The sequence below is a fragment of the Ranitomeya imitator genome, chromosome 3 (genome assembly GCF_032444005.1).
Source record: "Ranitomeya imitator isolate aRanImi1 chromosome 3, aRanImi1.pri, whole genome shotgun sequence".
NCBI classification, from domain to species: domain Eukaryota; kingdom Metazoa; phylum Chordata; class Amphibia; order Anura; family Dendrobatidae; genus Ranitomeya; species Ranitomeya imitator.
This window is the reverse complement of record NC_091284.1, coordinates 40196484-40321134: the sequence shown is the minus strand read 5'-3', so window position 1 is coordinate 40321134 and position 124651 is coordinate 40196484. Positions and strand designations below refer to the sequence as shown.

Genomic DNA, 124651 nt, shown 5'->3' with positions numbered 1-124651 from the left:
GCAGTCAATCAATGGCCGCTGAAGGGCTGCAGCAGTCATGTGACACTGACATGCGACCGCAGCGAAACACAGCACTGAAATCCGAGGGATGGCACCTGTCTGGGAGGTGCAATGTTTTGGGATTTTTTTAGGCTGGACCGTTGAGCCATTCATAGGGACTGTCCAGTGGTAGACAACCCCCTGAAATCAGCCCACCCTAATAGATGTCTTGACCATATGCATCGCCTTCCGTTATGAAGGCACACTTACAACTGCATAAATTAAAAACAACTTGGTTCAAAACGCGTCAGCGTCTTAATTTACGATTTGAAAATTAAAAAATAAATTGCAGATTATTATCGGAGATGATGCTGGACTCCTTCAATTAGGGAGTCATAATTTTGTAAACCATTTTCCGAGCCGTAGTTTGCTCTCATGTTATTTGTATATCTCTGTTGTGTGTTACTATCATTATATTCTTATATTCGTATGTAAATCCAAACTGAAAGGGGCTGTTCTTCCAGATTCAGCACCGCTCCCTGTTCATAGCTACTGATTAATTTATATTTCAGTTCCCATTAGCTGCAATACCTCATACAACCTGTAGAAAATGTGGCGCTATTATTAGGGGGAAAAAAAACAGCCATGTTATTCTAATCCCTTTAGGCTCGTGCTTTGACGTGACATTAAAATCACAGTACAAAAGGCAACTAATGATCGCATACGTGATAACGTAGAAACCCAGCAGGTCTGGATGTCTCCTAAGGGCTCATACTCATTTGTGCGAGAAACGGACGCGTGCAATCCGATAAAAAAAAAAAAAAATCGGATTGCACTCGGACCAATGTTATTCACTAGATGACATCTCATTTGCGAGTTTTTTCTCAGCCGAAATCGGACTGAGAAAAAAATCGCAGCATGCTGCGTATTGCTAGGATTCTCGGATGAGACTCGCCAATGTAAGTCAATGGATGCGAGAAAAAAAAAAATCGCACAGCACTCGCACCATGCGAGTGCTGTCCGATTTTTACGCAATGGTCTCCTTTGAAAAGCCAGTAATTCATGTGCGCTGTACAGTAAAATCACACTGACAGGTTAGAATAGATATCATGATTAAGGGTGCTTTGCCACCTGAAACGCGTAGATAGATAGTGTTCTTATCCTTATTGTGCTGATGTTTTTATCCTCTGCTTCTACATGAAGTGAATAAAGTACCAAGTTTTTACTTTTCACTGTCTCGTTGAGCTGGATATTCTTTTTTTGCTTTTTGGATTCCCCACGCCTTGACACAGCGTTTCCGTGCTCCGAGTTAAACTGTTACTATGGTGAGCTGGATTTTCTTTTTCGCTACTAAGAATAGATATATACACAAAGAAAAGGTATATCTATATGTCAGTGAGACACACATATACACAGTGCCTTGCAAAAGTTTTTGGCTCCCTGGAGCTTTTCAACTTTTTCCCACTATATATATATGTGTGTGTGTGTGTATATATATATATATATATATATATATATATATATATATATGTATATATATATATACTAGATGGTGGCCCAATTCTAACGCATCTAGAATATGCATGTCCACGTAGTATATTGCCCAGCGACGTAGTATATTGCCCAGTCACGTAGTATATTGCCCAGTCACGTAGTATATTGCCCATCCACGTAGTATATTGCCCATCCACGTAGTATATTGCCCATCCACGTAGTACAGTATATTGCCCAGCCACGTAGTATATTTCCCATCCACGTAGTATATTGCCCAGTCACGTAGTACAGTATATTGCCCAGTCACGTAGTATATTGCCCATCCACGTAGTATATTGCCCAGCCACGTAGTACAGTATATTGCCCAACCACGTAGTATATTGCCCATCCACGTAGTATATTGCCCAGCCACGTAGTACAGTATATTGCCCAGTCACGTAGTACAGTATATTGCCCAGTCACGTAGTATATTGCCCATCCACGTAGTATATTGCCCAGTCACGTAGTATATTGCCCAGCCACGTAGTATATTGCCCAGCCACGTAGTACAGTATATTGCCCAGTCACGTAGTATATTGCCCATCCACGTAGTATATTGCCCAGCCACGTACTACAGTATATTGCCCAGTCACGTAGTATATTGCCCAGTCACGTAGTACAGTATATTGCCCAGTCACGTAGTATATTGCCCATCCCCGTAGTATATTGCCCAGCCACGTAGTACAGTATATTGCCCAGCCACGTAGTATATTGCCCAGCCACGTAGTACAGTATATTGCCCAGTCACGTAGTATATTGCCCATCCACGTAGTATACTGCCCAGCCACGTACTACAGTATATTGCCCAGTCACGTAGTATATTGCCCATCCCCGTAGTATATTGCCCAGCCACGTAGTACAGTATATTGCCCAGTCACGTAGTACAGTATATTGCCCAGTCACGTAGTATATTGCCCATCCACGTAGTATATTGCCCATCCACGTAGTATATTGCCCAGCCACGTACTACAGTATATTGCCCATCCACGTAGTATATTGCCCAGTCACGTAGTACAGTATATTGCCCAGTCACGTAGTATATTACCCATCCACGTAGTATATTGACCAGCCACGTACTACAGTATATTGCCCAGTCACGTATTATATTGCCCATCCCCGTAGTATATTGCCCAGCCACGTAGTACAGTATATTGCCCAGCCACGTAGTATATTGCCCAGCCACGTACTACAGTATATTGCCCAGTCACGTAGTATATTGCCCATCCCCGTAGTATATTGCCCAGCCACGTAGTACAGTATATTGCCCAGCCACGTAGTATATTGCCCAGCCACATAGTACAGTATATTGCCCAGTCACGTAGTACAGTATATTGCCCAGTCACGTAGTATATTGCCCATCCACGTAGTATATTGCCAGCCACGTACTACAGTATATTGCCCAGCCACGTAGTACAGTATATTGCCCAGTCACGTAGTATATTACCCATCCACGTACTACAGTATATTGCCCAGTCACGTAGTATATTGCCCAGCCACGTAGTATATTGCCCAGCCACGTAGTACAGTATATTGCCCATCCACGTAGTATATTGCCCAGCCACGTAGTACAGTATATTGCCCATCCACGTAGTATATTTCCCAGCCACGTAGTATATTGCCCATCCACGTAGTATATTTCCCAGCCACGTAGTATATTGCCCAGTCCCATGTAGTATATTGCCCAGTCACGTAGTATATTGCACAGCGACGGAGTATACAGCACAGAGCCATGTAGTATACAGACTTAAAATAAAAAATATATTCACCCTCCGTTGAAGTCCTGGCCCTGTGTGCGGTGCACGCAGCAGCTTCCGGTCCCAGGGTTGGTATGGGCGCAGGACCTGTGATGACGTCGCGGTTACATGACCATGACGTCATGGCAGGTCCTTGTCGCATACCATTCTTGCCACCGGAACCTGCCGCTTGCATGGAGCGGTCACCGGAGCATCGCGAGGAGCGGAAAAGGCGCCGGAATGCGAGTATATGATTTTTTTTTTTAACATTAGATCTTTTTACTATTGAGGCTGCATAAGCAGCCTCAATAGTAAAAAAGTTGGTCACACAGGGTTAATAGCGTTAATTGAGTGCGTTACACTGCAGCATAACGCGGTCCGTTAGCGCTGCCATTAACCTGTGTGAGGGCTGACTGAATGACTGGAGGGGAGTATGGAGCGGGCACTGACTGTGGGGAGGAAGGAGCGGCCATGTTGCCACCGGACTGCGCCCGTCGATGATTGGTTGTGGCAATGGTTGTGGGCGTTTTGCCATGACCAATCAGCGACTTGGATTCCATGACAGACAGAGGCTGCGACCAATGAATATCCGTGACAGACAGAAGGACGGAAGTGACCCTTAGACAATTATATAGTAGATATATATACACACACACACACACCTATACCATGTGTATATTTCAATCCTATCTATTCTATTCTAACCTATTCTATACTGCGCGTGGCATACTGATGTTCCAAGGAAAGAAATCGCATTACACTCACATGACCATCGCTTAGCACTCGTCTGTTTTTTCTGTCCGGAAATCGGACCGTTTTTTTTTTTCACAAATGAGTATGAGCCCTAAGTGTCAGGTCATAGAAAGTTGCGGGTCACATCGTAACCTTATTCACTATTATTCATTTTAATTATTAGTAGCACAATATTGTTGATAGCTTCAAGTCACCATGTGGCCCTCAGGCTTAAAGGGAATTTGTCCTCAGAAAATTACCTATTGTTTAAAAAATGGGTTTTATGTTAAATGTATTTAAAAAAATTGTATATATATATTTTTTCAATTATTAATAACGATGAATAAAAAAATATAATTTGCACTGGTCACTTTGCATTATTATATTAGACTCACATCTACTGTTCTATACAGATGACTTTTTACAATTACATTATCATCACACACAGGATTACAATGAAAGGTAACACTTCTTTATAAATATGTATACAGTTTATAACCAAGGATCCATTTTTCACAATAGGTGATGTCACAGCTCACCTCCTCCTGTACAATGACTGATAACACCTCTATATACAGTAGATAACACAAGATCCACCATTCACAATAGGTGATGTCACAGCTCACCTCCTCCTCCTGTACAATGACTGATAACACCTCTATATACAGTAGATAACACAGGATCCACCATTCACAATAGGCGATGTCACAGCTCACCTCCTCCTGTACAATGACTGATAACACCTCTATATACAGTAGATAACACAGGATCCACCATTCACAATAGGTAATATCACAGCTCACCTCCTCCTCCTGTACAATGACTGATAACACCTCTATATACAGTAGATAACACAGGATCCACCATTCACAATAGGTGATGTCACAGCTCACCTCCTCCTCCTGTACAATGACTGATAACACCTCTATATACAGTAGATAACACAGGATCCACCATTCACAATAGGTGATGTCACAGCTCACCTCCTCCTCCTCCTGTACAATGACTAATAACACCTCTATATACAGTAGATAACACAGGATCCACCATTCACAATAGGTAATATCACAGCTCACCTCCTCCTCCTCCTGTACAATGACTGATAACACCTCTATATACAGTAGATAACACAGGATCCACCATTCACAATAGGTGATGTCACAGCTCACATCCTCCACCTGTACAATGATTGATAACACCTCTATATACAAAAGGTAACACAGGATCCACCATTCACAATAGGTGATGTCACAGCTCAGGTCAGAGTATGCTTAGATAATTGTTCCATACAAACAGCAAGGGTCTGAGTCAGTCCATTGCTAGGAGTGTAATTTTAGGATTTTGTATTATTAGATTATTTTTATATAGATTATGATATGAAAAATGATCAAAAAATAAAAAGAAAGTACATTTCTCATGAAAACCAGATGTAAACAATAGGGGACATTTGCTGATGACACATTGCCTCTAAGGCCAGTCTCACACGTCCAGATAATTCCGGTACCAGAAAAATCGGTACCGGAATTATCCGTGTCCGTGTGCTCACGTTGCACATCAGTGTGGCACACGTGCGGCAGCTGTGTGCCGCCCGTGTCCCAACTGAGTACCACACGGACCGTGCAGGTGACAGCGCTACAAGTAAGCGCTGTCCCCTGCTTTGGGTGCTGAAGCTCCATTCATTTCTTCTCTCCAGCAGCGTCGCTGGAGAGAAGATATGAAAAATCATTTTTTTTTGGTGTTTAAAATAAAGATCCCTGTCCCCAACCCCCTCCCGCCCCCTGTGCGCCCGCCCGCTGTTAATACTCACCTAGCTCCCTCGCTGCTTCCTCTCCGCGCTACAGCTTCTCCTGTATGAGCGGTCACGTGGTACCGCCCATTACAGTGATGAATATGCGGCTCCACCCCTATGGGAGGTGGAGCCGCATATTCATCACTGTAATGTGGGGCACCACGTGACCGCTCATACAGGACAAGCAGCGACGCTGAAAGGATGTAAGCGCCGAGGCAGCTGGGTAAGTATTTTAATGCCAGCGGGGGGCGCACAGGGGGTGGGAGGGGCAGATTACCGGCAACTTTATTTTAAAAGCAAAAATAAATAATAAAAAAGATTATTCATTCCTTCTTTCCAGCGAACGCTGCTGGGAAGAAGGGATGAATGGGGCTTCAGCACCACACACGGGGGGGACATCCGTGTGCGGTACGTGTTTTACATGGACCCATTGACTTTAATGGGTCCGTGTGATCCGTGCGCTCCCACGAACACTGACATGTCTCCGTGTTTTCCAAACGGACACACGGTACGTGAAAACACGCTGACATGTGCAGAGACACATTGATTTTAATGTGTCTACGTGAGTCAGTGTCTCCGGTACGTGAGGAAACGGTCACCTCACGTACCGGAGCCACTGACGCGTGAAACCGGCCTAATATGTTGTGTGTGACTTGTCGGCAGTGTGGATTTTTTGTGACTCGTCTTCTTAATTTATTTACACTTTGTGATTAATTATCTTCAATACAATCTAATAAAACAGAATAAAAAAAAATAAAACATTTTTAAGCATATGTCTAGTGTGGTCACTTTGTGTAACAAAGGCAGGATTTGCCGCAGATATATATATATTTATGGTTTTTATGGAAATTGTCATTTTATTTCCTTCAGATATATATACTAATTCCAATTAAAGGGAACCTGTCACCAGAACAACCCCATTAACCTGCCGATATGAGGTAATTAACCTGCCCGGCGCCCCGACTTGCAGCTGAATGCAGCTGGGAGAAAATGAACTTTATTCTCCCGGTAGTGTTCCGGTTCCAATCACAGGGGTAGCGCTGGCGTGGGTCCTGAGTATACAGTGCAGCCACTGTAAGGCTATGTGCACACATTGCGGATCTGCAGCGTTTTTTCTGAGCGGAATTGCACCAAATCCGCAGAGGATTGGTCAAACAATGTTAATCAATGGGAATCCAGAATTGGTGTGCACATGCTGCCGAAAATTCTGCACTGATTCGCGTTTTATTTTCGGCAGCATGTCAATTCTTTTTGGGGATCTGCAGCGTTTCTGCACCCATTGCGGGTGTAAAAAGGTTTGCGGATTTCCTGCCAAAAACTCTAAGGCTACTTTCACACTAGCGTTTTTTAAAATCCGTCACAATGCATCGTTTTGCAGAAAAAACAAAAGTGCTTGCAGGATGCGTTTTTTCCCCATAGACTTCTATTGATGACGCATTTGCGACGGATTGGCACACTTCGCATCCGTCTTGCGACGGATGCGTCGTGCTTTGGCGGACCGTCGGGAGAAAAAAAACCTACATGTAACGTTTTTTTCTCCCGACGGACCGCTTTTTCCTACCGCGCATGCACGGCCGGAACTCCGCTCCCACCTCCCCGCACCTTACAATGGGGCAGCGGATGCGCCGGAAAAACGCATCCGCTGCCTCCATTGTGCAATGCAGCAAACGCTAGCGTCGGAATCTCTCCCCGACGCATTGCGACGGGGAGATTCCGACGCTAGTGTGAAAGGAGCCTTAGGAGATGGTATCAGAAGGAAGAAGAGTGTGTGAGCGGAGAATATGTGCCTGTCTGCTGTCTGGGGGGGGGGGGAAGGTGTACTCAGGCGTCATCTGATGGGACTACTACTCCCATCCGGCTATGTCTGCTGTCACATATAACAGTGACAGCATGAGCCGATGATGGGAGAGTAGTCCCGTCATCCAGCGACTGTGTTCAATTGTAAAAAAATAAATAAAAACATTTACATTGTTACATACAATATAGATGCTCACCAAACACCTAATCCCCAACGCCTTCGTCCCCTGCAAGCAATCAAAAATAATAAACCAACATATACTCGCCTTTCCACTGTAGTCCATTTAATAACAAGTATCCCAAGACAATCTCACGTGTAGAACAGTCACATCGGGAGATGTAACCACTCTACCCAGCCTTCGGCGATACAATGATAGGAGGTAATCCCTTCTGCAGTGTAAGGCCACGAGAGTTCACCGGAGTTCATCAGCTGATCAGCTCCGGTGCTCTCACATGCGGCAGCGCTGAACTCTGTAATACACTGCAGGAGCGATTACCTTCTGTCAGTGTATCACCAAAGGCCGAGTAGAGCGGTCACATCTGTGACTATTCTACATGTAAGATCATCGTGGGACACTCAGTAATGAACTACATCGAACAGGGAGTGTTATATGTTGGTTTATTATTTTATTTTTGTTGCAGGAGACAAGGGCGTCGAGGATTAGGTGTTCAGTAATTATGGTAAATTAAGATTTAATAAAGGAGTCTGTGATTATTTCAAATAAAGGACTTTATTCTGGCTGTGTCTTTATTTACCATATTACTATAGGATTAGCAATGGATAGATGTCTTATAGACACCTCTCCATTACCAACCTGTGGGCTTGATGTCACCTGACAATACTAAGGTGACATCAACCCCACAAATATGAACCCCACTTGCCACCGCTACAGGCCAAGTGAGAAGAGCGAGGCTAAGTGCCAGAACTGGCACATCTATAAGATGTGCCATTTCTGGGATGGCTGAGAGCTGATGTTTTTAGCCTGGGGGGGTGCCAATATCCATGGCCCCTTCCCACGCTATTAATATCAGCTGTCTGCCTAGCCTTTTCTGGTTCGATTTTATAGGGGTACTCCATGTCAATTGTTTTTGGGGGTTCCCCTGTAAACTAGCCAGGAAAAGCTAAGCAAACAGCTTTGAGCTGATCTTAATAGCCTGGGAACCTTTATGGCTATTGGCTCCTTCCCAGAATATTAACATCTGCCCTCAGCCGTTGGCTTTTCCTCTGCTGGTTATTAAAATTATGCGGGAACCCACACAATTTTTAAAAAAATTTAAAAAAATAAATAAACAGATATTGCATTTCACGCAGATTTCTGACAGTTGCTTTTTTGTTACAGCATATGTAGGTTAATTATGTGAATGCTCCTACATAGGTTGGTGTGTGTGTCTTTATTTAATATAAAACCGCGTGGATTTTCAACTGCGTTTTCTGCCAATAGAGGCAGAAACTGAGCAGAATTTTACACAAACAAATCCGCAATGTGCGCACATAGCCTAACCATGACCCCGGCCCTGACTGACACCGGACCACAATGCAGAAATAAATTTATTAGTGCGTAAAATTTAGGGATGATAAGAAGACATGTCGACGACCAATCAAAGTCCAGCTTTCATTTTTCAAAAGCAAAATACAAAATGAAAACTGCGCTGTGATTGGTTGCTATGGGAAACACAGACAGTTATTCTCATAAAGTTTCATAAATGGCCCCCAGTGAATTATCCCTACTGCAGGGTCTTAGTAGGTGGTACATGACACGGAGGGTTTCTCTAGGGGTCCTAGGAAGCCCTGCGTCGTGCCACGTGCGTCGCCTCAGAACTTGTACTAGACATAAAACTACACAGTCCAACTAACAAGTGTTTGGATTAATGGAGGAAAGAAGTCAGTGGTGAAAAATACAATTCAGAGTTTCGTTTTTGGTCGCCATCTGTCAGGCCTAGGAGGATCCTGGCAGATTGTAATGCACAATATCAGTCAGTGGAGATTTTATTTAATGATTTATACATAAAAAAAAAGTTGGTAAATTTTGGCTCATGGTGTATTTGGGCTAAAAATGGGGAATTTTTACTTCACGTTCTGCTTTTGAAAATATGAGAGAAGAATGGATGGGATTAGGCGCCATTGTGTCAACAGATGTAGCATAACTAACGCCATTAATTGCAGAAATCTGTGCCTGATTATTTCAATATCTGGTGAATGGACAGAAAGACAAAAATTCATTACAAGGAGTTTTTTTTTTTACGTAGGTGGAAAACAATCAGTGGTGGGCGGCCAGGTAGAGGGTGGCTGAGCAGGGAGAGGCCAGGCACAGGGCGGCCGGGCAGTGGGGGGGCCAAGCAAGGAGCATCCAGGCACAGGGCGGCCGGGCAGTGGGGTCCAGTCAGGGGGCCAAGCAAGGAGCGGCCAGGCACAGGGCGGCCGGGCAGTGGGGTCCAAGCAAGGAGCGGCCAGGCAGAGGGCGGCCGGGAGTGGGGTCCAGTCAGGGGGCCAAGCAAGGAGCATCCAGGCACAGGGCGGCCGGGCAGTGGGGTCCAAGCAAGGAGCGGCCAGGCAGAGGGCGGCCAGGCAGAGGGCGGCCAGGCAGAGGGCGGCCGGGAGTGGGGTCCAGTCAGGGGGCAGCGGGGGCCAAGCAAGGAGCGGCCAGGCAGAGGGCGGCCGGGCAGTGGGGTCCAGTCAGGGGGCCAAGCAAGGAGCGGCCAGGCAGAGGGCGGCCGGGAAGTGGGGTCCAGTCAGGGGGCCAAGCAAGGAGCGGCCAGAGGGCGGCCGGGCAGTGGGGGCCAATCAAGGAGCGGCCGGGCAGTGGGGTCCAGTTGGGGCCAAGCAAGGAGCGGCCGGGCAGTGGGGTCCAGTCAGGGGGCCAAGCAAGGAGCGGCCAGGCAGAGGGTGGCCGGGCAGTGGGGTCCAGTCAGGGGACGGCGGGGGCCAAGCAAGGAGCGGCCAGGCAGAGGGTGGCCAGGTCCAGTCAGGGGGCGGCGGGGGCCAAGCAAGGAGCGGCCAGGCAGATGGCGGTCGGGTAGTGGGGTCCAGTCAGGGGGCAGTGGGGGCCAAGCAAGGAGCGGCCAGGCAGAGGGTGGCCAGGCAGTGGGGTCCAGGTGGGGGCGGCCGGGAGTGGGGTCCAGTCAGGGGGCAGCGGGGGCCAAGCAAGGAGCGGCCAGGCAGAGGGCGGCCGGGCAGTGGGGTCCAGTCAGGGGGCCAATCAAGGAGCGGCCGGGCAGTGGGGTCCAGTCGGGGCCAAGAAAGGAACGGCCGGGCAGTGGGGTCCAGTCAGGGGGCGGCCTGATAGGGAGCAGCCACTAATGAATAATTGTAACTTGAGTAAGTTCTCCAAAACTACGTACCATTGTCACATAAGTCAGGGGTGTCAAACTGCATTCCTCGAGGGTTGCAAACAGGTCATCTTTTCAGGATTTCCTTGTACTGCACAGGTGATAATTGAATCACGTACACAAATAATGAGTTTGTGATTAAATTATCACCTGTGCAGTACAAGGAAATCCTGAAAACATGACCTGTTTGCAGCCCTTGAGGAATGCAGTTTGACACCCCTGCCATAAGTGACAGACCGCTGAAATCATCATGTCAGTCACTGACCTCACTGGGGGAAGCATAGCAGAGATGATAGGTTCCGTTTAAAGGGATTTCCACATGCCCTTTTAGAGTACATAGACATATAGGACATTAAATAGCTGGCATGTAATAATACAATGCCTGGGTGGTTGCGACTTCCCCAGTATGATGGAAGCCAAACCCGCAGTAATTTGCTGAGCACTGCAGCGGCGTCAATCTAACTGGGGTCATCTCTCATTAGACAACCCCCTTTAATCATGGGTGTTATTTGCAGTATATAGGTAATATTATCTGTCAAATCGTTGGCCATACAACCAGCTTAAAAAATCGTAAGACAGTAGAACAAAATTACTAAATCCTACATCCTCCTTTTCTTTTCCCTATCGTAACCCAAAAGATATCATTTTGTGTTATTTTTTTCCTCCTCCTCTTCTGTAAGTTAATCTGAAAAAAAAAATGTACTAGGGTAAATTTCCTGGAATTAAACTAGTTCTGGCTGAGAGGCTGCTTGGGGCAGAAGAAATCTTCACTGCTTGGTCTGCAATAGAGTTCAGGCAAACTGAGCCCCTTTCTTACCAAATTCCTCCAAGAAATGAGAGGCCATCATGTAGGAAACATCTTTATTTATGAGTAGTGCACATCTGTGATTTTATTAATACATAATTAAGGCACAAATTCCACAAAATTAAGCTGTAAAAAAACAAACAAAAAAAACAATCCTGTAGGCATAGTGGTAGGATTGGCATAATACTGTAAACTTAAAGTACCCCAAAGTCTTATAGGGAACACTGTAAATCAATGTACAGCATACACATACAGAAACTTATTGAAGACGAAATCATTCAGCAGTTTCCCTGCAGCAGCAATGTAAAATCTTCACAGGGGTCGCAACACCACCATGGCATCTTCCTGGGGCCGCAGCGGCACTGTGGCATGTTCAAGAGGCCGCAGCAGCACCGTGGAATATTCAAGGGGCCGCAGCAGGATCGTGGCATCTTCCCGGGGCCGCAGCAGGACCGTGGCATGTTCAAGGGGCCGCAGCAGCACCGTGGCATCTTCCCGGGGCCGCAGCAGCACCGTGGCATCTTTCCGGGGCCGCAGCAGCACCGTGGCATCTTCAAGGGGCCGCAGCAGCACTGTGGCATCTTTCCAGGGCCGCAGCAGCACCGTGGCATCTTCAAGGGGCCGCAGCAGCACCATGGCATCTTTAAGGGGGCGCAGAAGTAACGGGTATCTTTCTGGGGCCACAGAAGCACTGTGGCATCTTTCCGGGGCCGCAGCAGCACTGTGGCATCTTTCCGGGGCCGCAGCACCACTGTGGTATCTTCAAGGGGCCGCAGCAGCACCATGGCATCTTTAAGGGGGCGCAGAAGTAACGGGGTATCTTTCTGGGGCCACAGAAGCACTGTGGCATCTTTCTGGGGCCGCAGAAGCACTGTGGCATCTTTCCAGGGCCGCAGAGGCACTGTGGCATCTTCCCATGGCCACAGCAGCAAGGTGGCATTGCAGCAGACCAATCTGATCTTTCAACCTCCTGCCACTAATTTAACGGAATAATGCAATTTTTCCAGACCTCCCACACTCCAACCATTCCGGCCTGTTTTTGCATACAACAAGAGCATAGATTTAGTGATCCCATTGCCAACGAGGACACTGACATCATCGCATTGCAGTAGGGCCTCTAGCTCAGTAAACTAGTTACCACAGCTACTTTTTTTGGAAATACCCTCATTAGATTAGACATTTACCCTAATATAAATGAACAAAATGCCCCCTTACCATTTAAGTAACACTTGACTTGCTGAAAGAAACCATGACCTATATGCAAGAACCTCAGTGGGCCCATATGTCAAATCATATGTACTAAAGACACATGGGTTAAGTTCCCATATTCCAAAGTTGAATCTCAACATGACAAGATCTTCTTGTTCTTAGAGGGAATACCCTACTACCAGAATTGTGTGGCAATGGTTTCTTCCTACAAAACGCTTGTGCACTTAGCCATAAGGTACAAGTGGCCATAGGAATAATAGTTATCTGCGGTGTAGGTCCATTTGTTGCACTCACTTGTTTTTCTAACATATACTCGGAGGTATATGATAAAGGTACAACTTACACTATCCTATTCATCCATTGTCAGCCACCAGAAGTCATCTGAAGCAAGTTCTGGGTGACGACCGTATCGATTAGTTCATTTCTGCATTAATTACTCATCTACTTTGACCCTCTCTGTCCTGCTGGAGGCCCAAGTCTGGACCCAAAATCTACCAGATGGCACCCAAACTCAGACTATTCTGCCTTTCCCACAACTTCACCTTCTACCCAAGAGTCATATCTTCTAGCAAGAGTCATTACTATTAAATGGAAAGTGGAGGAATCTCCATAAATCTGCAAACACAATCATACAAGTAGACAAGGAACTGTAAGTCACTCAAGAAAAGACGGCCCTCACAATCTGGACATCAGGGGGAACAAGGATATGGCGATTTGTCTTCATGCAGTACCCTGAATTATTTCGAAAAATGTTAAGTGCCCATCATCTCTGCCTGGGTACCCGGACAGTCATATCCATCCATGTCTCTATCGGTGCCAGGAGTCATACCTATGATTCAGGTGAAGTCCTGACACATAGCACTTGTCCTGAGAATTTACATGGTATAAGTCCCAGATGTGTGTGTGTGCCCTGAGTGTGACGTGGCATCTACACAGGCTTCATGTGATCTGATCTCGTGTCGTGACTCATGCCAATGGTTGGTCGGAGCTTCTTCAGGTTTTCTCATTGGGCGCCGGGCTTGGCTCAGCACATGTCTGATTATCTTCTGGGAAGAACGTAAATTCTATAATATCGTTGTGATCTTCTTCATTAGGGTTGGCACAAAACGCTGCCTCATCGGGTTGTTCTGGAAGATTCTCCAAGAACTGAAAAACACAACGTGATACACATTAATACTGACATTGTAGACTATATAGTACTTGTTCTCACCCACAAAGCTCTCCACAGTGCGGCACCCCCTTACATCTCCTCCCTCATTTCTGTCTATCGGCCTAACCGACCGCTGCGCTCTGCAAATGACTTTCGTACCTCCCACTCCCGACTCCAAGACTTCTCCCGTGCTGCGCCAATCTTCTGGAATGCTCTACCCCAAGATATTAGGACCATCCACAACTTGCACAGTTTTAGGCGCTCGCTCAAAACACATCTGTTCAGAGCGGCCTATTACGTTCCCTAATTAAAGTCATTTTATGTGTAAGTGTGCGTGTGTAGCCCAATCACTATCTCCATCTACCCCCCACCCCCTGAAGATGGCTGGACCCTCATTGTAAATACATCATTGTAAATACACACCTGTGCTTTGTATCTCCCCCACCTCATTGTAGATTGTAAGCTCTCACGAGCAGGGGCGTCTTATTTTTCTTTAATTATTATATTATCGTTAACGCTGTTCTTTATGACTGTTGTGTTTGAAACTGTTAAACTGTAAAGCGCTGCGGAATATGTTGGCGCCATATAAATAAAGATTATTATTATATAGGTGGGTGGTCTCAGGACTAGTAATTACAGGAGAGCCATAGCGGAGGGGTAGGTTGGGTGATATAGAGGCATCAATAAAATCTAGCTGTTCCTCCGGGGTGTAGACTTTGGATAGCAGCCAACAGTCTGTAGAGGGGGATGTCAAGGGAGGGACTATTGCCTATAATGATCCTACTACTAAAAGGGACTAATCTATGGAGAAAGTGACAGCAGTCAACTGGCAGATGGGGGTCAGTCGGGTGTCTGATTTTGATGCAAATTAACTTTCCCCATCAATATAAAACTGCTTTAAGATATGGGTTGGACCCACTGCTTATGAGAAAAATGCAAATTGTGCCGCAACTATGGCGTCTGCAGGTAGCTGCACCTAGTGGTGGCTGTGTGCATCCTGCATGTTAGCATTTATCAGAAAAGCACAGCACAGATATATCAGATAATAATCAATGCCAAGCAGAAAACGCCCGCACTTACCTCCTGTATGTGATTTGGCATCCTGAAAGGAGGATACAGAAAATGCTTCAGAAGCGCGTTGTATCTATAGATGACATATCCGACGACCGAGCAGATCGCGCAGACCAAGAGAACACAGGTGACAATCACAACCAGTTCTTTTCCAGTGTATTCTGAATATTGGGAAGAAGTAAGGAAAAAAAAAAAAAGATAAACTATCCATATATAAATAAAATCCTTTCTATAGATCATCCGGTCAATGGATTCTGGGATGCTAACTTTATGCCATCATTTAAAAGGAACGCTCCAAGAAAGCTGATCTACTGGGGTCTGGGAGCTGGAGGGAACCTATTGCCCCCCGACCACTTCTCTCGGCAGCCGCCATAGATGTCCAGCAGGGGTTAGGAGGATTTGTATGTGCTGAGCCTGCTCCATACTCAGCTCGTTTCTCGTTTGTCAGAAATCAGCAGCAAATCCGCGTCCTACAATCAGGAGCAAATGTGGCGGCTCAGGTGATATACCGCCATATCGGAGGAATTACCTCTTCTCATCGTCTCGGCACATTTGGGATCACTCTCTTCACCCTCTATATAATCAGTGGAAGCTTTCACTTGCACACAGTACGCCGTCAGCTCTTCTAGGTTCTCCAAGATGGAGTGTGTGGACACTCTTAAAGGAACCTCCATCTGCGGGACACATGATAGGATACATCAGGAGTGAACAGACACAGAATAAGGGAGTGACCCTTCGATATCCAGATTTGCCAATATTAAAAATCTTTATATGCAGAACCGCTCATACTCCGGTATTAAACACTTATTTAAGAGTCCAAAATGATGTACCTTCTCCGGCGTGCCTTCCTTCCAGTAATACAGCAGGTATTTCATTCTAAAGTTGTGCGGAACCGGTGAAAATGGGGGTGAAAAATCTATTGTCAAAGTGTTTGCATGGGCCGCCAGAACCAGGGACCTTACGGGACCAAGTTTTGCTGCAATGCAGAAGAAGACACGTTACAGTAAAAACGCAATACAATCCTGGACAATGAATAGTATGCAAAGAAAACAAAAAAAGGGCAACATCCTTAAAGTAACCATATAAAGAACCTTGTAAAATACCCTACTGATAGAGATCTGGGACCAGAATGGGAACCCTAACTAAGCCAGAGGAAGAAAATCTCTGCAGGCAGAACCTAAAGCCTAACTGCGCATGCGCCGTCACATGTCTACCCGGCTCCTGCTTGCCAGAATCATTTCACCCATGAAGTTTTTTTTCTCTGCAACCAGAATTAAACTCTGAACAAAACAACATTGGTGAAATGGTTCCAGAAAGCAGGATCCGCAGAGAGTTTTTCCAGCGTTCAGAACACCATCTTCCATCTAATATGTAGTAAGTCAGATTATTGATTGCACTTACTGTGGATACTGGCTTGAAAATCATCAGGTGCTTGGGCCCACGCAGACCACCACTCGCCCAGCTCAGCCCGGACTTTATATTTACCCCTCCAAAAATGTTGTATTTTGTCAGTGAAGTCGCAGTGCGTCTCCGTGATGTTCACACACATCAGATAAACGTTATTTAACCTAAAAAATATAGGAAAAGGGAGTTTGTTGTATAAAATACGAAGACAGCAGAATTGTAGAGTTGAAATGTGGCACCCCAGGAGTCCGGATGCCACAATGGCGTTGCCTTCCTCACGGGGAGGGTGGAAGGTAACGCCTGGAGGTAAGGAGGGATCCCCTTAGCAGGTAACACAAACATGCAAAACCTTCCTGACTCCAGACCAGGAGGGGGAGCTCTAAACCCGGTTTCAGGGGAACTTCCCTATAAGTTCTGGTCTGGAGGCAAGGTTAGGGAGTGGAGTGTGAGCAGGTAAAGGTTGAGGAAGCGTGTGAGGAGAGAGACTGGGAGTGGAGCTGCGATTGAGCTCTTCCCAGTATTAAGCGCAAGAGAAACCGGACACTGGAGTCCATGGTTGCACGGGTACTAAAAGGCCCAGCAACTAGAACCGGAGGGCAGGAGATTGCAAGCCTCCTGTCCCATCTTACACCTGGAGGCACCACAGCAAGTCAGGAGCCTGGAGCTGCCAGTGAGAAGGCAGTGGCCATGACAGGCTCAGGCTGTCAGCGATACAGGTTGGGAGTACAGACTCAGAGGAACTTGTGCAGAGCTTCAGGCAGCAAGGGACAGAGAATTCAGCGCAGAAGGAAGGACTCCGAACCCACCTGGCTAGGTGGATCCCAGGTTACCTCCAGGCTGCCCGGACCCCATCAACACCTGTAACCTGTGCCCCGGACTGCACCTGCAATTCACCAGTAAAAAGTAAAGGAAACTGCAATCCCTGTGTCCTCCAATTATTCCCTGCGCCCTCAGTCCTGCACCCCACCGTCTATCATCCTTTACTAACTGCATCGGTAGCCCTGGGGCCCCGCTCCACCTGTGGGGAGAGATAACAACTCTGCTGCGACACCATCAGCCCCAGTGGTCCCCTTTATGCAGCGTCGGCCATCCCTGGCCGGGTACCACAGGTGGCATCACGAATATTCCCCCATAGACTTTATTTTCAGCTTCCACTCATCATTTTTGTTGGATGCTAAGGGCCACGGACCGGGTCCCAGCTTCCGTAACCACCCCTTTAAGTACCGCCGGACCCAGCCCGAGTACCCCACGGTCCTAGCGGGCGCTCCAGAAATGCAAAAGGGATGGGTGAAAGCGTAGTGTGGACGGAATTCTTAAAGGCCATGGACAAAATTATTTTTCTACATACATTAGGTAATTAGATTGCACTAAGTTTCATTAATTTTCTGTACTCCCGATATGCAATTTGCAGCATGACCCAAGTTACAGATTTTTCTCTTGTGGGAGTGTCCCTCCCAGTAATACAGGCTGACTGTTAAGTCTGTGTGTATCCGGTGTGTTGCTGTATTCATTAGCTCATAATTCCGCACAGCTTCTATCCTGCATTGATTTACTTTTCATTTGCCTTCCTCCATATCTACAGCCTTTTTTCTCTGCGGCTTGAGATCTGACAACCCCCTATTATGAGCGCTGTCCTCGACAATCCCATAGACAATGACTGGAGCAAAGAATGCGAACCCTCGCACCATTCATATCGTTTTTTGGGAGTCTCTGGATCACATCAGTCAGACCTGCAACAATCAGCAAGTTATTTTCTATTCTAGGAATAAAGGACAGTATATATTTATTATTTAAAGGGGTCTAAAAGGAGCAAAACCTTCATGACCATTTGTTATACCGCATCCAGTTGGATATAGCGTTATTATGACACGACCAAGTAATTTCTCATTTATTCGCTATGTAGTACATTCCTAGAGTTTACAGCAGGGTCTATATTTTTAGTGTAGAAAGTGGATGCCGAGTACACATGGGCAATTTAGGTTTAGCTTAAAGAGAATGTATCAGCGGGTTTTATAATGTAATCTGAGAGTATCATGATGTAAGGGCTGAGACACTGATTCCAGGGATGTGTCACTTGCAGGACTGCTTGCTGTCATTTTGATACAATCAGTGTTTTCCCTGCTGCAGATCTAGCAGAGCTCAGAATGCTGAGCTGTGTATAACCCCGCTTACATCACTGATTGGCAGCTTTCTCTGTAGCGGTGGTAAGATCCAGCACCGGATCCATAAAAAGTTAATTCTTTATTGGATCAGCATTAAAAAAAAAAGAATAATAGAAGCCAAAAAGTTCCTAGTCAGTGGTCTGGTGGGGTGACACAGAGCAGGAGGACTAGGAGGCATGAGGCAAATAGTCTTGTAGTGATAATATCCTGATGATAAAACACTGGATTTTATTGAAACAGCAACACACAGCCCAGTAAGTGGCACATCGCTGGAATAAGGTTCTCAGTCCCTATATCATGCTGCTCTCAGATTACACAGTAATAACTTGCTGGTATATTCACTAAAAGAGTATGTTTTAGGTTCTTGAATTAATAAGGGGAATCCTCTATAGCTTCACGTAAAGGAATCTGTGCATGCAAATTGCATTTGGCAATTTTAGAACTCCCTTAAAGTGGAATTCTCAAATTCTATCTTGAGCAGCTGATAGCTGCGCACTCTCAACAGTAACTTTGATCAAGCACACGCCTCAGGAAAGTGAGAGCTGTGATTAGGAGAACTGCTCTGGAAACTGACGCTCTTGGGTGCCATTAAATTGTGATCACAGCAGCTTGATCAGAAACAGAGAGATAGAGATGTGAGCAACTAACTGCTGTATAGAAAATCAGTGGGCTGGAGAAAGATAGCTAGGATGTTAGGAGTTAACTCTTATCCTCGAATGTAACAACTTTCTAGGTTCTGGTTACAGAGCTCCATGGAGAGCAGATGTAAACTATGTAAGATAAAAGCTCTCACAGCAGGAGAATGACTGCAGATAGAAAAAGCAAGTCAATTGCAAACTTGCATTTTCATGCTGTCTAATTAACTAAAGTAATTTCGTAACATGAGAACACCCCTTTAAAAAAAAAAAAAAAAAAAAGGAGAGCTGTGCACCTCTCCATTCCCAGAAGTGAGCGATCACCATTCTCAAGATAGGCGTGGATCCCATGTGCAGAGGCATACATCCATCAGATATTTATGCAATATTTTGGATGGTAATAATCCTTAAAGTGTAAACTAACAATTATTAGTGTCAACTAATAATGCTAAACCCCCAGAGGTATGATATAAGTTCATATCCACACAAATTGGTATTAGATAGTAGGCACCAATACTACGATACTCCAACTCCCGTAACATATCATAGGGATCCGATCACTTAATACTAAGTTAGAAAAATAAGTATAAGAGGGTATTGGGGAGTGGGGGGATATGCCATCTACGTCATCAGAAAAGATGAAACCTCCACCCTTGAGAAATGATCAGAATGAGCCCAGGCATCAGCCTGTAGGACACATACTGGCATAGAAGGGGCTACAGGGTGTATGTACAGAGGTAGAAATAAATCACCTATTACTTACAGTTCACATTCCACACGGTACATTACTGGGGGCTGCGTATTTGACACCTGCACAGGATCCCACCTCACCGAATGCTTCAGGTTGTAGGAATCAATGTGGACATTAGTTGGTGCAGGAAGATCTAGAGACAGGAAAAACAATGACACAAACATGAGTATAGCTACAGAACACAGGCGGCATGATGGCGCCATTATACATGTTACTTTGGAAATGCAAATAGTGAGATACACTATATAAGCAAAGCATCGGACGCACGGTATAATCACTTAATTGAGGTTTTATATTCAATACCATTAACCCCTGGTCTATAACATCCGGCCACCCTTCCCCAGGTGTATAACCTCCGGCCCCTCTCCCCATGTGTATAACCTCCGGCCCCTCTCCCCAGGTGTATAACCTCCGGCCACCCCTCCCCAGGTGTATAACATCTGGCCCCCAGCATAAAATATCCAAACCCTCATAAACCTTACCTTATACCTTATCATATACTGGTGCATAACCTCCGGCCCCTGTCCCCCGATGTATAACCTCCGACCCCTGTCCCCCGGTGTGTAACCTCCGGCCCCTCTCCCCCGGTGTATAACCTCCGGCCCCTCTCCCCCGATGTATAGCCTCCGACCCCTGTCCCCCGATGTATAACCTCCGACCCCTGTCCCCCGGTGTATAACCTCCGGCCCCTGTCCCCCGGTGTAGAACCTCCGGCCCCTGTCCCCCGGTGTATAACCTCCGGCCCCTGTCCCCCGGTGTAGAACCTCCGGCCCCTGTCCCCCGGTGTAGAACCTCCGGCCCCTGTCCCCCAATGTAGAACCTCCGGCCCCTGTCCCCCGGTGTAGAACCTCCGGCCCCTGTCCCCCGGTGTAGAACCTCCGGCCCCTGTCCCCCGGTGTAGAACCTCCGGCCCCTCTCCCCAGGTGTAGAACCTCCGGCCCCTCTCCCCAGGTGTAGAACCTCCGGCCCCTCTCCCCAGGTGTAGAACCTCCGGCCCCTCTCCCCAGGTGTATGACCTCCGGCCCCTCTCCCCAGGTGTATAACATCTGGCCCCCAGCATAAAATATCCAAACCCTCATAAACCTTACCTTATACCTTATCATATACTGGTGCATAACCTCCTGCCCCTCTACCCCGATGTATAACCTCCGGCCCCTCTCCCCCGATGTATAACCTCCGGCCCCTCTCCCCAGGTGTATAACCTCCGGCCACCCCTCCCCAGGTGTATAACCTCCGGCCACCCCTCCCCAGGTGTATAACCTCCGGCCACCCCTGACCAGGTGTATAACCTCCGGTCCCTCTCCCCATGTGTATAACCTCCGGCCCCTCTCCCCAGGTGTATAACATCTGGCCCCCAGCATAAAATATCCAAACCCTCATAAACCTTACCTTATACCTTATCATATACTGGTGAATAACCTCCGGCCCCTCTCCCCCGGTGTATAACCTCCGGCCCCTCTCCCCCGATGTATAACCTCCGACCCCTGTCCCCCGATGTATAACCTCCGGCCCCTGTCCCCCGGTGTATAACCTCCGGCCCCTCTCCCCAGGTGTATAACCTCCGGCCCCTGTCCCCCGGTGTATAACCTCCGGCCCCTCTCCCCAGGTGTATAACCTCCGGCCCCTCTCCCCAGGTGTATAACCTCCGGCCCCTCTCCCCAGGTGTATAACCTCCGGCCCCTCTCCCCAGGTGTATAACCTCCGGCCCCTCTCCCCAGGTGTATAACCTCCGGACCCCCCGGTATGCCGTCTGCTGTTACTAGCATGTGACAGAACGGCTGGTGGTGCAGAGCTGACTGATACCAGTGCGGTCCTGTAGGAGCCACCGTTGTAACAAGTTCGTTCATGTCATTTTTTTCTCCCCTAAATTTCTTCTCCTCTGAATCTTCCCCCATTATCTGTGACTGATATTATTGAGAAGTGTGGAAGGAACCGCAGCAAATCAGCCATGAAGTGTAGACATTACCTTCTTACTACATTGTGCTTGGTGGAGTTTGGTGGCGGGATAATACTATGGGCTTGATTTTCAGGCATCAGCCTCGGTCCCTTAGCACCAATGAAGGCAAATATTAAAGGAGCTGTCCACTTTCAGAAAAAATGGGCCCCAAACTGTGTAAAATACCTAAAATAACGAAAGGAAGTCCACCTGTGTGTGATCTAAGTGTCACATGGCTGTCAGTATCTACACTTGACCTTTTCTGAAAGGAAACAGAGGCTGCAACACCACTAACAAGAGGCACCACTAACCAAACACCATGAAGACCAGGGAGATCTCCAAACAACACCATGAAGACCAGGGAGATCTCCAAACAACTCAGGAACAAAGTTGTTGAGAAGAACAAGTCAGGGATGGGTTATAAAGAAATATCCCAATCTCTGATGAAATGGAAAGAGCATGGTACCAGAACAAGCCTGCCAAGAGAGGGCCACCCACCAAAACTCTCAGCCCGGGCAATGAGGACAGTAATTAGAAAGGCAGCACAGATAACAAAGGTAACCCATGGAGGTGGCCTTATTGAAGAGTGGGCAGAAAAAAGACACGTGTGAGACTCCCCAAATATATGAAGGCAGGTGCTGTCATTAGATGAGACAAAAATTGAACTTTTTGGCCAACAATGTAAACGCTATGTCTGGCACCAAACCAACATGGCTCATCACCCCAAGTAGATCATCCCCACAGTGAAACATGGTGGTGGCAACATCATGCTTTGGAGATGTTTTTCGTCAACAGGGAAAATCGATGGTGCGAAACACAGGAATATTCTTGAGCAAAACCTTTTTCAGTGTGTCAGTGATTTGAGACTGGGACAGAGGGTCACCTTGCAACAAGACAGTGACCCAAGGCATACTGCTAAAGCAACACTCGAGTGCTTTAAGGGGAAACATGTACATTTTTTGTAGGGGCCTAGTCAAAGCCCAGACCTTAATCCAATGGAGAGTCTGTGGTCAGACTTGAAGATCGCTGTCACCAGAGGAAACCATCTAACGTGAAGGAGCAGGAGCAGTTTTGCCTTGAGGAATGGGCAAAAATCCCAAGATGTGGAAAGCTCAGAGACTTATCCAAAGTGACTTGCAGCCGTAATGGCTGCTAAAGGAGGCTCTACAAAGTACTGACTTTAAGGGGGTGAATATTTATGCACACTGAAGTTTTCAATTATTTTTGTCCTATTTGTTGTTTGCATCACAATTAAAAGAAAACCAAATGTGCATAGTTGTAGGCATGTTCTTCACATGAACTGATGCAAACCCTCGAAAAACACTGAAATTCCAAGTTGTGTGGTGGCTAAACACGAAAAATGCCAAGGGAGTGCAAGTCACAGTAAATCCACCGTTGTATAGATTTGAAAGTATACATGGAGATATAGAAGATTTGTGTCATATTCTAGAGACAAGAGGAGGATTTCAGACTACCTTAAACTCCAAGAGACAACATAGCTGGAGTTGGAGTCAATTTTATTACATCTGTGCCTTCAAAAAAAAAAAAAAATATGGCCGATGCAGCCAACCCGAGGAAGATGAACAGCAGCTGAGAACTAAACACTGACTTCTGCTTTGGTCTGTCCTACATAATATGCTGCAAGTAAAGTCCTCGTGTGCGGAAGATGGCAGCGACAAAGACGAGGTTATGAAAGGACAGGACGCACATGGAAGAATCTATAGACACATCGACATAGTGGAAAATAATCGAGTCAGACACCAGGCTGTAGTATCAGATAATGAGACATATGGGTAATGACAGACAGAGGGTGAGCCAAAAACCGGGAACCAACCACACAGGATCCATGGTCTAAGATAAAGCAGAGAGGTCTTCAGCCCATCCCACCTCAAGAAACGTTCCCACCTGGAAGCAATGGAGGAACTAAACCTCCCAGCAACGGGGCAAGATTTCAATGTACAGCTCTGGTACAATATACTGTACAGACCGTATATACAGAGCTGCACTCCTGTCTAAAACCATATTTTTATCCGGTTTATACTGACTACAAGGGCACTAGAGAAGAAGCAATCTTGTGGGATTTATTATCTTCACCATTGAAAATATTGAAGTTATTTTTATCTATCAGATCAGGACCCTCATGATGATCAGAAAAATTCCCAAGATGTATTCGACAGCCCCCACCTATACCATCAAATTATCAGCTCCATTCCCTCGTTAGGTGGTCCTACACAGCCCAACAAATGTATCGTATGAACAAAAGGGAGGGAGTTGGGACAGGTTCACATGACAGTAGATCAACTACCAACTGCAATGCTTGGACTAAAGGCCGGCCTGCTGACCCGAATTTATAGCCTGCCGATGTGTTAATTTGGGCATTGCGGCCTGTATACGGACACTGAAAGACGGTGGGGCCTTTATAACAGTTCTAGCAATAGTGCCTGCAACAGAGCGCTAGAACAGTGCCATAGTGCCTCCAGGGAATTGTCAGTCACAATGCCTCTATACTGTTATCATCCAAAGCGTGCTACACCACACCACCGCCAGCCATAGCGTGCTACACCACACCACCGCCAGCCATAGCATGCTACACCACACCACCGCCAGCCATAGCGTGCTACACCACACCACCGCCAGCCATAGCGTGCTACACCACACCACCGCCAGCCATAGCGTGCTACACCACACCACTGCCAGCCATAGCGTGCTACACCACACCACCGCCAGCCATAGCGTGCTACACCACACCACCGCCAGCCATAGCATGCTACACCACACCACAGCCAGCCATAGCATGCTACACCACACCACCGCCAGCCATAGCGTGCTACACCACACCACCGCCAGCCATAGCGTGCTACACCACACCACCGCCAGCCATAGCGTGCTACACCACACCACCGCCAGCCATAGCGTGCTACACCACACCACAGCCAGCCATAGCATGCTACACCACACCACCGCCAGCCATAGCGTGCTACACCACACCACCGCCAGCCATAGCGTGCTACACCACACCACCGCCAGCCATAGCGTGCTACACCACAACACCGCCAGCCATAGCATGCTACACCACAACGTCGCCAGCCATAGCGTGCTACACCACGTCGCCAGCCATAGCGTGCTACACCACAACGTCGCCAGCCATAGCGTGCTACACCACAACGTCGCCAGCCATAGTGTGCTACACCACAACGTCGCCAGCCATAGCGTGCTACACCACAACGTCGCCAGCCATAGCATGCTACACCACACCATAACATCGCCAGCATATCCGGATGGCATACACCCACGAGTACTAAGAGAACTAAGTAATGTAATAGATAAACCATTATTTCTTATTTTTAGGGACTCTATAGCGACAGGGTCTGTTCCGCAGGATTGGCGCATAGCAAATGTGGTGCCAATATTCAAAAAGGGCTCTAAAAGTGAACCTGGAAATTATAGGCCAGTAAGTCTAACCTCTATTGTTGGTAAAATATTTGAAGGGTTTCTGAGGGATGTTATTCTGGATTATCTCAATGAGAATAACTGTTTAACTCCATATCAGCATGGGTTTATGAGAAATCGCTCCTGTCAAACCAATCTAATCAGTTTTTATGAAGAGGTAAGCTATAGGCTGGACCACGGAGAGTCATTGGACGTGGTATATCTCGATTTTTCCAAAGCGTTTGATACCGTGCCGCACAAGAGGTTGGTACACAAAATGAGAATGCTTGGTCTGGGGGAAAATGTGTGTAAATGGGTTAGTAACTGGCTTAGTGATAGAAAGCAGAGGGTGGTTATAAATGGTATAGTCTCTAACTGGGTCGCTGTGACCAGTGGGGTACCGCAGGGGTCAGTATTGGGACCTGTTCTCTTCAACATATTCATTAATGATCTGGTGGAAGGTTTACACAGTAAAATATCGATATTTGCAGATGATACAAAACTATGTAAAGCAGTTAATACAAGAGAAGATAGTATTCTGCTACAGATGGATCTGGATAAATTGGAAACTGAAAAGGCTGAAAGGTGGCAGATGAGGTTTAACAATGATAAATGTAAGGTTATACACATGGGAAGAAGGAATCAATATCACCATTACTGTTGTGAATTCTGTGGCTGAATTCACTCCTGTGGTCACAAGTGGTACTGCAGCTTCTGAGCTTCCTCCCTCAGGTGTTCTGGTGAGCTCGTTGGCTGCCTTGTTATTTAACTCCACCTGAGTCTGTCTTCCTTGCTCCTTGTCAATGTTCCAGTGTTGGATCTGAGCTTTGGATCTTTCCTGTGGCCTGCTGCTCTGCTTAGATAAGTGCTTCTTTGCTTTTGTTGTTACTTTTTCTGTCCAGCTTGTCAGTTCGTTTTGCTGGAAGCTCTGAGACGCAAAGGTTGTACAGCCGTGCCGTTAGTTCGGCACGGTGGGTCTTTTTGCCCCCTTTGCGTGGTTTTTTGCTTTAGGGTTTTTTGTAGACTGCAAAGTTCTCTTTGCTATCCTCGCTCTATCTAGAATATCGGGCCTCACTTTGCTGAATCTATTTCATCCCTACGTTTTGTCTTTTCATCTTGCTAACAGTCATTATATGTGGGGGGCTGCCTTTTCCTTTGGGGTATTTCTCTGAGGCAAGTCAGGCTTGTATTTCTATCTTCAGGCTAGCCAGTTCCTCAGGCTGTGCCGAGTTGCATAGGTATTGTCAGGCGCAATCCACAGCTGCCTTTAGTTGTGTTTAGGATAGGTTCAGGTATTGCGGTCTACAGAGATTCCACGTCTCAGAGCTCGTTCTATTATTTTTGGGTTATTGTCAGATCACTGTATGTGCTCTGATTGCTGGCACACTGTGTCACTGGATTGCCTACATAACAGTACAAGGAGCCAACCTAATGATTCTCAATAGAGGGAAAAAAGAAGTTCTGACATCATTTTTTTTTCTCAGCTCTGTGTTCAGTCTTTTTTTTCCCCTAGACATTTGGGTGTTTCAGGACACAGGTGTGGACATGGATATTCAGGGTCTGTGCTCTTCAATGGATAATCTCGTTACAAATGTACAAAGGATTCAAGATACTATTGATCAGAAATCTATGTTAGAACCAAGAATTCCTATTCCTGATTTGTTTTTTGGTGATAGAACTAAGTTTCTTAATTTCAAAAATAATTGTAAGCTATTTCTGGCCTTGAAACCTCATTCTTCTGGTAATCCTATTCAACAGGTTTTGATTATTATTTCTTTTTTGCACGGCGACCCTCAGGATTGGGCATTTTCTCTTGCGCCAGGAGACCCTGCATTGAGTAATGTCAATGCGTTTTTCCTGGCGCTCGGATTACTTTACGATGAGCCTAATTCAGTGGATCAGGCTGAGAAAAATTTGCTGGCTTTGTGCCAGGGTCAGGATGATATAGAAGTATATTGTCAGAAATTTAGGAAGTGGTCAGTGCTCACTCTGTGGAATGAATCTGCGCTGGCAGCTTTGTTCAGAAAGGGTCTCTCTGAGGCTCTTAAGGATGTCATGGTGGGTTTTCCTATGCCTGCTGGTTTGAATGAGTCTATGTCTTTGGCCATTCAGATCGGTCGACGCTTGCGCGAGCGTAAATCTGTGCACCATTTGGCGGTATTGTCTAAGATTAAACCTGAGCCTATGCAGTGCGATAGGACTATGACCAGAGTTGAACGGCAAGAACACAGACGTCTGAATGGTCTGTGTTTCTACTGTGGTGATTCCACTCATGCTATTTCTGATTGTCCTAAGCGCACTAAGCGGTTCGATAGGTCTGCCGTCATTGGTACTGTACAATCCAAATTCCTTCTGTCCATTACCTTGATATGCTCTTTGTCATCGTATTCTGTCATGGCGTTTGTGGATTCAGGCGCTGCCCTGAATCTGATGGATTTGGATTATGCTAAACGTTGTGGGTTTTTCTTGGAGCCTTTGCGGTGTCCTATTCCGTTGAGAGGAATTGATGCTACACCTTTGGCCAAGAATAAACCTCAGTACTGGACCCAGCTGACCATGTGCATGGCTCCTGCACATCAGGAAGTTATTCGCTTTCTGGTGCTACATAATCTGCATGATGTGGTCGTGTTGGGGTTGCCATGGCTGCAAACCCATAATCCAGTATTGGATTGGAACTCTATGTCGGTATCCAGCTGGGGTTGTCAGGGGGTACATGGTGATGTTCCATTTTTGTCTATTTCGGCATCCACTCCTTCTGAGGTCCCAGAGTTCTTGTCTGATTATCAGGATGTATTTGAAGAGCCCAAGTACGATGCCCTACCTCCGCAGAGGGATTGTGATTGTGCTATCAATTTGATTCCTGGTAGTAAATTCCCTAAAGGTCGATTATTTAATTTATCCGTGCCTGAACACACCGCTATGCGCAGTTATGTGAAGGAATCCCTGGAGAAGGGACATATTCGCCCATCGTCATCACCACTGGGAGCAGGGTTCTTTTTTGTAGCCAAGAAGGATGGTTCGCTGAGACCGTGTATTGATTACCGCCTTCTTAATAAGATCACTGTTAAGTTTCAGTATCCCTTGCCATTGTTATGTGACTTGTTTGCTCGGATTAAGGGGGCTAGTTGGTTCACTAAGATAGATCTTCGTGGTGCGTATAATCTGGTGAGAATCAGGCAAGGAGATGAATGGAAAACTGCATTTAATACGCCCGAGGGTCATTTTGAGTATCTAGTGATGCCGTTCGGACTTGCCAATGCTCCATCTGTGTTTCAGTCTTTTATGCATGACATCTTCCGTGAGTATCTGGATAAATTCCTGATTGTTTACTTGGATGACATTTTGATCTTCTCAGATGATTGGGACTCTCATGTGAAGCAGGTCAGAATGGTTTTCCAGGTCCTGCGTGCTAATTCCTTGTTTGTGAAGGGATCAAAGTGTCTCTTCGGTGTGCAGAAAGTTTCATTTTTGGGGTTCATCTTTTCCCCTTCTACTATCGAGATGGATCCGGTTAAGGTCCAAGCCATCCAGGATTGGACTCAGCCGACATCTCTGAAAAGTCTGCAAAAATTCCTGGGCTTTGCTAATTTTTATCGTCGCTTCATCTGTAATTTTTCTAGCATTGCCAAACCATTGACCGATTTGACCAAGAAGGGTGCTGATTTGGTTAATTGGTCTTCTGCTGCTGTGGAAGCTTTTCAGGAGTTGAAGCATCGTTTTTGTTCTGCCCCTGTGTTGTGTCAACCAGATGTTTCTCTTCCGTTCCAGGTCGAGGTTGATGCTTCTGAGATTGGAGCAGGGGCGGTTTTGTCACAGAGAGGTTCTGGTTGCTCAGTGTTCAAACCATGTGCTTTCTTTTCCAGGAAGCTTTCGGCTGCTGAGCGTAATTATGATGTGGGCAACCGAGAGTTGCTGGCCATGAAGTGGGCATTCGAGGAATGGCGTCATTGGCTTGAAGGAGCTAAGCATCGCGTGGTGGTATTGACTGATCATAAGAACCTTACTTATCTCGAGTCTGCCAAGCGCTTGAATCCTAGACAGGCCCGTTGGTCGTTATTTTTTGCCCGCTTCGATTTTGTGATTTCGTACCTTCCGGGCTCAAAAAATGTGAAGGCGGATGCTCTGTCTAGGAGTTTTGTGCCCGACTCTCCGGGTTCATCTGAGCCGGCGAGTATCCTCAAGGAAGGAGTCATTGTGTCTGCCATCTCCCCTGATTTGCGGCGAGTGTTACAAAAATTTCAGGCGAATAAACCTGATCGTTGTCCGGCGGAGAAACTGTTCGTCCCTGATAGGTGGACTAGTAAAGTTATCTCTGAACTTCATTGTTCGGTGTTGGCTGGTCATCCTGGAATCTTTGGTACCAGAGAGTTAGTGGCTAGATCCTTCTGGTGGCCATCTCTGTCACGGGATGTACGTACTTTTGTGCAGTCCTGTGGGATTTGTGCTAGGGCTAAGCCCTGCTGTTCACGTGCCAGTGGGTTGCTTTTGCCCTTGCCGGTCCCAAAGAGGCCTTGGACACATATTTCGATGGATTTCATTTCTGACCTTCCCGTTTCTCAAAAGATGTCAGTCATTTGGGTGGTCTGTGATCGCTTTTCTAAAATGGTCCATCTGGTGCCCTTGGTTAAATTGCCTTCCTCCTCTGATTTGGTGCCTTTGTTCTTCCAGCATGTGGTTCGTTTGCATGGCATTCCTGAGAATATTGTTTCTGACAGAGGTTCCCAGTTTGTTTCAAGGTTTTGGCGAGCCTTTTGTGGTAGGATGGGCATTGACCTATCTTTTTCCTCGGCTTTCCATCCTCAGACTAATGGCCAGACCAAACGAACCAATCAGACCTTGGAAACATATCTGAGATGTTTTGTTTCTGCAGACCAGGATGATTGGGTGTCCTTTTTGCCGTTGGCTGAGTTCGCCCTTAATAATCGGGCCAGCTCGGCTACCTTGGTCTCTCCATTTTTCTGCAATTCTGGGTTCCATCCTCGTTTCTCTTCAGGACAGGTTGAGTCTTCGGACTGTCCTGGTGTGGATTCTGTGGTGGACAGGTTGCAGCAGATCTGGACTCAGGTAGTGGACAATTTGACCTTGTCCCAGGAGAAGGCTCAACTTTTCGCTAATCGCAGACGCCGTGTGGGTCCCCGACTTCGTGTTGGGGATCTGGTTTGGTTATCTTCTCGTCAAATTCCTATGAAGGTTTCCTCTCCTAAATTTAAACCTTGTTTTATTGGTCCGTATAGGATTTCTGAGATTCTCAATCCTGTGTCTTTTCGTCTGACCCTCCCAGACTCCTTTTCCATACATAATGTATTCCATAGGTCGTTGTTGCGGAGATACGTGGCACCTATGGTTCCATCTGTTGAGCCTCCTGCCCCGGTTTTGGTGGAGGGGGAATTGGAGTATATTGTGGAGAAAATTTTGGATTCTCGTGCTTCTAGACGGAAACTCCAGTATCTGGTTAAATGGAAGGGTTATGCTCAGGAAGATAATTCCTGGGTTTTTGCCTCTGATGTCCATGCTCCAGATCTTGTTCGTGCCTTTCATGTGGCTCATCCTGGTCGGCCTGGGGGCTCTGGTGAGGGTTCGGTGACCCCTCCTCAAGGGGGGGTACTGTTGTGAATTCTGTGGCTGAATTCACTCCTGTGGTCACAAGTGGTACTGCAGCTTCTGAGCTTCCTCCCTCAGGTGTTCTGGTGAGCTCGTTGGCTGCTTTGTTATTTAACTCCGCCTGATTCTGTCTTCCTTGCTCCTTGTCAATGTTCCAGTGTTGGATCTGAGCTTTGGATCTTTCCTGTGGCCTGCTGCTCTGCTTAGATAAGTGCTTCTTTGCTTTTGTTGCTACTTTTTCTGTCCAGCTTGTCAATTCGTTTTGCTGGAAGCTCTGAGACGCAAAGGGTGTACCGCCGTGCCGTTAGTTCGGCACGGTGGGTCTTTTTGCCCCCTTTGCGTGGTTTTTTGCTTTAGGGTTTTTTGTAGACTGCAAAGTTCTCTTTGCTATCCTCGCTCTATCTAGAATATCGGGCCTCACTTTGCTGAATCTATTTCATCCCTACGTTTTGTCTTTTCATCTTGCTAACAGTCATTATATGTGGGGGGCTGCCTTTTCCTTTGGGGTATTTCTCTGAGGCAAGTCAGGCTTGTATTTCTATCTTCAGGCTAGCCAGTTCCTCAGGCTGTGCCGAGTTGCATAGGTATTGTCAGGCGCAATCCACAGCTGCCTTTAGTTGTGTTTAGGATAGGTTCAGGTATTGCGGTCTACAGAGATTCCACGTCTCAGAGCTCGTTCTATTATTTTTGGGTTATTGTCAGATCACTGTATGTGCTCTGATTGCTGGCACACTGTGTCACTGGATTGCCTACATAACACATTACACACTGAATGGGAAACCACTGGGTAAATCTGACAGGGAGAAGGACTTGGGGATCCTAGTTAATGATAAACTTACCTGGAGCAGCCAGTGCCAGGCAGCAGCTGCCAAGGCAAACAGGATCATGGGGTGCATTAAAAGAGGTCTGGATACACATGATGAGAGCATTATACTGCCTCTGTACAAATCCCTAGTTAGACCGCACATGGAGTACTGTGTCCAGTTTTGGGCACCGGTGCTCAGGAAGGATATAATGGAACTAGAGAGAGTACAAAGGAGGGCAACAAAATTAATAAAGGGGATGGGAGAACTACAATACCCAGATAGATTAGCGAAATTAGGATTATTTAGTCTAGAAAAAAGACGACTGAGGGGCGATCTAATAACCATGTATAAGTATATAAGGGGACAATACAAATATCTCGCTGAGGATCTGTTTATACCAAGGAAGGTGACGGGCACAAGGGGGCATTCTTTGCGTCTGGAGGAGAGAAGGTTTTTCCACCAACATAGAAGAGGATTCTGTAGAAGGACGTAGATCTGGGGATTTATTAGGATGGAATATAGGCTGAACTGGATGGACAAATGTCTTTTTTCGGCCTTACTAACTATGTTACTATGTTACTATGTTATAGCGTGCTACACCACAACATCGCTAGCCATAGCATGCTACACCACACCATAACATCGCCAGCCATAGCGTGCTACACCACAACATCGCTAGCCATAGCATGCTACACCACACCATAACATCGCCAGCCATAGCGTGCTACACCACAACGTTGCCAGCCATAGCGTGCTACACCATAACATCGCCAGCCATAGCGTGCTACACCACAACACCGCCAGCCATAGCGTGCTACACCACAACACCGCCAGCCATAGCGTGCTACACCACAACACCGCCAGCCATAGCGTGCTACACCACAACATCGCCAGCCATAGCGTGCTACACCACAACACCGCCAGCCATAGCGTGCTACACCACAAGAGCACAGCCACAGCGTCTTAGGCCTCTTTCACACTTCCGTCGTTTAGGGTCCGTCGCAATGCTTCGTTCTGTGAAAAAAACGCATCCTGCACAGTTGCCCGCAGGATGCGTTTCTTGCACATAGACTTGTATTACCGACGCATTGCGACCTATGGACACACGTTCCATACGTCGTGCACTGGATGCGTCAGTAATTGGCAGACCGACATCACAAAAAAACGTTCAATGTAACTTTTTTTGTGCAATGCGTCCGCCATTTTCGACCGCGCATGCGTGGACGAAACTCCGCCCCCTCCTCCCTGGACTGCAGAATGGGCAGCGGATGCGTTGAAAAACTGCATCCACTGCCCACGTTGTGCACTATTTTGCACAACGTCCGTCGGTACGTCGGGCCGACGGAAGTGTGAAAGAGGCCTTACACAACAATGCCACCCAGTGTGCTACACCGCCACAGTTATTATTTATTTATATAGCACCATTGATTCCATGGTGCTTTATAAGAGAAGGGGTTACATACAAATTACAGAAAACAAACTAACGATGACAGACTGATACAGAGGGGCGAGGACCCTGCCCTTGCGGGCTTACATTCTACAGGATTATGGGGAGGGAGACAGTAGGTTGAGGGTTGTAGGAGCTCCGATGTTGGTGAGGCGGTAGCTCCGGTGTTGGTGAGGCGGTAGCTCCAGTAGTGATGAGGAGGCAGCGGGGTCAGTGCAGGCTGTAGGCTTTCCTGAAGACATGGGTTTTCAGGTTCTGTCTGAAGGATCCGAATGTGGTTGATAGTCGGACGTGTTGGGGCAAAGAATTCCAGAGGATGGGGGATATTCGGGAGAAGTCTTGGAGGCGGTTGGGTGAGGAGCAAATAAGTGTGGAGGAGAGAAGGAGGTCTTGGGGGGACCGGAAATTACATGAGGGAAGATATCAGGAGATTAGTTCAGAGATGTATGGAGGAGACAGGTTATGGATGGCTTTGTAGGTCAGTGTTAGTAATTTGAACTGGATACGCTGAGGGAATGGGAGCCAGTGAAGAGATTTGCAGAGGGGGGAAGCGGAGGAGTAGCGAGGAGAGAGATGGATTAGTCGGGAAGCAGAGTTGAGGATGGACTGGAGAGGTGCAAGGCGGGAGATGATGAGGGCATGAACAAGCATTTTAGTAGATTGACGGTTGAGGAAAGGACGGATCCTGGAGATATTTTTGAGCTGGAGGCGACAGGAGGTGGAAAGAGCGTGGATGTGTGGTTTGAAGAACAGGGTAGAGTCGAAGGTTACTCCGAGGCAGCGGACTTCCGGTACGGGGGAGAGCATGATGTCGTTAATTGTGATAGATAGGTCAGGTATGGAAGATCTATGGGATGGAGGAAAGAACAGTGCCAGACACAGTGCATTAAACCGTAACAGTGCCAGCCAGTGTGCTGCACAGCAACAATGCGCTATACCGCAACAGTAACAGCCACAGAGCGCTAAGCCGCAACAATGCTAATCACAGAGTGCTACATAACAGTGCGCTACACAGCAACACTGCCAGCCACAGTGTGCTAGAAAAAAAGTGCCAAGAAAACTGGCAGCCAGTGACCTTTTACCAGTGCCAGCCATGGTGTCCTATATTATAACAATTAATACAGAGCAGACAATAAGGTTATGTTCCCACAAAGAGATTTTGGTGAGTATTTTCCGGCGGCATACTTTAGAAAAAAAAATGCAAGAAACTTATTTTATATAAATGGGTGCAGAAAATCTGCAAACTGAGAAACTCACCAAAAGCTCATAGTGGGAACATAGTCTAAAAACTAAACATGAACCATTTGTTTTTCTGCGTTTTGATACTTCTCGGCCTCCTGTGACTCTGTCCTGGGTGTCAGCCCTCCATTTCTAGATTCAGCATGGAGTTAGTGTTCCTCAGCATCCTCCTCCACATAAGGCAGCCCTCCTCCAAAAGAAGAAGTCGACAGAGGTGAAAAGACTCCTCCATGTGATTCTCCAGAAATACTCTTCAACTCTTTCCTGCTCTCGAAGGTGCACACTGTGAATTCTTGTTGCACAGTTCTCGCCTTTATTGTAACACCATACTTACAAAAAACACGCAAATTAAACCAGGATTTCGGTAAAACCATCATCACATATGTGGCAGCCACCTGACTGGTTTCGCCACAACAGGCTTCTTCAGGGGTCACACTGGTCGGGTGTACGCTGCACTTGTGGTGATGGTTTTAAACTGAAAACCTGGTTTTGTGCGTTTAGAAAATACACTAACAAGAATCGACAGTGTAGATTCATTGCTGGCAGTTCAGCCTATCCTCGGAGTACAGAAAAGAAAAACATGGAGGAGGACACTGTCTAGATACTAGAGAAATTACGGTACTGCTGGAGAAACCATTTGACCCCAGCCGCCTTCCGTAGATCTATTTTTTTTTTTTACATAAACGCATGATGCAAATCATTTTTCGCAACTAGGTTTTGTTAAAAATATATGGTTATTACAGGCTCTTGATTTCCCTGCACATTCAATTTTCAAAGTCAATGTCTTGTCAGAAGCCGCTCACTGATGGATTTTCAGTTAACTCATTCTGCATCAATAGATAGCGCAGCATAAGAGTTTATAGAAGGCAAACGGTTGAAGATTTTTAACCCCTATCCCACATGTCGCGTAATAATACGCCCATGTCGGACTCCGGATTCCGGGCACACGACACCTGACATGGGCCTGCAACAGCCACAGGTGGAATCACAATCCACCCGCGGCTGACAACTAATTAAATGCCGCTGTCAATCTCTTTGCATTGCAAAAGCGTGAAATCTGCAGCATTAAAGGTGAGAACTTGCAGATCGGAAGGTTTCGTACCACTGGTACTTGAGTTGATCAACAGATCGGGAAACTTTTTCCTAAAGCGACTTTGCCTAGGAAAACCTCGGTGGGCCCCCCGGTGTCATAAAGACGTTACATACCCTAAGGGCTAATTCAGACGTCAGTAATTTTTGGATCAGATTTTTATCAGTGCACCAATTTTTACCATCAGAGTTAAAGTCGTTTTTTTTGTGTTTTTTTTAAATGCGAGAAAGTTTCTCAAGCTTCTCCTATGAAACATAAAAATTGGACCGCACAAGGGTGCAACTAGATCGCCATCATAGGACTGCACAATTTTTTTTTTTTTTTTCAAAGACCCAGAGACTGGAGAGTTTGATCCCAGACTAAGATCAAAACCAGAGAAGTCTCCGTTCTCTTTTATGGATCGCTTGGTCGGGGAAAAAATCTCAAACATGTGACCAGCAGAGGCGCATGGAATGCCGGCTACTGGGAGGAAGTTCGGAGAGGTCTGTTCTGGTACCGAAATATTACCCAAGTGTCCCCCCTTCTAAAATAATAACACCTATACTCCAGTGCGGGCGTCGCTCCAGCGGTGTCAGTGCTGGCTCTCCCTGGGCTCTCATGACGTTGTTATGTCACGCGATCCCTAAGGCCAATCACTCTCCCTTTCTCCGGTCAAATCCATCTGAAGAAAGTAAAAGAGCAGCCGCGGCTCTGACTTCATCCGGAAGTCAGTTACATCTGATGGAGGGAAGAGTAAAGCGGAAAGTAATTGGACTGTCCGCCCAATTGCATACAACTCAATTGCTTTGGATCGTAGCTGTAGCTAAATCGTTCAAATCACTCAGTAGCGCTATAAAAAGCGTCAGTGTAGCCCAGGCTTTACAGATCAGTAGATTTAGGATCCACATAAGGCTAAGGTCACACGTTGTGTTTTTTTTTTTCCGCAATCAAAACGTGCTTTCTTGGCAGTAAAGAATGTTTTTCTGAGTATTTTACTGCATTTTTATTGTGTTTTGGACATGCTGGTAAAGTTTACTGCCCCCCCAAAAAAATAATGATGCAACTTCCTTAAAGTTTTTGCACTAAAAACGCAGCAAAAAGTTACCTGCGGTTTTTTTTGCTGCGTTTTTGCACTTGCCCGTTACCTTCTACAGGTGAAAAAAGGCTGAAAGAAGTGACATGCTGCAGTTTGCAAAAATGCATCAACTTTCCAAATACTGTAAGTCAAGAAAAAAAAAAAACAAGCTGTGTGCCCGAGATTTCTAAAATCTCCTAACTTTTGCTGGTTCTGTAAAGCACAGCTTAAACTTTGCAGTAAAAAAGTAGCAACAAATAAACGTGTGAACATAGCCTTAGGCTATGTGCACACGTAAGAAAAGAGGTGCAGCATTTTCTGCACAAAATCCGCATCTCTAGGCAGCTTCCGCAGCCGCGGATTTTCCACGGTTTTTATGCGGATTTTGTGCGGTTTTTATGCAGAATTGATGCGAATTTTGTGCGGATTTTCTGCGGTTTTTGCCACTGCGGAATTTTAACATGGAGGGGTGCAGAAACGCTGCAGATCCGCACAAAAGAAGTGACATGCACCTCTTTGAAATCCGCAGCAATTCCGCACAGCTATTTTTTTACCCCATTGATTTACATTGTACTGTACATCACAGTGCGGATCTGCAGCGTTTCTGCGCGGAAAAATCCACTGCTGATCCGCAGCAAATCTGCATCATGTGCACATAGCCTGAGAGTATGGGTGTAATATCCTTTTAGCGTTTTTTTAAGGCAGATTCCACCAGTAACAACATGGTGTACAAACTTCTCACTGCTTGATTGCCTGAGCCATAAGGGTATGTGCACACGTTGCGGATTCTCTGTGGATCCGCAGCGTTTTTTGAGGTGCAGAAACGCTGCAGATCCGCAATTGATTTACAGTACAATGTAAATCAATGAGAAAAAAAAAATGCTGTGCACACTTTGCGGAAAATCCGCTGCGGAAACGCTGCGGTTTAAAAGAAGTAGCATGTCACTTTTTTGTGAATCTGCAGCGTTTTTGTACGCATTTCATTATAGAAAACCGCAGGGGTAAAAAACCGCAGCAAATCCGCATGAAAACCGCAGCAAAAACGCACAAAAAAAAACGCTGCGGAACCGCACAAAAAATGCGACAAATCCGCAGGTGCGTTTTCTGCAAGGAGAGGCAGAATCCGCACCAGAAATTCCTAAGCCTAATCCGCAACGTGTGCACATAGTCTTAGGCTATGACGGACATGTGGACAGCCCCAGAGACTATCACAAGTCCATTTTACTGATCCATTCGGGAGCATAAAGTGTTTTTGGGGGTTTTTTTTTGCACTGAAGTCTATTAAAATCCCACCAAGGACGACATCTGCAAGGAGTTTATATGTGGGTTTCCTCCCACACACCAGAGACATGCTGATAGGGAATCTAGACTGTGAGCCCCAATGGGGACAGCGATGATAACGTCTGTGAAGCTGTGGAATAAATGGCGCTATATAAGTGAGTAAAATAAATAGAAAACGGATCATACTGGAAGGCAGTCCGCTATGTCATCCATGTAACGGATCCGTTCAGAAACTTCTCTAGTAACGACGGAATCTTGGTTTTTTACAAGTCTTTTTTTCCATACTTTTTTGTTACATATGGATGAAAACTGGACGTGTGAACGGAGCCTAACCAATAGGGTCACATTGAGCTAGGGCAGTCCGTTTAGCGCATAGCCGCGGTGTAACGTAGTCCGTTAAACGCGGTCACATAACGCAATGTGACCCTTACTGAAGTAAGGACCGACGAGTTCTCCTGAATGACAATCTCAGCTCTGCTGCATCCACTATAGGACAGCTGTTTACAATATACCAACCCCCATCGTACCAGGAGCCATGGGCATAACTCACCACACATGGTGGGGACGGGCCCCAGGGTGGACAGTGCCAGGAGAAGGGGCCACATTCTATCCCTCCTCTGGATCAGCAGCAGACCCCTGGGCCTTCTCAGCTCTCTAGTTCCTGCTCCTCAGTCTGCAGACTCCTCCTTTACAGGAACACAGCCAGGGCCTTCCCATCCCCTCACTGACATCCCTGCCCTGCTCCTTCCCTGTCTGCCATGTCAGCAGTGTTATCACCCTCTTCCTCCTCTCCAGTCTATGGCAGCACTTTTTGTAAAACCGCTTTGTGGTGTTTGTCTGGTAAAGGCTTCACACTGGGGTTTCCTGTTATAAGATGCTGCTGCCTGAACGTCTTATGTAATGTCTGTATGTATAGATATCTATATGAGGGGCAGCAACACAGGGGCCCGAGGGGTAAAGGGGCCCATTTCTACCTCCAAAACAGGTGGAATTGTGCATTATGAGCTCTTGGGCTGCAAAGGACCCATATATTGTTCTTACACAAGGGTCTCTTCTGTCTGTGTCTGCCGGAGACCGTGCCGTAACTGGATTCCGATGGTCTCCAGTGCAATAGTTGGACCTTGGCCTCATTTCCATGCTGGTCAGATGTTTGGACCCGTGTAGTATGTTTAACCCTTTAAGGCCGGCGTCACACTTAGCGTAGGGAAATACTGTCCGTTTTTTACAGGCGTAATATGCAGAAGAGTTCCTGAACAGTGATCCGTATTCAACGCGAGGATGCGTTTTTTTTTTTTCTACAAAAATTATCCGTACGAATCTCGCCGGCTTGCAAAACGGACATAAAATGGATCCATGGGCTCAAATATTCGTGAAAACATATATGCAGTCTATATATTGTTGTTAGTGAGACACACACATAGTTTGTAAGCTTGCGAGCAGGGCCCTCACTCCTCCTGGTATCTGTTTTGAACTGTATTTCTGTTATGATGTAATGTTTATTGTCTGTACAAGTCCCCTCTATAATTTGTAAAGCGCTGCGGAATATGTTGGCGCTATATAAATAAAATTATTATTATTATTATTATTATTATTATATATAGATATATATATATTTATTTATATTTAATACAGAGCTAGATAGCAGAAAAGTCGGTAATTCAATTGCCGGCTTTTGCTATCTCCTTATCAAACCCGTCAAATGAGACATGGTTTACATACAGTAAACCATCTCATATCCCTTACATATTCCTCACTAATAATGTTACAAGTATATGTGTGCAAAACTTGGGAGCTCTAGGTGTTAAAATAAAGGGTTAAATCACGGAAAAAACTGGTGTGGGCTCCCATGCAATTTTCTCCGCCAGAGTGGGAAAAGCCAGTGACTGAGGGCAGATATTAATAGCCTGGAGAGGGACCACGGTTATTGGCCCCCCCTTCCCGGCTAAAAACATCTGCCCCCGGCCACCCCAGAAAAGGCACATCTGTAAGATGCGCCTTTTCCGGCACTTAGCCTCTCCCCACTCCCGATATGGGGTAATAAAGGGTTAATGTCACCTTGCTAATGTAAGGTGACATTAAGTCTGGTTAATAATGGGGAGATATCAATATGACACCTATCCATTATTAATCCAATATTAATAAATGGTTAAAAAAGACATTATGAAAAAAGTATTTTAATGAAATAAATACACATGGGGTGGTAATAGCTTTATTATACACTCAATCCAAATGACGACCCTTGTCTTCTGTAAAAAAAAAAAAAAAGGTAAAAAAACAACAAACAACAATATCCCATACCTGTCCACAGTCACGTCCCACGATGTAAATCCATCAGAAGGGGTTAAATAATTTTACAACCAGGAGCTCTGCTAATGCAGCTGTGCTCCTGACTGTAAAAACTGGGGAATGATGGAATGCAGGGGAACGTAGCATTGTAGACTTGCAGTGCTGCGCCCCCTGCTGGCATAACCTCATGTGAACTCGAGCGTGGGAATTTTTTATAATATTTTCCCATGCACGAGTTCATATGAGGTTATGCCAGCTGGTATATTGTCCCCCACCCTGTTACCACGACCCCCATGCTGTTCCCCCGACCCCATTGCTGATATAATGCCCCCCATGCTGTTCCCACGACCCCCATGCTGGTATAAGGTCCCCATGCTGTTCCCATGATCTACATGCTGTTCCCATTAACCCATTCTGGTATAATGCATCCACCCTGGTATACTGTCCCCCATGCTGGTATAATGTCCCCATGCTGTTCCCATGAACCCCATGCTGGTATAATGCTTCCACTCTGGTATAATGTCCCCCATGCTGGTCCCCTTCCGTTCTCCGCCAGCACATTTTATAAAGAAATAAGCAATTCTCACCTTCCCCGCCCCGTTTTGTCCTTTTCTGTAGCTAGTGGAGGAGCCGTCCGCTAACTTCAGTGTGCAAGCCCAGGAATGATGTCACTGACGCGCTGGTTGCCGGCGTGTATTGCAATGCAGGGAGCGGCGGGTCTCTGCGCTGCAGTACATTTCACCTGAATGTGATCTGTGACAAACCGCATACACATTAGATATTTATCCGATTCAACCAAAATCACTAGCTTCTCCTGACTTTTATCTAATATATCTATCACTGGAATATGACTTTAAAGGATAAGCAGCGCCACAAGTGGTGAAAGAGGGGATTTTTTTTTTTTAAATTATTCCTCCCAATGGGAAAAATAAAAACTGTTTCACACAACACTGAATTATAAAGTACGGTACATTAGATTTTGTCGTGCAGAAAATGAGGTTCTTCCTCTTTATAAAAAAAGCGTTTCCTGTTATTTTTGCAGATGTGATGTTTATGTGAATTACACAAGAACATTAAAGGGTTTGTGGTCAACAGAGGAAAAAATTTTTTTTTTGCTTTCTCAAAATATCAACCATTTCTCATAGAAGTTGTCACAGGGGCATGGACACAAATCATAGGGTCCTATATCCCAAACCCAATGATGAACTCCACCGCCACAAGATGGAGAAGAAACCATAAAGCGTCGACCACAACAGGATTTAGGCTATGTTCACACATTGCGTTTTTGATGCGTTTTTTTTCCAGCGGCAAAAAGGTTTGCTTAGTTTTTGCTGTGTTTTTTTTGTTTTTTTTTCAGCATATTTTTCTTGCGTTTTTGCACCACCAATTGCTTTCAATGGGTGAAAAACACTGAAAGTAGTGACAGTGCATTCTGCCAAAACTCAGGTTTTGCACCAAGAATCAAGGACAAAAAAAACAAGCTGTGTGCATGAGATTTCTGAAATCTCAGATTGTAAAACGCAGGTGAAAATTTGCATGAAAAAATGCATAAAAAAAAAAAACGTGTGGACACAGGCTTAATGTGGTCTATATTGATGGATGCTTCAGGGAACGCGAACACTCAGGCTAAGGTCACACAGAATTTTTTAAGGATTTTGTTTGAGCTGATCCGCTTCAAAATCATCCTCAAGATACACTTTAAATATACTCGGAAAACTATTTGTTATTTTAATGGGTAATCCAATTTGCTTTTCAGTATATTTTTTTTTTCCTGAAGAAGTTTTGAAAAAGACAAAAAACAGAAAGAAAAAAAAATAAATATAAATATATATATATATATATATATATAAATATAAATATATATATATATATATATATATATATATATATATATATATATATATATACACACAGTACAGACCAAAAGTTTGGACATACCTCATTTAAAGATTTTTCTGTATTTTCATTACTATGAAAATTGTACATTCACACTGAAGGCATAAAAGCCATGAATTAACACATGCGGAATTATATACTTAACAAAAAAGTGTGAAACAACTGAAATTGTGTCTTATATTCTAGGTTCTTCATAGTAGCCACCTTTTGCTTTGATGACTGCTTTGCACACTCTTGGCATTCTCTTGATGAGCTTCAAGAGGTAGTCACTGGGAATGGTTTTCACTTCACAGGTGTGCCCTGTCAGGTTTAATAAGTGGGATTTCTTGCCTTATAAATGGGGTTGGGACCATCAGTTGTGTTGTGCAGAAGTCTGGTGGATACACAGCTTATAGTCCTACTGAATAGACTTTAGAATTTGTATTATGGCAAGAAAAAAGCAGCTAAGTAAAGAAAAACAAGTGGCCATCATTACTTTAAGAAATGAAGGTCAGTCAGTCCGAAAAATTGGGAAAACTTTGAAAGTGTCCCCAAGTGCAGTGGCAAAAACCATTAAGCGCTACAAAGAAACTGGCTCACATGAGGCCGCCCCAGGAAAGAAAGACCAAGAGTCACCTCTGCTTCTGAGGATAAGTTTATCCGAGTCACCAGCCTCAGAAATCACAGGTTAACAGCAGCTCAGATTAGAGACCAGGTCAAAGCCACACAGAGTTCTAGCAGCAGACACATCTCTACAACAACTGTTAAAAGGAGACTTTGTGCAGCAGGCCTTCATGGTAAAATAGCTGCTAGGAAACCACTGCTAAGGACAGGCAACATGCAGAAGAGACTTGTTTGTGCTAAAGAACACAAGGAATGGACATTAGACCAGTGGAAATCTGTGCTTTGGTCTGATGAGTCCAAATTTGAGATCTTTAGTTACAACCACCGTGTCGTTGTGCGACGCCGAAAAGGTGAACGGATGGACTCTACATGCCTGGTTCCCACCGTGAAGCATGGAGGAGGAGGTGTGATGGTGGGGGGTGCTTTGCTGGTGACACTGTTGGGGATTTATTCAAAATTGAAGGCATACTGAACCAACATGGCTACCACAGCATCTTGCAGCGGCATGCTATTCCATCCGGTTTGCGTTTAGTTGGACCATCATTTATTTTTCAACAGGACAATGACCCCAAACACACCTCCAGGCTGTGTAAGGGAAGGGCTATTTGACCAAGGAGGAGAGTGATGGGGTGCTACGCCAGATGACCTGGCCTCCACAGTCTCCAGACCTGAACCCAATCGAGATGGTTTGGGGTGAGCTGGACCACAGAGTGAAGGCAAAAGGGCCAACAAGTGCTAAGTATCTCTGGGAACTCCTTCAAGATTGTTGGAAGACCATTCCCGGTGACTACCTCTTGAAGCTCATCAAGAGAATGCCAAGAGTGTGCATAGCAGTCATCAAAGCAAAAGGTGGCTACTTTGAAGAACCTAGACTATAAGACATAGTTTCAGTTGTTTCACAATTTTTTGATAAGCATATAATTCCACATGTGTTAATTCATAGTTGTGATGCGTTCAGTGTGAATGTACAATTTCCATAGTCCTGAAAATACAGAAAAATCTTTAAATGAGAAGGTGTGTCCAAACTTTTGGTCTGTACCATATATATATAGGATATATGGAAAATGCTGGGAATAGCGGAGTACGGATATATGGAGAATGCTGGAAATAGGGGAGCACGGATATTATTATTATTTATTATTATAGCGCCATTTATTCCATGGCGCTTTACATGTGAGGGGTATACATAATAAAAACAAGTACAATAATCTTGAACAATACAAGTCACAACTGGTACAGGAGGAGAGAGGACCCTGCCCGCAAAGGCTCACAATCTACAAGGGTTGGGTGAGGATACAGTAGGTGAGGGTAGAGCTGGTCGTGCAGCGGTTTGGTCGATCAGTGATTACTGCAGGTTATAGGCTTGCCGGAAGAGGTGGGTCTTCAGGCTATTTTTGAAGGTTTCGATGGTAGGTGAGAGTCTGATATGTTGTGGTAGAGAGTTCCAGAGTAGGGGTGATACGCGAGAGAAATCTTGTATACGATTGTGGGAAGAGGAGATAAGAGGGGAGTAGAGAAGGAGATCTTGTGAGGATCGCAGGTTGCATACAGGAAAGTACCGGGAGACGAGGTCACCGATGTATGGAGGAGACAGGTTGTGGATGGCTTTGTATGTCATGGTTAGGGTTTTGTACTGGAGTCTCTGACAATGGGGAGCCAGTGAAGGGATTGACAGAGGGGAGAGGCTGGGGAATAGCGGGGGGACAGGTGGATTAGTCGGGCAGCAGAGTTTAGAATAGATTGGAGGGGTGCAAGATTGTTAGAGGGGAGGCCACAGAGCAGGAGGTTACAGTAGTCGAGGCGGGAGATGATGAGGGCATAGACTAGGGTTTTTGCAGATTCTTGGTTTAGGAATGTACGGATTCGTGAAATATTTTTCAGTTGAAGGCGGCAGGAAATGGAAAGGGCTTGGATATGCGGTTTGAAGGAGAGATCAGTGTCAAGGATTACCCCGAGGCAGCGAGCTTGTGGGACTGGGGAGAGTGGGCAGCCGTTTACTGTAATCGATAGGTTCGTTGGGGGGGTCGCGTGAGATGGGGGAAAGATGATGAATTCTGTTTTGTCCATTTTAAGTTTTAGAAATCTAGCGGAGAAGAAGGATGAAATAGCGGATAGACATTGAGGGATTCTGGTTAGTAGGGAGGTTATATCTGGTCCAGAGATGTAGATCTGTGTGTCATCAGCATAGAGATGATACTGAAAACCGTGAGATTCTATGAGCTGTCCCAGGCCAAAGGTGTAAATGGAGAAGAGCAGGGGCCCTAGGACTGAACCTTGTGGGACTCCGACAGATAGGGGGCGAGGTGAGGAGGTGGTGTGTGAGTGGGAGACACTGAATGTCCGGTCTGTTAGGTATGACGAGATCCAGGATAGGGCCAAGTCTGTGATGCCAAGGGATGAGAGGATCTGTAATAATAGGGAATGGTCCACTGTGTCAAAGGCAGAGGACAGGTCCAGGAGGAGGAGGACAGAGTAGTGTCGCTTGCTCTTGGCAGATAATAGGTCATTGGTGACCTTAGTTAGAGCAGTTTCAGTGGAGTGGTGTGACCAGAAGCCTGATTGTAAGCGGTCGAAGAGGGAGCAGGAAGATAGATGGGAGGACAGTTCAAGATGGACGTGTTGTTTCAGTAGTTTTGAGGCATAGGGGAGAAGTGATATAGGGTGATAGCTAGATACAGAGAATGGGTCAAGAGAGGGCTTTTTGAGGATAGGTGTGATTGAGGCATGTTTAAAGCTTGAGGGGAAAACACCAGTTGTTTGTGATAGGTTGAAGAGATGGGTTAGGGTTGGGATGAAGACTGTGGCGAGGTTTGGGATGAAGTGGGAAGGGTTTAGGTCAAGTGCACAGGTGGTGAGATCCGATCTTGAGAGTAGAGTGGAGAGTTGATCATCTGTAATGGTGGAGAAGTTGGTTTTGGAGGTGGAGGGCTGGGTAGTTGGGAGAAAGGGCTCTAGGGGTTGTCGACTAAAACTGTCTCTGATGTTTTCAATCTTCTGCTTGAAAAATGAGGCAAAGTCTTCAGCTGAGATGAGTGGGGAGGGAGGAGGTGCTGGGGGACGGAGGAGAGAGTTGAAGGTGTTGAATAACCGTTTAGGGTTGTGAGACAGGGAGGATATGAGAGATGAGAAGTAGGTTTGTTTAGCTGTGGCGAGTGTTGTTGTGAATTCTGTTGTCGGGTTCCCTCCTGTGGTCATGAATGGTACTTCGGCTGGTTCTGTCCATGGACTTCCTCTGGTGGGTGTTTCTGAGTTTCCTTCCACAGGTGACGAGATTAATTCGTTAGCTGCTGCTCTATTTAACTCCACTTAGATCTTTGCTCCATGCCACCTGTCAATGTTCCAGTATTGGTTTAGTTCACTCCTGGATTGTTCTTGTGACCTGTCTTCCCAGCAGAAGCTAAGTTCCAGCTTGTATTTCTTTGGTTTGCTATTTTTCTGTCCAGCTTGCTATTTTGATTGTTGTCTTGCTTGCTGGAAGCTCTGGGACGCAGAGGGAGTGCCTCCGCACCGTGAGTCGGTGCTGAGGGTCTTTTTGCGCCCTCTGCGTGGTCTTTTTGTAGGTTTTTGTGCTGACCGCAAAGCTATCTTTCCTATCCTCAGTCTGTTCAGTAAGTCGGGCCTCACTTTGCTAAATCTATTTCATCTCTGTGTTTGTATTTTCATCTTTACTCACAGTCATTATATGTGGGGGGCCACCTTTTCCTTTGGGGAATTTCTCTGAGGCAAGGTAGGCTTTATTTTTCTATCTTCAGGGCTAGCTAGTTCCTTAGGCTGTGCCGAGTTGCATAGGGAGCGTTAGGAGCAATCCACGGCTATTTCTAGTGTGTGATAGGATTAGGGATTGCGGTCAGCAGAGTTCCCACGTCCCAGAGCTCGTCCTTATTATCAGTAACTATCAGGTCATTCCGTGTCCTCTTAACCACCAGGTCCATTATTGTCCTGACCACCAGGTCATAACAGAGTGTGGTCTTGAAAGTAGTGAGGGACTTTTTGAATGCGATGAAGTGCTCGTTGGAGTGGGATCTTTTCCATCTCCGCTCAGCAGCACTGGAAGCTCGCCTCAGTTCTTTGGTCAGGCTGGTGTGCCAGGGTTGTCTGTTGATTTTGCAAGCTTTGGTATGGGTGAGAGGGGCAAGAGATTCCAAAGCTACAGCTATTGTGGTGTTATATAGAGCGGCAGCGTCATCCGCATTGTGTATGGAACTTATGTCTGTGAGAGGGAGGAGGGATTCAGAGAGTGAGTGTATGGATATATGGAGAAATAGGGGAGTACGGATATATGGAGAAATGCTGGGAATAGGGGAGTACGGATATATGGGGAATACTGGGATTAGGGGAGTACGGATATATGGAGAAATGCTGGGAATAGCGGAGTACGGATATATGGAGAAATGCTGGAAATAGGGGAGTACGGATATATGGAGAATGCTGGGAATAGCGGAGTACGGGTATATGGAGAATGCTGGGAATTGCGGAGTACGGATATATGGAGAAATGCTGGGAATAACGAAGTACGGATATATGGAGAATGCTGGGAATAGGGGAGTACGGATATATGGAGAATGCTGGGAATAGCGGAGTACGGATATATGGAGAATACTGGGAATAGGGAAGTACGGATATATGGAGAATGCTGTGAATCGCAGAGTACGGATATATGGAGAATGCTGGGAATAGAGGAGTACGGATATATGGAGAAATGCTGGGAATAGCTGGAGTACGAATATATGGAGAATGCTGGAAATAGTGGAGTACGGATATATGGAGAAATGCTGGGAATAGCGGAGTACGGATATATGGAGAATGCTGGGAATAGGGGAGTACGGATATATGGAGATATGCTGGGAATAGCGGAGTACGGATATATGGAGAATACTGGGAATAGAGGAGTACGGATATATGGAGAATGCTGGGAATAGGGGTGTACGGATATATGGAGAATGCTGGGAATAGGGGTGTACGGATATATGGAGAATGCTGGAAATAGGGGTGTACGGATATATGGAGAATGCTGGGAATAGCGGAGTACGGATATATGGAGAATGCTGGGAATAGCGGAGTACGGATATATGGAGAATGCTGGGAATAGGGGAGTACGGATATATGGAGAATGCTGGGAATAGGGGTGTACGGATATATGGAGAATGCTGGAAATAGGGGAGTACGGATATATGGAGAAATGCTGGGAATAGCGGAGTACGGATATATGGAGAATGCTGGGAATAGGGGAGTACGGATATATGGAGAATGCTGGGAATAGGGGTGTACGGATATATGGAGAATGCTGGAAATAGGGGTGTACGGATATATAGAGAATGCTGGGAATAGCGGAGTACGGATATATGGAGAATGCTGGGAATAGCGGAGTACGGATATATGGAGAATGCTGGCAATAAGGGAGTACGGATATATGGAAAATGCTGGCAATAAGGGAGTACGGATATATGGAGAATACTGGGAATAGGGGAGTACGGATATATGGAGAATGGAAATAGGGGAGTACGGTTATATGGAGAATGCTGGAAATAGGGGTGTACGGATATATGGAGAATGCTGGGAATAGCGGAGTACGGATATATGGAGAATGCTGGGAATAGCGGAGTACGGATATATGGAGAATGCTGGGAATAGCGGAGTACGGATATATGGAGAATGCTGGCAATAAGGGAGTACGGATATATGGAGAATACTGGGAATAGGGGAGTACGGATATATGGAGAATGGAAATAGGGGAGTACGGATATATGGAGAAATGCTGGGAATAGCGGAGTACGGATATATGGAGAATGCTGGGAATAGAGGAGTATGGATATACGGAGAAATGCTGGGAATAGCGGAGTACGGATAGCTGGAGAATACTGGAAATAGGGGAGTACGGATATATGGAGAATAAGCCGGATTACTTACCGGTAGTGCTCTTTTAATGAGTCCACGACAGCACCCCACATAAGAGAGAGGGATCCGCCCATAGGAACAGGAAACCTACAGAAAAAAAGGAGGCGGTCCCCTCTCCTCCTCAGTTTAGTTTTCAGAGTATAAAGGGAACCGCAAAGTTTTAGTATTAGCTCATATTTAACAATTACAATGCCTTAAACTCTATACAACCATTATTTGTGAGCTTAAAAGAAGAAACTGTGCATAATCAGGGAGGGTAGTAAATGGGTGCTGTCGTGGACTCATTAAAAGAGCATTACTGGTAAGTAATCCGGCTTTTTACTCTTTGCCACGACAGCTGTTATTAACAAGTGATTCAGAACCACAATGGACCTAGTGGTTAAGAGCACACAAAGTGACCTGATAGTTACAAACATAGGACGAGCTCTGAGACGTGGGAACTCTGCTGACCGCAATCCCTAATCCTATCATACCACACTAAAGGTAGCCGTGGAGCGCTCCTGACCAGACCTATGCGCCTCGGCACAGCCTGAGAAACTAGCTAGCCCTGAAGATAGAAAAATAAGCCTACCTTGCCTCAGAGAAATTCCCCAAAGGAAAAGGCAGCCCCCCACATATAATGACTGTGAGTAAAGATGAAAATACAAACACAGAGATGAAATAGATTTTAGCAAAGTGAGGCCCGACTTACTGAATAGACCGAGGATAGGAAAGATAGCTTTGCGGTCAGCACAAAAACCTACAAACAACCACGCAGAGGGGGCAAAAAGACCCTCCGTACCGACTAACGGTACGGAGGTGCTCCCTCTGCGTCTCAGAGCTTCCAGCAAGCAAGAAAAACCAATATAGCAAGCTGGACAGAAAATATAGCAAGCAAAAGTAACACAAGCAAAACTTAGCTTATGCAGGGCAGACAGGCCACAAGAACGATCCAGGAGAAAGCAAGACCAATACTGGAACATTGACTGGAGGCCAGGAACAAAGAACTAGGTGGAGTTAAATAGAGCAGCACCTAACGACTTAACCTCGTCACCTGAGGAAGGAAACTCAGAAGCCGCAGCCCCACTCACATCCACCAGAGGAAGCTCATAGACAGAACCAGGCAAAGTACCACTCATGACCACAGGAGGGAGCTTGATCACAGAATTCACAACAGTACCCCCCCCTTGAGGAGGGGTCACCGAACCCTCACCAGAGCCCCCAGGCCGACCAGGATGAGCCAAATGAAAGGCACGAACCAGATCGGCAGCATGAACATCAGAGGCAAAGACCCAGGAATTATCTTCCTGACCATAACCCTTCCACTTAACCAGGTACTGGAGTTTCCGTCTCGAAATACGAGAATCCAAAATCTTCTCCACTATATACTCCAGCTCCCCCTCAACCAAAACCGGGGCAGGAGGATCAACGGATGGAACCACTCGTGCCACGTATCTCCGCAACATTGACCTATGGAATACGTTATGGATGGAAAAAGAAGCTGGAAGGGTCAAACGAAAAGACACAGGATTAAGAACCTCAGAAATCCTATACGGACCAATGAAATGAGGCTTAAACTTAGGAGAAGAAACTTTCATAGGAATATAACGAGACGACAACCAAACCAAATCCCCAACACGAACCCACACAGCGCCTGCGGTTAGCGAAACGTTGAGCCTTCTCCTGAGACAATGTAAAATTGTCCATCACATGAGTCCAAATCTGCTGCAATCTATCCACCACAGTATCCACACCAGGACAGTCAGAAGACTCAACCTGCCCTGAAGAGAAACGAGGATGGAAACCAGAATTGCAGAAAAACGGCGAAACCAAAGTAGCCGAGCTGGCCCGATTATTAAGGGCGAACTCAGCCAAAGGCAAAAAGGACACCCAATCATCCTGATCGGCAGAAACAAAACATCTCAGATATGTTTCCAAGGTCTGATTGGTTCGTTCAGTCTGGCCATTTGTCTGAGAATGGAAAGCCGAGGAAAAAGACAAATCAATGCCCATCCTAGCACAAAAGGCTCGCCAAAGCCTCGAAACAAACTGGGAACCTCTGTCAGAAACGATGTTCTCCGGAATGCCATGTAAACGAACCACATGCTGGAAGAACAATGGCACCAAATCAGAGGAGGAAGGCAATTTAGACAAGGGTACCAAATGGACCATCTTCGAGAAGCGATCACAAACAACCCAAATGACCGACATTTTTTGAGAGACGGGGAGATCCGAAATAAAATCCATAGAGATATGTGTCCAGGGCCTCTTCGGGACTGGCAAGGGCAAAAGCAACCCACTGGCACAAGAACAGCAGGGCTTAGCCCGAGCACAAATCCCACAGGACTGCACAAACGAACGCACATCCCGCGACAGAGACGGCCACCAAAAGGATCTAGCCACCAAATCTCTGGTACCAAAGATTCCAGGATGACCAGACAACACCGAACAATGAACCTCAGAGATAACTCTACTCGTCCATTTATCAGGGACAAACAGTTTCTCCGCTGGGCAACGGTCAGGTCTATTAGCCTGAAATTTTTGCAGCACCCGCCGCAAATCAGGGGAGATGGCAGACAAAATTACCCCCTCTTTGAGAATACCCGCCGGCTCAGACAAACCCGGAGAGTCGGGCACAAAACTCCTAGACAGGGCATCCGCCTTCACATTTTTAGAGCCCGGAAGGTACGAAACCACAAAGTCAAAACGGGAGAAAAACAGCGACCAACGAGCCTGTCTAGGATTCAACCGTTTGGCAGACTCGAGATAAGTCAAGTTCTTGTGATCAGTCAAGACCACCACGCGATGCTTAGCTCCTTCAAGCCAATGACGTCACTCCTCGAATGCCCACTTCATGGCCAGCAACTCTCGATTGCCAACATCATAATTACGCTCGGCAGGCGAAAACTTCCTGGAAAAGAAGGCGCATGGTTTCATCACCGAGCCATCAGAACTTCTTTGCGACAAAACAGCCCCTGCTCCAATCTCAGAAGCATCAACCTCGACCTGGAACGGGAGCGAAACATCTGGTTGGCACAACACAGGGGCAGAAGAAAAACGACGCTTCAACTCTTGAAAAGCTTCCACAGCAGCAGAAGACCAATTGACCACATCAGCACCCTTCTTGGTTAAATCAGTCAACGGTTTAGCAATACTAGAAAAATTATTGATGAAGCGACGATAAAAATTAGCAAAGCCCAGGAACTTTTGCAGACTCTTCAGAGATGTCGGCTGAGTCCAATCATAAATGGCCTGAACTTTAACAGGGTCCATCTCGATAGTAGAAGGGGAAAATATGAAACCCAAAAATGAAACCTTCTGAACACCAAAGAGACACTTTGACCCCTTCACAAACAAAGAATTTGCACGCAGGACCTGGAACACCATTCTGACCTGCTTCACATGAGACTCCCAATCATCCGAGAAGACCAAAATATCATCCAAGTATACAATCAGAAATTTATCCAGGCACTCTCGGAAGATGTCATGCATAAAGGACTGAAACACTGATGGAGCATTAGAAAGCCCGAATGGCATAACCAGGTACTCAAAATGGCCCTCGGGCGTATTAAATGCTGTTTTCCATTCATCGCCCTGTTTAATACGCACAAGATTATACGCACCACGAAGATCTATCTTGGTGAACCAACTAGCCCCCTTAATCCGAGCAAACAAATCAGACAGCAGCGGCAAGGGGTACTGAAATTTGACCGTGATTGTATTTAGAAGGCGGTAATCAATACAAGGTCTCAGCGAACCATCCTTCTTGGCCACAAAAAAAAACCCTGCTCCTAACGGTGACGATGACGGGCGAATATGACCCTTCTCCAAGGATTCCTTTACGTAACTCCGCATAGCGGCGTGCTCAGGTACAGACAAATTAAACAGTCGACCTTTAGGAAACTTACTACCAGGTATCAAATCGATAGCACAATCACAATCCCTATGCGGAGGTGGGGCACTGGACTTGGGCTCATCAAATACATCCCGGTAATCCGACAAGAACTCTGGGACCTCAGAAGGGGTGGATGATGAAATAGACAGAAATGGAACATCACCATGTACCCCCTGACAACCCCAGCTGGACACAGACATTGATTTCCAATCCAATACTGGGTTATGGACTTGTAGCCATGGCAACCCCAACACGACCACATCATGCAGATTATGCAACACCAAAAAGCGAATATCCTCCTGATGCGCAGGAGCCATGCACATGGTCAGCTGGCTCCAGTACTGAGGCTTATTCTTGGCCAAAGGCGTAGCATCAATTTCTCTCAATGGAATAGGATACTGCAAGGGCTCCAAGAAAAACCCACAGCGCCTGGCAAACTCCAAGTCCATCAAATTCAGGGCAGCGCCTGAATCCACAAACGCCATGACAGAATAGGATGACAAAGAGCAGATCAAAGTAACGGACAAAAGAAATTTCGACTGTACCGTACCAATGGTGGCAGACCTAGCGAACCGCTTAGTGCGCTTAGGACAATCGGAGATAGCATGAGTGGAATCACCACAATAAAAACACAGCCCATTCTGACGTCTGTGTTCTTGCCGTTCAGCTCTGGTCAAAGTCCTATCGCACTGCATAGGCTCAGGTCCATGCTCAGATAATACCGCCAAATGGTGCACAGTTTTACGCTCACGCAAGCGTCGACCGATCTGAATGACCAAAGAAATAGACTCATTCAGACCAGCAGGCATAGGAAATCCCACCATGACATCCTTAAGGGCTTCAGAGAGACCTTTTCTGAAAATTGCTGCCAGCGCACATTCATTCCATTGAGTGAGCACAGACCACTTCCTAAACTTCTGACAATATATCTCTACCTCATCCTGACCCTGACACAGAGCCAGCAAATTTTTCTCTGCCTGATCCACTGAATTCGGTTCATCATACAGCAATCCGAGCGCCAGAAAAAACGCATCAATATTACATAATGCAGGATCTCCTGGCGCAAGGGAAAATACCCAGTCTTGAGGGTCGCCACGTAATAAAGAAATAATGATCTTGACTTGTTGAACTGGGTCACCAGAGGAGCGGGGTTTCAAAGCCAGAAACAGTTTACAATTATTCTTAAAGCTCAGAAACTTAGCTCTATCTCCAGAAAACAAATCAGGAATAGGAATTCTTGGTTCTAACATAGAATTCTGAACCACAAAGTCTTGAATATTTTGTACTCTTGCAGTGAGATGATCCATACAAGAAGACAGACCTTTAATGTCCATCACTACACCTGTGTCCTGAACCACCCAAATGTCAAAGGGAAAAGAAAGACAAAACACAGCACAGAGAAAAAAAAAAAGGTCTCAGAACTTCTCTTTTCCCTCTATTGAGAAGCATTAGTACTTTGGGCCTCCAGTACTGTTATGAACAGGTGATTCAGAACCACAATGGACCTAGTGGTTAAGAGCACACAAAGTGACCTGATAGTTACAAACATAGGACGAGCTCTGAGACGTGGGAACTCTGCTGACCGCAATCCCTAATCCTATCATACCACACTAAAGGTAGCCGTGGAGCGCTCCTGACCAGACCTATGCGCCTCGGCACAGCCTGAGAAACTAGCTAGCCCTGAAGATAGAAAAATAAGCCTACCTTGCCTCAGAGAAATTCCCCAAAGGAAAAGGCAGCCCCCCACATATAATGACTGTGAGTAAAGATGAAAATACAAACACAGAGATGAAATAGATTTTAGCAAAATGTGGGGCCCGACTTACTGAATAGACCGAGGATAGGAAAGATAGCTTAGCGGTCAGCACAAAAACCTACAAACAACCACGCAGAGGGGGCAAAAAGACCCTCCGCACCAACTAACGGTACGGAGGTGCTCCCTCTGCGTCTCAGAGCTTCCAGCAAGCAAGAAAAACCAATATAGCAAGCTGGACAGAAAATATAGCAAGCAAAAGTAACACAAGCAAAACTTAGCTTATGCAGGGCAGACAGGCCACAAGAACGATCCAGGAGAAAGCAAGACCAATACTGGAACATTGACTGGCGGCCAGGAACAAAGAACTAGGTGGAGTTAAATAGAGCAGCACCTAACGACTTAACCTCGTCACCTGAGGAAGGAAACTCAGAAGCCGCAGCCCCACTCACATCCACCAGAGGAAGCTCATAGACAGAACCAGGCGAAGTACCACTCATGACCACAGGAGGGAGCTTGATCACAGAATTCACAACAGACAGCACCCCACATGAGAGATTTTCAGAGAGCCATTATCTGGGTGGGATTACTGTACTAAGGACAGCTCTACCAAAAGCCAGGTCAGAAGATGTAGATAGATCAAGTCTATAATGGTTGTAAAAGGTAGAAGGAGTTGACCAAGCTGCGGCCTTACATATCATATGGATTGGTACATCTGCTTGTTCCGCCCAAGAGGAAGCCATAGCTCTCGCTGAATGTGCTTTTATGCCCACTGGAGGTACTTTATCTTTTGATGTATAGGCCAAGCAGATAGCTTCTCTGATCCACCGGGATAAGGTAGCTTTTGTGACCCAATGTCCTTTCCTGTGGCTCTGAAAGGAGACAAACAGAGCGCTACTCTGCCTCCATGTCTGAGACCTTTCTATATAGGCCAGGATGGGTCTTCTGACATCTAAGGTATGAAACTTATGTCGCTGTGGAGTTACAGGTGTATCCAAAAAGGAAGGGAGAAAAATTTCCTGTGACCTGTGGTAGGTGGATGCTACCTTAGGGAGGTATGAGGGGTCTGGTTTTAGGACTACCCTATCTTGGAATATCAGGAAAAAAAGTGGATCTACTGAGAGGACCTGGATGTCACTAACAATTCTAGCCGAGGTTAAAGCTACCAACAGGGCTACTTTATATGTTAGGACGCTTAGGGGAATAGAATCTAATGGTTCAAATGGGGGCACAGTTAAGGCCTCGAGTACTAGATTTAAATCCGACGGAGGTAACCGGGGAATATGGACCGGGTTGCTATGTTCACAAGCTTTTATAAATCTGGAGACCCACCTATCAGCTGCTATATTGCATCCATATAGGGCTCCTAATGCCGAGACTTGTACTCTTAAGGTGTTCACTGATAACCCTAATTCTCGACCTTTTTGTAAAAATTCAAGAATAGGTACCACTGGGACTTGCCTAGTGAAGGGTTTTGTATAAAAAGCTAAGAATTTTATTCCATACCCTACTATATATTAGGGTGGTAGATCTCTTCCTACTTAGCAAAAGAGTGTTCACTAGATCTTTTGAAAACCCTCTTGAACTTAATAGCTGCCTCTCAAATTCCACACTGTCAAGTGAAGACCTTTCACTTGCGGGTGGAAAAAAGGGCCCTGGGACAGCAGTTTCCGGTCTGATGGAAGAATCCACGGGTCGCATAGAGACATGGCCCGGAGACAAGAGAACGACGGTCTCTTCGACCAAAAGGGTACGATAAGAATTACCCTTACTTGTTCCCTCCTGATCTTTCTGATCACTAGTGGAATCAGAAACATCAGAGGAAAGGCATATGCTAGTTCGAACCTCCAGGGATGCTGAAGAGAGTCCAACATGTCCGGATGATCCATCAAGTTCAGAGAAGCAAACCTTTTGACTTGTCTGTTCTCTCTGGTGGAAAATAGATCTATTTGTGGGGTACCCCATGACTTCGTTATCATTTTGAACGTGAGTCTGTTGAGAGTCCATTCTCCCTGACGCAGCATGTTTCGGCTGAGGTAGTCTGCTTGTATGTTTTCTATGCCTCTCATGTGAAGGGCTGTTAGGGATGCGAGATGAGTTTCTGCTAACTGGAAGATATCTGCCGCAATGGTCATTAGACTTCCTGACCGTGTACCACCTTGACGGTTCACATATGCCACTGTGGTGGAATTGTCCGAGAAAACCCTTACATGTGCTCCTCGGATCTGTGGAACAAAATGATTTAAGGCATATGCTACAGCTCTTAATTCTTTCCAATTTGAAGAATATGTTGACTCTGTCTGATCCCAGATATCTTGGGGCTGTCGTCGGTGGTGATTATCCTGGAAGGGTCTATTATCCAAGGTACTCCTTTTGAAAGGTGCTCTATATCTAACCACCATGTTAGGGATTCTATAACGTCTCCAGAAAGTTAGTTTACTTTCCAAATGTTCCTGTGATCTCTCCTGAACATAAAAGACTTCATACTGTAATGATCGGGTATGAAATTGAGCCCACGGCACAGCTGGAATACATGAAGACAATGATCCCAGTAAGGACATAGCTTTTCTTAATGTCATGTGTGGGCTTTCTATTGCCCATGACACCTTTGATTGTATAGTCAATTTTTTTGACTGTGGGAGGAAGCATTTCTGACTTACGGAGTCTAGCTGGATTCCTAGAAATGTCTGAACGGTCTCTGGATTCAACCTGGATTTTTTTAAATTGACGATCCAACCTAACTCCTGTTAGATCGTATTAGATAAACGATGTTTGCATTGAGATATAGAATCTACTACTACTAGAAAATCATCCAGGTAGGGTATTATTAGAGTATCCTGTTGGCGTAGGTAAGCCATCACTTCTAGTATTACTTTTGTAAAGATGCGGGGGGCCATAGATAGCCCAAAGGGCATTGCCACGTATTGGAAGTGACGAGCCTGTCCTGCCAGGTTGACCTCTACCCTTAGGTACCGCTGGTGTTCGGCATGTATGGGAAGATGATAGTAGGCATCTTTTAGGTCTATCCCCGCCATCACACACCAAGGGAACAAAAGTTTGATGGTAGAGCCAATGGATTCCATCTTAAAAGGTATGGTTATGCAAAAAGGAATTTAATTTTTTGAGATTTATGATAGTTCTGAATGAACCATCCGGTTATGAATTAAAAATAAAGAGGAATAGAACCCCTTCCCTTCTTGATCCCGAGGAACTTGTATCAAGACTTTTTTTTAGATAATAAAGATAGGATCTCTGATTCAAGAGCCTTTTGTTGCTCCCATCCTTTTGGTGATGTTACTATAAAAGAATCCCAAGGGACTCTATCCAATTCCAATTTCACCCCGAATTGTATAATGTCAAGTATCCATTAGCTGGATGTTACTCGTTTCCAATTATGAAAGAAATATTTTAATCTGCCGCCCACTTCATGATTAGCGGTACTTGTTTCGTCTGGCATTATAGGATCCACTAAACAATGCACCTTTTTGTTTTGGATCCTTTGTCTCCCAGCGCTCGCTTTGAGTTTCAAACTGTCTGTTTCTGGTAAAGGGGCGTCTTCTAAAGGCTCTCCTGTAAGATGGAAGAGATTGATTAGGGAACCCTTTCTTTCTCTCCCCTGCTTTCTCTAGGAGCTTATCCAATGTTTTCCCAAAAAGAAATTCACCCTGGCAAGGGATCGCACAAAGTTTTGCTTTTGCCTGTGCGTCCCCCTTCTAGTTTTTTAACCAGAGTGCTCGCCGGGCTGTATGGCTGGATGACCTGGCTGCTAAGCGTATCGAATCTGTAGATGCATCTGCAAGGAATGCTATCGCTTCTTTCATTAGAGGGATTTTCGGTAGAATTGATTCTCTCGAAGTTCTTCCTCTAATTTGTTCCTCCAGCTGTTCCATCCAAACTAGCAGCGACCTGGCAGTGCATGTACTAGAAATAGCTGGCCTGAATGCCCCTGTGTTGGCTTCCCATGATCTTTTTAGTAAGGCTTCTACTTTACGGTCTAAAGGGTCTGTCAGGACCCCCGAATCCTCTACTGGAAAGACTGATTGTTTAGAGGTGGAAGCGACTGCGGCATCAACCTTAGGCACTTTCGACCAGGAATGAAGTTCCTCATCACTGAAGGGATAGCGTCTCTTAGAGGATGATGGCAGAAACCCCCGTGTATTCTGCTTATCCTATTCTTTTTTAAATAAGTCTTTAATAGTGGATATTACGGGGAAGGACCTTCGTTTTTTCTGTCCTAACCCCGCAAACATCATGTCTTGTGCCGATTTTTTTTACCTTTTTCGTCTGGGCACCCCATTGTGCTTCTGACGTTTTTTACTAGGTTATCTATACTACTGCTTGGTAGACAAAGACCCCCTTCATTTCGGCCGAACTTGACTGGAATTTAGAATTTTCAGAGGATCTATGTACATCCTCTGAATCTGAGTCCACTGGAGATAGGGACCTGCTTGGTAGGTGGGTACTGGAGCTACTTGTGTGCGCCAAACCCTGCATCTCTTCCCGAATTATGGCTCTTACATCTACGGATGTCATTACATTTTCCTGATGTAAGGTTAGAGTGATACACTCTGGGCATAACCTCTTAGCGTAAGAATCCGGAAGAGGTTGTGTACATAGGGCGCATTCTTTGTGCTTGGATTTGTGTGTCCGTTTCTTAGTCTAAAAGGAGAGGGACACTGGAGGAACATATATCAGCATATAGGAAGAGGATCTTTAAAGTAACCCAGTGAAGCTGAAAGGTACCGGTTCTGGAGGCGGAGTTTTAGGTAAATGGTCCTTGACATTCTGTCTGGCGGTGGATCGCTTCTCTGGAGGGCGACCACCACTCTTAGTGCTTCTGGCACTTCCCTCTTTGCTAGGAGGACGCTGCTCTGCTGCAGGCAGGTGCACATCGTCGGCTGGTGAAGCCACACACACACACACCGGTCCGATGGCGGCGCCGCTTTTTAAATTTGGCGCCAAATCTCCTGCCTCCCCATACCAACCCGGAAGTGCTCTGGCTACTTTTGGGTTAGATGCGCCGCTCTCCTTACCATGCGGCAGCCGGAGGATTGAAAGCCGACTGCCGCAGCGCGCGCCCTCATGGAGCCGGGCGAACCACCCCTGGACTCGGACCATGGATCGCCGACCAGACGAAGGGGGAGGCTGCAAGCAGGGGCTCCCCCGCCGCTGCTTTTGGCGCCACAGCCCCTGCTGTTCCCCCAGAACTACACAGGCGGGTGCATGGCCCAGGAATCCTCTTCATCTGCAGTTAAGCTTGGATTCCTATAGGAACAGGAAACCTAAACTGAGGAGGAGAGGGGACCGCCTCCTTTTATTCTGTAGGTTTCCTGTTCCTATGGGCGGATCCCTCTCTCTCATGTGGGGTGCTGTTGTGGCGAAGAGTAAAACTGGAAATAGTGGAGTATGGATATATGGAGAATACTGGAAATAGCACAGTATGGATATATGGAGAATACTGGGAGTAGTGGAGTACGGATATATGGAGAATACTGGAAATAGCGGAGTATGGATATAGGTAGAATGCTGGGAATAGTGTAGTACAGATATATGGAGAATGCTGGAAATAGCGGAGTACGGATATGTGGCTACCCAGGATTCCGGATGCCACAGTGGCAATGCCTCCCTCACAGGGGGTGATGAAGCAAGAAGGGATGCCCTTAACAGGTAACACTGGCATACAACACCTTTCCTGACTCCAGACCAGAAGGGGGAGCTCTAAACCTGGTTTCAAGGGAATTTCCCTGATAAGTTCTGGTCTGGAGGCCAGGTTAGTCAGTCAGAGATAGCGAAGGAAGAGGAAGCAAGTGAGGAGAAGCTGGGGGATAGGAGCTGCGACAGAGCTCACCCAAGGAATGAGCGCAACAGACCGGACACCGGAGTCCATTGTTGTGTGGGAACTGCATGCCCAGGAACTGAATCCGGAGAACAGGAGATTGCAGGTCTCCTGGCCACATCTGACACCCGAAGGCACAGCAGCAAACTAAAGAGCCTGGAGTCACCACGAGGAAGTGACATCAGGAAAAGGCTCAAGCTGCCTGCCATGCGGATAGTGTTCCACTTATAGGACGGATTGAGAGAGACTTGAAGAGAGCTTAAGGCAACAAGAACCTAAAGAACAGCGCAATAGGGAGGCTTCCAACCCCACCTGGCTAGGGGGATTCTGAACTGCTTCCAGGCTGCCCGGATCTCCAATATTACCTGTACTTGTGCTCCAGACTGCACCTACCATTAAAAATAAAGAAACTACAGTCCCCGTGTCCTCCATTCATTCCTGCACCCCGACGTCCACAACCCCTCATAGACTGTTCTGGGAGCTCTGGGGCCCCGCTCGACCTGTGGGGAGAAGAACCATCCCAGCTGCATCACCATCGGCCCCAGTGGTCCCTTTAAGCAGCGTTGGCCATTTATAGCTGAATACCACAGGTGGCGTCACAAACAATCCCCTACAAACATTCATCCCTTTTAATTGCGCGCCCAGGGCCACGGACTGGGTCACTGCTGCCGTGACCACCCTTTTAAGAACCGTCCGACCCGGTTCCGAGTACCCCACGGCCCTAGCGATTGTTGCAGATACATGGAGAATGCTGGGAACAGCAGAGTACGGATATAGGGAGAATGCAGATAATAGCGGAGCGCCGTACTCAGGGTCGGACTGGGCCACCGGTGGGCCCAGAGCGACACCTGCTGGCATGCAGGGCCAGCAGCGGCCTAGGACCCCTGCTGCTGGTGTCGGTGCCAGCGGAGCAGTAGCCGGTGACAGGAAGCCTAAGCCTGTTCCTGCTGCTAAAGTGAAATGAATATTGACGCTTACCCACGCCCCCATGGGTGTGGAGAGGAGTGACTTCATTTCACTTTAATAGCAGGTAGTGTTTGCCGCATGCGGCAGCTAATACTGCCCGCTATCAGGGCCCCCGCTCCCTCAGGGGCCCCCAGCCCATGCGGCCGTTATGGGGCCATAAGCCAGGGGGTCTCGGCATCAGCATCACCCCCAGATGACGCTCTCTCTCCAATCATTCCCTTCTGCTTCTGACACTGCGGGTGTGCGATGACGTCACTTCTTTGCGTACCTGCTGTGCGCGAGGCCGACTGCAGCACAGCTCCTGATATCGGCATGGGAGCGAGGAGGAGAGATGAGTATTGTTGTTTTTTTTATTTTATATATTATTGAGTCTTGGTTGTATGGAGGGGTGAGCTGCATGATACCCAATGGGGGGTGAGCTGTATGATACCCTATGGGGGCAGCATGAGATACCCTATGAGGGAGCTTTACTATAACTTATGAGAGGGCTACATTATCTTATGAGGGGGCTACATTACATTCTATGGGGGGCTGCTATATACCATATGAGGGGGTTGCACTATACTCTAAGTGGGCTGCATTATACTCTGAAGCTGGTTGCATTTTATTCTATGGGAGTCTACATTATATTCTATGGGGGGCTAAATTATATTCTATATGAGGGCTGCATTATATTCTGTGAGGGGGCTACTTTATATACTGAGGGGGATACAATATATTCTATGAGGGGGCTACCCCAACCCCTGCTACATAATTAAGACATACTACTTTATATTATACCCTGATATTAGTGTGTTTTACCGCACAATTGGTGGTCTTGTAATTATTTCTATGTAGCCTCATAGTGGGCCCCAAGAATGATTTTCTCTGGTGGGCCCAAGGTGCTCCAGTCCAACACTGGCTGTACTCGGGTTGTCTCTTGCAGTCCCATACACAATGATTGGAGAAGTTGAGCGTGCACACCTACGCTTCTTACAAAAATATAGCTCTAGTAAATATGGAGGATAAGGGAGTTTCATGGTTAAAAAAGTTATAATTTTATTAACTACATATAATATAATACAAGAACGGAAACAAAGGACCACCGGGTGCCTATCAACAACCAGAGAACCTGTACTGTAAACAGACAAGACGCAGCTCAATTGAGTAAACAGTTACAACCAGGTATCAAAGTGTGGCATGTGAAAAAAATAGAGCAGCGCTTCCCAGTGTGAGGAGTTGAAGGCACCGGGCTGGATCCAATAGGGTTATTTCCCTGGCTTTGGGTTTCTTATGCACAATTTAGTGCAATTTGTCTGCAGTGAAAATGCAACCTGGCATGGTTCCCAAAAACAGAGCTCTGCAGAGACTCGTTCTCTGGATTGTTGAGGGTCTTAGATGTCTGATCTCCAGCAATCAACAAGTTAGTGGTAGGAAATAATTTGTGATATTGGGAAAAGCCCTTTAAATTCTCAATTAGCAGCTAAAACTACATAGTGATTAGATTGTTCTAATAGTATTCAGCGCTCTGTCCGATGCAAAACTTGAAAACAAGAACCATCATAGATAAGTAGACAAAGGCTCCTTTAATAAAGCAGAATGAAGTTGATGACGCCAAGTGTCTCGTCTCTGTGGAGTGGTGTCTGCTGGCAAAACCCATCAGAGAGCACATCGGACCCTCCTCCATCAGCAGCTGTTCTCATCTAGGATGACTTATAGGCTGGGTCACACTTGTGACCGCAATACGAGAAACTCACGCGAGTCTCTCGCCTCAATACCCGGCACTGCCGCCAGCACTCGGGACCGGAGCGTTCATCTGCAGAGAAATACATGCAGCCGCAGGCTTTGGCCAGGTATTGAGGCGAGAGACTCGAGGGGGTTTCTCGCATTGCAGTTGCAAGCGTGACACCGGCCTTATTCACATTTACACTTGTGTGTCGGTTTGGTCACAGTGAGAAAAAAAAACAGGACTGAAACTTGTGGGGTCTGATTTAGTCATGTGCTTTACCCCAGGAAAGTTGGAAATGCCCGAGCCTAATTTTTGCTGAATCTGGAAACCAAGGTTACTACCATGTACCATAGACAGAACTGTATTGCTATAGTCACAACTTCGATTGTTGGGATTTAAGAAGCTGTCCCACGACGATCAGTCGATCACTGCATCATCCTATAGGTCTAATATAGATTCATACCTCTGAGACCCCAACTTCTCAAAATTGGGGGCTGTGCAGTGAAAACCAAGTCTAGAACAGGTCTTCACTGTGCTGTCAGGAGTGGGTTAGACCTACCAATGCCCTGCCAATGACACTTTGTCAGATATCTTGGAAGGACAAAAGGCATGCCAAACTGAGCAGAGGTGTCATTGGGAGGTACATGAGAACACCAGGTAGGTAGACTATAAATTTGAAATGTTCAGCCACTTTTTAGCCCTAGGTTGAGAATCTCATTAATGAAGCAGTATAACCAAAACAGTCTTGGCTACAATACCTCTTAAAAGAGTTGTATAGCTCAGTTTTACTCCATCTGTGTTAATACTGACTGCCATTAGATGAAAGCTGGTGTTGTTTGTAAGACATATAGCTTATTTCTACCCCCCACCCACTGTGCCATGAGATAAAAGCTGGAGGTGGTAGTAATGACACACAGCCCCACTCAGATGTAAACCCCAATCTCACACAAACTACCAGATGAAAGTTGAAGGTGTTTGTAATGACACATACCTTCACTCTACTCCCTTTTCACTCACTCTGACTTCCATGGGATGAAAGCTGGGAGTGTTTGTAATGAAGCATCCCTTAGCTGGACTCCTTCTGTCCTCACACTGACTGCCACAAGATGAAAGTTGGAGGTGTTTATAATGACACCAAGCTCAGCTCTGCTATACCTCCCCCACCTCCTCACCTCACACTAACTACCATGAGATGAAAGCTGAAGGTGTTTGTAATGACACATACCTTCACTCTATTCCTTTTTCCCTCATTCTGACTGCCATGGGATGAAAATTGGGAATGTTTGTAATGAAGCATCACTTAGCTCAACTCCTTCTGTCCTCACACTGACTGCCACAAGATGAAAGTTGGAGGTGTTTATGACACCAAGCTGAGCTCTACTATACTTCCCCCACCTCCTCACCTCACACTGACTGCCACAAGATGAAAGTTGGAGGTGTTTATAATGACACCAAGCTCAGCTCTGATATACCTCCCCCACCTCCTCACCTCACACTGACTACGAGATGAAAGCTGTAGGGGATTGTAATGACTCAGCTCTGCTGTACTCTACACAGTAGCTGCCACCAGTCAGGTCACAGAGTAGGGCAAAGCTGTCATTATAGGTCTCACACAGAGAAGGCCTGGTCTGACATTCTCTGGGGGGACATTCTCTGGGGGGAGGAGTTAGTTTCTCCTCCCCTGGACAACGCCTGCTTCTTATGATTGGTCAACATCATGCAGGGGAAAAAATACACACCAGCAGAGAATCTCTTCTAACACCTCCTTGGTCTTGGCATTAATTAGAATCTAAACTTTAAAAGCCAAATATCTCTGCAACATAGTGGAAAATTAAAAAATAAAAACTTTTTTCTCAGAATTGCAAAAACTATTACAGGAGCTGTCCAGTTAATATGTTAAAACTGGAGAAACGTGCTCTTTAAAAGGAGGCTTAGCTGCAATACCAGACACGACCCATGGCCAAGTGTAGCGCCATCATGGTAACAAAGCAGCCATGTTTTTAGAATATTCGGACACGGTTCGTCCTCCACAATTTATCAACAGGCTAAAAAGAAAGAAAGGACTAGACAGAAGATAACATTGGTTATTTTTTATTTTTAAAAAATATAGAAAATCAAAAGAAAGCAATAAAAGTTTTTTATACATTTATTGGCAAGAATCTTGCAACATTGTGTTCAAATATAAAACCTATATCCTTAAAATGTAGATATCTTAAAAAAAGAAAAAAGTAAAACAATTTAAATGCAAATTATGTCACAGAGAATGGGACTGGAGTTAAAGTAGCACTCCAGAAATTTTTGCAAAAATGGCAACTTACCAGCATTATTCTGTGCAATTTGTTTAATTTTGACTGTGTTATATCCATACATGTTCCCCCTATGTCATGCAATCTTTAGACTGACTACCAGTCCAGTATATGACGTACTGTGTAGACAGAAAGACAGTCTGTGACTGCCTGATAACTAGATGACATCACACATCCCAATCCCACTGTCCACATCCAGCATCATGTCTTTTTCCTCTATATTTCTCACATGCATAGAGTGCTGCTGAAGATAGTCTCGGCTATTTATTAGTGCCTACAGTCCACTGTATTCTTACAATATACAGCAGCGTATCCTATAAATTGTATTATCATACTGCTCTTCCCTTTCTCCTGCTTGGCACTGAGAAACCTATCACAAGCAGGAGGCAGGGGAAGGCAATGTGAAGCAGCTTTGTACTTGAAACAATGAGCTCTCTACGTGATAAAGGAATAATCTGGACTTACTGTCTTATAAGAAAGTGCAATAGAGTAAGATTGATGAAAAGTTTCAAATGAAAAAGGACAATAGTCCAAGGTCGTGGAACTCTGACATTTTCTGCCTTTAGATAAGACTCAGTGCAAAGTAAATGCTGCTGTGAAGGGACCCCATCTTTTTCTAGAAAGTGATTGTCATAATGGGGTAAACCACATCAGAGGAAGGTTAAGAAAGAAATATGGCATATTTGGTGTATGAACTAAACCGGTAACCACAAGGCATACATTAGAGTCTCTACATTATCCTTTATTATTAGTCTATGCTGCAATAAATTGGCATATATATTACCTATATGTGAATGTTGGGAATAGACCTTTAAAGGGGGTTTTAAGCCACTATTATTTCAGAGGATGTAGCTAGGTATCAACTACTGCTGCAAGGGGAAATAGCAACACATCCATATTCAAGAGCAATGAAAAAGTAAAACGGTCAGAGCGATTTAGTATAAAGTGCATAATGCCCCCTTTGTTCTAGGAACATGGAGGAGGGGGTCTTTATTCTTCCAGCTATCAGTGCTCCTGTTTGCATGGCTTTTTGGCATATTAAAAAGACACATTGATCCACATTGCATCAGTAAAGTACAATATATAAATAAAACACTCTTATAAAAGGGTCGTCCAGAGAACTTTACCCAGGTGAGCCAGGAAGAAGAGTCCAGTGGCATGTGAAGCGTTTCGGGCTTTGACGTAAGCGTTTTTGGAAACCTGCCTCCCAAATGCACAATGACATGTTGGTTGTTTAGTGGCCCGAAACGTAAGGACATGATCCCTTTAAAGTGGATCTATTGCTTCTTACAGAAATAACAACTGTAAGTAGGCGTGGGTAGGGGCACCTTAATGGTAAATAAACACTTGTGCAAAAATGTGTCCGTTTCTCAATTTTGGAGTCTCTATTCCATAGAGTACACGATTTCAAGACTTGTCTCATAAGAACAAACATGCTGAATCAATTCACAAATGCATCTCAATGTGCTGTGTATCAGCAGAAGAAAAAATGTACGTGCCTTTCCGCCAGGAGCTTACACGTTACTTCATACATACTGTTATATAGCAACTATGTAATATTGTGTCCCTGTATTTTTACACAACCTAAATAAGAGGAGGATACAGCTGCTCCTAAAGAGTTAATCTGCGCGAGGAGGACATAACTGCTTCTAAATGGTAAATCTACTAGAAGAAACAGCTTATTTTTTGTCAATCTTTTGAACAACACAAAGTGAAAAAAAAAAAAAAAAAGTTTTTACCTTTCGTGGTATTCAATAAAAATGATCTGATTAAAAAAAAGACAAAATAGCTGCCTGTAAAGGGTAAGGTTTTTTCTACTATGAGGAAAACATAGCTGCTTCTAAAAGGTTTATCAGAGTACTTCACTACATACACACTGAGGCTAGAGCGGACAAGAGGAGGATATAAGCTGTGCTAGATATAGAGGCAAAACTGTTTCTTCTAGCCTTCTCCTGCTGAACTAGACTACATGAGAATCCGTCTTTCAATGCATCCGATATTACTGCATCTAGTAAGAATGACGGTATCACAGCTCTCCCAATGTTTACATAAAGTCTCCCGCTCCCAGTTTAGATGCAGGAAGTCTCACCGAGCAGTGAAGATATTGAGACAGCGGAGAGACAGACTTCAGTCTCCCTCTTTAAAAAAAAAAAAAAAAAAAACAACAAACATAAAAACAAAACTATTTCTATGCTGGGGATTTCAATGCTTGGAGTTCTAATCAGTTTGAGTGTATTATAAACTAAATAACACTGATACTAAACAACATAATGATGAAAGTGGAGAGAACCCATATCCATGGGCCTGGTTTCTTTTGCTAATCCCTCTGCCATGAGTAAAAGTCAAGTTGAGATTCAGCGCAGATCTGTACTATCTGTGTACATGAGGACTTTCAGGATGTTGATCTTTTGTGTAGGAAGACATCCAGAAGTCACTATGTTGCCGCACCAACAAAAATGAGCCACCATTCGAAGGCTAGGTTGTACTCAGTTATGGGCTCATAGAGAGAAGGTTTCCAGCTTCTCTGTGGTTGGGTTGGAGGACCTGTCCAGCACTCCTCCATCCAAAAGAACTAGTTTGTTAGCAACAATTGGGGGCGTAACACTGGTAGATGGAGTATGAAGGGGCTCTCCCCTCCGAGATACCACAGCCAGAATAAGCCGACTCCATCATGTAGAGGAGCTAAGAGAACAAGTTGTCCATCACCGGCCCATGTGAAGATCACTGGGTGAACGTCTGCCCCGTAGTTTGACCCTCGTGTGAATAGTTCCCAGAATCCCGGCTATTGGCCTGAGAGGTTTTATTATAATCCACTTCCCCCAAATCTTCAGTATGGCAGCTCTCAATAGTGCACTTGTCTGTGATCTCTTCATCATACGAAAAAAATGGTTTCCTGATACAATCCAACGACTGATTCCCCAAACCCTGGGGGAAAACAATAAAAGTTTAAAGTCTGCAAACAGAGAAAATTCTTAACGATACATTTTTAAATTAGATTTTTAATTTCCCCATCAAAACTGAAAAAGAATATGAGGGCTGGATTATTATTTTTTACGGGATGAATTACAGTTTTGGAATTACACCTTTCCTTTTACCATATAAATGCACTGAGAGGTGGGAAAAAAAAAATGCTGTAAAATGCAAAAACAAAAAACAATCACAATTGTGCCATTGTTTTTTGGATGTTCATTGCGCAGTAAAATCACCTGGCGGCCGGATTCTCCAGGTCAGCATGATTTTTTTTATTTAATATTAAAACATTTTTTTAAGGTTTTTTATTTTTTTTTAGTACTCCAATGGAGAACCTTGAACTTTGGATTCTTTCATCACTTACTTCAATACTGTTGTATTGTAAAAAATAGCGAAACTGACATTCAGGCACGATTCTGGGCTTTACCGGAGGACCAAAATGGCAACGACTGGGGCCTTCAGTAACATGGCTGACATGGAAACCCGTTGGCACCCTTCGACAGCGTGTGTTGATGTGACTGGAGCCAGTCCAACCAGTCCATATAAATGCCAAAGTCAGGGCTGGACAGCTCCATTTAAATGGTTCCCCAGACAGACATAAAATTACATCAGGCTAAGCGAAGAGGTGAACAACAATGTCCTCCCTAGAATACCACTAGGGGGAGCTTAACTGTTTACACACCCAATGCAATAATGACACATGTACAGTGAGCTCCCTCTAGTGGTGGCTGCAGGTATAAAAGCGATAACACAATGTACAGTGAGCTCCCGCTAGTGGTGGCTGCAGGTATAAAAGCGATAACACAATGTACAGTGAGCTCCCGCTAGTGGTGGCTGCAGGTATAAAAGCGATAACACAATGTACAGTGAGCTCCCGCTAGTGGTGGCTGCAGGTATAAAAGCGATAACACAATGTACAGTGAGCTCCCGCTAGTGGTGGCTGCAGGTATAAAAGCGATAACACAATGTACAGTGAGCTCCCGCTAGTGGTGGCTGCAGGTATAAAAGCGATAACACAATGTACAGTTAGCTCCCGCTAGTGGTGGCTGCAGGTATAAAAGCGATAACACAATGTACAGTGAGCTCCCGCTAGTGGTGGCTGCAGGTATAAAAGCGATAACACAATGTACAGTGAGCTCCCGCTAGTGGTGGCTGCAGGTATAAAAGCGATAACACAATGTACAGTGAGCTCCCGCTAGTGGTGGCTGCAGGTATAAAAGCGATAACACAATGTACAGTGAGCTCCCGCTAGTGGTGGCTGCAGGTATAAAAGCGATAACACAATGTACAGTGAGCTCCCGCTAGTGGTGGCTGCAGGTATAAAAGCGATAACACAATGTACAGTGAGCTCCCGCTAGTGGTGGCTGCAGGTATAAAAGCGATAACACAATGTACAGTTAGCTCCCGCTAGTGGTGGCTGCAGGTATAAAAGCGATAACACAATGTACAGTGAGCTCCCGCTAGTGGTGGCTGCAGGTATAAAAGCGATAACACAATGTACAGTGAGCTCCCGCTAGTGGTGGCTGCAGGTATAAAAGCGATAACACAATGTACAGTGAGCTCCCGCTAGTAGTGGCTGCAGGTATAAAAGCGATAACACAATGTACAGTGAGCTCCCGCTAGTGGTGGCTGCAGGTATAAAAGCGATAACACAATGTACAGTGAGCTCCCGCTAGTGGTGGCTGCAGGTATAAAAGCGATAACACAATGTACAGTGAGCTCCCGCTAGTGGTGGCTGCAGGTATAAAAGCGATAACACAATGTACAGTGAGCTCCCGCTAGTAGTGGCTGCAGGTATAAAAGCGATAACACAATGTACAGTGAGCTCCCGCTAGTGGTGGCTGCAGGTATAAAAGCGATAACACAATGTACAGTGAGCTCCCGCTAGTAGTGGCTGCAGGTATAAAAGCGATAACACAATGTACAGTGAGCTCCCGCTAGTGGTGGCTGCAAGTATCAAAGCGATAACAGCATAGTGAGCGCTCCCTCTAGTGGTGGCGCATGTAATAGTATACAGTGATTTCCCTCTATTGGTGGCTGCAGGTATCACAATATACAGTGAACTCACTGTAGTGATGGCTGCAGGTGTGAAAGTGATAACACAATGTACAGTGATCACCCTCTAGTGGTGGCTGCAGCTATGTAAGCAATAACATAGCATAGAGTGAGCTCCCTCTAGTGGTGGCTGCAGGTATCACAGTATACTACGGTATCAAAGTGATAACACATTATCTAGCGAACTTCCTCTAGTGGTGGCTGCAGGTATTACAGTATAAAGTGATCTCTGGCTAGTGATGGCTTTGGGTATCAAAGAGATAACAGTATAGAGTGAGCTCCCTCTAGAGGTGGCTGCAGGTATTAAAGCGATAACAGTATAGAGTGAGCTCCCTCTAGTGATGGCTTTGGGTATCAAAGAGATAACAGTATAGTGTGAGCTCCCTCTAGTGGTGGCTGCAGGTATCAAAGCGATAACCATATGGAGTGAGCTCCCTCTAGTGGTGGCTGCAGGTATCAAAGCGATAACGGTATCGAGTGAGCTCCCTCTAGTGGTGGCTGCAGGTATTAAAGCGATAACAGTATAGAGTGAGCTCCCTCTAGTGGTGGCTGCAGGTATTAAAGCGATAACAGTATAGAGTGAGCTCCCTCTAGTGGTGGCTGCAGGTATTAAAGCCATAACAGTATAGAGTGAGCTCCCTCTAGAGGTGGCTGCAGGTATCAAAGCGATAACCATATAGAGTGAGCTCCCTCTAGTGGTGGCTGCAGGTATCCACAGTATTGTTTTTACTGTGCATCCTTAAGTGAAATTGAGCTTTGTATTGGAAAAACAGCGTTCCAGCTCCCATAGATATACATTAGATAATTAATCAGAACAGACTTTTGCATGTTAAAATGACAAGATGGGTCGTCCTATACTGTTTTTAAGATATTGGCTGTTTGTCAGTAAATGCAAGTGTGGAAACCTGTCCTGGTGACGCTGCACAGCAAGCTACGGTGTATCAGAGCTCTGTAATGTTCGGAGCCGGCGGCACCGGTACATCAGTACATACCGACGCAGTCCCGGGCGGTGCACCGCCTCATTATCCAGTCTCTTACCTTCTCTACGCTGGACGGCAGCTTGTTAGATGGGAAGAATATTTGCTTCATGTAACGTTTGAAGGGGCAGAAGCACAGGTAAAGGACGGTGGAAATCAACACTATTCCAAAAAATGTGAACCCAATTATCCACGCAGCCAAATGAGACCTCGGATCTAAGACAAGAGAGACGATAATCCTGATTACAGCTGAAGGAGGACATCCAGGAACCTATAGTGACCTGACCCTGGTGCAGATGGATCCAGGAAGCCCTGGGAAGAAATATAGTAATAAACTAGCTGAAGAGCCCGGCGTTGCCTGGGCATAGTAAATATCTGTGGTTAGTTATAGCACGTCACTTCTCTTATTTTCCCATCACGCCTCTCATTTTCCCAATCACATCTTTAATTTTCCCCCTCACATCTCTCATTTTCTCCCTCACACCTCTCATTTTCTCCCTCACTCCTCTCATTCCCGCCTAACACTTGTTATTTCGACCTCACATCTGTCATTTTCCGATCACTACACTATTTTCCCTCACTCCTCTCATTTTGCACTCACACCTCTCATTTTCACCTCAGTATTTACATGTTTGTCATCTCCCTTATATATAGTATACACCTGTATGTCATCTCCTGTATATAGTATATACCTGTATGTCATCTCCCCTGTATATAGTATATACCTGCTGTGTGTCATCTCCCCTGTATATAGTATATACCTGTATGTCATCTCCTCCTATATATAGTATATACCTGTATGTCATCTCCTCCTATATATAGTATATACCTGTATGTCATCTCCTTCTATATATAGTATATACCTGTATGTCATCTCCTCCTGTATATAGTATATACCTGTGTGTCATCTCCCCTGTATATAGTATATACCTGTATGTCATCTTCTATATATAGCATATACCTGTATGTCATCTCCTCCTGTATATAGTATATACCTGTAGGTAATCTGCTCCTGTATATAGTATATACCTGTGTGTCATCTCCTGTATATAGTATATACCTGTATGTCATCTCCTCCTGTATATAGTATGTACCTGTATGTCATCTCCTCCTCTATGTAGTATATACCTGTGTGTCATCTCTCCTGTATATAGTATATATCTGTGTGTCATCTCCCCTGTATATAGTATATACCTGTGTGATCTCCTGTATTAGACCTCGTTAACACGTTATTTGCTCAGTATTTTTACCTCAGTATTTGTAAGATAAATTGGCAGCCTGATAAATCCCCAGCCAACAGGAAGCCCTCCCCCCTGGCAGTATATATTAGCTCACACATACACATAATAGACAGGTCATGTGACTGACAGCTGCCGTATTTCCTATATGGTACATTTGTTGCTCTTGTAGTTTGTCTGCTTATTAATCAGATTTTTATTTTTGAAGGCTAATACCAGACTTGTGTGTGTTTTAGGGCTAGTTTCATTTGTCAAGTTGTGTGTGTTGAGTTGTGTGTGGCGACATGCATGTAGCGACTTTTGTGAGATGAGTTTTGTGTAGCAACATGCGTGTAGCAACTTTTTGTGTGTCGAGTTGCATGTGACAGGTTAGTGTAGCAAGTTGTGTGCAGCAAGTTTTGCGCATGGCGAGTTTTGCGCGTGGTGAGTTTTATGTCTGGTGGCTTTTGAGTATGTGCAAGTTTTGTGTGAGGCAACTTTTGCATGTGTTGCAAATTTTGTGCATGTGGCAATTTTTCCGCGTGTGCAAGTTTTGCGTGTGGCGAGTTTTCCATGAGGTGAGTTTTGCACTTGTGGCGAGTTTTGCGTGAGCCTAGTTTTTGCATGTGGCGAGTTTTGCGCGTGGCGAGTTTTGAGCGGCGACTTTTGTGTTTCGACTTTTATGTGGCGAGGATGGTGTATGTGTGGTGAAATGTGTGCTGAGGGTAATATGTGTTCAAGCACGTGGTAGTGTGTGGCGCATTTTGTGTGTGTGTTCATATCCCCATGTGTGGTGAGTATCTCATGTCGGAGCCCCACCTTAGCAACTGATCGGTATATACTCTTTGGCGCCATCGCTCTCATTCTTTAAGTCCCCCTGTTCACATCTGGGAGCTGTCAATTTGCCTCCAACACTTTTCCTTTCACTTTTTTCCCCATTATGTAGATAGGGGCAAAATTGTTTGGTGAATTGGAACGCGCGGGGTTAAAATTTCGCCTCACAACATAGCCTATGACGCTCTCGGGGTCCAGACGTGTGACTGTGCAAAATTTTGTGGCTGTAGCTGCGACGGTGCAGATGCCAATCCCGGACATACACATACACACACACACACACACACACATTCAGCTTTATATATTAGATATGCACCATTAGGGTTCAGGAATATTTGTGGGAAAAAAGGGAATTGAAACCCGCTCACCTAAAGTGGCCCTCAGCGTGCTGAAGAAAGGAAATGGTGTCCTGCTATGAAAAAGGAGGTCTGAGAGCATCGGAAACGCGGGGCTTTGTAGGTCGTCATGCAGACCTTCCATTTGTAAAGAGGTTTTGATAAACCTTTGGATTTTTCAAAGCTGGAATACATTTTTTCACATCAGGAATATTTGAAGAGTCCCTGAATCTTGGTGATTTCAGCTCTGCAGGCCGCAAATTTTGATGTCAAATGAAAGAACTGAGGTGCAATAGAAGTGGAGACTTTCAGGTTTGATGAAAGGGGTTGAATAAAAATATCCTGTGAAACGTTTAGGAATTGCAACCATTTTTCTACAAACCCTCCTCATTTCTGGGGCTCATAAGTAATTGGACAAAACAATTTTACCATAAATAAAATGTTCATTTTTAGCACTTTGTGGAGAATCCTTTGCAGCAATGACGCCTGTAGTCTGGAAGCCATGGACGTCAGCAGACGCTGGGTCTCCTGCTCTGTGAGGCTTTGTTGCCTTTACTGCAGTGACTTCAGTTGTTGCTCGTTTGTGGCTCTTTGTGCCTTAAGTCTGTGAAATGTTCCTCAATGGGGCTGAGATCTGGGGATGACTCGGCCATTGCAGAATATTCCACTTCTTTGCTTTCGCAGGATGTTTTGGGTCATTGTTTTTGGTTCTGTGAAGCTTCATCCAAATCAACCTTGCCACATTTGGTTGAATCGGAGCAGAAAGTGTCGCCCTGTACACAGGATTCATCCTACCTTCCGTCACATCATCAATGGAAGCCACGCATGCCCGCGCCATCACACCGCCACCGTCACGGCTTCTGATTGGTCGCGTGCCGCTCATGTGACCGCCACGCGACCAATCACAAGCCGCGACGTCATTCTCAGGCCCTAAACTCCTCATTCTAGGAATTTAGGACCTGAGAATGACGTTACGGCTTCTGATTGGTCACGTGCCGCTCATGTGACCGCCACGCGACCAATCACAAGCCGCGACGTCATTCTCAGGCCCTAAACTCCTCATTCTAGGAATTTAGGACCTGAGAATGACGTTACGGCTTGTGATTGGTCGCGTGGCGTTCACATGAGCGGCACGCGACCAATCAGAAGCCGTGATGTCATGGAAGGCCCTAAACGCGCTCATTTTAAGCAAAGAAGGCTGCCGATTACCAGCGGTGATGTCCAGGGGCCTCCGGAGAGGTAAGTATATCAATATTTTTTATTTTAATTCTTTATTTTACACATTAATATGGATCCCAGGGCCTGAAGGAGAGTTTCCTCTCCTTCAGACCCTGGGAACCATCAGGATACCTTCCGATACTTGGTGTCCCATCGACTTGTATTGGTATCGGGTATCGGTGATATCCGATACTTTTCGGGTATCGGCCGATACTATCCGATACCGATACTTTCAAGTATCGGACTGGTATCGCTCAACACTATTCACCACTTGTCTACTGTGTACGTCCAAGCCTTTTAGAGTTCCCAAGCTCACCAGTGTGCGCTTTTCTTTTTTTACGCAGAATGTATTAAACTGTTGATTTGGCCTCTCCTAACATTTCTGATATCACTCTGATGGAATTCTCTTTTTTTTTTCAGCCTAATGGTGGTCTGTTTCTCTTCCATTGAGGGCTTCTTTCACCACATGTTGTGGGTTCACAGCAACAGCTTCCAAATGCAAAAGCCACACCTCGAATAAGCTCCAGACCTTTTACCTGATGATGGATTAACGAGAGAATAGCCCATGCAGCCCATTACAGAGCTTTTCAGATAACTATCCAATAACTTTTGGTCCCTTGAAAGAGACACCTACATGTTCAAGAGCTGTAATTCCTAAACCCTGCAATTAGGATGCGACTACCCTCGAATTAAAGCTGAGAGTCTGCACTTTAAGTCCATATTGATTATATAACTATCTTGAATATGATTTGGCAAACAGATAAAATACCAACTTATGTCACTGCAGAACGGAACTGACCGTGCCATTATATCGGGTAGAAACGGTTTTGTATTCTCGGTGTACCAAGAAAAGAAGAGACTAAGTCAGAGATAACTGCGGTAACTTCTCAGGAATCTCATGCCGTTGACCTTGCTAAACAGCTGCACGGTACTACACATCCACCTCCTAATGATTTGAATAGGAGTCTGTTGTATAGTACCAAGCCTCGGCCACTAACAGAAGACGGAGCAGCTCCGCAAGCAAGTACTTCCGGCCGGGGTCCGCCAACACCGATAACAGCCGTTCGCTGGAGGTGCCGGGTGTCGCTCCCGACCGATCAGACATTGATGACCTATCCTAAAGGAATCGACATTCTCTTTAAGAGCAAAATTATTGGCACATGTGGCAACTTTTCGGTTCATAGTGTGACCTTTTCTATCCAACTATCTTATATCCAGCTATATCACACCTCTCTGGGCCACGTCTATCTATTGATCTGTCTCATAGCTATCGCTATCATAACTGTCATCTACCCAATATTTATCTCTCTCGTGTCTCTATTTGTAAGCATGTCTATCCATCCATCTATGGTCCGTCCTTTATCCCTCCATCCCTACTTTAACCCTTTCCTCCGTATTTATCCCGCCTCCTTCCTCCCGTCCCTCCTTTATCCCTCCCTGCTTCCCCTATCCTGCCGTCCGTCCCTCCTTAATCCCTCCCTGCTTCCCTTATCCCTCTGTCCGTCCCTCCTTAATCCCTCCCTGCTTTCCTTATCCCTCCATCGTCCCTCCTTAATCCCTCCCTGCTTCCCTTATCCCTCCATCGTCCCTCCATAATCCCTCCCTGCTTCCCTTATCCCTCCATCGTCCCTCCATAATCCCTCCCTGCTTCCCTTATCCCTCCATCGTCCCTCCATAATCCCTCCCTGCTTCCCTTATCTCTCCATCGTCCCTCCATAATCCCTCCCTGCTTCCCTTATCCCTCCATCGTCCCTCCTTAATCCCTCCCTGCTTCCCTTATCTCTCCCTGCTTCCCTTATTCCTCCGTCCGTCCCTCCTTTATCCCTCCGCTTCCCTTATCCCTCCGTCTGTCCCTCCTTTATCCCTCCGCTTCCCTTATCCCTCCGCTTCCCTTATCCCTCTGTCTGTCCCTCCTTTATCCCTCCCTGCTTACCTTATCCCTCCTTAATCCCTCCCTGCTTCCCTTATCCCTCAGTTCGTCCGTCTTTTATGCCTCCCTGCTTCACTTATCCCTCAGTCCGTTCCTCCTTAATCGCTCCCTGCTTCCCTTATCCCTCCGCCCATCCTTAAATGTATCCTTCCCTTCTTCCCTTATCCCTCCGTCTATCCCTCCCTGCTTCCTTATCCCTCCTTCCCTTATCGCTCCATCCCTCCTTTATCCCTCCCTGTTTCCCTTATCCCTCTCTCCTTTATCCCTCCCTGCTTCCCTTATCCCTCCGTCCTTCCCTCATTTATCCTTCCGTCCATCCGTCCATCCCTCCCTCCCTCCGTCCGTCATTTATTTATCACCACTATCAGTATCATATCTCTCGTGCTTCTACTTATCACATGTCTGTCCATTATCTATGCACCCACAGATCCGTCATACACACCTGTTGTGATACAATACTCCTGGCTGTACAGACTGCTCCTATTACTTTTCTTGCACTTCTTCTTTGCTTTCGCACAGTACGTGGTTGATGGTTCTAGCGAATCGAGTGTATAAAATGGCTGCTCGTACTCTTCCACCGTTACCTGTAACACAGGATAACACAGAGCAGACCGGTGAGATACAAATATTCCACTTGATCTTAGGCAGCTATGAACACTGGAGTATCTCGCCCCTGACCCTACAGATGCTGAGGTCCGTGCTATAGAAGAAACATCTACAATTACCGCTCTCCTTGCACTATCTAGAAATAAGGGTGGGGGAAGGGAGCGGACAACGGTTCTCTGCATTTCAGGTTCAGACAGCGGTTGTCACTTTATTCGGGGCTCTATAAGACACACAGAGAACTTACCTCCCGGGTATCTGTGGAATTGATCCAATAGCTCAGGCTGGTCTGCCAGGTGCAGTAGTTATAGATCTCTGCGTGTCTGAAGCCTTCAGGTGCAGTCACATTAATGAACAGTTTATGGTCTATAATGTCCATCTTCAAATGTTTTGGAGGCCCAAAAACAGCTGTAAAAATATATATATATGTTACATATCAATCTCCTATACTGGTGTCTTTAAAGGAGGGAAACCAGGACCAAGGCCCAGGAGAAGCTGCAGTCTGTGCTCTGTGGAGCCGCATGCGCGTCACCGGCAGTGTGTGACCTCCGCCCTACAGCATGGGCAGATATCATTGCTCCGCTATATCCTTACGTCATTTACACCAAGCAGCCTGCAGGAGATTAACCCCTTCCCGACATGGACAATTTCTGTTTTCCTTACTTTCATTTTTTCTTGCACCTTCTTCCAAGAGCAGTAACTTTTTTTTTTTAGTTTTCTTGATGGCTTGGTTTTTTTTGTGTGTGTGTGTTAACGAGTTGTACTTTTTAATGACACCTTTCATTATACCACATATTGTACTGGAAAAAAAAAAAAAAAAAAAGTGAAATCTGCAATTTTGACCTCATTTTATCATGAATTGTTTTGATGGCGTACAATATGTGGTTAAAGTCATCGACATTATGATTCTCCCCGTCAGTACAATTATGGCGACACCAAACCTGTCCAGTTTTTATAATATTTTAATGATTAAAAAAAAGCAGAAATTTGTAAAAATATATATATATATATATATATATATTTTTTTTTTTGTTTTATTACATCGCCATTATCCAAGGCCCATAACATTTTTATTTCGATGAAACCGTGTGAGGTCTTATTTTTGAGGGGAGAGAATAAGCTTTTAGGAGCATCATTTTGGGATATTGATGACATTTACATTTTTTTTTTTTTAAGAGATTTTGCAGTGACAGAAAAAAACGTTTTTGTTTTTTACTTTTTCCCCCATATTTTGTAAAACTCTTTTTTTTTGCTTGCACTGTATCCAATAATGCCACAGTATTGCTAGATATAGCAAGAATCATGGTCCTTTACTGAAGCCCAGCCACAGGAGCTCTGTGAAAACTTTTTTTTTTTTTTTTTACTAAACCTGCGCATACATGTATGTACTGTCAGTGGTGTACTCCGCTACCGCCGTCTTCAGCGACGTTCTTACAGGGTACTAATATATGAGGGGACAGTACAGAAATCTCGCTATCTTTTTACATCTAGGCCTATGACGGTGACAAGGGGTATCCTCTACATCTAAAAAAAGAAAGTTCAATCATCATAGGAAGCAATTTTTTACTGCACAAGCAGCAAAGCTATGGATTCTCTACTGTACGAGCAGTGAGGCTATGGATTCTCTACAGCAGGGGTCCCCAACTCCAGTCCTCAAGGCCCAGCAACATGTCATGTTTTCAGGATTTCCTTAGTCTTGCCCAGGTAATAATTGCATCACCTGTGCAATGCAAAGGAAATCCTGAAAACATGACCTGTTGGTGGGCCTTGAGGACTGGAGTTGGGGACCTCTGCTCTACAGTACAAGCAGTGAGACTAAGGATTATCTACAGTACAAGCAGTGAGGCTATGGATTCTCTACTGTACGAGCAGTGAGATTATGGATTCTCTACAGTACAAGCAGTGAGGCTATGGATTCTCTACTGTACGAGCAGTGAGATTATGGATTCTCTACAGTACAAGCAGTGAGGCTATGGATTCTCTACAGTGTGAGCAGTGAGATTATGGATTCTCTACAGTACGAGCAGTGAGGCTATGGATTATCTACAGTACAAGCAGTGAGACTAAGGATTATCTACAGTACAAGCAGTGAGGCTATGGATTCTCTACAGTACAAGCAGTGAGACACTGGATTCTCTACTGTACGAGCAGTGAGATTATGGATTCTCTACAGTGAGCAGTAACATAGTAACATAGTAACATAGTTAGTAAGGCCGAAAAAAGACATTTGTCCATCCAGTTCAGCCTATATTCCATCATAATAAATCCCCAGATCTACGTCCTTCTACAGAACCTAATAATTGTATGATACAATATTGTTCTGCTCCAGGAAGACATCCAGGCCTCTCTTGAACCCCTCGACTGAGTTCGCCATCACCACCTCCTCAGGCAAGCAATTCCAGATTCTCACTGCCCTAACAGTAAAGAATCCTCTTCTATGTTGGTGGAAAAACCTTCTCTCCTCCAGACGCAAAGAATGCCCCCTTGTGCCCGTCACCTTCCTTGGTATAAACAGATCCTCAGCGAGATATTTGTATTGTCCCCTTATATACTTATACATGGTTATTAGATCGCCCCTCAGTCGTCTTTTTTCTAGACTAAATAATCCTAATTTCGCTAATCTATCTGGGTATTGTAGTTCTCCCATCCCCTTTATTAATTTTGTTGCCCTCCTTTGTACTCTCTCTAGTTCCATTATATCCTTCCTGAGCACCGGTGCCCAAAACTGGACACAGTACTCCATGTGCGGTCTAACTAGGGATTTGTACAGAGGCAGTATAATGCTCTCATCATGTGTATCCAGACCTCTTTTAATGCACCCCATGATCCTGTTTGCCTTGGCAGCTGCTGCCTGGCACTGGCTGCTCCAGGTAAGTTTATCATTAACTAGGATCCCCAAGTCCTTCTCCCTGTCAGATTTACCCAGTGGTTTCCCGTTCAGTGTGTAATGGTGATATTGATTCCCTCTTCCCATGTGTATAACCTTACATTTATCATTGTTAAACCTCATCTGCCACCTTTCAGCCCAAGTTTCCAACTTATCCAGATCCATCTGTAGCAGAATACTATCTTCTCTTGTATTAACTGCTTTACATAGTTTTGTATCATCTGCAAATATCGATATTTTACTGTGTAAACCTTCTACCAGATCATTAATGAATATGTTGAAGAGAAACAGGTTCCAATACTGACCCCTGCGGTACCCCACTGGTCACAGCGACCCAGTTAGAGACTATACCATTTATAACCACCCTCTGCTTTCTATCACTAAGCCAGTTACTAACCCATTTACACACATTTTCCCCCAGACCAAGCATTCTCATTTTGTGTACCAACCTCTTGTGCGGCACGGTATCAAACGCTTTGGAAAAATCGAGATATACCACGTCCAATGACTCACCGTGGTCCAGTCTATAGCTTACCTCTTCATAAAAACTGATTAGATTGGTTTGACAGGAGCGATTTCTCATAAACCCATGCTGATATGGAGTTAAACAGTTATTCTCATTGAGATAATCCAGAATAACATCCCTCAGAAACCCTTCAAATATTTTACCAACAATAGAGGTTAGACTTACTGGCCTATAATTCCCAGGTTCACTTTTAGAGCCCTTTTTGAATATTGGCACCACATTTGCTATGCGCCAATCCTGCGGAACAGACCCTGTCGCTATAGAGTCCCTAAAAATAAGAAATAATGGTTTATCTATTACATTACTTAGTTCTCTTAGTACTCGTGGGTGTATGCCATCCGGACCCGGAGATTTATCTATTTTAATCTTATTTAGCCGGTTTCGCACCTCTTCTTGGGTTAGATTGGTGACCCTTAATGTAGGGTTTTCATTGTTTCTTGGGATTTCACCTAGCATTTCATTTTCCACCGTGAATACCGTGGAGAAGAAGGTGTTTAATATGTTAGCTTTTTCCTCGTCATCTACAACCATTCTTTCCTCACTATTTTTTAAGGGGCCTACATTTTCAGTTTTTATTCTTTTACTATTGATATAGTTGAAGAACAGTTTGGGATTAGTTTTACTCTCCTTAGCAATGTGCTTCTGTTTCCTTTTTGGCAGCTTTAATTAGTTTTTTAGATAAAGTATTTTTCTCCCTATAGTTTTTTAGAGCTTCAATGGTGCCATCCTGCTTTAGTAGTGCAAATGCTTTCTTTTTACTGTTAATTGCCTGTCTTACTTCTTTGTTTAGCCACATTGGGTTTTTCCTATTTCTAGTCCTTTTATTCCCACAAGGTATAAACCGCTTACACTGCCTATTTAGGATGTTCTTAAACATTTCCCATTTATTATCTGTATTCTTATTTCTGAGGATATTGTCCCAGTCTACCAGATTAAGGGCATCTCTAAGCTGGTCAAACTTTGCCTTCCTAAAGTTCAATGTTTTTGTGAGTGAGGCTATGGATTCTCTACAGTGTGAGCAGTGAGATTATGGATTCTCTACAGTACGAGCAGTGAGGCTATGGATTCTCTACAGTACAAGCAGTGAGACTACGGATTATCTACAGTACAAGCAGTGAGGCTATGGATTCTCTACAGTACAAGCAGTGATACTAAGGATTATCTACAGTACGAGCAGTGAGACTATGGATTCTCTACTGTACGAGCAGTGAGGCTATGGATTCTCTACAGTACAAGCAGTGAGACACTGGATTCTCTACTGTTCGAGCAGTGAGATTATGGATTCTCTACAGTACAAGCAGTGAGGCTATGGATTATCTACAGTACGAGCAGTGAGGCTATGGATTCTCTAGAGTGTGAGCAGTGAGATTATGGATTCTCTACAGTACAAGCAGTGAGGCTATGGATTCTCTACAGTACAAGCAGTGATACTAAGGATTATCTACAGTATGAGCAGTGAGACACTGGATTCTCTACTGTACGAGCAGTGAGATTATGGATTCTCTACAGTACAAGCAGTGAGACTAAGGATTCTCTACAGTACAAGAAGTGAGGCTATGGATTCTCTACAGTGTGAGCAGAGAGATTATGGATTCTCTACTGTACGAGCAGTGAGGCTATGGATTCTCTACAGTACAAGCAGTGAGGCTATGGATTCTCTACCGTACAAGCAGTGAGGCTATGGATTCTCTACCGTACAAGCAGTCAGGCTATGGATTCTCTATAGTACAAGCAGTGAGGCTACGGATCCTCTGCTGTATGAGCTTTGAGAATATGGATTCTCTGCTGTACGAGCAGTGAGAATATGGATCCTCTGCTGTACGAGCAGTGAGAATATGGATTCTCTAATGTACGAGCAGTGAGATTTTGGAACCTTCTGCCACATGATGTTACCTGTTACCGTAATTCTCTAAAAAAAAAGTTCAAGGAGGGTCTGCACGCATTTCTTAATAAATATTGCAGATTGTAAGTATTAATGTTTTAGAAATTAAACATTCAGGGATTCTTCTAATTTGACATCAATTTTTCCCCTAATATGGGACAATTGGCATCTGTCTCATGGGGTTTTTGCCTTTTTCTGGCTCAACAAAATTAATTATAGGTTGATCTCGATGGACTCGTGTGTCTTTTCTTCTTCTTTCTTGGCACTCTTCTTCTTTATGTCCAGATCTATATACAACATTCGGTAACTGCTTAGTAAAAGGAAGTAGCAGGGTTGGCTTAGTTAAAATGTGATCCTTCGCTTTTTCTCGCACATTCACTATGATATGGACCCCCAGAGTGTTGTGGGATCTTGCTCTTCTTGCCGGAAGTTCGGATTAGTTTTTCTTTTTGCTAGCAAATCGGGGAACTTTGGGACATTTCTACGTTTCTTTAACATAACAAATGAGTAGTGCGCACATGACTATATAGTACATCATCAGGCTGATTACTCTACTTACTATCTTCAGAGGGGAAAAACATTATAACGCTGGAGCTTTTTTCTTTTCTTCGGCCGTCATACACAGAGACACGGAGGATAAACTTTCCGATGAACGTCAATCCTGAGCAGTTACACCGAGGAGTCGTTATATTTTCACACCCTCTTATTTTATTGCATCCTTTGTAATTAAGGCTGAAAACAAATGGGATAGGTGTTAGTTGTTCCCTGTGACGGTCTCCTTGGGACTCCTGTGAAGCCCAGCCGCAAGAGATCATCATATTCATTATACACTGCAATACAGAGGCACAGCATTATAGAGAACAGGCAGGTTCATGTCCCCTAAGAAGACTTAAAAGAAGATAAAAAAATACAACAATTTTAAAAATATATAGTACACTAATAGAAAAGATTTTCGATTAGCTCTACAAGCACCTTCTTGATTTTTGCATCTCTTATGGAGTGATATGCTTCTCCCTCTAGGACCCACCTTCTGCTGCTAATCACACACCTGTGCTGAAGGTTTAAACAGATTCCATGTCTTCAGCAAGGTGTGGGTGTTAGTACATCCAACTAGACAGACAGGTAAGAGCTGTCTGTTAGTTCCTTCTCAGGGGACTCTTGGGAGGATTGCTGATGTGACATCTCGGTGGTCTTCTCAAGCAAAGTGTTCCCCTCGTTCGTCTATCCTCTCTGTCTTTAGTTGTATTGGGGACTGACTAGTTTTTACCACATCCCCTCCCTAACCAGGGCCAGGCAGGGATTAGGTGCCTGCTCGGCGATAGGTGCAGAACCTATATAGGGACATTTAGGGCAGACAGGGTGATTTTAGATCTGCCCAAGGGTCTCCACTCCCCACTTCACTAGTGTTTGGGCTCCTCCCACCCTCTCCATGTTGTTGTGTTCTTACTTACCCTTCACCCAGCATGACACAAGTCATATCAATCAAAATATTTTATTTAATAAATTACTTAAATTTCACAGTAAAAGAAAAAAAAATTGACATAAAAAATGAAATAAAACACTATCAAAATTTCTTATGTACCGCAAAATGTTAGCTCACTACTTAAAAACAACAAAAACACCCTCAAACAGCTCCATCAACAGAAAAATAAAAAAGTGACTCAGTGGGCAAGTGTCTCCTGATCTGACCCTAACCTGAACACCTATGGGGAGTTCTGCAGAGACAAGTTGTCATTACTCTCCATCCAGCATCCAGAAGAGGTCGTTCTTGGAGAATGGAGAACGACAGATGTGGCAATATGTCGCCAACTTGTTCATTCCAGGCCTAGAAGACTTGGTGCTGTCCTTACATACCATGGAGGTCTTACAAAATAATAGATGTAGTAATTTTTGATGTGGGGTGTACTCACTTTCTAATCAACTAAATTTGGGTAAAACAGAAGATTTTGTAATCTATTATTAACTTTACTTTCATGCTATGGGTTAAAAAAATTCCATCCTTGAAGACAAGGTACAATATTTTGTTTTTTACTATAGATGCTCTATTATTGCAAAGCACCTTAAGTTTAAACAGCAGAAAATAGGAAAATATATTTTCTACGAATTATAACTTCAGCGGTCAGATTCAATATCGCTAATTTTAATGCACTTGAGCAGAATAGTGATGTAAGAGCACATGTATTACACACATATATTGTAGTTTTACAACACACACACAACCATGTGAACTCTGCAACACAGCCATATACAAAACACTGCTGCATGCACACAGTACAAGCACAGCTCTGCTACATCGCGCCAATACACACACCTCTCCTCTATGTGCATGCACAGCTTCAGCTACCTACACAGCTACATGCGCATGTACAGCTTCAACTACATGCACAGTTTCAGCTACATAAACTCAGCTACATGCGCACACAGCTTCAGCTACCTACACAGCTACATGCGCATGTACAGCTTCAGCTACATGCAGTTTCAGCTACATAAACAACTCAGCTACATTCGCACACAGCTTCAGCTACCTACACAGCTACATGCGCATGTACAGCTTCAGCTACATGCAGTTTCAGCTACATAAACAACTCAGCTACATGCGCACACAGCTTCAGCTACCTACACAGCTCAGCTACATGCGTACACACACATCTTCGGCTATATACACAGCTCAGCTATATGTGTGCACAGCTTTGGCTACCTACACAGCACAGATACTACCTACACAGCTTCAGTCACCTACACATTTCAGCAAGATAATCACACACAGCTTCACCTACATACATAACTCAGCTACATTTGCGCACATAGTTAACTCACATCATCAAAACACACATCTCGACTGCACACATTTTGATGTTCCTTCCAGGCATATGACTGATAACACGACCTGAAATGTCCTACAGCTCGTCAGGACCTGCAGCATTTGCACAGTTTTTGGGATGTGCAGGTCCTCATAGTTTTCTCTCCTGACAACACTGATGCCTGTTTCTGGCATGTGCGTAATTAAACATGGCGTATTAACCCTGCTTGTGCAGTGCACCAATAAATCTAAAGCAGGTAAGCACAGCTTGTTTCACCATCAGATATCGGTCTCAATGGCGCATGTTATGGATCATATAAAAGCTCGTGATGACTGACCCAGTCCAACACATGGGGGTCAATCATGCCATATCGTGCGGTACAGCAGACGGCGGTTCTACAGCGACTTTCCTCTTACCAGACCGGAGCACTTACCAGCTTTCCACAGAAAATGTGGCGTTTGGAGATTGGTCAAAGTCCCAGTCCCACTTCAGGAGGTATGTCAAGTCTAGTGCGTCCATGCTCAGATTAGTTGGTAGTCCTGTAAGACAAGAGAAAGACGTAACCAATAAATCGTGAGTCCTTATTAAAGGAACCTGAGAAGAGGATTTCACTATTGTAACTAGTGGCTGTGCAGGTCAATCATAGAGATGACTTCTGTCCGGTAGTGATCTGATGAGCCAGTGCTGGGAATTCAGACTTTGAAAACATATGCAAATTAGACTGGAAGTGCACTGGGGGCGTGTGAATGGATGGATTCGCCCCAATGCACTTCCAGTCCAATTTGCATGTGGCTTGAGCTATGAAGGACAATGACTTTGCAGGCACTTTGTTAACCCCTAGTTCAGAACATCCGCACTCCTGTAGTATTGAGAAACCGCCAATCCTACTTAATAGTGTGCACTTGCCTCCCCTCTAGTGATGGCTGCAGAGTGTAGAATCCTAAAACTGTATTATTTATGCCCTCATTCCAGGAAGTCAGGGGCGGGTCCTTGCCCATCTCCAGGAAGTCGGGGCGGGCCCTTGCTCAGCTCCAGGATGTCAGGGGCGGGTCCTTGCCCCGCTCCAGGAAGTCAGGGGCGGGTCCTTGCCCCGCTCCAGGAAGTCGGGGCGGGCCCTTGCTCAGCTCCAGGAAGTCAGGGGCGGGTCCTTACCTCGCTCCAGTTAGTCAAGGGTGGGTCCTTGTCTCGCTCCAGGAAGTCAAGGGCGGGTCCTTGTCTCACTCCAGGAAGTCAGGGGCGGGTCCTTGTCTCACTCCAGGAAGTCAGGGGCGGGTCCTTGTCTCACTACAGGAAGTCAGGGGCGGGTCCTTGTCTTACTACAGGAAGTCAGGTGCGGGTCCTTGTCTTGCTACAGGAAGTCAGGGGCGGGTCCTTTTCCTACTACAGGAAGTCAGGGGCGGGTCCTTTTTTGGAGGAGGGCAACAATACAATGCTTTGTGGACGGGTACACTAATAGCTATGCGTGGGCATTCACGAATGATGGAGAATTTATCACAGGCCCACTGCCCCCTACTCCAGTCAGGATAATAATATAATAATATCGGTAAGTCAATTTAGGAATGAGAATAATACAATATAGAAAACATCTATTTATTAGAATTACAGTACAAAAACTAAAAATCCTAAAATAAATACTGTAATAAAAATTACAAGCCCAAGTTATAGCTGGTGCTGGATTTAGTATATCGGTTTCTTACCTGGAGCGGGCGCTGTGAAACATTTATCTGGGCTGAATGGACTCAGTTCCATTGTCTCGATGTCATAAACAGTCATTCTTAGGCAATAAATTTGCTCGGGAAGGAGCTCACTGGGAGGAACGATATAATTCTGCAATCGTGCAGTTGCAAATTTCTAAATACAAAAAAAAGTAAATAGAGTAAATAAAACCTAATATATCACAGTCCACATTGTATGACGGCAGCATTGCGATAGACCTCCGCCACTATATGTCTGCAGGCTGCAATGGTGCCGTACGAGTGCATGCACTGAACGGCCCCCTCAGGCTATGTGCACACATTGCGGATTTTTGATGCGTTTCCGCAGGGTTTTTGGATGCATGGAATTGCATCAAATCCGCAGTGTAGTGCACAAGCAACGTTAGTCAATGGGAAATTGAGAATTGGTGTTCACATGCTGAGGAAAAATACACGCAGACTTAGAGATGAGCCATTTCTGGGGCGGCTGGGAGCTGGTGTTTGTAGACGGGGGGTGTAATATCCATGGCCGCAACTAGCCAGTAAAAGCTAAATATACAACTGCGGACTGATATTCATAGCCTGGGAAGCTCCATGGGTATTAACCCCTTCCCAGGCTATAAACATTGGCCCCAGTCGCTGGCTTTCCCTCTCTGGCACAGAAAACTGCGCGGGAGCCCACGCCATTTTTTATTTTTTTTTTAAATTAAACAGATATTGGGAATTGATGCAAAAGACTTGCACGAGTTTCTTGCAAGTGTGACCCCGGCCTTAGGGTATGTTTCCACAGTCAGTATTTGCTGCGGATTGGACACTACGTACAGCTGCAGTGTCCAGATGTTACAGCATAGTGGGGAGGATTTTATGAAAACCCATCTGCACTATGCGTTCAAAGACGCAGGCGGCAGACCCACGTATACGCACATGCGACGTCTTTCTAGACCGCAGCATGTCTATTTATCTTGTGAAGACGCTCAGTCTCCGCAAGATAAATTACACAGTCTATGTATTGGATGCGGTGAATCCGCACGGTTCAATGAACATATGCGGAATCACCGAGCGTACATAAGCCGGCAGCGCATTGGGCGGAGTGGATATCTGCTGTGTCCAAAGCGCTGCATATCCGGACAGTGGGAACATAGCCCAATGCAGATTTTGTGTGTGTGTGTGTGTGTGTGTCTTTATTTAACTCTTTATGCACCATCGGGCTTGGTATTATCTATCATCTATCTATAGATCTATCTATTACCTATCAATTATCTATTATCTATCTCTCTATATCCATCTATCATCTATCTATTATCTATCCAGCTGTCTCTATATCTATATCATCTATCTATTATCTATCTATCTATTATCTATCTATCATCTATCTATCTATCTATCATCTATCTATTATCTATCATCTATCTATTATCTATCTATCATCTATCTATCATCTATCTATTATCTATCTATTATCTATCTATCATCTATCTATTATCTATCATCTATCTATTATCTATCTATCTATCATCTATCTATTATCTATCTATCTATTATCTATCTATCATCTATAATCTATCTATTATCTATCTATCATCTATCTATTATCTATCCATCATCTATCTATTTATCTATCTATTATCTATCTATCATCTATCTATTATTTATCTATCAATTATCTATAATCTATCTATCATCTATCTATTATCTATAATCTATCTATCTATCTATTATCTATCTATTATCTATCTATCATCTATCTATTATCTCTATATCATCTATCTATTATCTATCATCTATCTATCTCTGTGTAAACATTATTCTTCAATGGAGTATGTAAATGAAGAGGTTGGACAAGAAATGACATCACAATTCTTTTTTTTTTTTTAAATAATAAATCTTTATTTAGCTTACAAAGACGCAGACAAATCCGCATGAAAAAAAAAAAAAAAACATGAAAATCTGCATCAAATCGGGACAGATTTTTACCTGCGTTTTCTGCCAAGAGATGAAGATTCTGCGCAGAAAACTCCACAGGTAAACCTGCAATGTGCGCACACACCCTCCTCCCGGCAGCCTTCATTGTGGCAGTCGCACGGCTTTAGCGCCAGACTATTCAGATCCGCCATTATTACTACATATCGGCACAATCAACGTTCTAAAAAGGGACAAGCAGCCGTGAGCCACTAACCTCCTCGGAGGAATCGTTTCTTCTGAGACTTATGTTATATTCTTTGCCATACGGAGATTCCTCTTGGATGGAAACTACCACCAACGCGTCTGCGGACGTGACGTGGAAAGCGGGCGGAGGTTTGGTTTCTGGTGAAATGTGCAAGATTAAAATATGTTAGATTGTAAATTTTAATAAAAGCACGGCTTCCTCTACACTTATACTGCTACAGCGCCGCACAGACCCCTTTTCTCCTGGAGATGCCTGGTGGAGTAGGACCCCTGCCGCGACATTTAGGTCTATGGGACTCTGCTACCTTCATCAATCCTAAATGGACCGAATGGAGCCGCAGTGTTCACTTCCCCCGGACCATGGTGGACTGCAGTCTCCGTATTGGTGATGGATGGGAATCCCAGTGGTGGAACGGCAGCGTGACGATATTTATCACCTATAGGGTGGATCGGTTACTAACGTCATTTTTCGTGTTGCAATCTACAGTAAACCCCGTGAAGTTTTGGGACAAGGGTTGCAATTTGCATGCGACATTGCTCCCATGGGCTTTAACGAGAACTTATCATTAACACTACCCCCCGAGCAATCAGAGGTACTGTACAACATTATGAAAGACGTTTAGTCCAGTGTTACCGGCCACCGGCGGGCACATCACTGCACTTGTACTCCTCGGCTTCTCATGTCCGCTGTCATTCAGGGATGGGACGCGATGCCGGCGGAGAGGCTGCGAGTGCACGGATACGTTGGTGCTGGGATGGGTGTTTTTCATGTAGTTTTTTATGCTGCACCTCCACTTCTTGCGCAGGGGTAAAGTTACTGATAAGTTCCCCTTAAAACAAGATGCATGCGACTTTTCTGCCATTTAAATGTTTTTTTTTAGGCCGGAGCTGCAGTGCGACATGCGTCACGTGGCAGCGATTCTCAGACAAGTCGCGGGACTACAAATATTTGTACATGCGCGATTCTGCTGTACGGAAAGGTAAAAAAGAAACAAACACGGTAAAAAACTTGCAATGAGCAGACGTGCTGGGGTAAGGTGTTTCCGCCATGCTCAGGTGCTAACAGTGTCTTTGGCGGGCTCAAAGAATATGCTCCGATACCCCGCGGCTGTTCGACAGGCGAAACACATGGAGGGATTGTCTGTTTGTTAGGTAACCCCTGCTGTCGAACAGCTGCGGGGACTTGAAACAATTATTTGAGCACGCCAAAGACCCTCGGTTAGCACCTGAGCATGGCAAGTAACACCTTATCCCAGCACGTTTTCATACAAATTCACCACTTCAATAGAAAAACATGTCTGCGTACTTGTACTGACCTGAAGGAATCACACTTCCGGGTCACTTTTACCATATGGTGAAAATTGTAAATCTATTTAAAAAAAAAAAAAAAAAATTGTGGGGGGAAAAAAAAAAAAAAAAAAAAAAAAAATCGGAAAATCATCCGGGGGTGAAGGAGTTTTCCGACACATCTTCTGCTTGAAAACCATGGCGAGTTGTTGGGAGTTTAAAAGTCGGTGTGTGTGTAACGTTTTCACTCCCAGTCAGCGTTATGTAAGAATAAGGGCTCATTCAGGCCTCAGGAATTATTTTTCATCAGTTTTTTTTTTTTTTGCCAAAACCAAATCACTAACTACAGCAGCAGTGGAGAGCCGGCGCTGAACCCCGGCGGAGGAGAATCATCTTAGATCTCATGCAGCGCTGGCCAATACAGGAGAGATCCTAGAAAGTGGGAAACCCCTTTATTGTAGATCAAAAAGGAAGAACAGCTCAGGAGCACAAACTGCAGCTCTGGTCAATAAGAGCAGGACAAATATTCAAGGAAAAGAGAAATGAACCATCTTCAGAATAAAATCTACTTACTCCTGTTGGGGTCAAAGTCTTTGGAGGCTGCTGGGATTTCTCCATCGGGAGTTGTAGCAGTGACCCACAGAGTATAATTATGGCTGCGATCGAGTGCAGCAGACGGGATCCGACAGGAGCAGTCGCCAGAAATGTCACACGTCTGGGATTCATTGTCCGGCGCTCCTAACCTTAAAAAGAGATCAAGAGGGCGCCCATCACTGGAGGAACGACGCGCCATCGATGGCCCTCCCGGCACTTGTGCCCCAAGGCTGCAGACCGCCAATACACCATTTGTCTATTTTATCATTTTTCTGTTGATAAAGTTACATCTGGGCTTTTTTTTTTTTTTTTTTACTTACAGGGCGAGACGTACTTTTAATTACGTATATTGTGCGATCAATACGAATTTCTAATCTCTTTATTTCATTCTTTTTAGGAGACAAATTGAACATTTACGATCATTTTTCCCCCATTTCACCATATGAGATACATACTATGAATTCTTTTAGGCTTTTAGTTCACACAGAAATAACAAATACCGTATGTATGTATTATATATATATATATATATATATATATATTTTTACACTATATATATATATATATATATAGATATATATATATCTATCTATATATATATATATATATATATATATATATATATATTACACACTGTATATATATATATATACACACGTGTATGTATGCATATATAATTCTTTGTTACAGTTGATTAGATTTTATGATCTGATGAAAAAAAAATATTTATGAATTCACTTTTAATTAAAAAGAAAAAAAATCTTAAATAGCAGAATTGCTGTTTTACGCTTCCTTCATCCTCCCCCCTTCCAAAAAAAAAAAAACTGAAATAAAAACTACAGGTCGTACCGCAAAAAAAAAACAAAAAAAAAAAAAACTAAATTCGTCCTATAACCAATCGACTGAAAAATAAAAAAATGTATGTTTCTCGAAACATGCAACAAACCAATATTTTTTTTTATGAGGATAAAAAGAAAAAGTTATGGCTCTTGATAGGGCAGGAAGAAAAAAAAACACACAAAAAGGAAAACATCTGCATCTTCAAGGTGTTAATGTTGTACAATTTACGCGATACTTCAATACCTAAAGACTCTGTGCCCCCCACGTTTTTGTCTTTTAGGTGCACCATCGGATATAAGATGCACTTGCCTTGGGAGAACGTGGTAACATGGAGGAAGGAGAATTTTTTCAAAATTTTTTTTTTTAATTTTGTAGAATTTTTTTCAATTGTGTTAATAAAATATAAGAGAACTTTTATGTTCAAAGTAAATTCTGTTGTGCATTTCCAGCTAAATTTTGTCATCACTGGGAATGGATTGCCGGCCAAAGTTATAAATTATGAATAAATTAGAACTTTGAAATAATAATATAAGAGAATCCTGCTTTCCTAAAACTATTATAGTGCCTGTGATAGCCGGGACAATGGTGCGACTGCCTTTAGTTGGTCCGGAAGGGTCATTTGCAATATTTGGACACTATCTGACTCCCGGAGACGACATGAGCAAGGTGCCGCCCGGTGCGTCAGGGTGGGATTATGCACCTATGACGTCCATGTGGTGAAGAGCACATTGCACAGTATTTCCAATATCAGAATAAGTCTAAAATATAAAGAATAAGAGTATCAAATAACTTGGGAGTTTTGTCTGTGGATATATTTCAAATAATATGGTGGCAATAATATGGGGGCGCTGCAGCACCGGCACCGTGGAGTCCTTTAAATATGCTAAATAATGAGATATATATCGCCTTTGAAAATGCCTCAACAAATGCCGGTAACCCATTACACAGTGATGACGTGCCTGGGCATGCGCAAGGAGTTTGGCGTCCGCCATGAACAAAGGTGTTCCCTGGGATAAGAGGAAGAGCATATTTAAAGGACTCCACGGCGCCGGTGCTGCAGCGCCCCCATATTATTGCCACCATATTATTGAATAGAGCGATGAGCTAGAATTGTGCGATCTGAAAAGTAACAATGAATGTATTGTTCATCTATGTGAGCACGGAACACTGTGGCACTTGGGAACTTCATGTAAATTATAGGAAATAGTAATATGAAATAATGCACCTTGATGACTGTATAATATGCTATGATGTACTGCACTTTATGAACGTATAATGTGATTGGCTGTAATTAAGGATTGTTAAGATACCTATAAGCATGCACCCTGTCATAACACCCACTGCTTGTGAAAGGCTCATTCAGAGACAAATCGTCGCCCAGACACCAAGGAAATGGGAGTTCTGCCTTCTTTTTTTAATTTGTATGCATTTTGGAGAATCATTGGACAGGTTGCCTGGGGGCCTTGCACCCGAAGATAAGCAGTTGTGCTGTTACTATTTTTGTATTATATATCTATATATATAATTGTCTAAGGGTTTTTCCGTCTGTCTGTCTGTCCTGGAAATCCCGGCTCTCTGATTGGTCGAGGCCGCCAGGCCTCGACCAATCAGAGACCGGCACAGCATCGACGTAGAAATCCCGCGTCTCTGATTGGTCGAGGCCGCCAGGCCTCGACCAATCAGCAACGGGCACAGCGACGATGATGTCATAAAGGACGTAGACATCCCGCGTCTCTGATTGGTCGAGGCCGCCAGGCCTCGACCAATCAGCAACGGGCACAGCGACGATGATGTCATAATGGTTGCCATGGCGACGATGATGTCATAAAGGTTGCCTCGACCAATCAGCGACAGTCTGCCGCGAATTCTGGAATCATCATTGTCCATATATTACAGGGACATGCATATTCTAGAATACCCGATGCGTTAGAATCGGGCCACAATCTAGTATATTATATAATTGCCTAAGGGTTTTTCCGTCTGTCTGTCTGTCCTGGAAATCCCGGCTCTCTGATTGGTCGAGGCCGCCAGGCCTCGACCAATCAGCAACGGGCACAGCGACGATGATGTCATAAAGGACGTAGACATCCCGCGTCTGATTGGTCGAGGCCGCCAGGCCTCGACCAATCAGCAACGGGCACAGTATCGATGTAGATGTCATAATGGTTGCCATGGCGACGATGATGTCATAAAGGTTGCCTCGACCAATCAGCGATGGGCACAGTCTGCCGCGAGTTCTGGAATCATCATTGTCCATATACTACGGGGACATGCATATTCTAGAATACCCGATGCGTTAGAATCGGGCCACAATCTAGTATATTATATATATTAGATGGTGGCCCGATTCTAACGCATCGTGTATTCTAGAATATGTATGTATGTATATAGCAGCCACATAGTATATAGCACAGGCCACGTAGTATATAGGAGTACTACGTGGCTTGTGGTATATACCATGTGGCTGCTATATACATACATACATACATACATAGAGTACCCGATGCGTTAATATAGGCCACGCAGTAAATAACAGCCCACGTAGTATATAGCAGCCACACAGTATATAACAGAGCCCACGTAGTATGTAACACTGGCCACGTAATATATAACACTGGCCACGTAATATATAACACTGGCCACGTAATATATAACACTGGCCACGTAATATATAACACTGGCCACGTAATATATAACACTGGCCACGTAATATATAACACTGGCCACGTAATATATAACACTGGCCACGTAATATATAACACTGGCCACGTAATATATAACACTGGCCACGTAATATATAACACTGGCCACATAATATATAACACTGGCCACATAATATATAACACTGGCCACATAATATATAACACTGGCCACATAATATATAACACTGGCCACGTAATATATAGCACAGCCACATAGTATATAACACTGCCCACGTAGTAACACTGGCCACGTAATATATAACACTGGCCACATAATATATAGCACAGCCACGTAGTATATAACACTGCCCACGTAGTATATAGCAGCCATGTAGTATATAGTACTGCCCACGCAGTATATAACACTGGCCACGTAATACATAGCGCAGCCCACATAGTATCTAACACTGCCCACATAGTATTTAGCAGTGTGGGCACCATATCCCTGTTAGAAAAAATAATTAAAATAAAAAATAGTTATATACTCACCTGGCGGGATCCAGCGAACCTCTGGCGATGCGCGCGGTTGCCGCCATCTTGCGTTCCCAGGATGCATTGCGAAATTACCCAGATCACTTAGCGGTCTCGCGAGACCGCTAAGTCTTCTGGGTAATTTCGCAATGCATCTCTGGGACCGGAAGCTGGCGGCAGGCGCGAGCGCATCGTCGGACTACCGAAGGTGAGAATAACAGGTTTTTTGTTTTTTTTTTATTATTTTTAACATTAGATCTTTTTACTATTGATGCTGCATAGGCAGCATCAATAGTAAAAACGTTGGTCACACAGGGTTAATAGCGGCGGTAACGGAGTGAGTTACCCGCGGCATAACGCGGTCCGTTACCGCTGGCATTAACCCTGTGTGAGCGGTGACCGGAGGGGAGTATGGAGCGGGCGCTGACTGCGGGGAGTAAGGAGCGGACGCCGGGCACTGACTGCAGGAGAGTAGGGAGGGACTAATCGGACTGTGGCCGTCGCTGATTGGTCGCGGCAGCCATGACAGGCAGCTGGCGAGACCAATCAGCGACTTAGATTTCCACCACAGACAGAGGCCGCGACCAATGAATATCCTGGACAGAGAGACGGACGTGACCCTTAGACAATTATATAGTAGCTCTATATATATATATATATATATATATATATATATATATATATATATATATATATATATATATATCTATAGATATATATATATCTATAGATATATATATATAGAGAGATAGATAGATAGAATAAATTTGTAGTTTTGCAACTAATTTTTACTTAACCCCCTCCACGCTATAGCCATTTTCCCCTTTTTTTTTTTAATTTTCCAACCCATCTTACCAGAGACATTTTTTTTTAATTTTTCCATCAATATAGCCTTATGAGGGCTTGTTTATTGTGGGACTAGTTGTAATTTTGAATGTCACCATTCATTCTACTACACAGTGTATTGGAAAGCATGGTGAAATTGCAAAAAAGTGCAATTTAAGAAATTGTGTTGTTTGTTTTTTTCTCCATGTTTACTATATGGTAATATAATTCCCCAGGTCAGTACGAGTACGCAGATACCAAACATGGATAGTTTTTTATTTTTTTTAAATTTAAGTGAAAATTTTGGGCAAATTTGTAAGTAAAAAAGGTTTTGCTTTTGTCGCCATTTTCCAAGAACGTAACTTTTTCATTTTTGGGGGGATCTGGGGCTTATTTTTTTGTGCACTGAGCTGATGTTTTTGCTGATACCATTTGTAGATAGATTTGATGATTTGATCGCCTATTCCAATGTTGCAGCAGCCCCAAAAAATGGAATTCTGGCATTTCAATTTTTTTCTCGTTGTGCCGTATACCGATTGCATTAGTTTATTTTATATGTTGAAAAGTCGCACTTTTACGAACACAGATATCGTACAGACCAAAAGTTTGGACACACCTTCTCATTTGAAGATTTTTCTGTATTTTCATCACTTTGACAATTGTACATTCACACTGAAGGCATCAAAACTATGAATTAACACATGTGGAATTATATACTTAACAAAAAAGTGTGAAACAACTGAAATTATGTCTTATATTCTAGGTTCTTCAACGTAGCCACCTTTTGCTCTGATGATTGCTTTGCACACTCTTGCCATTCTCTTGATGAGCTTCAAGAGGTAGTCCCCGGGAATGGTCTTCCAACAATCTTGAAGGAGTTCCCAGAGATGCTTAGCCCTTGTTGACCCTTTTGCCTTCACTCTGCGGTCCAGCTCACCCCAAACCATCTCGATCGGGTTCAGGTCTGGTGTCTGTGGAGGCCAGGTCATCTGGCGTAGCACCCGATCACTCTCCTTCTGGGTCAAATAGCCCTTACACAGCCTGGAGGTGTGTTTGGGGTCATTGTCCTGTTGAAAAAACAGGACTTTGGTTGCTTACCGTAAAATCTGTTTCTTGGAGCCTTCATTGGGGTACACAGGAAACATTGGGTGTATGCTGCTGACACTATGCAAATAAAAAAAGTTAGCTCCTCCTCTGCAGTATACACCCTACCGACAGGAAGTAGGATATTCAGTTAACCCCTTCATGACCCAGCCTATTTTGACCTTAAAGACCTTGCCGTTTTTTGCAATTCTGACCAGTGTCCCTTCATGAGGTAATAACTCAGGAACGCTTCAATGGATCCTAGCGGTTCTGAGATTGTTTTTTCGTGACATATTGGGCTTCATGTTAGTGGTAAATTTAGGTCAATAAATTCTGTGTTTATTTGTGATAAAAACGGAAATTTGGCGAAAATTTTGAAAATTTCGCAATTTTCACATTTTGAATTTTTATTCTGTTAAACCAGAGAGTTATGTGACACAAAATAGTTAATAAATAACATTTCCCACACGTCTACTTTACATCAGCACAATTTTGGAAACAAAATTTTTTTTTGCTAGGAAGTTATAAGGGTTAAAATTTGACCAGCGATTTCTCATTTTTACAACGAAATTTACAAAACCATTTTTTTTAGGGACCACCTCACATTTGAAGTCAGTTTGAGGGGTCTATATGGCTGAAAATACCCAAAAGTGACACCATTCTAAAAACTGCACCCCTCAAGGTGCACAAAACCACATTCAAGAAGTTTATTAACCCTTCAGGTGCTGCACAGCAGCAGAAGCAACATGGAAGGAAAAAATGAACATTTAACTTTTTAGTCACAAAAATGATTTTTCAGCAACAATTTTTTTATTTTCCCAATGGTAAAAGGAGAAACTGAACCACGTACGTTGTTGTCCAATTTGTCCTGAGTACGCTGATACCTCATATGTGGGGGTAAACCACTGTTTGGGCGCACGGCAGGGCTTGGAAGGGAAGGAGCGCCATTTGACTTTTTGAATGAAAAATTGGCTGCACTCTTTAGCGGACACCATGTCACATTTGGAGAGCCCCCGTGTGCCTAAAAATTGGAGCTCCCCCACAAGTGACCCCATTTTGGAAACTAGACGCCCCAAGGAACTTATCTAGATGCATAGTGAGCCCTTTAAACCCCCAGGTGCTTCACAAATTGATCCGTAAAAATGAAAAAGTACTTTTTTTTCACAAAAAAATTCTTTTAGCCTCAATTTTTTCATTTTCACATGGACAACAGGATAAAATGGATCCTAAAATTTGTTTGGCAATTTCTCCTGAGTACACCGATACTTCACATGTGGGGGTAAACCACTGTTTGGGCACATGGTAAGGCTCGGAAGGGAAGGAGCGCCATTTGACTTTTTGAATGAAAAATTATCTCCATCGTTAGCGGACACCATGTCGCATTTGGAGAGCCCCTGTGTGCCTATGCAATGGAGCTCCCCCACAAGTGACCCCATTTTGGAAACTAGACCCCCCAAGGAACTTATCTAGATGCATACTGAGCACTTTAAACCCCCAGGTGCTTCACAGAAGTTTATAATGCAGAGCCATGAAAATAAAAAATAATTTTTCTTTTCTCAAAAATGATTTTTTAGCCTGGAATTTCCTATTTTGCCAATGGTAATAGGAGAAATTGGACCACAAATGTTGTTGTCCAGTTTGTCCTGAGTATGCAGATACCCCATATGTGGGGGTAAACCACTGTTTGGGCGCATGGCAGGGCTCAGAAGGGAAGGCACTCCATTTGGCTTTTTAAATGGAAAATTATCTCCAATCATTAGCGGACACCATGTCGCGTTTGGAGAGCCCCTGTGTGCCTAAACATTGGAGATCCCCCACAAATTACCCCATTTTGGAAACTAGACCCCCAAAGGAACTAATCTAGATGTGTAGTGAGCACTTTGAACCCTCAAGTGCTTCACAGAAGTTTATAACGCAGAGCCATGAAAATAAAAAAAAAAAATTATTTTCTCAAAAATGAATTTTAGCCCGCAATTTTTTATTTTCCCAAGGGTAACAGGAGAAATTTGACCCCAAAAGTTGTTGTCCAGTTTCTCCGGAGTACGCTGATACCCCATATGTGGGGGTAAACCACTGTTTAGGCACATGCTGGGGCTCGGAAGTGAAGTAGTGACGTTTTGAAATGCAGACTTTGATGGAATGCTCTGTGGGCGTCACGTTGCGTTTGCAGAGCCCCTGATGTGGCTAAACAGTAGAAACCCCACACAAGTGACCCCATTTTGGAAACTAGACCCCGAAAGGAACTTATCTAGATGTGAGGTGAGCACTTTGAACCCCCAAGTGCTTCACAGAAGTTCATAACACAGAGCAGTGAAAATAATAAATACGTTTTCTTTCCTCAAAAATAATTTTTTAGCCCAGAATTTTTTATTTTCCCAAGGGTTACAGGAGAAATTGGACCATAAAAGTTGTTGTCCAGTTTCTCCTGAGTACGCTGATACCCCATGTGTGGGGGTAAACCACTGTTTGGGCACACGTGGGGGCTCAGAAGGGAAGTAGTGACTTTTGAAATGCAGACTTTGATGGAATGGTCTGCGGGCGTCACGTTGCGTTTGCAGAGCCCCTGGTGTGCCTAAACAGTAGAAACCCCCCACAAGTGACCCCATTTTGGAAACTAGACCCCCCAAGGAACTTATCTAGATATGTGGTGAGCACTTTGAACCCCCAAGTGCTTCACAGACGTTTACAACGCAGAGCCGTGAAAATAAAAAATCATTTTTCTTTCCTCAAAAATGATGTTTTAGCAAGCAATTTTTTATTTTCTCAAGGGTAACAGGAGAAATTGGACCCCAGTAATTGTTGTGCAGTTTGTCCTGAGTATGCTGGTACCCCATATGTGGGGGTAAACCACTGTTTGGGCACACGTCGGGGTTCGGAAGTGAGGGAGCACCATTTGAATTTTTGAATACAAGATTGGCTGGAATCAATGGTGGCGCCATGTTGCGTTTGGAGACCCCCTGAAGTGCCTAAACAGTGGAAACCCCTCAATTCTACCTCCAACACACCCCTAACCCTTATCCCAACTGTAGCCGTAACCCTAATCACAACCCTAACCCCAACACACCCCTAACCACAACCCTAACCCCAACACACCCCTAACCACAACCCTAATTCCAACCCAACTCTAAGGCTATGTGCCAACGTTGCGGATTCGTATGAGATTTTTCAGCATCATTTTTGAAAAATCCGCGGGTAAAAGGCACTGCGTTTTACCTGTGGATTTACCGTGGATTTCCAGTGTTTTTTGTGCGGATTTCACCTGTGGATTCCTATTGAGGAACAGGTGTAAAACGCTGCGGAATCCGCACAAAGAATTGGCATGCTGCGGAAAATACAATGCAGCGTTCCCGCGCGGTATTTTCTGCACCATGGGCACAGCGGATTTGGTTTTCCATATGTTTACATGGTACTGTAAACCTGATGGAACACTGCTGCGGATCCGCAGCGGCCAATCCGCACCGTGTGCACATAGCCTAATTCTAAAGGTATGTGCACACGCTGCGGAAAACACTGCGGATCCGCAGCAGTTTCCCATGAGTTTACAGTTCAATGTGAACCTATGGGAACCAAAAATCGCTGTACACATGCTGCGGAAAAACTGCACGGAAACGCAGCGGTTTACATTCCGCAGCATGTCACTTCTTTCTGCGGATTCCGCAGCGGTTTTACAACTGCTCCAATAGAAAATCGCAGTTGTAAAACCGCAGTGAAATGCGCAGAAAAACCGCGGTAAATCCACGATAAATCGGCAGCGGTTTAGCACTGTGGATTTTTCAAATCCGCATAGGACCAGAATACGTGTGCACATACCGAAACCCTAACCCTAGCCCTAACCCTACCCCTAACCCTACCCCTACCCCTAACCCTACCCCTAACCCTACCCCTAACCCTAACCCTAGTTCTTACCCCAACCTTAGTGAAAAAAAAAAAAATTCTTTATTTTTTTATTGTCCCTATCTATGGGGGTGACAAAGGGGGGGGGGTCATTTACTATTTTTTATTTTGATCACTGAGATATAACCTATCTCAGTGATCAAAATTCACTCTGGAACGAATCTGCCGGCCGGCAGATTCGGCGGGCGCACTGCACATGCGCCCGCCATTTTGGAAGATGGCAGCGCCCAGGAAAGAAGACGGACGGACCTCGGGCGGCCAGGTAAGTATAAGGGGGGGGAGATCAGGGCACGGGGGGGGGGCGTCGGAGCACGGGGGGGTGGATCGGATCATGGGGGGGGGTGGATCGGAACACGGGAGGGAGGATTGGAGCACGGGGAAGGATTGGAGCACGGGGTGAGGGATCGCTGTGCGGGGGGGGGGGGTGGATCGGAGCACGGGGGGGTCGCTGTGTGCGGGGGGGGGATCGGAGCACGGGGGGGTCGCTGTGTGCGGGGGGGGGATCGGAGTGCGGGGGGGTTTGATTGGAGCGCGGGGGGTGTGATTGGTGCACGGGGGAAGCGGACAGGAGGACGGGGGAGCGGAGCACAGGACGGAGGGGAGCGGACCACAGATCGGGGGACTGGGGGGGCGATCGGAGGAGTGGGGTGGGGGCACATTAGTATTTCCAGCCATGGCCGATGATATTGCAGCATCGGCCATGGCTGGATTGTAATATTTCACCAGTTTTTTAGGTGAAATATTACAAATCGCTCTGATTGGCAGTTTCACTTTCAACAGCCAATCAGAGCGATCGTAGCCACGAGGGGGTGAAGCCACCCCCCCTGGGCTAAACTACCACTCCCCCTGTCCCTGCAGATCGGGTGAAATGGGAGTTAACCCTTTCACCCGGCCTGCAGGGACGCGATCTTTCCATGACGCATATGCTGCGTCATGGGTCGGAATGGCACCGACTTTCATGACGCAGCGTATGCGTCAAAGGTCGGGAAGGGGTTAAGGAGAAAGCAGTAAGAGAAGCAACATGTAAAAGAGAAAGAAAACTCAAACTGTAACAATATAACACAATAAACAGAGCTGTTCAACTTGAGAGGGTGCTGTGTCCCCCAATGAAGGCTCCGAGAAACAGATTTTACGGTAAGCAACCAAAAATCTTGTTTTCTCCATCGCTTCATTGGGGGGACACAGGAAACCATGGGACGTCCCAAAGCAGTCCCTGGGGAGGGAACAGCAGTCAACTCCAATCAGGTCAGAGGAACTCACTCCGTCGCCTGCAAGGTCTTCCTAGCTAAGCCGGCAGACGCCGAAGTCAGGCATGGAAGTTTCGCAAACATGTGGAGGACCGATCATAGGTCTGTAGAGGTGCAAGGCGGAGACCCTATGTGCACCGCCGAGAGGCGCCCACTTCCCGGGTAGAGTGAGCCTTAACCCAAGGAGGGGGCACTCTGTTCTTGACCCAGTAAGCCTCCAAAATTGCTGTTCTGATCCAGCGAGCAATAGTCACCTTGGAAGCCAGCAGGCCTCTATGCATGCCATCAGGAATGACGAAAAATGAACCCATCTTCCGAGCCAGGTAGACCCTCACCGCCCTGACGAGGTCTAGCTTGTTCAAAGAATACTCCAGAAGACGGGTCGGAGCTGGACAAAAGGAAGGTAGGACGATGTCCTCATTGAGGTGGAAATTGGATACCACCTTTGAAAGGGAGGAAGGAGGAGGCCTCAGGACCACCTTGTCCTGGTGGATAACCAGGAAAGGAGGTCGACAAGAAAGGGCTGCCAACTCTGACACGCGCCAGATAGAGGTGATGGCCACAAGAAAGGCCACCTTCCAAGAAAGAAATGACAAGGAAACCTCCCGGAGAGGCTCAAAAGGGGGGACCCCTCAGGACCTCTAGAACAAGATTGAGATCCCAGGAATCCACAGGAGCCCTATACGGAGGAGCAGCATATGCTACTCCCTGAAGGAAAGTTTTGACCTGTGGTCGGGATGATAACGTCTTCTGGAAGAGGATGGAAAGCGCTGAAACGTGGCCCTTTAGGGAACTAAGGGCAAGACCCACATCCAGTCCTGCCTGGGGGAAGCACAAAATAGAGGGACATAGGTGAAGCGTGACTGGCCTCACACCAGAGGAAATAGGCCCTCTAGGTTCGATAGTAGATCCTGGAGGACGAAGGCTTCCTAGCCTGGATCATAGTATGAATCACCCGATCTGAAAACCCGGACGCTTTTAGAACTGCGGTCTCAACAGCCATGCCGTCAAACTGAGCGACCGAGAATTCGGGTGGCAGATCGGGCCCTGAGACAGGGAGCGTCCACGAGAAGGTTGACAATCGCCGCAAACCAAGATCTCCTGGGCCCATTTAGAGCGACCGGCACCCCTTCCGCCTTGATCTTTTTCAACAGCTTGGGAAGCAGGGGAAGTGGAAATAGATAGGGGAGCATGAACTGCGACCAAAGAATGACCAAAGCATCAACGCCCGCTGAAATAGGATTGCGGGACCTGGAGACAAACCGAGGGACCTTCCTGTTCAGTCGGGACACTGAGGTCCACATCCGGAGTCCCCCATCGAAGGCAAATCTGATGAAAGACCTCTTGATGCAAGGACCATTCCCCTGCCGCGAGACCCTCACGGCTGAGAAAATCAGCGGCCCAATTGTCAACGCCAGAGATATGCACCGCGGATATCACCGGAACCGTTGCCTCTGCCCAAAGGAGGATCTTGGATACCTCGGCCAAAGCCAAGAAGCTCCAAGTTTCCCCCCACCGGTGGTTGACATATGCCACTACTGTGGCATTGTCCGTCTGGATTCAGATTGGCAGACCCCTGAGAATCCTTTCCCACTGAAGAAGGGACAGAAAGATGGCACGTATCTCGAAGACATTGATCGGCAGAGAGGATTCCTGCGCCGACCAACGACCCTGAACGGTCAGGTGACGAAACACCGCACCCCAGCAGAGAAGGCTGGCGTCCGTCGTCACCACCTGCAAGTGAACTGGAAGGAAGGACCTACCTTGGGAGATGAGAGGTGACGTAAGCCACCAATTGAGGGACCGATTGACACGGGACGAAAGCCGAATCAGACTATCCAGAGAAAGGACAAACTTGTCCCACTGTGAAAGAATCGCCTGCTGAAGAGGCCTTGAGTGAAATTGGGCAAAGGGAATCGCTTCCAACGTTACAACCATCCTCCCCAGAACCTTCATGACCGATCGAAAGGAGGGGAGCAGAGGGCCCTGGAGCAAGATAACTGCCCGACGGAGAATGGTTCTCTTCGGGAAGGAAGACTCTTGTCTGACGGGTGTCGAAGAGCATGACTAGAAATATAAGGCGCTGAGAAGGAATAAGGCAGGACTTCTTCCTGTTGACAAGCCACCTGAAATGGGATAGGGTGTCGAGGACGATGGACAGACTTTCCTGAGCCTGAGAAAGGACGGAGCCTTGATGAGAATGTCATTGAGGTACGGAAAGAGTACCAAGCCTCTGATCCTCAAGATGGCTATCAGTGCTGCCATGATCTTTGAGAAAACCCTGGGAGCGGTTGCGAGACCGAACGGCAGGGCGACAAACTGGAAATGCTCCTGATGTACTGCTAAACGAAGGAATCTGTGATGTCCCGGGAATATAGGGACATGGAGGTAGGCATCCTGGATGCCTATGGAGCACAGAAATTCCTGTGCCTCCATGGAAGCGATTGCTGAACGAAGGGATTCCATCCTGAAGTGTCTCAGACGAACCCTCTTGTTCAGTAACTTGAGATTCAAAATGGGACGAACCTTGCCATCTTTTTTTGGTACCACAAATAGGTTCGAATAGAAACCTGTGAAGCGTTCTTTTTCTGGAACGGAAACTATTACCCCGGAACTGAGGAGGGAAGCGGTGGCTGCAAAAAAAAAAAGCGGGACTAGAGCGGGGTCTCTTGAAGGGTGGGATTTGAAGAAACGATCCTGAGGCCGAGAAATGAATTCTATTTTGTATCCTGAGGATACAACTTCACTGGCCCATGCGTCCTCCACTAAGGTGATCCAAACATCCCAGAAGAAAAGGAGACGGCCCCCCAGCTTGGGAGATGCGCTGGGGTCTCGCTGTGAGTCATGCCGAGGTGGATCTTCCAGGTCTAGACCTGGAGTATCTATTTTGGGAGTAGCGGGAACGCCAGGAAGAAGTGGGTCTAAAGGATACCCTCTTCTTTTCTTCTGACGCTGCGACACGACGAAAGAGCTGAAAAGACAGAAATTGTTGCCTAGGAGGAGGCCGGCGAGCTTTGGACTGGGGAAAAAGAGAACTTGTGCCCTCGGTGGCGTCCTTAATAATTTGGTCCAGCTTGGAACCGAACAGACGTGATCCCTAGAAAGGCAGGCTAGTAGGGGACTTTTTTGAAGACAAGTCCGCTTGCCAGGCCTTGAGCGAAACGGTCCGACGGATGGCAACAACATTACTGGACGCCTGAACAGCACAAGACGCGGTTTCCAGGGGAAGAGGAAACCAAATGTTCCGCTGCGTGAGAAATCTGGGTGGCAAGCTCTGCCAGCTGTTCTGGAGCAGCTTTGGCCAGAATGCCCTGACGGAGTTGTTTGGCCCATTTGCATATAAACTTTGAAACCCACGTGGAAGCAAAGGCCGGACATAGAGTAGACGCAGCCGCTTCGAAGGCTGACTTCACAAAGGATTCTATAGTTGGAATCTTTCAGAGATGCTCCACCAGACAGCGGGAGCACCGCGTTGGTAGAAAGTCCAGAAACTAGCGGATCCACAGAGGGAGAAGAAAAGCAGTTGTCGATGAGTTCCTGAGAAAAAGGATATAAGGCGCTTTCCTCTTTGAAAGTGTCTGGTCGGATTCTCTCGTTCTCTGGCCAGAAGCTCCTTGAATTCAGGATGAGGAGCGAAGACCTTGGAAGGCGATTTAGACCGTCTAAACGAAACTGCCTGATCTGCGTGTTCCGTACAGGAATCTTTGATGCCACAGGTCTGATTGATCGCTCCAATGAGGCTCTGAACCATATCCCTCATGCTAGCGATTTGGTTCAAATCCAGCTCCAAATTATCCTCCGAAGGCGCATCAGAGAACGCCTCGCCTGACTCAGGGGAGGAGGAACGGGAGGGAGCCGATCGCAGGGACGGACCGTGGGGCGAGATGGAACAGGAAGAGGACTCAGACCGGCGTTCCTGTCTGGATCTTTTGCGGCCTATATTGGAAGGCTCGGACGGAGCTTCCTGCAACCCGCTGGCTACTGCGGAGGTCTGCAGGGGCGACCGATCAAGCACGGACACAAGGGACTGGGATACCCTTGACAGATCCGCAACCGACAGTGACAGAGAGGAAGCCCAACCTGTAGTGGAAGCTTCACTCAAGCGGAGCGGAAGGGGAATCCTGGGCGGAGGGCATAATGGGGTTGCTTCAGGCCTGACAGAGGGGAGATGACTGACCTGAGGGAAGCTTGCTGTTACAGGACGTACACACAAAGTGTCTGACTAAAGTAGAGGAAGAAGAAGAGGAAGCAGGAGGACGGGAACGACCTCCCTTAGAAAGAGACATGATGAGCGGGCCCCTAAGGAAGATGCCAGAAGGTTAGGGGACAGGAGAGCGGAGGAGGGTGTCAGTCTGCAGTGCAGAGCTATTCACGGAAGATGTCCTGTAGTGGCATCTAGGCAGTAGAGTCTGCAAGGATCGGCGAGATCCTGTGGGAGATATACCGTCCGGATCCACGGGCGAAAAATGCGACCACTTGAGATGAACGGGCCAATGCTCTATTACGCCCCAACTGGGGGGGAAGGAGCTAGCCACGTGTGGCGCCAAGCTAAGAATGTGGTGCGCCAGACGTAGTAAAGGAGCTACTGCACGTTGTGAACAAAGATGATGCCGGTGGGTGGAGCTCCCCGAGAGCAGGAAGGAGGAAGTTAGATGGGCGGGAGAGAAGCCCGCTCGAAGTAAAGGAGAAGAAGGGGCGGAGTCGCGGTGCCGTAATAGGCCCAGCCAGAAGCCGGGGCCTAAGATAGAAATAAAGATGGCGCCGGAGGGCGGAGCTGGAGAGAGGAAGCAAGACGGGCGGGAGAGAAGCCCGCCCAATGGAAAGAGGATGGGGGAGGAGTCATGGCGGATTGTGTAATGTGCAGCGCGGATGCCGACAAAAGGCCACCGCACTGGCGAGGCAGATACCCCCTCCCTGCCCCTGGGAAAATAAGCCGGACACGCATGTGGAACACGTGCTGGAGCTCTCAGAGATCTGTCTGCGTCCCCCCACCCAGGGAACAGAGAACCTCAGCGCTAGCAGTGGCCCTGTGACCCCAACCATGGAAAGGGGGGCTAAATACTCACCTCCTTCATCCCACGTCGGCAGCTCAGAAGAACCCTGGGGAAAGAGAGGTACCTGATAAACCAAGGGATGAATCAGACGTCCAGAATGAAACTTTTGGTGGACGTCCTCGTCTCCTCAAGCTGACAGGCTTTGGTGGGCGAGTGGGTGGGAGACAGAGCTAGGACCGGTTCGGATCTCCTAAACACGCTTGTGTGTTGGGGCTGGGGTCCTGCTGGCAGATCTATGAGGATACGGGGTGGCAGTACACGCCGTACTCAGTCTCTTTGTGGGAGTACAGTGGTGACTGTTCACCTTGTATCCCTCCGGAAACCTGAAAAGGAACGACGCACACTGAGGTAGATATGGGTCTAATGAAAGACCCGTGTCCACCTCCTACTGACACTAAGCTAAACTGAATATCCTACTTCCTGTTGGTGGGGTGTACACTGCAGAGGAGGAGATAACTTTTTTATTTGCACAGTGTCAGCAGCATACACCCCCGTGCTTTCCTGTGTCCCCCAATGAAGCGATAGAGAAATAATTGATGGTCCAGCTAAAAGCAAACCAGATGGAATAGCATGCCGCTGCAAGATGCTGTGGTAGCCATGCTGGTTCAGTATGCCTTCAATTTTGAATGAATCCCCAACAGTGTCACCAGCAAAGCACCCCCACACCATCACACCTCCTCCTCCATGCTTCACGGTGGGAACCAGGCATGTAGAGTCCATCCGTTCACCTTTTCTGCGTCGCACAAAGACACAGTGGTTGGAACCAAAGATCTCAAATTTGGACTCATCAGACCAAAGCACAGATTTCCACTGGTCTATTGTCCATTCCTTGTGTTCTTTAGGCCAACAAGTCTCTTCTGCTTGTTGCCTGTCCTTAGCAGTGGTTTCCTAGCAGCTATTTTACCATGAAGGCCTGCTGCACAAAGTCTCCTCTTAACAGTTGTTGTAGAGATGTGTCTGCTGCTAGAACTCTGTGTGGCATTGACCTGGTCTCTAATCTGAGCTGCTGTTAACCTGCGATTTCTGAGGCTGGTGACTCGGATAAACTTATCCTCAGAAGCAGAGGTGACTCTTGGTCTTCCTTTCCTCGGGCGGTCCTCATGTGAGCCAGTTTCTTTGTAGCGCTTGATGGTTTTTGCCACTGCACATGGGGACACTTTCAAAGTTTCCCCAATTTTTCAGACTGACTGACCTTCATTTCTTAAAGTAATGATGGCAACTCGTTTTTCTTTACTTAGCTGCTTTTTTCTTGCCATAATACAAATTCTAACAGTCTATTCAGTAGGACTATCAGCTGTGTATCCACCAGACTTCTGCTCAACACAACTGATGGCAACAATCCCATTTATAAGGCAAGAAATCCCACTAATTAAACCTGACAGGGCACACCTGTGAAGTGAAAACCATTCCCGGTGACTACCTCTTGAAGCTCATCAAGAGAATGCCAAGAGTGTGCAAAGCAGTCATCAAAGCAAAAGGTGGCTACTTTGAAGAACCTAGAATATAAGACATCATTTCAGTTGTTTCACACTTTTATAATTCCACATGTGTTAATTCATAGTTTTGATGCGTTCAGTGTGAATGTACAATTCTCATAGTCATGAAAATACAGAAAAATCTTTAAAATGAGAAGAAGGTGTGTCCTGGTCTGTACTGAATATAAAAAAAAATAAAAAAAATTTAGGAACTTTTTTTTTTATTCAAAAGAAAAAATCTTAAATAACAGAATTGCTGTTTTACGCTTCCTTCATCCTCCTCCCTTCCAAAAAAAATCCGAAATAAAAATAGATCAAAAAGTCGTAACACCTCTCAAATTGGTACAAATCAAAACTACAGGTCGTACCGCAAAAAAAAAAAAAAAAAAAAAAAAAATTGTCCTATAACTATCGACTGAAAAATAAAAATTGATGTTCCTTGAAATATGTCAACAAACCAATTTTTTTTTTTACGAGGATAATGTACAATTTACATGATACTTCAATACCTAAAGACTCTGTGCCCCCCACCGTTTAGTAACTGAAAAGATTTTCGCAATTTTCACCAAATTGTCGGACTCTTCTACAACAAACAGAAAAGCGGGGAGGAACATACTTGTGATAAACAGCTGTAAAGGTGACGCTTCTTTCATCCGACAGACACTGGTCATCCCAGTCCAACGTCACCTGAAAGCCGTCGGGAGTTCTGGAGATAGAAATTTCAATGGTTTTCTCATCTGTAAAATAAGAATTTTTTGTTTAGTCTAAAAATGATATTCTTTTCCATTTATTGTCAATGTAACCTATGGAGAAAAAAAAATATTGCATTGTTACATGGAAACTGTCAATAAGCAGGATACAGAATGACATGGAGCCATGACACTCAGGTCGGAAGAGCTGCCACAGTCCAAGCACGACAAGCAGACTGCACTCGGATGACATTTGAGTGCAGTTAGATTTCCGCTGACTGTCAAAATGAAGGAGACAATTTTTTCTCCGCCTTCTCATCCGAGAGAATTGGATCACACTTTGATCAAACGCTAACCAGCTTCTCTCCGATGAGACGTCTGCACCCGCCCTAACAATAATAATCCCTATAAAAACATATAGGACGTGTCCATCAAGGCGATGTGTGATAATTCTGGGCAAATACCCAATTATGCCCGGCCCTACTGCTGTTCGGATCTGATAAACTCCGCCGGCTCTCATCACAGCAAAGTGCAGACACGAGGGCGGACACAAGGATTATGTATCTGCCCCATAGACTGGAGGCCGCAGGAAACCCAGAAGTGACGATAATACACCGTGTGCAGAATTATTAGGCAAGTTGAATTTTAGAGGATTATTTTTATTATTGATCAACAACTATGTTCTCAATCAACCCAGAAGACTCATAAATATCAAAGCTTAATATTTTTGGAAGTTGGAGTGTTTTTTTTAGATTTGGCTATCTTAGGAGGATATCTGTTTGTGCAGGTAACTATTACTGTGCAGAATTATTAGGCAACTTAATAAAAACCAAATATATTCCCATCTCACTTGTTTATTTTCACCAGGTAAACCAATATAACTGCACAAAATATAGGAATAAACATTTCTGACATGCAAAAACAAAACCCCAAAAAATGAGTGCCCAATATCACCACCTTTCTTTATGATGACACTCAGCAGCCTCCATCCATAGATTCTGTCAGTTGCTTGATCTGTTTACGACCAACATTGCGTGCAGCAGCCACCAGACACTGCTCCGAGAGGTGGACTGTTTTCCCTCCCTGTAGATCTCACATTTTATGAGGGACCACAGGTTCTCTATGGGGTTCAGATCAGGGGAACAAGGGGCCATGTCATTATTTTTTCTTCTTTGAGACCTTTACTGGCCAGCCACGCTGTGGAGTAGTTGGAGGCATGTGATGGAGCATTGTCCTGCATGAAAATCATGTTTTTCTTGAACGATACCGACTTCTTCCTGTACCACTGCTTCAAGAAGTTGTCTTCCAGAAACTGGCAGTAGGTCTGGGAGTTGAGCTTCACTCCATCCTCAACCCGAAAAGGTCCCACAAGTCCATCTTTGATGACACCAGCCCACACCAGTGCCCCACCTCCACCTTGCTGGCGTCTGAGTCGGAGTGGAGCTCTCTGCCCTTTACTGATCCAGCCTCTGGCCCATCCATCTCGCCCATCAAGAGTCACTCTCATTTCATCAGTCCATAAAACCTGTGAAAAGTCAGTCTTAAGATATTTCTTGGCCCAGTCTTGACGTTTTATCTTATGTTTCTTCTACAGAGGTGGTCGTTTTTCAGCCTTCCTTACCTTGGCCATGTCCCTGAGTATCGCACACCTTGTGCTTTTTGTTACTCCAGTAACATTGCAGCTCTGATTGCAGCAATTTTGTCCGCCAGAATGGTAAAGCCAGTGACTGAGGGCAGATATTAATAGCCTGGAGAGGGTCCACGGTTATTGGCCCCCCCCTGGCTAAAAACATCTGCCCCCAGCCACCCCAGAACAGGCACATCTGGAAGATGCGCCTATTCTGGCACTTGGCCACTCTGTTCCCATTCCCGTGTAGCGGTGGGATATGGGGTAATGAAGGGTTAATGCCACCTTGCTATTGTAAGGTGACATTAAGCCTGGTTAATAATGGAGAGGCGTCAATCTATCCATTATTAATCCAATAGTACGAAATGGTTAGGCTTAATTAATTAGGCTTAACCCTCCGTCACATACAATATTCGGACTAACGAGTTCACATACAATGTGCCTGTCAGGCGCCTGCTGGAAAAATACCTATAATATCTAATGTTTGCAATTTCAGTGCTCTAAAAGTGATCAGTGACCTTCATAGGGATGTAATAAAAGAGACTACACATAATCAGTTGCAAAAAAAAACATTTACTTAACATAAAACTAATAACTATGAAATACAAACTTTTCAAAACTCCCGCCAAATAGTCCCCAGTTCGACTCTCTCAAAAAAAGTACAAAGAAAATTTTTGAACACAAACTTAATTTTAAGGTACCTTAAGTACTATTAAAAACATATTCAATCATAAGTAGATGCTGAGGTTTCCCCAGAAAAGTCACACTTGCAGAGCAAATAGCAAGAATTACACACCATTTTTGCATGTGTCAGGCAAATTGCTTTATGACATTTGAGACATTCATAATTTGAAAGCCTTCTGGTTCCGCTTTCCGTTTGGCAGGTGGTGCATCTCCTTCTTTTGTGAGGTGGTGCAGATGGTGACTTTTCATCATCTTCTGGGCGGAACCTTTTGAGCTGAACTTGAAGGCGAGAGGGGATACCGATTGTTTTCACGCTTCTCCTGCGTAGCTCTCCAAGTACTAGTTCATGGGCCAATTTTTTCAGATACAATCGTCTACGGAGTGGTTCAAGCTTGTTTTCAAGATAAATTACTTGTGAATTTATACCACCCAAATTCAACATAGCAAAAAATATGACCATTGGCCAGCGTTTGATGTTTCTGCTGACGTTGAAAGTGGAGCACATCTGATCTGCTGTATCCACACCCCCTTTGGTGGCATTGTAAAATGTAATTATCTCCGGGTTTTTTTCTGCCCCAGTCCCAGGATCGATGGCAGCATCATCATGAAGTGTTGATAGAAGAAGTACGATTTTTTTGGCATGTGGTACATAGGAAACTAAAGCCTTTCCATTATGGAATGCAAACACACTGCTGTACTGCTGTCTCTCTTTCACACTTACAAACTGTGGCGGCAATTCCCTTTTGCTTTTTCTTACAGTTCCCACATATGACAGCTTTTGAATTTTCAGATAATCAATCAGATCACAACTTGTAAACCAATTGTCAGCTGTAATATTGCGACCCGATCCAAATAAGGGTTCAGCCAGTCTTTTTACAACATCAATGGGTTTGTTGCTCACACAGTAAGGACCTTGTGGTTGTTTTCCTGCATAAACTTCCAGGTTGTAAGTGTAGGTCTTACTGGCATCAACAAGGGCATACATTTTTATTCCATATTTGTTTGGCTTTGATGGAATATATTGACGAAAGGCACATCTACCACGAAAACCAGGGAGCATTTCGTCAATAGTGAGATTCTCTCCAGGGTAATAACTTTGTTTACAGTTTACAACAAATCTTTGAAATATATCACGAATTGGAGCAAGTCGGTCATGTGTTTTGCGTTCGGTTCGGGTAGTTCGGTCGTCAAACCAAAGGCAACGAATTAGAATCTTGAATCTGTTTATGGACATAACAAGGCTAAATTTTTCAACTCCATCCCCATCTTTACCCCAAAGTTCCTCCAAACTTTGTCTATTTGCCCTATAAGCTCCTGCAAGGTACAGTAATCCAAAAAAAGCACGCAGTTCTATTTCATCTGTGGGCTTGATGGTTCTGTTGCAGATGTACTTGTCCTTTATAATGTCTATATATTGGTTGGTATATGTGACAATAGAGTCCAGAATGTCATCTGTAAATATACTGTTCCAGCATTCAACTGCAGTTTTTGCATTACGTGCAGTTCCTATTACTGCAGGAAGGTGAGTAATAATGTTTAAAGGTTCCCTACGTTTTTTCTGGAATGGCTTCTTGTTCCATTTAGTATTTTTATCTTTTCCAATATAATATGATCCAACTTCTTCATCCTCACCACTGTCACCATCTTGCTCTGTTTCAGAATCCAGGACACATTCTTCCACCTCATCATGAGAATCAATCTCACTTTCCTCTCCTAAATCCTCATTCAGTGTGAGGTCTCTATCATCTAACAGCATGTTTGTTACTTCCTCAACATCAAGTTGTTTGGATAAATTGTACATTTTCCTCTCCATTTCAGCAGATAATCTGAAGCAAGAGAAGGAATATGTTAGGGAACTACTGTATATGCCTGAGCAGCACACTTTCTTTTATAAAATCTCCCTTATTTCTATGAAATATCCTCACATTTTGTGCTCTACATTCATAAAACAAGCTAAATAAACTATTGTGATGAATAAAAACATAAAATACCAACCTTACTGAATGTGACGTATTCACATACAATGAGCCTGAGAGATCTGTGCAGCTATATCCTCTCCCCTGAAGCTCTGAAATCCAACTGTGATATCAGGTTTCACAGACCTTCAAGAGACAGGAGACTACCTGGAGGGAGGGGGTTTCCTCACAATCTGGTGAGGAAGGAGAAATGAAAGTAAAAGAGAAGCGCCTGTCAGATCAGTTGTATGTGACGGAGGGTTAATGTCACCTTACAATAGCAAGGTGACATTAACCCTTCATTACCCCATATCCCACCACTACACGGGAATGGGAACAGAGTGGCCAAGTGCCAGAATAGGCGCATCTTCCAGATGTGCCTGTTCTGGGGTGGCTGGGGGCAGATGTTTTTAGCCAGGGGGGGGGGGGCAATAACCATGGACCCTCTCCAGGCTATTAATATCTGCCCTCAGTCACTGGCTTTACTACTCTGGCGGAGAAAATGCGCAGGAGCCCACGCCAATTTTTTCCGCGATTTAACCCTTTAATTTAAAAGCTAGAGCGCCCAAATTTTGCACATTAGTAGTGTGGAATATGCAAAAAAAATGGGGATATGAGATGGTTTACTGTTATGTAACCATGTCTCATATCATGTCGGGTTTAGGAAGGAGATAGCAAAAGCCGGTAATTGAATTACCAGCTTTTCTCCTATCTAGCGCTGGATGAAATATTAATATATATATATATATATATATATGTCTCGCTGATTATATATATTACGGAGGAGATACAGACCACTATTTTGGGGACTTTTCTGCGTATTACGGCCGTAATATACGGACCGTATTGTCATACACTGAGTGTGAGGCCGGCCTAATTCTGCACACAGTGTAATAATAAACCCTTGTTACCTTCTTATGTAGTCTTATCACGGAAACCACAGAAGTGAAAACAAAAAGGGAAACTGACAGCAGGGGAATTCCACTCACAGGGATCAGCGCCAAAGAGATGACTCAGAGGCTGCAAAACCAGAAGTGGACGACGTCTTATCCCCCGACAAACCAAACGATTTTTGCTTCTTTTTGTTTTATCTCCCCTTCTTCCGAGGATCGTAACTTTTTTTTTTTTATCGAGTTGTAGTTATGAATGAAACTATTTATTTTACTGTATAATATACTGAAAGTTGGCTGAGGAGAAAGAAAAATCAATATGAGAAGAAATGGTTAAAAAAAACAAAAACTATTTTGACCTGAATTTTTAGGTCAGCACGGTTACAGCAATACCAAATAGGTGTTTTTGGTTTTTTTTTACATTAGTGATAGAAAAAAACAAACAACAAATTGCTTGTGTCGACACCGGGAACTTTTTTTTAAATTATCATTATTACTAGATGGTGGCCCGATTCTAACGCATCGGGTATATTGCCCAGCCACGTAGTATGTTGCCCAGCCACGTAGTATATTGCCCAGCCACGTAGTATATTGCCCAGCTACGTAGCATATTGCCCAGCCACGTAGTATATTGACCAGCCACGTAGTATATTGCCCAGCCACGTAGTATATTGCCCAGCCACGTAGTATATTGCCCAGCCACGTAATATATTGCCCAGCCACGTAGTATATTGCCCAGCCACGTAGTATATTGCCCAGCCACGTAATATATTGCCCAGTCACGTAGTATATTGCCCAGCCACGTAATATATTGCCCAGCTACGTAATATATTGGCCAGCCACGTAGCATATTGCCCAGCTACGTAGCATATTGCCCAGCCACGTAGTATATTGCCCAGCCACGTAGTATATTGCCCAGCCACATAGTATATTGCCCAGCCACGTAGTATATTGCCCAGCCACGTAGTATATTGCCCAGCCACATAGTATATTGCCCAGCCACGTAGTATATTGCCCAGCCACGTAGTATATTGCCCAGCCACGTAGTATATTGCCCAGCCACGTAGTATATTGCCCAGCCACGTAGTATATTGCCCAGCCACGTAGTATATTGCCCAGCCACGTAGTATATTGCCCAGCCACGTAGTATATTGCCCAGCCACGTAGTATATTGCCCAGCCACGTAGTATATTGCCCAGCCACGTAGTATATTGCCCAGCCACGTAGTATATAGCACAGCCCACGCAGTATATAACAGTGGCCACGTAATATCTAGCACAGCCCACGGAGTATATAACACTGCCTATGTAGTATACAGCACAGAGCCACGCGGTATCTAACACAGCCCACGTAGTATACAGCAGTGTGGGCACCATATCCCTGTTAAAAAAAATAATTAAAATAAAAAATACCATAGTTATATACTCACCTCCTGGGATCCAGCGGAGCTTTGGTGATACGCACGCGACTGCCGCCATCTTCCGTTCCCAGGATGCATTGTGAAATTACACAGATGACTTAGTGGTCTCACTAGACCGCTAAGTCTTCTGGGTAATTTTGCAATGCATCACTGGGAACGGAAGATGGCGGCAGGTGCGAGCGGCTCAGCGGACAACGGAGGGTGAGAATAGCAGGTTTTTAGTTTTTTTATTTTTAACATTACATTTTTTTTTTACTATTGATGCCGCATCAATAGTAAAAGGTTGGGAACACACAGGGTTAATAGCGGCGGTAACGGAGTGCGTTACCCGCGGCATAACGCGGTCCGTTACCGCCGGCATTAACCCTGTGTGAGCGGTGACCGGAGGGGAGTATGCGGGCGCCGGCCACTGACTGCGGGGATTAAGGAGCGGCCATTTTTTTCCGGACTGTGCCCGTCGCCGATTGGTCGTGGCTGTTTTGCCGCGACCAATCAGCGACTTGGATTTCCAGGACAGACAGAGGCCGCGACCAAAGAATATCCGTGACAGACAGACAGACGGAAGTGACCCTTAGACAATTATATAGTAGATTATTATTATGCCATGATCGTATTTTATTGCATTTTTGGGGAAGTGCAGTGAATAAGATAACGGAAATTCTGGCGTTTCCATTTTTTTTCTCTTTGTTGTTCAATATAAGAGTTAAATAATGTTATCGCATATATATCAAAATGTTCATGGACCTTGACGACAAAAAAAAAAAAAAAAAAGAAACCAAGATGGAATCGATCTTTTGTTGCCCCCTTTGCCGTAACGCTGGCCAAAAAAATGCGTTGTGATCATAACGTCAAATGTACCCCAAAAAGTTAATAAAAACACCAGCGTAAAAACTAAAAAATGTTTCCGATCTCCAAAAAATATGATCTATTTTATTAAAATATTATACATTTTTATGTATTTCATTTATATATTACTATATGTATATATTTTTTTAAACTACTATACAGGATTGGTATTGCTGTAATGGTACTGACCTGGAGAATCAGATTTACAGATCATTTTTACAGCACAAGGAAGGTTGTAAAAAATAATAATAATTTAGCAGTTTTCTATTTTTCCACAATTTTATCACACTTGGATTTTTTTTTCACTCCCATGTTTCACTACATCACAGGGAAAAATGAATGGCGTCATTCAAAATAAATAATAATAATGTGCAACTATTTTTTTTGCTACGGGCAACAATTGGATTTCCTCTTGGATAGTTTTGATAAATTTTGCGTAGGGTGCTTTACATAATGCCAGTGTGGTGAACGATGGGGAAAAAAAAAAGACAAAAAGCTCAAGATACAGGAAGGCAAAGACGTGTGTGTGGTCACCGAGGAAATAATGTCTCAGCATTGGCACAGGAAGAAAGAAAAATAAGTAAAATACATGTGTGAAGCTGCAGCTGGTTCTATATTACTGCTGGGAATTTTTTAAAATTTAATACAGGATTCCTTGACCAACTGGTATGAGGGGTTGAGTTTATTTTTTTTTTGCAATAAAAAAAAAAAAACAACATTCTATTTTTCCCCCGACACGGACCTCGCACGGCCCTTACCCCGACACAGGACCCACGGCCCTTTCCCCCCCCCGGACTCCGCACGGCCCTTGACCCCGACACTGACCGCGCACGGCCCTTCCCCCGACACGGGCCCCGCACGGCCTTTCCCCCGACACTGACCGCGCACGGCCCTTCCACCGACACGGGCCCCGCACGGCCCTTCCCCCGACACGGGCCCCGCACGGCCCTTCCCCCGACACGGTCCCCGCACGGCCCTTCCACCGACACGGGCCCCGCACGGCCCTTCCACTGACACGGGCCCCGCACGGCCCTTCCCCCGACACGGGCCCCGCACGGCCCTTCCCCCGACACGGGCCCCGCACGGCCCTTCCCCCGACACGGGCCCCGCACGGCCCTTCCCCCGACACGGGCCCCGCACGGCCCTTCCCCCGACACGGGCCCCGCACGGCCCTTCCACTGACACGGGCCCCGCACGGCCCTTCCCCCGACACGGGCCCCGCACGGCCCTTCCCCCGACACGGGCCCCGCACGGCCCTTCCCCCGACACGGGCCCCGCACGGCCCTTCCCCCGACACAGGCCCCATCCTCCTGACACAGGCCCCGCACGGCCCTTCCCCCGACACAGGCCCCGCACGGCCTTTCCCCCGACACGGTCCCCGCACGGCCCTTCCCCCGACACGGGCCCCGCACGGCCCTTCCCCCGACACGGGCCCCGCACGGCCCTTCCCCCAACACAGGCCCCACCCTCCTGACACAGGCCCCGCGGCCCTTACCCCGACAAGGGCCCATACTCAATGTGACTTCCATTTCTGGACACAGAACTTTCTCCCCAAACATTATTTTTAATCAGTTTAAGGCCTGTGGTGTTTTTTTTTTTGCTTCGAAATCAAAGAAAAATGTCATATTTCTTGTTAGGTGCAGATGTAATATGGAATAATGATATAAGGAGGAAAAAAAAAGAGCATGAACCGCACATCCCAAAACCATACGTTGATCTAAAGCCGCGAGGCAAAAATGTATATACTGAACATGAGGTTTTCAGTTTAACATTCTGATCAGACTGTATGAAGCCCACTGCCACTTCACTGCAAACCTCGTAGTGGGTCCTATCGCCCTAACGGAGCGGAGCCGTGCGGCGCCCACCGCCACAGCGGCCATGCACCAGCAGGGCGGACGGCCTGTTGCCCCACAGCACCCATGCTGCAAGACTGAGTCCCCAAGACTCCAGACCGCGCCGCCCCACCAGCACAAAGCCACAGCAACAATGGCCGCCACACAGCACCAGCACCAAAATGGCTCCGCTCCGTTAGGGCGATAGGACCCACTATGAGGTTTGCCGTGAAGGGGCAGTGGGCTTCATACAGTCTGATCAGAATGTTAAGCTGAAAACCTCATGTTCAGTATATAAATTTTTGCCTCGCGGCATTAGATCAACGTATGATTTTGCGATGTGCGGTTCATGCTCTTTTTTTTTTTTTTCTTTTTTGCAAAGCATGGAATAATGATATATTTTGTGCAGTGCGGCATGGCTGGGATTGCAGAGCATCAATTCTGCTGCAGATTTCCATACAATTGGCAGGATGAGCTGTACTTTGTAGCGACCTATGGGGACTAGTGATGAGCGAGTGTACTTGTTGCTCGGGTGTTCTCCGAGTATTTCTTACTGTTCGGAGATTTAGTTTTCATCGCCTCAGCTGGATGATTTACAGCTACAGAAATGTGGGGATTCCCTAGCAACCAGGCAACCCCCACATGTACTCAGCCTGGCTAGCAGCTGTAAATCATGCAGCTGCCTCAACAAAAACTAAATCTTCGAGCACTTACAAATACTCGGAGGTCACCCGAGCGTGCTCTGGAAAACCCGAGCAACGAGTATACTCGCTCATCACTAATGGGGACATCACAAATGGCGGTCACTAAGGAGTTCAGAATGATAGCCCCGTACACCCTGGAGGACATTTCACTTGAACCACTAGGATTGCAGCTGTCATTTCATCAAGTCAGAGAAGAGAATGTAAGCAGCAATGTAATTGGCTGATATGGAAGCTCCAATTTTGCCATCGAACTACCAGCCAATGTGATTGCACCTTTTAATTTTTCACGTTAAAGAGAATAATGGAAGCAGCAATGTGATTGGTTAATACACACAGTGGCGTCACTTACTGCACAGAGAATGGCAGGAGTATAGTGGGCACAGGGCAGTAAACACGCCACATTGTCAGTGTGACTTACCTTCCGACCCGGCTGCCATCATAGGCAGAATCAGCAGCAGAGTCAAGAGCGTCCCCGCCATACCCTGCCTCATCCTCCTCGGATCTCCTGTGTTGTACCAGCCTGTGGTTGTTCCACTCCACAAGCTTCATCCCTCCCACCACAAATGACAGTATGACACCTCCTTCCAGGGCTGGATCTTTCACACAAAACATACCTCTAAAATTCGGAATCAGCGGCCATTTTGTTGAAGTCAAACCCTCGTTGTACTCTATGGAGTGAACTCAGGAAAATAGCCGCGGAGACAGGGACAGAAGCGAACTGCATTGTGGGTGGGTTAATTCGTTGATGAGAAAGAGGATATTGGGTAAGGATGTTTGTGGCAAAATGCTATCATGTCCTCCACACACACAGTGCCCCCACTACAGCTCCCAGCAGGGCCCCCACTACAGCTCCCAGCAGTGCCCCCACTACAGCTCCCAGCAGGGCCCCACTACAGCTCCCAGCAGAGCCCCCACTACAGCTCCCAGCAGGGCCCCCACTACAGCTCTCCCAGCAGGGCCCCCACTACAGCTCCCAGCAGTGCCCCCACTACAGCTCCCAGCAGGGCCCCACTACAGCTCCCAGCAGAGCCCCCACTACAGCTCCCAGCAGGGCCCCCACTACAGCTCCCAGCAGTGCCCCCACTACAGCTCCCAGCAGTGCCCCCACTATAGCTCCCAGCAGGGCCCCCACTACAGCTCCCAGCAGTGCCCCCACTACAGCTCCCAGCAGTGCCCCCACTACAGCTCCCAGCAGTGCCCCCACTACAGCTCTCCCAGCAGGGCCCCCACTACAGCTCCCAGCAGTGCCCCCACTACAGCTCCCAGCAGTGCCCCCACTACAGCTCCCAGCAGGGCCCCCACTACAGCTCCCAGCAGTGCCCCCACTACAGCTCCCAGCAGGGCCCCCACTACAGCTCCCAGCAGGGCCCCCACTACAGCTCCCAGCAGGGCCCCCACTACAGCTCCCAGCAGTGCCCCCACTACAGCTCCCAGCAGGGCCCCCACTACAGCTCCCAGCAGGGCCCCCACTACAGCTCCCAGCAGGGCCCCCACTACAGCTCCCAGCAGTGCCCCCACTACAGCTCCCAGTAGGGCCCCCACTACAGCTCCCAGCAGTGCCCCCACTACAGCTCCCAGCAGGGCCCCCACTACAGCTCCCAGCAGGGCCCCCACTACAGCTCCCAGCAGTGCCCCCACTACAGCTCCCAGTAGGGCCCCCACTACAGCTCCCAGCAGTGCCCCCACTACAGCTCCCAGCAGTGCCCCCACTACAGCTCCCAGCAGTGCCCCCACTACAGCTCCCAGCAGGGCCCCCACTACAGCTCCCAGCAGGGCCCCCACTACAGCTCCCAGCAGTGCCCCCACTACAGCTCCCAGCAGGGCCCCCACTACAGTTCCCAGCAGTGCCCCCACTACAGCTCTCCCAGCAGTGCCCCCACTACAGCTCCCAGCAGGGCCCCCACTACAGCTCCCAGCAGTGCCCCCACTACAGCTCCCAGCAAGGCCCCCACTACAGCTCCCAGCAGGGCCCCCACTACAGCTCCCAGCAGTGCCCCCACTACAGCTCCCAGCAGGGCCCCCACTACAGCTCCCAGCAGGGCCCCCACTACAGCTCCCAGCAGGGCCCCCACTACAGCTCCCAGCAGGGCCCCCACTACAGCTCTCCCAGCAGTGCCCCCACTACAGCTCCCAGCAGTGCCCCCACTACAGCTCCCAGCAGTGCCCCCACTACAGCTCTCCCAGCAGTGCCCCCACTACAGCTCCCAGCAGTGCCCCCACTACAGCTCCCAGCAGTGCCCCCACTACAGCTCCCAGCAGTGCCCCCACTACAGCTCTCCCAGCAGTGCCCCCACTACAGCTCCCAGCAGGGCCCCCACTACAGCTCTCCCAGCAGTGCCCCCACTACAGCTCCCAGCAGTGCCCCCACTACAGCTCTCCCAGCAGGGCCCCCACTACAGCTCCCAGCAGTGCCCCCACTACAGCTCCCAGCAGTGCCCCCACTACAGCTCCCAGCAGTGCCCCCACTACAGCTCTCCCAGCAGTGCCCCCACTACAGCTCTCCCAGCAGGGCCCCCACCTCAGCTCCCAGCAGTGCCCCCACTACAGCTCTCCCAGCAGGGCCCCCACTACAGCTCCCAGCAGGGCCCCCACTACAGCTCCCAGCAGGGCCCCCACTACAGCTCCCAGCAGTGCCCCCACTACAGCTCCCAGCAGTGCCCCCACTACAGCTCCCAGCAGTGCCCCCACTACAGCTCCCAGCAGTGCCCCCACTACAGCTCTCCCAGCAGGGCCCCCACTACAGCTCTCCCAGCAGTGCCCCCACTACAGCTCTCCCAGCAGTGCCCCCACTACAGCTCTCCCAGCAGTGCCCCCACTACAGCTCCCAGCAGTGCCCCCACTACAGCTCCCAGGAGTGCCCCCACTACAGCTCCCAGCAGTGCCCCCACTACAGCTCCCAGCAGGGCCCCCACTACAGCTCCCAGCAGTGCCCCCACTACAGCTCTCCCAGCAGTGCCCCCACTACAGCTCCCAGCAGGGCCCCCACTACAGCTCCCAGCAGGGCCCCCACTACAGCTCTCCCAGCAGTGCCCCCACTACAGCTCCCAGCAGGGCCCCCACTACAGCTCCCAGCAGGGCCCCCACTACAGCTCCCAGCAGTGCCCCCACTACAGCTCTCCCAGCAGTGCCCCCACTACAGCTCCCAGCAGTGCCCCCACTACAGCTCCCAGCAGTGCCCCCACTACAGCTCTCCCAGCAGTGCCCCCACTACAGCTCCCAGCAGGGCCCCCACTACAGCTCCCAGCAGTGTCCCCACTACAGCTCCCAGCAGTGCCCCCAATATTGGCAGACACAACTCCATAACAATGCCAACTGGTACCCCACTACAGTGCCAAACCAGTGTCAGTTCCTCCATACCAGAGCCAGTGGATGCCCCTCTACCAAAGACAATCACTTACTCCCCAATTATTCCAGCTATCATCTATAATGGCCCCATAACAGTGCCCCCCAGATCCTCCATATTACCGGGCAATTCTTTTACCACTGATTACCAGGGCCCAAACCAATACCAGACAGTATCGCCAAAAAGTAGCCATTTAATGCCCCATAACATTGCCAACTCATTGCTCCAATTTATTTATTTTTTTTACTTAAAATATTGCTCCATAACATTGCAAACCAGCCCTCCAGGACACTGTCAGAACTTATAACTGATCAGTAGTGCTCATAACAGAACCAGCTGCATAATAAACCCAAGCGGTACTGCATTAATGCCAATCAGTGCCACTATAACTACCAACCAGAGCCATTATAACTACCAGCCAGCGCCACCATTATACCAGTGCCAGCCAGCGCCATTATACCAGTGCCAGCCAGCGCCACTGTAACAGTGCCAACCAGCGCCATATACCAGTGCCAACCAGCGCCATTATAATCGTGCCATTATAACTACCAACCAGCGCCATTATAACAGTGCCAACCAGTGCCAGTATAACTACCAACCAGCACCATTGTAACAGTGCCAGCCAGTGCCATTATAACAGTGCCAGCCAGCGCCATTATAACAGTGCCAGCCAGCGCCATTATAACAGTGCCAGCCAGCGCCATTATAACAGTGCCAGCCAGCGCCATTATAACAGTGCCAACCAGCGCCATTATAACAGTGCCAACCAGCGCCATTATAACAGTGCCAACCAGCGCCATTATAACAGTGCCAACCAGCACCATTATAACAGTGCCAACCAGCACCATTATAACAGTGCCAACCAGCGCCATTATAACAGTGCCAACCAGCGCCATTATAACAGTGCCAACCAGCACCATTATAACTACCAACCAGCACCATTCTACCAGTGCCAACCAGCGCAATTATAACAGTGCCAACCAGCACCATTATAACTACCAACCAGCACCATTCTACCAGTGCCAACCAGCACCATTATAACAGTGCCAACCAGCACCATTATAACAGTGCCAACCAGCGCCATTATAACAGTGCCAACCAGCGCCATTATAACAGTGCCAACCAGCGCCATTATAACAGTGCCAACCAGCAGCATTATAACAGTGCCAACCAGCAGCATTATAACAGTGCCAACCAGCAGTATTATAACAGTGCCAACCAGCGCCATTATAACAGTGCCAACCAGCGCAATTATAACAGTGCCAACCAGCACCATTATAACTACCAACCAGCACCATTCTACCAGTGCCAACCAGCACCATATACCAGTGCCAACCAGCACCATATACCAGTGCCAACCAGCACCATTGTAACAGTGCCAACCAGTGCCATTATAACTACCAACCAGCACCATTATAACAGTGCCATTATAACTACCAACCAGCGCCATTATAACAGTGCCAACCAGCACCCTTGTAACAGTGCCAACTAGTGCCATTATAACTACCAACCAATGTTATTATAACAGTGCCAACCAGCACCATTGTAACAGTGCCAACCAGCACCATTGTAACAGTGCCAACCAGTGCCATTATAACAGTGCCAACCAGTGCCATTATAACAGTGCCAACCAGTGCCATTATAACAGTGCCAACCAGTGCCATTATAACAGTGCCAACCAGCGCCATTATAACAGTGCCAACCAGCACCCTTGTAACAGTGCCAACTAGTGCCATTATAACTACCAACCAATGTTATTATAACAGTGCCATTATAACAGTGCCAACCAGCACCATTGTAACAGTGCCAACCAGTGCCATTATAACAGTGCCAACCAGTGCCATTATAACAGTGCCAACCAGTGCCATTATAACAGTGCCAACCAGTGACATTATAACAGTGCCAACCAGTGCCATTATAACAGTGCCAACCAGTGCCATTATAACAGTACCAACCAGCGCCATTATATCAATACCAACCAGTGCTCCCCAATACTGCCAACCAGTCCCTC

At 45.8% G+C, this 124651-nt stretch overlaps 2 protein-coding genes across 2 annotated transcripts; both read right to left on the bottom strand.

Moving 5' to 3' along the window:
- Nucleotides 1-11737: 11737 nt before the first annotated feature.
- IFNGR2 (interferon gamma receptor 2) lies at nt 11738-38649 on the bottom strand. The gene is made up of 7 exons (XM_069760811.1): nt 38511-38649; nt 20090-20210; nt 16527-16693; nt 15956-16101; nt 15655-15799; nt 15135-15286; nt 11738-14050 (listed from the first exon to the last, which is right to left on the bottom strand). The coding sequence occupies exons 1-7, from the start codon at nt 38563-38565 to the stop codon at nt 13898-13900; spliced, it is 939 nt and encodes a 312-aa protein (XP_069616912.1). The 5' UTR covers nt 38566-38649; the 3' UTR covers nt 11738-13897.
- Nucleotides 38650-64852: 26203 nt separating this feature from the next.
- LOC138672642 (interleukin-10 receptor subunit beta-like) lies at nt 64853-119858 on the bottom strand. Its single transcript, XM_069760810.1, has 11 exons — nt 119716-119858; nt 109267-109387; nt 91039-91208; nt 89189-89316; nt 87016-87169; nt 85752-85857; nt 83077-83249; nt 77470-77630; nt 77062-77203; nt 71147-71301; nt 64853-68008 (listed from the first exon to the last, which is right to left on the bottom strand). Exons 1-11 carry the CDS (start codon nt 119786-119788, stop codon nt 67805-67807), a joined length of 1587 nt encoding a protein of 528 aa, XP_069616911.1. The 5' UTR covers nt 119789-119858; the 3' UTR covers nt 64853-67804.
- Nucleotides 119859-124651: the final 4793 nt, after the last annotated feature.

Excerpts from the sequence above, each read along its gene's own strand:
- IFNGR2 (XM_069760811.1), bottom strand. The coding sequence starts at position 38,565 with ATGTGGCCCCTTCTCCTGGCACTGTCCACCCTGGGGCCCGTCCCCACC. Across the intron at positions 15,800-15,955 it reads AGGAAGGCACGCCGGAGAAG|ATGGAGGTTCCTTTAAGAGT; the intron begins GTACATCATTTT and ends TGTGTCCCGCAG. Across the intron at positions 14,051-15,134 it reads TGCCAAATCACATACAGGAG|TTCTTGGAGAATCTTCCAGA; the intron begins GTAAGTGCGGGC and ends TGTGTTTTTCAG.
- LOC138672642 (XM_069760810.1), bottom strand. The coding sequence starts at position 119,788 with ATGAGGCAGGGTATGGCGGGGACGCTCTTGACTCTGCTGCTGATTCTG. Across the intron at positions 83,250-85,751 it reads ACATTTTCTGTGGAAAGCTG|CCTTAATTACAAAGGATGCA; the intron begins GTAAGTGCTCCG and ends ATTTGTTTTCAG. Across the intron at positions 77,204-77,469 it reads ATTCCACAGATACCCGGGAG|GTAACGGTGGAAGAGTACGA; the intron begins GTAAGTTCTCTG and ends CCTGTGTTACAG.